General features: G+C 43.8%; 3 protein-coding genes across 3 annotated transcripts; all 3 read right to left on the reverse strand.

Moving 5' to 3' along the window:
• Positions 1-7,805: 7,805 nt before the first annotated feature.
• On the reverse strand, positions 7,806-22,273 carry LOC137096858 (calcium-activated chloride channel regulator 1-like). The gene is made up of 5 exons (XM_067467095.1): positions 22,120-22,273; positions 18,355-18,533; positions 10,120-10,297; positions 9,196-9,302; positions 7,806-8,114 (listed from the first exon to the last, which is right to left on the reverse strand). The coding sequence occupies exons 1-5, from the start codon at positions 22,271-22,273 to the stop codon at positions 7,806-7,808; spliced, it is 927 nt and encodes a 308-aa protein (XP_067323196.1).
• A 2,648-nt stretch (positions 22,274-24,921) lies between these two features.
• Positions 24,922-62,578, reverse strand: LOC137096965 (calcium-activated chloride channel regulator 1-like). Its single transcript, XM_067467781.1, has 14 exons — positions 62,423-62,578; positions 60,703-60,843; positions 59,076-59,226; positions 56,416-56,524; positions 52,429-52,597; positions 51,690-51,911; positions 49,649-49,873; positions 47,359-47,536; positions 45,042-45,148; positions 41,089-41,319; positions 40,554-40,824; positions 36,985-37,152; positions 28,075-28,164; positions 24,922-25,316 (listed from the first exon to the last, which is right to left on the reverse strand). Exons 1-14 carry the CDS (start codon positions 62,576-62,578, stop codon positions 24,922-24,924), a joined length of 2,613 nt encoding a protein of 870 aa, XP_067323882.1.
• Positions 62,579-65,614: 3,036 nt separating this feature from the next.
• Positions 65,615-116,037, reverse strand: LOC132773407 (calcium-activated chloride channel regulator 1-like). Its single transcript, XM_067467782.1, has 14 exons — positions 115,809-116,037; positions 109,940-110,080; positions 109,061-109,211; positions 96,537-96,645; positions 89,357-89,525; positions 86,627-86,848; positions 82,742-82,966; positions 80,983-81,160; positions 79,455-79,561; positions 77,915-78,145; positions 77,206-77,476; positions 76,577-76,744; positions 67,845-68,084; positions 65,615-66,123 (listed from the first exon to the last, which is right to left on the reverse strand). The coding sequence occupies exons 1-14, from the start codon at positions 115,965-115,967 to the stop codon at positions 65,678-65,680; spliced, it is 2,817 nt and encodes a 938-aa protein (XP_067323883.1). The 5' UTR covers positions 115,968-116,037; the 3' UTR covers positions 65,615-65,677.
• Positions 116,038-141,294: the final 25,257 nt, after the last annotated feature.

A 141,294-nucleotide genomic window follows, 5' to 3' on the forward strand; every position in this document is an offset into this window, starting at 1 on the left:
CATGTAAAGGCACGTAGCTCATGAATAAAACATATTATTACGGCCTCCACCAAAAGGGGCTCCAGCTAGTGTGGATGCACCAGGTTGTACAGTGTGGCTAATGGTTACAATCCCGTGAAGCTCCCATCTAACCTACCATTTTTCTTCGTGGCCTCTGTGAATGCACACATATGGAGAGCTAGCAAGCTAAAGTCCTGGATGGTGGGAACAAACCGACACCAAATTGAGGGCCAAACATATGTTTATTGCAGAATAAAACACATACATGTCATGAAGTACTGTCAAGTGTATGTCATCAAAGTACTTTGCATGCTGAAAAGGCATAACCCATACATAGGAATGGCCCCATAAAGAAAAACACAGTAAACTTGAAGGACTCTTGGGGCAAAGAGGAACTAAGCCCCTACCCGGTAAGACCTAACCAACATAAGCTGGTTGAAAAACCTGAGTTCAAAGATCTAGCAAACCAATAGATGGCTACAGGCCAGGAGGGCCGAAAAACAAGTGCAAATACATTGCATAAGCATGTACAATATAAAGAGCAGTACTTTAGCATGTGAGATAAGCATGGTACCCACAGGACATATATTAGCTTGTTGCATAGAACACAGTAAGAACAAGAGAAAACCAACAATTGAGTAGCAAGGTATACACAGAACAAGTGGATCCTTGGTAAGGTCAAGGTGGGCAAGTAGTCAAAATTGACCTGCCGAAAAAAGTGTCTCTTCGAGATCGGGTGTCCAAATGGTAATGTGACACAAAAGTCATGGGAGTGGACCAAATGGCCGCTTTGCAAATCAAGTCAATGGGGACACCCTTGAGGAAGGCAGTTGTCGCAGCCATGCCCCTGTCGATCTCGGGCGGACCGAGGCTGGAGGGGCCTTTCGGGCAAGTTCGTAACATAGTTCAATGGTTGCCCCGATCCATCGAGAGAGTCGCTGTGATGATATCGGTAGTCCAGCTTTGTCCGGCGCATAGGCCACAAATAAACTAGGCGACTTACGGAAAGGGGCAGTTCTTTGTCTATAGAATAGCAAAGCCCTTCGAACATCGAGGGCGTGGAGTCTCTTCTCCGTCGGGGAAGACGGGTGTTGAAAAAAGGATGGTAACACAATGTCTTTGTTGACATGAAATGGGGATATTACCTTCAGCAGAAAGGTGATATCCGTTCTGAGGACTACACAATCAGCATGGAACAATAGATAAGGTTCATCTATTCGTAGAGCTGCCAACTCTGACAGCCTTCGGGCCGATGTGACAGCCAATAAGAAAGCAACTTTCCAGGAAAGGAGATGGGTGTTCTCCGGAGAGATCGACGACTGGCCCCATGTGTCGAAGATGGTTTGTACTTCTGTGGGATCGAGTCTCCACTCGTGAGACGTCGATGTCGAGCAGCTCAGTGAGTCGGCCTGATCGTTCAGTCGACCGGGGAGATGAAGCGCTGTTGGAACTATTGAGTGCAGACCACACCATTCCCAAATTTCGATGGAAAGCTTGAGGAGTTTTCTGGAACCTGTCCCTCCTTGCTTGTTCAGGTAGTACATTGCTACCATATTGTCTGTTTGTATTAGGACCATCTGGCCCTGTAGGAAGGGAAGAAATGCTCTGAGCTCCTTGAAGATGGCCAGGAGCTCCAGGTAGTTTATGTGATGACCCATCTCCTGCATCGACCAGACATCCAGAATCTACCCGTGCGAGCCCCCCAGGTGAAGGTCGATGAGTCTGTTGTGAGGACGGCTGACGGTTGCCGAGGGTGGAAAGGAAGACCGAGACAAACGTTCTTGTGGTTCATCCACCATCCCAGGGACTGTCTCACTTTTGTTGGCATTGTCAGTAAATTGACGTTGGAGTCTCGTTGGGGGTTGAAGCTGTCGAGAAACCTGACCCTCGGCAAGGAAACTGTCTCTGACAGGGAGTCGAACTCGGCTCCGATGAATTTTGTCGATGTTGTTGGAATGAGACAGGACTTTTCGGCATTGAGTTGGAGACCGAGGTCTTCAAGAAGTCTGAGGGTAAAGGTGATCTGCGACTCGAGGAGATCTGGCGATGTCGAGGCCAGGAGCCAATCGTCCAGGTATGGAAAAACCCAGATTTTCTGCCTTCTGAGGTATGCCGCTACTACCGACATACATTTTGTGAATGTCCTTGGGGCCGTACCGAGGCCGAACGGAAGCACGGTGAAGGAATAAGGCTGTTGCCCAATTTTGAAGGACAGAAATCGCCTGTGGGCCCACCTGATGGACAAATGGAAATAGGCGTCCCTTAAGTCTATTGAGGCGAAGAAGTCACCTCGATGTAGCATGGGAGTTATCGATGATACCGTAACCATTCTGAACCCATGCATGCCCCATAGTTCGCCATTCGGGTAAGGAGTAAGGCTCCTGAGAAGAGCTTTCTTCCCACGATGTCGAAACGCTTCCCTTCCCGATCTGAAGGGGTGTTCAACTGTCTCTCGGACTGGGCTGCCTTGACCACGACCGAGTTCGGGTCAGGATGATGTTTAAGCCACTCCAGTCCTTCGTCATTGGTGTGATACCATGCCTTGATTCTCTTTGAGGTAGGGGGTATCGCTGAGGGGGTCTTCCAGGATGCCTGGATGACCTGTAGCAGGTAAGGCAGAAAAGGGAGCAGTGGAGCTGGAGGAGTTTCGAACTGAACCCTTTTGAAGACTGGATCAGTGACCGCCTTTGAGGTCTGTTTGATCTCCAGGCCCAGCGTCTCTGCCATTCTGGCCACCTGTTGGCAAAGGCTCGAACATTGTCGGTTGGCAAAGGCGGATCGGCTTCGTAGGCTTCGTGGGTTGGAGACCTGCCAAGGGCAAGGGAGATCACCGACTCTGAGTGTACAGAGCCCTGAATGTCTTTATCTTGATCGTCCTCCTCCGAAGGTTGAGGGGAGGACGATGTATGCCTTGATGCGACTTGGAGAGGCCTGGCCACTCCGACTGGGGAGGATGGTAGAGGCGGTCGCTTCAACGCCGAGGCCTGTGCTTCTCTTGCCAACCATATGGTTTGTCGCCCCCTTTCCAGAGTCGCTGGAGGGAAAAGTTCTTGTCTCGCTGCCGGGGGGGGGGTGTTTCCACGACTGTCTGCACCGATTGAACTGGCGAAAGAGGCGGTTCTTCCTCCATCTGGACGTCTGGAGTCGGGTCCACCACTGGTCTCGGCTATTGCGCCGATTGGGTTGGGGATGACCGGGATGATGACGTCGCCGACGACGTCTGAGTCGGGTGTTTTGAAGAGGAAGAAGACAACGATCGAAGCTGTGTCCTCTTTTTCGCCGGGAGTTGTTGGAAGGATTTTCCCAGTGTTGAGGGATCGTGGGCGGAGCAGTTTTAGCCCTGCGAGATTCCTCGTGGGACCTCTTAAAGGCGATCTTCATTGCCAAGGTTGATGGCGGCATGGCCGTAATTGACCTTGTCGAGCGGACGGAAGCCACCGAGCTCGAGGTGGAAGGCCATCTTGCTGGTACCGTCTGGGTAGTGAAGGTGCAAAGCTGTTTCTGAGGCCGTTTGGATGCCCTGGATGATGTAGACAGTGGCTTTGAGGCCTGCATAATTGACGCCGACGTCGAAGGACCCGATATTGACAGAGATCGAGATGCAGTCGTCGCCGATGTCGAGGGCGTCGGTACCGAAGAAGGTCGAGAAGTCAAGGCTGTCGACGTCGAAGGTTGAGGAGCTAGAGATTCTTCGTAGAGAAGAACCTTGAGGCGCGCCACCCTGTTCTTTCTCGACTGGGCCGTCAGCGCCTGGCAATGTTTGCAAGTCGAAGTGTTATGGCCTTCTCCAAGGCAGCGGAGATACTTCGAGTGTTTGTCCGAGTCAGGAATCTTTCTCGGGCACTGAGTGCAATGCTTGAAGCGCGTTGTGGACATAATCAAGGAAAGCTTTTCCGAGCGAGCTGTGCGGAGGAAAAACAGGAACTACCAGGAGTGTGCGCCTTTTATGCTGGGTGGCTGGGCGGGGTTAACGCCAAAACTTAAAAGTTTCAATTTGGGAAGTTTTCCGTTGGAGCCTGCGCAGGCGCAGAAACTCCATATGTGTGCATTCACAGAGGCCACGAAGAAAAAATATACATTATATATGATATAATATATACACATATATTGAGGCTTCACAAGAAACTTTTGCTTCAAAAAGGACTCCGCGGCTGAAAAGGTTTGAGAACCCCTACTATAGAGATACAACATTATACAATCTTAAAAGAAGCATCCAATATGTTTTTGTTCTGAAGTCAAAACTCTTGTAATGAGATTAGAGCTACAAATGGCTTGGCCATGAAGGTGCTATCACGATGCAGTTGGTTCGTGCCGCCTGGATCCTCTTGATTACCCTGGAGATGAGTGGGAAAGGCGGGAAGATGTAGAGGAGACCTCTCAACCAGTCGAGAAGGAATGCGTCTCCGAGGCACCCTGGTACCGTGCCTGGTGGGAGACAGGCCCCAAACTGAGGGAGCTGGGCATTTGTGGGAGACGCGAAGAGATCGACGTCCGGCCATCCCCAGTCTTCGAAGACCAGGGTCAGCTCCTGCGGATTCAGTCTCCATTCGTGGGACGGTGATCACGTGTGACTCAACGAGTCCACCTTGACATTCTGGGCACCTGGTATTGCCACGAGCGAGATTGACTGGGCTACACACCATTCCCAAAGTGACAGCGAGAGGGTCAGCAGTTTTCTTGACCCCATTCCACCCTGTTTGTTTACATAGTATATGGCCACCATGTTGCCTGTGAGGATCTGGACATTCTTCCCTGTGACCAAAAGGGCAAAGGCTCTTAGAGATTTGTAGTTCGCCAGGAGCTCCAGGTAGTTTATGTGGCATAGCCTTTCCTTGGCAGACCAAAGGTCTTGGATGGAGAGTTCTCCTGTGTGGCATCCCCCAGGCGAACTTCGATGCATCCATCGTGAGGGTGATCGATGGAGGGTCGGGATGGAAGGGAATGCCCTGCAGACATCATGTCGAACTGTCCACCATTTTAAGGACTTTCTTACGGCTAGTGGGATGGTGAGACGCTTTGCTGTGTGATCTGTGATTGGGTTGAAGTGCCAGCGGAGTTACCATCACTGTCGATGCCATGTGGCCTAGGAGGATCTGAACTCGCTTGGCCGTTACTGTGCGGGATTAAATGCCTCGGAGTGCCTCGAGGCGGAGCGCCCGGAATCTTGCTTTGGGAAGGTACACTGACTGAGTCAGTGAATCGAACATGGCGCCGATGAATTTTATGCATGTCGTTGGAGTCAAGTTTGACCTTTCTTTATTCAGCTGGAGACCGAGGCTCCCAAGAAGGGAGAGAGTCTTTTGGATCTGGGACCTTAGAAGCACCGGTGAGCTCGCCGCCAGAAGCCAATGGTCTAAATATGGGAAAATCTGGATTTTTTGCTTTCTGAGGCATGTGGCTACTACCGACATACATTTTGTGAAGGTTCTTGGGGCCGTTACTAGACCGAATGGAAGCACGTTGAACGTGTAAGCCTGACCCGCGACTCAGAACTCCAGGAAGCGTCTGTGGTTCTGCCGTATCGACAGGTGAAAATAAGCGTCCCAGAGGTTGATGGATGCAAAGAAGTCCCCGTGCCTGAGGAGGGGGAGTATGGATGACACCATCACCATTCTGAACTTCTGGGCTTTGATGAAAGAGTTGAGGTCTCTCAAATCCAAAATTGGACGGAGGGAACCATCTGGTTTGGGGACGGTGAAGTATCTTGAAAAGAAGGCCTGCCCGTTGAAGCAATCTGGGAGGGGAGAAATCTCCCCTATTTGAAGAGGAGTGTCGACTTCTGATAAAATTGGAGAGGAGAGCTCAGTCTCGATGATTTGCCCCGTTGGAGGGAGCTCTTTGAACTCCAATGCATAACCGTCCTCCGCAATCTTTAGCACCCACACATCTGAGGTGATACTTCACAATGCATCGATGAAGTTTACAAGGCAGTCGCCGAATGGCAGGTGTCGAGGTCGAGATCTGAGGGCAGGGTTTGCAGGGACGAGCATAGGAACGACATCAGTATCGGCTAAAGAGACGGTATCATCCAGGGAAGCGTCAAACCCGACGCCTGGGATGATTGCCACCCAAACCGTGGTGGGCTCTAGGGCGTTGCTGCTGCGGTTGAGAGTGACACTGTTGGGACTGTTGCTGCTGCTGGGTTTGTTGTTGTGCAGTTTGAAGCGGGTGAAAGGTTTGGCGGTATGGGTGCTGTTGGTATGGAGCTGCATTCTGACGCCTCAAATACTGGAACCACCGTGTTCTTTGGGCTTGGGATTGATTTTCAATTCCGCATTTGGCTGCCAGGATTTTAAAGTCTTGGTTAGCCTTTTACTTGTCATCGGTGCCTGCACTGAAGAGGCCAAGGGCGTCAAAAGGCAGGTCCTCAATTACTTGTCTTGAGGACGTCGATAGTCCCGACGACCTGAGCCAGACATGTCTCCTGATGGCGACCGCATGCGCGATCATCTTTCCGGCTGTATCGCCTGTATTTGGCCATCTGCATCTGGTGATACACCAAAGAGTTCACCTACTGGGCCAGGGTGGTCAGGACCGTATGGTCTTCTTCCGACATACGCTGGAAGGACAGGGCTTTCTCCCAGAGAATTTGCTGGTAGGCCCCCATACAGGCCTCGTAGTTTGCCATTCTGGCCAAAAGGAGGGCCCCGGAATACAGCTTTCGACCAACGGCATCAAATCTTTTGCCCTCTCGGTCCGAGGGAGTCGAGGATTGCCTCCCGAATGCTTGTGCCGCCTTCACGACCACTTACTTTGGATCGTGGTGGTGTTTTAACCATTCCAAGCCATCATCGTCCGTACGGTACCAGGCCTCAATCTTTTTGGAGGTGGGAGGGATAGTTGATGGAGTCTTCCATGAAGCCTGAATTACATCCAGGAGATATGGAAGAAATGGCAAAAGAGGGGCTGGAGGCATCTCAGATTGGACCTGTTTGAAAACTGGGTCAGTCACTGCCTTGGAAGTATGCTTTAATTCCAAGTCTAAAGTATCAGCCATGCGGGCCATCTGGTCTGCGAAGGCCCTGACATCTGTTGGAAATGGAGGATCGGCCTCGTATGCATCATGGGCAGGGGATCTCTCGATACCGAGCGACAGTACCGAGCCCGAATGCACCGATGCGGTGAGTTCTCCATCTTCCTCTTCTTCAGCCTCGAATGGAGCGGGCGAGGATGAGGAAGGATTGTACGGAGGTGGAGGAGGTGGTGGACGCCGGGGTGCCAGCCTGGTGGTTTGTCTCCCCCTCTCTGGTGTCGTCGTGGGTGGAAAGAGCTCTTGTCTCTCAGTAAGTCCAGTTGGCTGGTTTGGCACCTCTATCACGGTATCTACCGAGATGACCGGGGATTCCGGACGCTCTTCCAGCACTTCAGACGGCATCTGTTCCTCCTGTGTCGGCTGGGGGAGGGGCTCCGGCTGAGCCGACTGAATCGGCGAAGACCTCACTGACGAGGTGGCCAATGAGGCAGTCGTTGCTCTCCTCGAAGAAGAAGAGGAGGAGGAAGGTTGAGGCACCGTCTTTTTCTTTTTGGCCAGCGGCTGAGTCGTAGCAGCCTTCGACATCGACTTCCCTGGAGTGGGAGGGACCGAAGAGGAGGAGGTCACAGCCCGATGGGACTCTTCCTGTGCCCTCCTAAAGGCAATGCGCACCGTGGTCGAAGATGGCGGTGTTGCAGTTGTCGACCTCGTGGAACGGGCCAACCGTACCGATGCCACAGAGCTTGTTGAAGAATAATGCACCCGTACGGTTTCTTTAGTTACCGTACACGGCCTCTTAACTTGCTTGGCTGGTCTGGAGGTTTTCGATGTCCTAGACATTGTCAACCGAGGCCTTTTCTGTGCACTCTTGGCTGCCTTTGTCTGACGAGTTGAGGGCTGAACCGGTGGAAGTGGATTTCCCGACGCCAGGGTTGGTACCGCTGTCAAAGTCTATTGTCCTGCAGTCGACGTGGAAGGTGTCGGTGCCAAGGACTGCTTGTACAGCAAGTAACGCAAACGATGGACTCAATTCTGTCGAGACTGTGCCGTCAAAGCTTGGCAGTGACGGCAAGAATCGGCAATATGCGCCTCGCCGAGGCAGAGGAGGCACAAAGAGTGCTTGTCCGAATCCGATATCTTTCTGGAACACTGCGTACAGTGTTTAAAATTTGTTGTGGACATCGCTAGTAGTTCCAAAGTGAGCCTTGCGACGGAAAAACAGGAACTGCGAAGCGTGCGCACGGGGCGCCTTTTATGCCCTGCCGGGGACTGGGCGGGGTTACCGCCAAAACTTGAAAAGTTTAAACTAGAGAAGTTTCCGTTGGTGCCTGCGCAGGCGCAGACACTCCACATGTGTGCATTCACAGTGACCATGAAGAAAAAAAAATTATGTGAAATATATCACAAACATAGGAATATGGAACAATTGGATGATGAGATTGGATCTTGATTTTAACTAAGAGACGCTAATGAGATGTTTTATTGTTTTATTGATTTTGTAATGATTATTATTATGCTATTGTTTTAATTGTTTTAACTGTTTTATGATGTTTTGAGCATTGAATTTTGCTACTGTAAACCGCTTTGAGTCACCCGAGGACTGAGAAAAGTGGTATATAAATATAATAAGTAAGTAAATAAAAAAAAATCTATTGTTATTATTCAATATTTATACATTTTATTGCCTTTATGTTACCCAGGAAATTTTAATTTGAAATTTAGAGGTTTACGTGTGGACATATAAAACTCTGACTCAGAGAAAAATATTGCTTAGCAACATGTTTCAGTGGGATATTTGAATTGTACAGAAGCTACGTCATTAGCATGCTTCCAGAAAAAAATATATAATTGTCCCGCCACATTTTTTTCACTTTCACACAGATCCTGTGCCCCCAATCACAGTGAATGGGATGACTATAAAGTTTAAAGCAAAGAAATAATGAAAGAAAAGCAGAGAAGTGACTGGAAGTAAGAGCATTACCGGTAACATGTTGTTTTGGATCTAATAAGGAGATAAGAAGGCTTGTCTAGCAGTAGCAAAACATAAATGTCCATCTATTTATTTTATTGAATGATTGGCTAACTTATCTCCTGCCTTTCTCTTTCAAACCCAAAGCATGGACTTCGGATTAGCAAATTCAGGGATGCTATTATTTCCAACTTATTGTTACCATTTCTACCCCGAAAAACTCTGATGATTTCCAAATCTTTGATATCCAAACCTGAATAGATTGTTGGCTGATATCTCCACTTCCAGATGAAATTCTACTGAAAGCATCAGTGAGGCCGTTGTCATCCAGACTATCAGTGGCAGAAAATTTCAGGCCTCCTAAATATAATATGAAGAGTAATCACAATAATTTGTCAGCTGAAATAAAATGTAAATTTTCTATATTCGATTTAATAGCGATGCATCAAAATAAGCTTAACAGTTGCATATAGACCCACTCACTGTTATAAACAGACACATAGTTCTGTGGGATCTGTAACTTCTTTACATAGAAACGTGTTCTTTTATACAGAAATAAATCGCAAAACAACTCTTTTTTTTCCATTTGCTAAAAAATCAAATTTGAAGCTAGCTATATATTCAGATTAAAACAAGAAACTTATATAAGGATTATAAAGAGCTCCCCACATAAAACAACCCCTCATACTAATTTAAAATGTCTTGGTATATTTTCAAACTAGATAGTTATAGCACTATGGTTGCACTTTAATGGGCTTTGCCACGTCCCATGGAATTCCAATATTTGTAATTTGGTGGATTACGTGGATCCTAAAACATAAATCCCAGGATTTGGTAGGCAACATAGTAATTTGAAAGTTCCTACCAGCTGGGCCCTACTATGCAACCGTGGCCTTGATATACAGGTATTCTTTAGACATATCAAGTTGCCCAGGTTTGATTCTGCTCATAGAAGAAGAAAATGGCAAATGCAGTTTCCATCTTTCTCATCTTCTGTATCATATTCCGAATCTTTCCAATGTGTTTCCAGAACAATTTACAGTGGTACAATTATCCCTGTTCCACTTTAGCAAAGATGTATTTAGTATCAAATCATAATGGACTGACTGTGAATCCATTAATGCTGATAGACTTAGAGCAGCTGTATGGTGTAAAAATATTCTGACTAATCACGTACCAGTCATGTCTGTCAACATTTCCAGTTCTTTTGCAGCACTTGGCCCCAAAGCAATGGTATGAATTATAGACCCACTACTTCGAACTTCAGCAAAACAAGAGCTTACACCTGAATCTTCCCCATTGGTCAAGAGTACAATTTCACAACCTTCTGTACTTGTGTATTTCTCTAAAAACACCTATATAAAAGAGAGTATTTGTAAAAAAAAAAATTAGACACACTCATATATGTCAATAACCAGCATTAGAAGAAATAGAGCATATGTCAGAGCAAACTGCCTGGATAAACGTATGCTAAATTTGACAAACAGAGTCAGTTTTGGGTATGAAAAATGAATCAGTTAATGTCTTTCTTGTAAGAGCCAGAGGCAGAGTTTTGAACCTGTCCATATGAACCAGCAGAAAACAAACTCACTTGATTTCTAAATGACAGCACTCCAAATATTTCAAGATTAGTCTTCAGGCTAAACATACGCAGCCATGATTTATAGAATTTAAGTTCCAAATCCTTGGCTGTCTTGATAATATCTTCAAAACACATTCCTGGTTGTTAATATTTTTCCTAAATGGTAATGAACAGAACGGGACACAGTATTCCAGGTGAGGTCTGGCCAAAGCAGAAGGGATTGGTAGTATTGTCTCCCATTTTAGTCTGCTTTGGTCCAAATTTGCATCATTTTTAATAATTAAAAATGATTATTTATTTATTTATTTATTTATCGTGTCAGGGGCAACCAGAACATTATATTACATTTCTAACAGAACAAAACAAACAGATAAAAAAACACAAAGTTTGCAAACTTGGTAGTTGATTAAATGTCCTTTGACCAGTATCTGGCTACTTGGAGTGCCTCTGGTGTTGCCACAAGAAGGTCCTCCATTGTGCATGTAGCAGGGCTCAGGTTGCATTGCAGCAGGTGGTCTGTGGTTTGCTCTTCTCCGCACTCGCATGTCATGGATTCAACTTTGTAGTCCCATTTCTTAAGATTGGCTCTGCATCTTGTGGTGCCAGAGCGCAGTCTGTTCAGCGCCTTCCAACTGGCCCAGTCTTCTGTGTGCCCAGGAGGGAGTCTCTCATCTGGTATCACCCACGGATTGAGGTGCTGGGTTTTAGCCTGCCACTTTTGGACTCTCATTTGCTGAGGTGTTCCAGCGAGTGTCTCTGTAGATCTAAGAAAACTATTTCTTGATTTAAGTCGTTGACATGCTGGCTGATACCCAAACAAGGGATGAGCTGGAGATGTCACTGCCTTGGTCCTTTCACTATTGGCTGCTGTAAAACAAAATTAGAGGACCACCACACCTTGGACAGGGTGGTCAAACAATCCCACCGCTGCCACCAGTATAACAAAATTAACGACTGACCATAGGTTAAATATATCAATGACTGATGTTATTGGTAGATATGGCTGCCACCACCTCAGCTTTATTGGTCTGAGGAACCAAAGGTGTGAATGTGTGGTAGGTAAAGTGTGTTTGCCCTTGGTTCTTCTGTAACTGCTTTACTGGTTGACTGGACTCTAAAAACGTTAGACAGACTGAGACTGAAGCCAGTTAAAGGTGAACTAGAAAAGGTTTATTGAACTTTAAACAAATGTCGACTCATAGAATGAGCAGTACAGAAGCGTAATTTAGTTAATAAGACTTAGTTATTCAGACAAGTAGTTCCACTGACATTAAAGCTTTTAAAACTGTGAGTTTCCTTAATCATACTGTTCTATTCTTAGAAACAGTATCACTTAGAGAACAGACCCCTATCTGTCTCACACACAGGGCAAAAAGCTCTCTTATACTTTCCCTAAGTATAAGAAGACAAGTCTCTCTGTTACTGATTCTCTCAATACAGTAACCCTAGCCCTTGTCTGTAACTCATTCCCTATCTTTAAGGTTCACTTTAAAGCTTTCTTTCCCTGTCAGACTCCTATTCTAGCTTCCTCTCTTAAAATCCCATCCTTCTGTGTCTGATGTCAAGACACTTCTCCTCTTGTCAAAAGCTGACAGCCTCTTTCCCTCTCTCAACCGACTCCTCCCCTAATTGCTCTGACCAATCAGGAGTTGGCTTGACTCCTCCTCCTGCTTCTGCCTGTCTTTCAAGATGACAGCCACTGACTTTCAGGCTTCGGCCTGGACGCCTTAAAGGTAGATTTCACTACAGCTGCTATTTCCCAGCGGATGTCAGGTGGTGCAATACCAACTAAACAGTGTAATTTCTCCAGTGGTGTAGGGCGCAGACACCCTGTGATAATGCGGCATGTCTCATTAAGAGCCACATCCACTGTTTTAGTGTGGTGAGATGTGTTCCACACTGGGCATGCATACTCAGCAGCAGAGTAGCATAGCGCAAGGGCAGATGTCTTCACTGTGTCTGGTTGTGATCCCCAGGTTGTGCCAGTTGTGAAGATCCCTTACCTTGCCAGCCAGGGTGGCAGGGCCTAGAAGAGACAGGCTAGGTAGTTTCAGCTTAGAAGGCCTGGCAGAGGGCAGCAGGAGCCATCTTAGTTTAGGGAGACTCCAGTTCAGAGAGGGGGAGTGGCCTAGGCCTGAGCCAGCCCAGCAACAGCCAGGATTGGTTTGTTAAAGGGGGGTGGAGTTAGACTGTTGGAGGGAAAGTAAGAAGCTGTTTTTAGTTCAGTTCAGTTCTGGGTGATGTTAGAGTAGGATTAGAGTTTTAGGAGTCTCTGTTAGGAATAGGCAGTTTGCCTGAAGTTTGCACAGCAGATTAGGCTGTGGCAGACTGGATTACAGCTATTTTAGAGAAGAAATAGCTGGGTTTTGTATAGGAACTGTAACAAAGAATAGAACCATTCTCTCATGCAACCGTTACGCTTTTAAGAACAAGAACACTTTAATTGTAACAGCCAAGCTTATGAACCTGCATTCCCTTTCATTCTGTAACTTTTATTCAATAAACCTTTCTTGTTATTTTTGAAACATAAGACTGAGTCAAGTGCCATTTGTGGATTTAGTCCCTTTTCTTTTTTTAATTCAACCTCATCTGTTTTCCTACAAAGAAGCCTTTTTTAAAAGACAGTACTTGGGGGTGTTTTAAACAATCCTTTTAACATCGTAAATAGCTAGAGGGTTCCTGGTCATTTGATTTATGGTGGCAGCGAAGGTTTAAATAGAGAGACATCTCCTTAAGTGCTATATTAGTGGTGTATTCTTTATTAAAGGAAGGACAGTTTGTGGGATCTGTTTGCCCCCTGTCCAGTCATATTGTTTGGCCAAAAAGCCTGCCTTTATAATTGGGGGTTAGATTGTGGGATTGATCTTATTGCCATCTGCCTAGTTATTATAATTGGTGGGGCAGTGGTGGATCTGTTTGCCCCCCTGCCCTGGACGGCCAAAGAAGATAGTCCTTTATACCAGTCAACTTTCGTATGACCCACTTTTTGCTTGATGTTCAGGCAGTGCTTCTTGCACGGTCCAGAGTGACTCCCAGATATTTGGATGTGCTGCAATCCTCCAGTGGGATGATTCCCATGATACCAAGCCCAGTCGTTTCTGACTCTGAGCTGTGGTGCTCATCTTCATTTCTGGGCTGAGGAGTTGGTATCATGGGAAACCCTGTATCTTTATCTATGACGGGTGTAAACGGGTGTAATGATGCAATCCCAATCAGGGAAAGACCGATGGTATTACATCACTCCAGAAGGGGTGGAACCACCAGGGTCACTGAATAGGTGGTGGGTCATCTTATAGCCACAACTAAAATTGTAGGAATTTGTTAGGTTGTACAGTATTGTATCTGAAGAGCCAGACGAGGCTGTGATGAGTCATTGCATTGATCCCGTGGGGCGGGCTCGAAGGCCGCTAGAAGCTCAAGGTGGGCCATATGATGGCTAGTTGGCCTAGTTGACCATCAGTTTGGAATGATCAAGTCCCTGATATGTTATGCGTATCACATTAAAGGTGGGAAGGTCGATCGTTACTGCAATCGATGGTCGATGGGAATGGAACAGGAGGTTTGTGAAAGTATCCACCTGTGTCGTCCACCAGTATAGAGGTTTGAGTAGCCGATCTGGGATCAAGAGGAAAGTCAACTGTGGCTTTGAGGTGTGTAGTGACCTGTGACCCACATTTGGAGTGGTCCAAGGTGGGGCCCGGTAGAGGGCACAACTGTTTGACATTGAGGGTAGAAAAAAACCCTGATGTCATCAGAACTGTCGAGGGTCAAACCCGAAGACAGGCCTAACAGAATGATATCTCATCCTGTAGGAATATAAGAAACGTTTCCTGAGGGAAGCGATGTGGGCGAGAGTGATGACCAATATTCCGATGAGTTTTATGTCGTCGGCACCAGATGTGGCCTTTGTAAGGCAGGGATATGGTATAGAGGTATCATACTGAAGAAAGCCTTATTGACCTAGAGAGAAAAAATATGTTGGCTCTTGTGGAAGACCACCACAGTGGTCATAGAGTGTGCCGTTGAGATAGTGGCCTGATGGAAAGTCATTGGAGTGGAAACCATAGCCATTGGAGAATAAGGTCTGATTCGAGAGCGAGAGGCACTGAATCATCATTGAAGAATAGGTCAGAAAAAAACGAAGTATTTGCCTTGGGAAAAGGTGATAAAGCGTCGTGTGATGTAGAGGGAAATAAGGATGGACCCCTCCGAACTGTCTTCATGGTGGGAGGGAGAGACACTCTGGTGTATAGTCGTAATGTAGGAGTAGGAGCAGGACTGACTCCTCACAGTATTGAAAGACGGGACCGAGGAACGTCCTGAGCAGTAAGAGAAAAAACCACCTCTTTTCAGTGGACTGGTTAGTCAACTCTTTCAGTTGGAAGAAGACAGAGTCTAAATCTGAAGACAAGGACTCTTGGAAGTTATATATATATATATATATATATATCCGCAATCAGAGTAGTCAACCATCAGGACCAGATAGCACCTCTGATCTTTTTTTTTTTTTTGGCAGGAAGCAGGCAGGCTTTGAAGCTGCAGGGCTGTCCAATGCTAGTAAAGGTGGCCAACTGCACCTTTATCGAGCCCTCAGAGATGTAGGGTGGGGGCGACCGTAGCCGATCCCTAGTATTTATTTATTTATCGTGTCATCTGCAATGAGAACATTGTATTACATTTCTAACAGAACAAAACAAACAAACAGATTAAAAAAAACACGAATTTTGCAAACTTGGTAGCTGATTAAATGTCCTTTTACCAGTATCTGGCCACTTGGAGTGCCTCTGGTGTTGTCGCAAGAAGGTCCTCCATCGTGCATGTGGCAGGGCTCAGGCCGCACTGCAGCAGGTGGTCAGTGGTTTGCTCTTCTCCACACTCGCATGTCGTGGATTCAACTTTGTAGCCCCATTTCTGAAGGTTGGCTCTGCATCTCGTGGTGCCAGAGCGCAGTCTGTTCAGCGTCTTCCAAGTCACCCAGTCTTCTGTGTGCCCAGGGGGGAGTCTCTCATCTGGTATCACCCACGGATTGAGGTGCTGGGTTTGAGCCTGCCACTTTTGAACTCTCGCTTGCTCAGGTGTTCCAGCGAGTATCTCTGTAGATCTAAGAAAACTATTTCTTGATTTAAGTCGTTGACGTGCTGGCTGATACCCAAACAAGGGATGAGCTGGAGATGTCTCTGCCTTGGTCCTTTCACTATTGGCTGCAACTTCCTGGCGGATGTCAGGTGGTGCAATACCGGCTAAGCAGTGTAATTTCTCCAGTGGTGTAGGGCGCAGACACCTGTGATAATGCGGCATGTCTCATTAAGAGCCACATCCACTGTTTTAGTGTGGTGAGATGTGTTCCATACTGGGCATGCGTACTCAGCAGCAGAGTAGCATAGTGCAAGGGCAGATGTCTTCACTGTATCTGGTGTGATCCCCAGGTTGTGCCAGTCAGCTTTCGTATGATATTGTTTCTGGCACTCACTTTTTGTTTGATGTTCAGGCAGTGCTTCTTGTAGGTCATAGAGCGGTCCAGAGTGACTCCCAGGTATTTGGGTGCGCTGCAATGCTCCGGTGGGATTCCTTCCCAGGTGATTGTCAGAGCTCGGGATGCTTGTCTGTTCTTAAGGTGAAAGGCACATGTCTGTGTTTTAGATGGATTAGGGATCAGTTGGTTTCCCCTGTAATAGGCGGTTAGAGCACCTAGAGCAGTGGTTCTCAACCTAGGGTCCCCAGATGTTTTTGGCCTACAACTCCCAGAAATCCTAACAGCTGGTAAAATGGCTGGGATTTCTGGGAGTTGTAGGCCAAAAACAACTGGGGACCCCAGGTTGAGAACCACTGACCTAGAGCTTCAGAGAACTCCCTAGTGATCGGGTATGACGATGCCTAGTTGGGTGGTCGATACCGATAGGTTCACACAGCATCGAGGAAGTGGATGAGACTTGGCCGGTATCAGGTTAGGAGTCTGACCCTTGGTTTTGGTGAGGGTTTGTCTTTCAGCCTATTGGAGAATCTGATGATTTGACCTGGATCTTTCTTGGTGGCCCTTGATAAAAAAATCTACATGTCTTGGAGTCAGCATGTAGAGGAGTGAACATGCCAGGCTCTAACCAGGGTAATGTAACTGGCAAGGGAGCCATGATTACGACGAAGTTCGATCGAATCCAAATTCTTTTGGTAAGATTGGATTATCAAAGCTGGTGACGGAGCCGAGCTCCATAGTCGTCGTGTTTCATTTTTATTTATTTATTTTTAGGAGAAACAATGTGTACTGGCAGGAACAAGGGCCCTGTGGAGGCATCCAATCCTAAGGCCTTTTGAAATCGTGGCCGAAGGAGAAGCAAAGTTAAGACCATTAGCCTCTCTGGAAGTGTGGCAGAAATGAGAAGAGCTGCCATTAGGGCCCGCTGTAATGCCAGTATCTATATTTGAAGCAGAGATGGCTGCTGTCAAGCCGGATAACCCATCCGGAGAGGTATTGTGGCGACAAGCAACCACCAGGAGGTGGCGCAGTGCCAAGAGGTGGCTCAGCCTGTCTGTTTAACTTTGCAGGCCATTTTTGTCATCCTTTGAGGCAGCTTGTCTTTGGGACGCCATTTTGTGGAAACCACATCGCATAGGGTTTCAAACTGACAAAAAAAAAGCCACTCGTAGCCCCGGAGAGAAGGGACACTCTCTCAGAAGAAGGTAAGCTGATTTTTGATGTCAGCACCCCTCTCATGGGGGGGGGGGGTATTGTCCCCAAGGGGAAAAAACCAGTTCCCAAGGGGCGAAGTAGCCCGTCAGGAAGGAAGTCGCTAGAGACAAGCGGAGGCCAGCAAGCGCATAAGGGACAACAAGGGCCATTGGGTGAATGGCCATGGCCGTGACCCAAGTGATTTAGGTCGATGGAGTAGGTATCGACATCGAACAGGTCCCTTACTGTTTTTGAGGGGCGGGTGGACTGAGAGTGAATCACTGCCTCACTCCTGTCGTGTCCATGCCATGTTATCCAATCCCGAAGGGTGAAACTCCATTTTTTATTTGCCATATGTCCTGATGGCAAAGAATGGAGCCCTTCCATGTTGAGGAGGGCGACTGAAGGATCTCACCGTTTGGGAGATGGAGCCGGTTCTCATCCGTCTGATTAGCCAATGTGCCTGGGCAGTTAGAGCTTTTTGAACTCTAATTAGAAGGTACCGCTTTTAGGTTCAAAAAACCTGTTAAAATCAGCCGGGTGCCGATTGAATATCGGGACGGCAACGGTCTTCAGCAACAGCCCCTCCCAAGGTAGAGGGGAGGCTGGAATATGGCACACTTGTTCGGCAAGTCTCTAGCCGGGCCAAGTTGAATGGCACCAATGCCGGGAAGGCGACAAAAGCCCCTGTGTTGATATGCGACATCTCGTTATCTTGAAAAAACATGGGTCGCAATCGAACGGATGCCATGGGAAGACTATAAGAAGCTCCGAAGTCACTGCTGCGGCGGAAAAAATTGAACTAGGGAGCATACGGCCAGGGGGCCCTTTATACCCTTGGGAGGAGTGGGCGGGCATACTGCCAAAATTCAAAAATATAACTTGAGAAGTTTCTGATCAGTCCTGTGCAGGCGCAGTAACTCCATATGTGTGTATTCAGACACCACGAAGAAAAAAGTAAATATAGTAAATAAATAAGTTGTCAATCTTCTTTCACACACCCCTAATATTGCAAACCCCCCCCCCCCCCAAGTGCATACGTAAATATACATAGATATTTATGTAGGATTTCCAACAATTGGTTCCAAGGTTACTAGATAAATAAAATATAGTCCAAAATATCTAAAATAATAAGAAATGAAATATCTGATATTTTTCTCCTTCACCTGAAATCCTTCACGCACTCCAGAACATATGTTAGTTCCTCCATCTACTGTATCAGGAAGATAGTTTTTAAGAGATTCCCGCACAGTGTCACTGGTAATCTGCCGTAAACCGGTCTGCCTTACAGCGAAACTGTGAAAAGTTACAATTCCAACCCAGGATCTCATTTCAATAATCTGGAGAAGAAGGCATCACTATATAGCTCTAGGCATGGGCAGCCCCATCCCCCTTTCATTTCTTTTGCATTTATCAATTTTTCCTTACTCTTGGTCTTTTCCCCCCTTCAACCCAATAATTTAGTTTCCTATCCCATTCCTTTAATTTTGCCAAGGGAGGAATTCCTGGGAGAGCCTGAAATAGATACATCGTTTTTGGAAATATCAATATTTTCAATGCCCTTTTCCTAGACATCTGTCTCAAATTTTTATTTTTCCACCTACTCAATTGTTTTAACATTCTCTTCCATGCCATTCTGTAATTTCCATCTATTATTTTATCAAGTGTCTTATATATCCAAATTCCCAAATACTTCATCTTTTTAATACCCAATTTGAACCCTGATTCCTTCCTTATCTCTAATTGTTCCCTTGGGGGCGTGTTGATAAAGAATATCTGATTTCTCCATATTAACTGATAGCCCTGATTCTTTTTTAAACTCCCTCAAAATTATTTGAATTGATTTAATCATTTCCCTTGGTCTCTGTGTCAAAATTATTGCATTGTCTGCATGCAAGTTCAATCTCCATTCCTCCTTCCTCCCAATCTTATACCCTTCCCATGTTTCATCCATCCTTATTTTATGTGCTAGGGGTTCTATTGCCAGAGCAAATAACATTGGAGATAACGGACACCCTTGTTTGGTCCCGTTTTCAATTTGAATGTTTTCCGTTCTTTGTCCATTCACTCTAATACTAGCTGTATTTTCCCTATATACATTTTTGATCATTTCACAAAAATTATTCCCCAAATTTAGTTCTTTACATAATCTGTACAAATATACATGGTTTACTTTGTCGAAAGCTTTGTACACATCTAACTTTAGAATTGACAGTTTTCTTTTCATTTTTGTTGCATGACAAATTGCGTTGACAACATTCCTTATTGGCTCATTGATTCTCCGTCCTTTAACAAACCCATATTGGTCTTCTCCTATAATCTTTGGTAGAATAACTTCCAATCTATTAGCTATAATTTTCATAAATATCTTATAATCTTGGTTTGCTAAACTGATCGGACGATATGATTCTGGGAGCTCTGGTTGTCTCTCTGGCTTCAAAACTGGAATAATTTCTGAAAGTTTCCATGTTTCCGGGACAATACCTCTGAAATATACCTCATTAAACATTGCTGTCATATATGGTACCAACTCATGCATAAAGGTCTTATAGAATTCTGCTGTGTATCCGTCTATACCCGGTGCCTTAAATTGTTTCAGTCCTTTAATTACCTGAATTACTTCTTCCTGTGTTATTTCACGTTTAGTATGCTTTTATCCTCCTCATTTACTTTATTCCCATTTTTTAATTCTTTATTTTTCACCTGTTCTTTTTGGTACAACTCCCTGTAAAATTCTCTTATTATGTCTTCTAGTTGCTTTCTCCCTTCTTTCACCAATCCATTTTTATCTTTAAGTTTTGTTATGCATGACTTTTTCTTTCTCCTCTTTAAATATCTCACCATTTGTTTCATTGATTTTGTACCCCATCCATTAATTCGTTGCCTCACACCTTGTCTCATTTTATTCCATTGCACCTCATCCATTAATTCCAATCCTTTCTTTTTCTCCTTTAAAATACTATTTATATTTCTTCTCCTCGTTATTCTCAGTTGTTCCTGCATTAATTCAATTTCTTTTATACATTTTTCTCTTTTCTCTCTCCAGCTTTTCCTTATGTGGGACTCAATACTAATACATTGACCTCGTAATACACTTTTAAATGAGTCCCATACCACATTTTTAGATAACTCTCCAGTATCATTTATTCTAAAATATTCTTTTATCTACTCCTGAAGCTTCCTTTTATATTCATCTTTTCCTGTTACTGTTGTGGTTCAACAACAACAGCATGATGGGGATGAGAGTGAGAGTGCAGCTGATGATGTTGGCTTTCAGTTTTCTCAGTCACAGCCTGTATCTGTAGAGAGGCCGCAGTTCTAACAGGAAAGGAATGCAGATGATAAGACAGATGCTGAGAACCAGGGTCAAGATGCCCAGGTGTTGAGACGGAGCCCACGGATTGCGGCCAAGTGTTGAAATCATCCGTTTGGTGGGAAAGCTGCTTGTTTTGATGTTTAGTGAATATATGCTCTGCTCTGGGGATTTCTCGCTGTCAGTTCCAACTTGGCTTTATGGCTAGCTCCGGCTCCTGGCCTTGGGGAAGGCTGCTTCATGCTATTTCATGGACTTTACACTGAACCTGTGCTTCAAGTCTCCTGCTTTGGCAATATGGATTATATTGGATTATAACCTGTACTATTGATCTTTTCACTGCTTATGAACTGCCTTTTGTTTGGAACCCTCACAATAAACTATATACCTCACAACTGTGGATGGTTTGTTGTGGAGAGCAAGGTGAATCTTATTCTGAGACACAACAGTTACCACCGAATTATATCTCCAAATTCTTTGTCTTATCTCATTAATCAATCCCACAGTTGCAATCAGGGGACTATGGTCCGACAAAAATATTGGTTTCCTTTCAACTTTCTTTATTTGGGCTTTGCTTGCTTTGTTTATTAGAATATAATCTATACAGCTAAAATTTTTGTGTCTTGCTGAGTAGTAAGTATCTCTAATACTCTGATTTGCATGTGCAGCCACCATATTAAGCTTATTTACATTTACTGCTTTCTTAATTTTAGTAGTTAAGTCCAAATTGAAATCACCTGCCCAAATCAATGTCCCTTCCGCATAATTATCCAGCTTCTTTTTTGTATTTAGTATATACTGTTTTGTGTTTCTATTAGGTGCATACATCACAGCTAATGTTATTTTAACCTGATTTATCTTCCCTTTCACGAAAACAGTTCTGCCTTCCCTATCTTTCTGAACATCAAGCACCTCAAATGGAACATTTTCATTTATTAGAATCGCTACCCCTTGTGAGTTTCCTCGTGAGTTCCAAAATTCTGTTCCATGTTTTATCCTAATCAATTTATCCCTCCCCCTCTTTTTATGGGTTTCTGATAACATTATCACATTTATTTTACAGTCCCTTGCCAATTTCAACAACCTATAAATCTTGAATTCTGAATTTCCGTTTAAATTTAGTGACAGAATAAAAATATCACACATTTGTTTTATTTCATTTCATTTTTATATCTCCCCCCCCCCTTGTTTCTTCAGCTTCCTTTCTTCTCCTCTCACCCTTTTTGCCCCCCTCCCTGGATCCCCAACATGCCCCTTCCCGTCTGAGTCCAGTCCTTCCCCTTCTCTCATCAGAGAAGGATCTGAAAGAGTTCTATTCTCCTCCCTTCTCAGACTCCTCTTGGTGGCTGCGTTGCCCTTCTCCAGTTCCCCCTCCTGCAAAAAATAATATTATTTTAACCCAGTTTATCAACTTTTTTTAATGCTTGCATCTTGGATCTTGTTTCCATTCTTCTTGATTCCTCTTTCAGCTTTTGCTTTTTCAGTTCTCTCAACTGTTTTTCCAAAGTTCGTATTTGATCCAAGTCCATTTGCTTCAAATTTCTTAAGTCTATAGTCTTTTGTAAATCTTGTCCCTGCTCTCCTTCCCTGTTCATCGAGTCTCCAATAACAAATATACTCTGAGTCTGTTCGCCTTTGTCTGCAGCTTCCAGCTCTATAGATGTTATCTGTCCAGCTGCCTGAAGAATGTCCTTGGCCTTTTTACTCCCCTTCTTTCTTTTGAGGCTTCTATGGGCCTCTTCGTTGTCTGATTCCTCTGTCCCATCCGACATTCCCCCTTCTGTACAAAATCTCAGAAGTCTAAGCATGGTCTTTCCACTAGTCAAATCTGGAGCTTTAAATAATCTACCATCTTTGTAGACAATCAGGGAAACCCCTTGACACCACTCATCTGAAGATATAAAGTGTCTGTTGTTCCTGGTGGTGACCTTATATTCTGGACAAAAAGACACTTTTTGAAGGAACCATAGCATGTAGTTTCATGGTGTTGCCAATTCAGAGCAACAGAAAAGCCCAAAGACATTCTGTGCCTTCACAAGGTGTGTCAGGTTTAACAACAAAGAAATCAGAGAAGTTCGTGAAGTCACTATTTATGGAAGGTGGCTTTTTGGGTCATGTAGATTGTGTATTTCTTGAACAGCTTCAGATATAGTAAACATCAGAGAAGGATCCAAGCATTCATGAACTACTGGTTAGATTCAGAGATAAACACCCATTCTGGGAATATATTGCATGTTAACCCAAAAAAAAATTGTATTAAAAGAGGCAGATATTCTATTTTAAGCTATCTTAATTCTTTGAATCTGTCTTCTAATTTGTCATTTGTTTTATATAACATTCAAAGATCATATTACTTATATTGTTTTAAATTTGTTAGATTGTTTAGATTGCTATAGAATCATGTAAGTTTTACAAGGTCTTTAGCTTTCTTTCCTACTCACCGCTGGTGCCTCACCAGACTACACAACTCAGCATTGTGTAGGATTGATCCGTGATAGTTAAAGTGGAATCAAACTGCATTAACTCTACAGTTTAGATCAGTCGTTCCCAAATATGGTCCGTGGACCACCAGGGTCCCCAAAAACTAAAATATGGTCCGTGACCTCACCATTATTACACAGTTGCAACGAGAGCGACTGGTCTCGCAGAACCCTCTTTTAGTGCAGAGTCAACGAGGATATTGGCAGGGGAGAGGCTGACTACCCATGAAAGGCATGACAACAAGCCTCCTGACTGCTGCTTCTCCTCCTCCCTCCCCCTCCCCCCGAGCAGAGCCGTTCCATGTGGCACCTGGAAGTGGGGTGCTTGGTATTTTTGTTTTTAGGCCTGTTCCTGGTGTTATTTGGGGTGCTGATTCAGAACATTGTATTGGATAGATCACATCAGCTCTAGATTATTAAATAAATATGTGGGTGAGCAGATAGCGACTACAGGACAGCATATGCTCTATCAGAAACTAGAGCTGATGTGGTCTATCCAATGGTCTTTTCTGAATCAGCACCCCAAATAGCCAAACCAAATCTAAAGTTGACCAAAAACTGATTCATAACCTTTTTGGTACTAATGTTGGAGAGTGGTCCCTGGTCAAAGGGATCCCTGGTCAAGTGTCCCGGTCAAAAAAAAGTTGGGAACCACTGGTGTAGATGCATCCTAGGGTTTGGAAGGGCAACTGAGAAGAAACTAGACAAGATCCCAAAGTGCAAAGTATATCATTTAATAGTAAAGTTAGAACTGTCCATGCCATTATATCCCTAATTTTTATGTATGGTTGTGCTAATGCTGTGATTCAAATTTCTGTTTGATAAAAAGAGGGTGAGACAAAATGACCCATGGGGCCCTATTTGGAGAAGAAAGCACCAAGAGACAATTTAGAAAGTTCAAAGAGGACTGTCAAGGCAATTATGAAAGCACAGAAATGTATGAGTAAAGAAACTGAAAGAACTTCTGAAAAGACATCCCTTCCTGGGTCTGATACAAAAGCGGTTAGGAAAAAAACAAAAAACATTTCATTACATACCAGTATTTATGCTTAATTTTATAGCAATTTCTTGTTATATGGATTTTTTCCTGATGAATATATATAGTCGGGTTGTTCTATAATGATATAGTGCAATTTTTCATAGCCAACCAACAGATCTTTTATGTAAATACACAAGGCTATACATTCCTGTTCAAGTTGCTATACTTTGGAAAGAACTGAACTTTATAAAATTATTTGGAGGCTGTCATTCATAGGGTTGCCATGAATCCAAGTTGACAATAACAATGTAAAATTCTGGTTCCGTGTCACTGAATGGGATGCACATAAGCTGTATGAGGGGAAATAAAAACTTCCAATAGAAAGAAGATCACAATGAAATGGGACACTAAATATATTATTAAATCAATCACAATGTTCATCACAATCTAGCAGCTAGTACTTGAATGATATCTTGTCACCAAAACCAGAGTTTGCATAAATAAATTTGCATCACAGATATTAATAGAGTGGAGAAATTGTAACTATCTCACATTGATATGCTAAATAACTTTAATGGCAAATCCAAAAGTCAGGGAACAAATAAATATAACATGTCTTGACCCCCTTGGCATTATTTCATTGAATGATGAAACGTAATTCACAAAATTAATTAGTAGTTTATTCTTGTAACTTTGAAGAATTTTTTTCCCAACAATTCTTAAAACAGATTCATTTCTTCCCTTTATTTTTTCTTTTTAGTCTAAAAATAGGAAAAACTTTATGTCTAGGTGGTGCCTTCATAGTGTGCATTTAGTCATAAATGCAGCCATTCATGAGATTATACATAATACAGATGAACTTCATGCTGTTGATCTGCTGCTGTTTTTTGCACAATGTATGAAGAACCACCAATGGAAGGGAAACACGTAGTGTTCAATTAACATTTGGACTGGACGCAGTTTAATCCATGCTGTCAACACTCTCACGACGACTTTTTTTCCACTTATGTAAAACATATAATGTTATGCCAGCAATAACACACAATACAGCAACACATACTATGATCACAGAGGCACGTGAGGAAGTAGGAGTAGGAGGCGCTGCACGAAGGAGCAGAGTGGCCCTTGCAATATTGGATACTTCCCCAATATTGTTGTTTTCATCAATGGCACGAATGGCAAAGTAGAGTAAGGTGCCATTTTCTTTTGTGAGATCATCTGGCTTGTACCGAAAGGTCTGTTTGACTCCAGAAAATTCAGGTATCAGAGCAGAAGTGTCCAAAGAAGTGGCACTAGGAAAGTTAATCTCTACTAAGTCCAATGGGTTTGAACTGACTTTTATTTCATATCTGTCAGCTGAAAAACATGGGAGAGATGACACATTCACATTAGGCTACATGAAGTAAATCGTGACTCTAAATCTGAGGTGTCAAACTTGTGGCCCTCCAGATATTTGGGCCTTCAACTCCCAGAAATCCTGGCCACTTTATCCAATTGCCAACACATCTGGAGGGCCACAAGTCTGACACCACTGCTCTAAGCAAACTGTGAAATAATAGTAGTACTGTATTTCCCAAAAAATAAGACCGGGTCTTATATTAATTTTTGCTCATAAGATTAGGGCTTATTTTCAGGGAATAGCTTGCTTTTTCGTGTACACCAATCTACCTTTATTCATGTCCAACAATCTATATTCATGTCACTTTCTTCTGGAACACAGTTGTAATATTCTAGCAATAATATCTATATTGAATTTTATATAATAATATTATTTTATAATTCAATATGTCCCTTGTGTGTTGCAATGGATGTACTACCAGTAATTGGCAATTTTAACTGGATCTTATTTTTTGGGGTAGGGCATATTTTCAGGGAAACAGGGTAGTAGTTTCCCTGAAAGCCCTTAAAATAAAACTTACTGGGCTGTCATAACTCCTCCCTAGAAGGCCTCCTGGAGTGTAGAAATGATGTGCCAGGAGATTTTTTTTTTTTTTGGTCATGTCAAGAACCACTTGAGAAACTGCAAGTCGCTTCTGGTGTGAAACAATTGGTCGTCTGCAATGACGTGCCCAGGGGACGCCCGGATGTTTTGATGTTTTATCAACCTGTGGGAGGCTTCTCTCATGTCCCTGCATGCCAGGAGATGGGGAACCAGGAGCGATTTGGGGGCCCTGGCCTCCTGGCGTGTCATTTCTATACCTAAAGAAATGAGATGGGAAATGGGGACTGATCCCTGGGTAGTCATGAGACTACCCATGGGTGAATCTTAACAGGCCCCATTCCCCATTAGACCCAGGGCTTTCAGGAAGGCCTGGGTCTAATGAGGCATCAAATTCATTCGGGATAAAGCAGGGTTTACCTGTTTTGTCCCGAATTAACTCTCTTTTACTAGAGGGGTCGTTTGGATGCCCCCAGTAAAAGTCTGACAGGGCCTGCATTTTGGGCTCTGTCTGGAAGGGCTCCAGGTCTCCATTCAGATGGAAATGATTTTGTTGTTGTGGAATCGACCTATATCTGCCTCTGGCTAACATGTTCTCTACCTGTCAATTCAGGAGACACCACCATGCAGCATAAAGAAAATGCACCCAGACAGCCAAACAATAGCAACAAATGCCTCAAAAAGAAAGAATGAAAGACGAGAACCCTGAATTTAACTGTGGGATGAAACCACTTTGCCATCTACTAAAACAAGTGAGAGAATTGTTAGCAGGTCTGAAGGACTATACTTTTTGTCCAAAGGAACCCACCATAAGGTGCAAATCTCCTCATCCCTACCTAATTGTCAAAGAACACTGAAAACCAAAGCCAAAAATTCTGTTTCAGAAATAGTTCTTTTCAGCTTTAACATAATTGCCTCTTCTATAACCAGAAAACTGCTACTAGAGTACAACTTTCTTTATTTTACTTAAAATTTTAGTTTTGTGTATGTGTGTGGTACTAGTGTTGATGGGTTGTTCATCCCCATCCCACAGTAAATCCAACTTTCCTTGCAAGTAACACTGGACCAACTTGAAGACTGATATCTATTACATTATTATTGTTATTGTTGTTATAATAAGATATATCATTATTACCATCATCACCATCATCATCTGACTTTCTCTCTCTCTCAAAAAAAAAGAAATCCAAAGTGGCTCACAATAATACCAAGTACAGGCAGCCCCCAAGCGTGAGACAACAGAAAGTGAGAGAAATGTACACCTCAGAAGGGAAATTCACTCCTGAAAGAGCTATCATGGGGAAAAGGTGGCTCCACTGAAGCTTTATCACCAAACTTTGTTTCCACAACAAGCCATTTTTTTCAAAATCCAATTCCCACAGGGACAGAAAGTGGGGTGAAATCTTCTCAACAGGGGCACAGACAGCAAAACAAACACAACAGGGGTGTTAACCCTTCCCTATGCTATCCAAAAACCTTTGTGTGTGTGTATGTATTTGTCTGGAGTTACACTTAAAAATGTAACTGTTCCGACTCATATACAAATTCAACTTAAGAACAAACCCACAGAACCTATCTTGTTGATAATTTGGGGACTGCCTGTACATTACAGTTAAAACTTAAAAATTTCAGTTAAAACTACAGCAACATTATAATTCTACTCTTAATCTTAAGGAAATTGGATAATTAATGTTAATAGAACTAAAAACAGTATTTCCTCTTTATACTGCAGAAAAGTCAAACTGATGGGCTCATAAGTTCAACCGTTCAAATCAGAATTGTACATACCTTGTCCAAAATCATAATCATCCCCAGGGGCTGTCCAAGTCAAGACGAATTCCTCATCCTCATTGTATATTACTTCAAGGTCGGTGATTTTATTTGGTGGAAAGACATCTATGTATGTTCCTCCGCCACCTCCTCCTCCGCCACCTCCTCCTCCTCCTCCGCCACCTCCTCCTCCTCCGCCACCTCCTCCTCCGCCGCCACCTCCTCCTCCACCTCCTCCTCCACCTCCTCCTCCACCACCTCCTCCTCTTCCAGGAGTAACACCTCCTCCTCCAGGAGGAACAACTCCTCCTCCAGGAGGAAAACCTCCTCCTCCAGGAGGAACAACTCCTCCTCCAGGAGGAACACCTCCTCCTCCAGGAGGAGCACCTGTTAGAATAAAACTACCTCCTGATACTACTCTGGCAAAATTTCCTAGGCCAGCAGTGGGTTTCGTATCATTAATTACAGGTCTTGGTGGATTCAGACTCACTGCACCTGTGTGAAAAAATGGAAAAACCTTCATTTTTGTGCTTGCTTATTTCCTTTCGTGAATTTTTTTTTGATAATGCCAGTTTTGTAAATGCCAACTTTTATTATATTTTGCCTCCCTGCCAAAATGTTGATTCTTCAAAAGCATTACTAATGATAATGATGAACTAGTCTTATATCTTATTATTGAATATGTTATTATACATTTATTTCCCACGATATAGTTCAGATATGTGGATGACACCTTCACCATTTGGAGCCACGGAGAAGAAGAACTCAACAGGTTCCTGGACCATCTTAACAGCATCCACCCAAACATCCAGTTCACCATGGAAAAAGAAAATGAAGGAAGACTGCCTTTTCTAGATATCCTATTCATCCGCAAACCAGATCAACAATTGGGTCACACCGTCTACAGAAAACCCACACACACAGATAGATATCTACATAAAAACTCCAACCATCACCCAAGTCAAAAAAGAAGCACCATTAAAGCCTTGGCAGACCGTGCAAAAAGAATCTGCGAACCCCACCTCCTCCAGGATGAACTGAACCACCTCATCTGGGCTCTCCAGGCCAATGGATACTCCACCTCAGACATCAGAAGAGCTGCAAGACCAAGAACAAACCACCAGAGTAAAGATGAAGATCCACCCAGAGGAAAAGTGTTCCTGCCATACATCAAGGGAACCACTGATCGCATAGGGAAGCTGATGAAGAAACACAACATACAAACAATCTACAAACCCACCAAGAAAATCCAACAAATGCTACGTTCAGCAAAGGACAAGAGGGATCCTCTCACCTCTGCAGGAGTCTACCGTGTACCATGCAGCTGTGGACAAGTCTACATAGGGACCACCAAACGCAGCGCCCAGACACGCATCAAGGAGCATGAAAGGCACTGCAGACTACTTCAACCAGAGAAGTCAGCCATAGCAGAGCACCTGATGAACCAGCCTGGACACAGCATATTATTTGAGAACACAGAAATGCTGGACCACACCAGCAACCACCATGTCAGACTACACAGAGAAGCCATTGAAATCCACAAGCATGTGGACAATTTCAACAGAAAGGAAGAGACCATGAAAATGAACAAAATCTGGCTACCAGTATTAAAAAACTCTAAAATTATAACAGCTAAACAACAGAGAGGAAAAAACCAGGCACAGATTAACACTTCCCAGCAACAGATTTTCCCAGACTCAGGCAGGCCTTCAAATGCTAATGAAGGTGATCAGCTAAACATTCACACCTAACTGCAGCAGGGAAGAGCTCCTTGCCCCACCCCAGCCATTCCACAGATATATAAACCCATTTTTCCTACTTCCAACAGACCTCACACCTCTGAGGATGCTTGCCATAGATGCAGGCGAAACGTCAGGAGAAATGCCTCTAGAACATGGCTCTATAGCCCGAAAAAACCCACAAGAACCTAATTTCCCACATACTTAAAATGTCAGAACAAATGCTACTGCTCCTTTCATTTTTGTAAAATATATGAAGCTGTGAATCTCCACATGATGAGAAGTTTCTATGGAAGTAGAAGATGACTGGAAATCAATTTAAAAACACATGCAGAACCACTGAACCTCTTAAATAAGTCCATGACTGTAACATGTCAAGCTTATTTCCAAAAGTATGTGTAATCCTGCATATCTTTTGCACTCTTCTAGTGGCTGTAGCGGAAACATTCATTTAGCTATATTGCTCATGTTAAAAATGTTCTCAGGTAACTGTGCACCAAGAACTCCCCAAAAATTTAGGAACCCTTGCTCAAACCTTGCAACCCCCCCCCCCCATTTTGATGAAATAACTAAAAATTTGCTAACAGAGACACTCAAAAACAGTGATAAACGTGTCATGAAATATAGTATGATGATTAGTCAGAAGTATTAAGTTTTCATGCAGCAATACTAAAAATGTTTTATTTATTTTCATTTTAGTTTGTGAAAAAATATTTTAAAATGAACTTCTCATTTACCCCATTCTCCTTTATTATCCATTTTAAACCTAAGTCACTGCAAACCATTTTTAATAGAGATAACATTTGGCTTAAACGGGTTTTGTGCAGAGGCAATTACAAGCAGTTCCCCAGGTGATGAACATCTGACTTAGGTATACCTGACCTTGTATACCAATGGGCCTGTCTCTTCCTCACTGCCACAAAATCTCCGTGCTGAGTGAAAGCTTGTCTGTAACTTTCCCTCCTTTTCCTTTCCTTTGTGTCTGTATCTCTCCCCTTCTTTCCTTTTCTTCATGTCTGTTTCTCTCCCTACCTTTTTCCTTTGTGTCTGTATCTCTCGCCACTTTTCCCTTCCCTTCGTGTCTGTATCTCTCGCCTCTTTTCCCTTTCCTTCATGTCTGCATCTTTCCCCCATTTCCTTTCCTTCATGTCTAACACCGATTTAATTGTCTGGGCTCAATGCTATGCAATCCTGGGATTCTGTAACATTGAACCAAGGCAGTGAAATTCATCATACAATATGATGAACCTCAAGGAAGCTGAGGCCGAAGGCACTTCCAGACAGCATCAAAATGCAGGACAAATAAGTGGAACAAAAAATCACAGAACCTGACAGCAAGTCCAAACACAGACCTGTCGGTCCCAGTAAATGGTCCTCCACTGTCTTGACACCTTTGTTTGTAGCAGATTTTAGAAATCTGAAATATGGATGGAGATATCCAGTAGAAGTTTATTTTTTTAAAAAAAATTGATTCTCCAAGATGCTCTGGACCTCATATGTGCTCATGCAGATATCTCAAGGTACACACAAGCAAATTTCTTATTATTTCTCTTCATCCAATGTAATTTCAAACTCTGATTAATTTCATAAAGATCAGAACAAAGGAATCCTTGCAGGGAGTTCTCGTTGTAATTGTTTTTCATTTGTACTTCCATTTATTATTATTATTATTATTATTATTATTATTAACTTTATTTGTACCCCGCTAGCATCTCCCGCAGGACTCGATGCGGCTTACACGGGCCGAAGCCACAAAACACAATACAATAGAAAACATAACACAACAATAAACAAGCAAATCAAACAATTAAGCAAAATAACCACAATGACAATACATCAAGACACTATTAAAACTGGTTCGGCCAGCGCAATGGGGTACAGGGTTAAAAGTGCTGAGATGGCAGGAGGAACGTGGGATTAAAAGTGCGGTGTGCAGCAACATTAGTTGTGCTAAAGTGCATCTAGGACTTGGGATGGGGATTCCTAATCTGCGAAGGCACATCGGAACAGCCAAGTTTTTAGGTTCCTTCTGAAAACTGCCAGAGTAGGGGCCTGACGAAGCTCTTTTGGAAGGGCATTCCAAAGTCGGGGGGCCGCCACAGAGAAGGCCCTGTCTCGCGTCCCCACCAAGCGCGCTTGCGACGTAGGTGGGATCACGAGCAGGGCCTCCCCAGATGACCGGAGTGAGCGTGTGGGTTCGTAGATGGAAATGCGGTCACGCAGGTAGGGTGGTCCCAAACCGTTCAGGGCTTTGTAGGTGAGCACCTGCACCTTGAATTGGGCTCGGAAAATAAATGGCAGCCAGTGGAGCTCCTTGAACAAGAGGGTTGACCTCTCTTGATAATGAGCTCCAGTTAGCATCCTGGCTGCTGCCCGCTGGACCAATTGTAGTTTCCGAGCCGTCTTCAAGGGCAGCCCCACGTAGAGCGCATTGCAGTAGTCCATTCTAGAGGTGACCAAGGCGTGGACCACCCCGGCCAGATCTGCCTTCACGAGGTACGGTCGCAGCTGGCGCACAAGTCTCAGTTGTGCAAAGGCCCTCCCGGATACCGCCGACACCTGAGCCTCAAGTGTAAGCGAAGAATCCAGGAGGACACCCAAACTGCGGACCTGTGGCTTCAGGGGGAGTGTAACCCCGTCCAACACAGGTTGCCACCCTATACCCCGATCCGGTTTACGATCGACCAGGAGGACCTCTGTCTTGTCGGGATTGATCTTCAGCTTGTTCTTCCTCATCCAGATCGACACAGCGGCCAGGCACTCGTCCAGCACCCGAGAAGCCTCCTTGGAATTAGGTGGAAAGGAGTAGTAGAGTTGTGTGTCATCCGCATAGAGATGGCACCCAACTCCAAAACTCCGGATGACCTCTCCCAGCGGTTTCATGTAGATGTTGAAGAGCATGGGCGACAAGATAGATCCTTGCGGGACCCCACAGGTCAAAGGCCAGGAGTCCGAGCAGGCGTCTCCCAGCTTCACCATCTGGGTGCGTCCCCCCAGGAAGGACCGGAGCCACGACAGAACCGTGCCCCCAAGGCCCATCCCGGAGAGACGACCCAGAAGGATACCATGATCGATGGTATCGAAAGCCGCTGAGATGTCCAGGAGAACCAACAGGGTCACACTCCCCCTGTCCAGCTCTCTGCGGAGGTCATCCACCAAGGCGACCAAGGCTGTCTCGGTGCCATGGCCACCTGTGTGTCCATGGCTCCAATTATTTACAGCCCAGATCACCTGTTTCAGGATGTTAAAATATGCACATGCGCTGGAGTACTCCACACCTGGGTATACGAACGAACTTGTGAGCTTTCTTTGACTGCAGGGATATGCAGTCATGCGAATATGCACATTTGTCGTCCGAATCAGGTTTTAAACACACATTTTTAACACATGTTTTTACAGATGTTAATCCGAATCAGCATACGTTTTACTGAAACATCCTTTAGCCATCCCACTTTCTTCCACATTTTAAGGGCATGTGTAAAGGGCCCTAAATAAATAGGTGAGGCTCCCTGAGAGAAGGGCTATCTATTTCTCTACTTTTCTTCTCAATTGCTGGAAGCTTTGGTGTTCTAACACTTTTATTTTTAAAGAAAGAATTCTACACATGCAGCAACTGTAATGCACCTCTTTTGGCACTTTTAGCCACTGAGCATTATACTTTGGGGGATGATGAAGTTTCTTGGGCTCCATCATCCCCCTGTGCATCAGGCTTCTTCCAACTTACATAAAAATTCAATTTAAGAATGAACCTATAGAACCTAACTTGTCTGTAATCCAAGGATTGCCTGTACACATCCTGCCCAGGACCTAGAGCCAGATCTCCAAACTCCTGGATATATAGTCATTGTGCCATAGGTTGTTTGTTAGGTTGTTTTGCACAGAGCTATACAGTATTTGATATTTATAATAATTGTTATATGTCTCATGTTTTATGTTTATTTACAATACAAGGAGTCCAGTCAAAAGCTATTCCTCAGATCTAAAAAATGCCGAACTTACTCTCTTCAAGTGCTGGAGTTCAGAGATGATCAAAGACTCACTGTTAGACTTAAGCTACTTGTTCTTTTATACAGATTTGTATCAAGCTTGCTTCTCTTTTTACAACAATATCCCATCATCTTCGCATGAATATGAATAATTCCTATGTGTTTTTAATCATTATTAAAAACACATTATTTTTTCATTGGATTTTAAAAAATCTATTTGTGCTATTACTTTTTCTTTATTAACATTTCATGTATTGGCTTTCCTAACCTCTTACTGCTTATCACTTGCAAGTTACATTTCAGATTGTAAGTCTAAAGTCCACATACTCAGCTGAAGAAAAAAGTTCAAGTAACAAACACTGGTGATTCATAAATTCCAAATATTTCTTTTTCATAATCAGTAACTACATTAAAGTCACTACTCCGTACTGCAGCACCTTCTTGACAAGGTCAACCAGATTCCCCTTTTCATTTATTAATGGAACCACACTGAGGGCCTGCCCAGACTGTACCTTCATCCCAGGAGTTCCTGCTTCAAACTGGAGGGTGGCCAAACAATGTCCCCTGAAAATGTGGGAACAATTGCTACAAAGCCCAAAAATTGCAAGATTTTCGGGTGTGGGAATATCCCAGTTTTGGCCAGAAAATGTATGTCCCTACACTAAGAAAATACGGGATTTTTTATATTGGGTTTGTTCCTGGGTTATACATGTCGCTTCTTGATTGGTTGTATTCTAAAAACGTGGCAAACGTTGACTGGATGATGAAAACTTTCTCCTTGCAAGAGAAACTCCACATATTTAATGACGTTTGTGGCTCACAAACAAAGGTTTTGCCTTGTAATCAACTTCCCCCATGTTTTTATGATAAAATCAATGAGGAACAGACATGTATAACCCAAGAACATCACCGTGTTGCTCCATGCCACAAGTACACCATAAAACCTGTCTGCACAGATGGCCAGGCAGTCTCTAAAAATGGTGATAATGACTAAGTTCTATTCCTGGCTTGAAAGTGTGTGTTTCAGTTCGATTGTGTAGTACTGCCTTCAATAGTAGTGGTCCTACTCCAGAAACTTTGTTTGTGTGCCAGAAACTCAATTAAACATGAGGATAGCAACTTTGTCTTGTCAGGACAAGGTTGTCACCCTGTAGTCAACGTTGTAACATCTATCATGAACAGACATGTATAACCAGGAACAGCACCCCATAGTTCCCAGGCACAAGTGCATGGCCCCACTTGTCTACACAGATGGCCACCCGGGCTATATAACCCAGGAACTGAACGTATACAATGAGTCGCATATTCAAATCTTAATTTTTTTAAATAAACTGCTGAAATTTCCGACGGATGTCCTGCAACGAAAATCTTAGAGGTTGCAAAATCCCAGGACAAAGCAGCAAGTGTGGACGATGGAGGCAGAAATCCTAGGACTAGCAGGTCTGTATGTGGACCTCTTCTCAGGTTTGGTGGGATTTTTTAATCCCTTACTAAAACCTGCAATTTGGTGCTGTCTGGAACCGCCCTGAGTTGCATCCTCACATTGGCATTTTCCATACTGGAATTTTAAATTGTAATAAATTTGATTGTGGTAATTTACCATTTTTCTCCCTGCTTCAAAAATAACCTTGAAAATGTGCTTTTCATCATTTGGGATTTATTATGAAAGAAACCAATAATTAAGCTGTTGCAGAAATAAAGGCATGTTCTGTGCTTAAGTAGAAAAAACATTTTTTTTCTGTGTAGGACACTTGCTTTCTATGCAGAAAATGCAATATTCTTTTTAAAGGAATCACATACATCTTAAACAGATTAAATCATAAATGGCCAAGGTTTTCATCTATCCAGGAAACTCCTCAATAGCATTACCCCACATATGGGAAACCCAGTTTTGTCTATTACTTGACGATTTTAAAATATTCTTTCCATCTTTATCCCATGCCGCTTGTACATGGGTATGGATACTGCAGCTACATTAGCAAAAAGGGAAAGTAACTATTTCCCACTCAATCAACATAACGTGTAACATAAAACGTTTATAAACAGTTTGTAAATCCAATTATCAATTCAGTTACAGTGCACCCATGGAACCAATGTTACTTATGTGTCCACTTACCAAATTCCCATACATTCGATGGATCTAACCAAGCTGGAACTAACAACTGAATTTATTTCAGATGTAGCTAGAGACTTCAGGGCCCATCTAGACAGCCCCTTTAATGCGGGAGTTACCACAATAAAAAGGGAGCTGTCCAGATGACATCCTGGATAAACCCGAATTAATTTGCCACAAACCAGGATAGTGGTTTGATAGTGGGTTTATTCCGTGCCTTCTTGGAAGGCACGGGATAAACCCACTACTTCCAGTGTCTGGACTGCAGTCCAGACAGTAGTCCCACAGTTTTCTGTGAGAATACCAACCCCCTCCCCAAAAAGTCCCCAAAAGCAGTGTAAAAAACAAAAGAACTTACCCAGCCTCTATTAGAGGGCTATTGGAGTGCTCCTGGCACGTACAAATGATGCACCAGGAGAAAGGGGGAGGGGAGGGAAATCGCTCCCCTCCGCTTCTCCTGGTGTGTCATTTGTATGCACCAGGAGAGCTCCAACAGCCCTCTAATAGAGGCTGGGTAAGTTCTTTTGTTTTTTACACTGCTTTTGGGGAGGGTGTTAGTGTCCAAGTGTTCTCTCAGAAAGTTCAGGGAAAATATCTGTACACCTACCGCAGAAAGCATGTGTGTGGATAGAGGCTCAGGAACATCCGTGTTTTTTAAAACATGGATGCTCCTGGGATAAAGGGCTGTGTGGAAGGGCCCTCACTCAGAGATCTGCATCTACTTAGTGACTGCATTTATGATTATGATTATCAATACCCTGCTTTTTCTCTCTAAAAAGAGAGTTAGGGCCCTTCCATATAGCCATAAAACCCAGAATATCAAGGCAGAACATCCTACAATATCTGCTTTGAAGTGGGTTATCTGAGTACACACTTCCATATACTCCAGTTCAAAGCAGATAATGTGGGATTTTGTTTAGCTGTGTGGAAGGGGGATTACTGTAGCTTACAGAAAAATCAATACAATATAAATATAGTACAATACAAAACCTGAAATACACAAACATTAAAATAGAATTAAATGTTAATGGTATTAAAAATGAAACAGAAGCTGGGTGACTATCCATCGAGAGTGCTTTCACTGTGTGTTCCTACATGGCTGGGATTGGATGGCCATTGTGGCCCAGCTATGATTCTATGATTCTACAGCTCTTTAGGAAGGCAAAGAAGGCTGCCAAAATATTGTTTTAAACACATGTAAGAATTAGGAAAATGTTTAACTGAAACCCCTCCAATGCATTCATTTTGGCACGCTATATTAGGAAGCACAACTAATAGGATTACAACAGACTGAGTGAATGACTGTGTAACTGTATGCTCACCCTTATTGCAAAATCAAATCTATACAATATTAACCAAGGAAATTGGGAAAAGAATGGTAAAAAGCCCCTGTATTTCCACAAGGATTTCATATCCTCAGAATTTCTATCGCCACCAACATCATGCTCTACAGTTTTCCTAGAATTTGGTTACTTACCAGTAGCATCTACATAACCCGATACATACATAGCGTGACTTTGCCTACGGTTCCTTCTAGAAGTCTTGCCTTGCCCTTGAACACTCACTTTGATGCTGTATCTGCCATTGTCACTGTAAGCTATGAAATACCTTGAATAGATCCCATCATTCTTTATAATATCAGCACCTTAATACATAAAATACTGAGAATTAATAATTATCGATGTATATTTTTATAGTCAAAATATCTATGTATGTATTTTTCAGGGTGGCTGAAACTTCCAGAGAACCCCATGACTCCTGCCAACAGTGGATCTTGGCACACAGACCTCCCATGACCAACAAAAAATACTACAGGAGTTTGGGAGTTCACCCCACATGCAGAAAGCCTTGTGGCTCCCACCAACAATGGATCTGGACCAAACTTGGCACACGTGCCCAGCATATGAACCCCATGAGGCTGGATCTGGGCCAAACCTGGCACCCATACTCATCATAACCATTTTAAAATATTGGTGGGGGTTTTTGGGGGGGTGGGGTGGGGGGATTGACCCTGGATAATGGAAGCAGTAGTCCACACGTAAATCACTGGCGTGTATCCTACATCCAGAGAGCCACATGTATTTCTAATGGGACCACTCATAAAATCCAAAAACCAGACGACAATTTCTAATATTTATCATTTCAAAGAACCTAACCCAGACATCGCTGGGTACCTAAACTAGTCTACAATAAATATCTTACTGATGGCCAGTTTTTAAACATCGTAACAGATGTATGATATGTTCACATAATGGTATCCTCCTGTTTTCAGGGAAATAAAGAGTAAATAATTGTTAGGAGTAATTTCAGTAAAGAATGGAAGGTTGCTTACATGTAACCGTGGTTTCCTGAGTAGTTTATTATTTATTTATTTATTTATTTATTTGGGGTTCTTTTACCCTGCCCTTCTCACCCCGAAGGGGACTCAGGGCGGCTTACAAAAGCAAGGCACAATTTGATGCCTGCATCATAAAAACAATCAACACAAAATTACATCAATACACAGTTAACACCAAATATACATTATAACCATAAAATCAATAAAATCAATAAAACCAAATACAAACCCAGATTCTCCTCTTACATGGTCAGCGTTCACTACTCATAGATCTCGTTTTACATTCCACTTCATCAATCCTGCTGGTCTTACTCGCCTGGTTGTCTGATTTAATTGCCGGAGTGCCCAAAGGCCTGGTCCCATAGCCAAGTCTTCACCCTTCTCCTAAAGGCGAGGAGGGATGATGATGTCCTGATTTCCCCCGGGAGTGAGTTCCACAGGTGAGGGGCCACCACTGAGAAAGCCCTGCTCCTCGTCCCCACCAGCCTCACTTGTGACAGTGGTGGGGTCGATAGCAGGGCTTCCCCAGATGATCTCAGACTCCGAGGTGGGACGTAGAGGGAGAGACGTTCGGACAGATACACTGGACCAGAACCGTACAGGGTTTTGTAGGTCAAAACCAGCACCTTGAATTGTGTTCGGAACTGAATCGGCAGCCAGTGGAGCTGGCATAGCAGGGGGGTGGTATGCTCCCTGTATGTCACTCCGGTGAGCAATCTGGCTGCCGCTCGCTGGACTGGTTGAAGTTTCCGAACAGTCTTCAAGGGCAACCGCACGTAGAGCGCATTGCAGTAGTCTATTCAGGATGTAACAAGAGCGTGGACCACCGTGGCCAGATCAGACTTCCCGAGGTACGGGCGCAACTGGTGCACAAGTTTTAATTGCGCAAAAGCTCTCCCGGCCACCGCTGAGACCTGGGGTTCCAGGCTCAGCGATGAGTCCAGGATCACTCCCAAGTTGCGAGTTACCTGTGAATTTGCACATTGTGGTATTCCTGCACCCACGCAGGCCAGCTTCGGAACCTTCTAGAAAGTTTAAAAGAATTGTATCCCCCTCTGGGCTCTACCTCCCCCTCCTCGGGTATATAAGGCCCCTGGGTGGAGCCAGCCTCCATCCTCTTCCGCCGCATAGCAGCCAGAAGAAGTGGCATGATACCTGAGGGGAGGAAGGGAGGGTATGTGCGAATTCACAGGTAACTACTCAGGAAACCACGGTTACAGGTAAGCAACCTTCCATTTCCTGTCGTAGTTAACTGTGAATCGCACATTGTGGTAGACTAGCGAGCTATACTACAGCTGGCGGGATCATGCCACTGCCGAGAACAGCACCGCTCTACCAAATCTTGCCTCTCCTCTTGACACACAGTCCAACTTATAGTGGGAAACAAAGGTGGAAGGAGAGGCCCAAATGGCAGCCCTACAGATCGTCTCCAAAGGAATACCCTTCATGAACGCTGTGGAGGCTGCTACAGCTCTCGTTGAGTGACCCTTGATCTGATGGGGCAAATCCTTGCCTGCCAACCTGTAAGAGGTACGAATAGCAGAGACAATCCATGCGGATAATCTTTGAGATGAGACTGGAAGACCCTTCGCATCTTTCCGATATTTTACAAACAATCTAGGGGATTGTCTGAACCCAGCAGTTCTTTGCAAATAAAAAGCCAGAGCTCTTCTAACATCCAGAGAATGTAAACCCCTTTCCATGGGAGTCTCCGGATTCTGAAAGAACGCTGGTAAGACCACCTCCTGGGACATGTGAAACCTTGTAGCTACTTTAGGTAAGAAGGCTACATCAGTATGAAGTACCACCTTATCTTTATGGAACCTAAGGTAAGGAGGGTCTACTCTGAGTGCACACAGTTCACTGGCTCTTCTGGCAGACGTGATAGCAACTAGGAGACCACCTTCCAGGTCAGGGAACCCAGATCTGCTGTAGCCATAGGTTCGAAGGGAGGTTTTGTCAGGGCCGACAGAACCAGTTCCAAGCTCCAAGCAGGGGCAACCGGAGCCACTGGGGGTGTGATATTTCCCAAGCCCCTCAAAAAACACTTAACCAGTGGGTCAGTAAAACATGACGGTAACCCCACCTTTCTCCGAAACCATGAAATGGCCGCGAGGTAACACTTAATGGAAGAGTTAGAGCTTCAGGAATACCACAATGTGCGATTCACAGTTAACTACGACAGGAAAAAAAAACATTCAAAAATAGTAAAGCAGAAACAAGAGCAGTAGCAGCAATTCAGCAGATCAGAAATGTCTATTGCCAGCAGTTGAGAGATTGAGTTTAAGCAATTCAGGAGCAGAGTCAAGCTTAAAAGTTATAAAAGACGTTATTCAAAGAATCACATATCCAGTTAGGAAAATTAACAGGACCTTGCTGTCTAACTATCTAACTCGCAGCAGACATTTTGTCTCTCCATGTTCACAGGAGAAGAACAAAATAAGAACAAATGGATGACTCAGGCTTGCCATGTGCTCAGAAAAAGAGGTGTGTCCCTGAAAAGTATCAGTCTAATAAGAAAGATGGGGAGGAGAGAAAGGAGGAAAGGCAGATGGAGAGGCCAATGGGAGAAGGAGTTTTCCTTTTCAACAAATTCATCTGCCTATCTAAGTGAGGACGACAAGCTTGTGCCAGGACGTTTCGATAATAATAATAATAATAATAATAATAATAATAATAATAATACAAGCACTTGAAAATAAACTTACCTGCACCATCATCCAATAGCTCTAACTCTACAAGGTAACCAGTTGTGGATTCAACCGTGGCCATAACAATGGCTCCTATAATTGGCAAAAATCCTTGGGTGACTTCTGCATAAATGATCGTTGGATTAGGAAAAGTGTTGTTAGTGTTACTCATGTAGGACTTCACAGTCACTGGAGGAACAGTGGCAGATGCAGCTCGGGTGGTGACCGTTATTGAAATGGCTTGAGGTGCTGTGTCATTATTTTTAATTGAATATGCCCATTCTCCTGTCTGCAAATCAAAGTGTTGAAATATGAAATCTTGCATGTAGAACTTCTGGAAATAGTTATTTTCCATTTATACAATCTGTCATGGCGTTTTATCTGCAGCTAGCAAAGCTGTAATTCCAGCAGCTTTACAAGACATAATGTATATTTAATTTAATAACCCTTATATATAGTCATTTTAATGACTGAATATTAAGCTAAACATACATATGTATGAATGTTCATTCAATGTATCTAAAATAAAATGGAAATAAAACCCATTTTTTACCTTTGCAGTTCCAGGAATCTTCAGCCTAGCTGTTCGGATGTTGGAATTTTCAATTATAAAGTCATTATTTTCATACTTTCTTCCTCCGGGATCTTTCAGGGAAATTTCGGGTGGACTTGTGCTTGAACTCCATGTAATCAGAAAGAAAGTGTCATTTCCCACAGTTTTATCAATAGTAATAATACCATCTAGCAATCTCATGGAAGTGATGTCTTCTGCCTTACTTTCAAGCTGTTGGGGGGGGGGGGGGAAGGGGGAAAGAGAGAAGGAGTGTTTTAATATAGTGGAAAAGTGAGCACACAGACATCCCCCTCATATGTGTGTATCTTTGTGTGATCAGGACATTGGCTCAGTGGACTCTATTTGCACAAATAGGTTGAAATCCAGCCCGCGGCATGCAACAGTTGGCTTTCCCTCCCCTCTTTTTTACATCTTTGCCCAGTGACAAAGGCATTTTTTGAGTGGTTTTCCCAGTACTGTGGAGCAAGTTTTTGTGGTTTGTGGACCTGAAGCAAAGAGAAGGGATTGTCCAGTTGTGCTGGATTCTGATCTACAGGCAGAAGGCTAGTTGAAACAGATATCCCACAACATTCCACCAGATATAAATGTTGATATGGCAGCCATGCTCCAGCGCCCCGACAAGGCGGTGATCCTTTGCTGGAGCATGGCTGCCATACCAACATTTATATCAAGAGAAGGTGGCGAGACTATACAGAAGATCTGTATAGGAAGGATAATAATATCGAGGATAGTTTTGACGGTGTGGTGAATGAATTAGAACCAGACATCCTGAGGAGTGAGGTTGAATGGGCCTTAAGAAGCATTGCTAACAACAAGGCAGCAGGAGACTGCGGGATCCCAGCTGAACTGTTTAAAATCTTAAAAGATGATGCTGTCAAGGTGATGCATGCCATTTGCCAGCAAATATGGAAAACACAAGAATGGCCATCAGACTGGAAAAAATCAACTTATATCCCCATACCAAAAAAGGGAAATGCGAAAGACTGCTCCAACTTCCGTACAGTGGCCCTTATTTCTCATGCCAGTAAGGTAATGCTCAAGATTCTGCAAGGAAGACTCCAACAATACATGGAGCGAGAGTTGCCAGATGTTCAAGCTGGGTTTAGAAAAGGCAGAGGAACCAGAGACCAGATTGCCAATATCCGCTGGATAATGGAGAAAGGCAGGGAGTTTCAGAAAAACATCTACTTCTGCTTCATTGACTATTCTAAAGCCTTTGACTGTGTGGATCATAATAAATTGTGGCAAGTTCTTGGTGGGATGGGCATCCCAAGCCACCTTGTCTCTCTCCTGAGGAATCTGTACAAGGACCAAGTAGCAACAGTAAGAACTGACCACGGAACAACAGACTGGTTCAAGATTGGGAAAGGCGTACGGCAAGGCTGCATCTTCTCACCCAACCTTTTTAACTTGTATGCAGAACACATCATGCGATGTGCGGGGCTTGATGAATGCAAAGCTGGGGTGAAAATTGCTGGAAGAAACATTAACAACCTCAGATATGCAGATGACACCACTCTGATGGCCGAAAGTGAGGAGGAGCCGAGGAGCCTTCTAATCAAGGTGAAAGAAGAAAGCACAAAAGCTGGGTTGCAGCTAAACGTCAAAAAAACCAAGATTATGGCAACAAGAATGATTGACAACTGGGAAATAGAGGGAGAAACCGTGGAGGCCGTGACAGACTTTGTATTTCTAGGTGCAAAGATTACTGCAGATGCAGACTGTAGCCAGGAAATCAGAAGACGCTTACTTCTTGGGAGGAGAGCAATGTCCAATCTTGATAAAATAGTAAAGAGTAGAGACATCAGACTGGCAACAAAGATCCGCCTAGTCAAAGCCATGGTATTCGCTGTAGTCACCTACGGATGTGAGAGCTGGACCTTAGGGAAGGCTGAGCGAAGGAAGATCGATGCTTTTGAACTGTGGTGCTGGAGGAAAGTGCTGAGAGTGCCTTGGACTGCGAGAAGATCCAACCAGTCCATCCTCCAGGAAATAAAGCCCGACTGCTCACTGGAGGGAAAGATACTAGAGCCAAAGTTGAAGTACTTTGGCCACATCATGAGGAGACAGGAAAGCCTAGAGAAGACAATTATGCTGGGGAAAGTGGAAGGCAAAAGGAAGAGGGGCCGACCAAGGGCAAGATGGATGGATGGCATCCTTGAAGTGACCGGACTGACCTTGAGGGAGCTGGGGGTGGTAACGGCCGACAGGGAGCTCTGGCGTGGGCTGGTCCATGAGGTCACGAAGAGTCGGAGACGACTGAACGAATAAACAACAACAATGGCAGCCATGAGGAGATTTGTCACAGATTCCATTTTGTCAGCACTGAAATAATATAGAATCACAGAGTTGGAAGAGACCCCAAGGGCCATCCAGTCCAACTCCCTGCCATGCAGGAAAAGCATAATTAAAGCACCTTCAACAGAGAGTCATCCAGCCTCTATTTAAAAGCCACCAAACAAGGAGCCTCCTCCACACTCTGAAGTTCTTGCTAATGTCCAGGTGGAATCATTTTCCCCTGTATTTTGAACCATTGCTCCAGGTTCTACACTCCAGGGCAATAGAAAACAAGTCTGCTCCCGCCTCCTTATTGCATGTTTTCAATATAAAAGTTGTGATTCATTTCAGGCTTTATTCCAGACTTTATTGGCATTCCCCAAGATGCTAAGCCTTAGGGCAGTGGTTCTCAACCTGTGGGTCCCGAGGTGTTTTGACATACAATTCCCAGAAATCCCAGCCAGTTTACCAGCTGTTAGGATTTCTGGGAGTTGAAAGCCAAAACATCTGGGGACCCACAGGTTGAGAACCACTGTCTTAGGGCCTATCCAGATAGTCCTTAGGGCCTATCCAGATAGTCCTTAGGGCCTATCCAGATAGTCCTTAGGGCCTATCCAGATAGTCCTTAGGGCCTATCCAGATAGTCCTTAGGGCCTATCCAGATAGTCCTTAGGGCCTATCCAGATAGTCCTGTCTCAGTTTTATTGCAGGGGTCCTAATGATGCCTCCAGGAAAACTGAATTCATTTGGAACAAAGACTTATGGCACCCGGCAAGTTTTTTAAAGCTTTAAGGGGTTATTTTGAAAGGCTTTGGGTGGCTGCATGCCATCCCCATATTTACCAGGATGACATGTAGACACCTCCCCCCTCCCCCCAGGGTCTAGTGTGGAAGTGACCTTCCACACTAGATTCGGCACCCTGGATAACTCCTTAAAAGCTGGAATGGGTTCATTGCTCCAAATGACATAGGAGTCATCAGCTGCCACTGTCTTACAGCTAAACATAGCTAAACTGTTGAGCAAGCACACCTAACACCTAAGAGCTGTTGCAAATGAATTCCAATACCATTACTTCTAAGCTGACTTAAGCAATATTTTTTTCTGTATTGCTATACTTTCTGTGCTTATACATAATTCCCATCTATAAGGTCTTTGAATTTTCAAAGTGAAAGATAGAAATATATAAGCAAATATACAAAATGCTAAACACCTGAAATGGGATTGGAAGAATAAACAAGGTTGCAAATTAGAATAAAAGATAATATTTTTTCAGAATGTTTCAAAGGCATATGCTAATTACACATTAATCTACTGCAAGAATTACACATGATAACAGTAATATGCAAAAATTAAAACAGGTGAGATCTCCAAAATGATGCATTACTGGGGTCATTTAATGATCTAAAGCACATTTCAGTATGCACTAAAAATGTATAGCATGTCTGTTAATAGAACTGAAAAAAGCAATGGTAGCAAAAACTGGACTATGAAATTGTTGTTGTTGTTGTTGTTACGTTAGCCACATACCCTTATGGCTTGTAGTGGGGAGCTCTGGTTTAATATTTGCTCACTATCTAGCAATTGCAAACTTGCTGCTATTTGTCATTACAGCTACCAACAAACCCTACTTCCTTACAAATCTTTGAAATACAGACCTGAATAGATTGTTGAGTGATATCTCCACTTCCAGATGAAATCTTACTGAAAGCATCTATGAGGCCGTTGGAGCTCAAACTATCTGTGGCATAAAATGTCATGCCTCCTGAAACGGGATTGGAAGAATAAACAAGGTTGCAAATTAGAATAAAAGATAATATTTTTTCAGGCTATATAGCCCGAAAAAACCTACAACAACCCAGTGATTCTGGCCATGAAAGCCTTCGACAATAAAAAGATAATATGTTTGTAGTAGTGAAATCAAAATAACTTATACAAGAATAACTGCCCTATTCTCCAGCAGCCCAGTGTTCACATCAATGGTTCTCACGTCCTGTATCTATTCCAAATCCTCATTTTCCTCCATTTTTAGTTTAGATTGTGAATAAAAACCAGACCTATCTGTTCTTAGAAAAGCATCGCGTACATCCTGAGCTCCCTCCCCTCTTCAATCTCTCTCTCTATCCCAACACACAGACACAAAATATCACTTCATTTCCCAACTGTATCTCGTGTTGTGGGAAACTGAAAAGACCAGGCGATATTATGAAGAATCACACAGAACAAACTCTTCCCATATTTTGGTCCATCCATGTCACCATGACTCCCATGTCAGTGGAAAGCATGGAAATATCAGCAGCAAGGATGTAAAATATGAAGAAAAGGATGTGGGTTTTAAAATGGTGCATTTCTGAATTAAAGGTCTAGACTCAAAACAAATATAAGAAATATAAGGTGGTAAGGTTCCTCTTCCCAGTACACTTAAAAATATTGTTTCTCAGGAGTCCAGATTTAAACTCCCGGATCAGCATCAGTCCATTTCTACAGCAGAGATCTCCAAGGATGGAGAACCCCCAATAAGATGGCCAAGAAAGGTTCTTAAGGTAATAAACAACACTGCTTTAACAATGAAGAAGACAGATTGGTGTAAAATTATTTTAAAGCAACAACAAGGGTCACCACAGAGCTCCCGGTGGCGCAGTGGGTTAAAGCCCTGTGCCGGCAGGACTGGAGACCGACAGGTCGCAGGTTCGAATCCAGGGAGAGGCGGATGAGCTCCCTCTATCAGCTCCAGCTCCTCATGCGGGAACATGAGAGAAGCCTCCCACAAGGATGATAAAAACATCAAATCATCCAGGCGTCCCCTGGGAAACGTCCTTGCAGACGGCCAATTCTCTCACAACAGGAGTCACTCCTGACACGACAAAAAAAAAAAAACAACACAGTCCCAATACGGGAGGAGGGGGGGCACTGACGTGAAGAAATCTAATGTCATTTATTCAATCATTTTATTTAATTTGCACCCTGTCTTTCTCTCTGTCTGAGATTCAAAGTGGCTTTCAAGATGAGCTAAAACAGTAGATTCTACCAAAGATGAGTGGGAGGGGAATAATTGCATGGAAAAACATTAATTTTAGACAGTTTAAAAAGGCTATTGAAATGATAAAAGATACAGCACCTACATAAATAAAAATGTAATGTTAGTTTGTGGGATTAACATAACTCAAAAACCACTGGACAAATTGACACGAAATTTGGACACTACACCCCTAATAGACCAACAAGTGACTATCATTGATAAAACCCCACAAAAAAATAGAAAGGACTTTAAAAACCCCAAAAGCTAAATGACAATACAGTGCATGTGCAAAAATGACTCTTCTGGCCTCACCCCCCTCCTGCGTGAGGGAAAAGAAAGGAAACAGCAGCCGAGAAAGGGGGCGCTTGAGAGAAGGTGGGAAATGTGGTCCGTTGATCCCTCTTGCTTCCCTGAGATCTCAACAGATATGCCTACATTGCTGATGAGATCAAAACAAAGCCTTCACTTAAAATATCTTAAAAGGCAGACGGGCTCATTTTGAAAGAAATGGGTTTCAGGCAGTCTGGTCCTTAACATTGTGATATTGAGGGCCGTTCCACACAGCCCTATATCCCAAAATATCAAGGAAGGAAATCCCACATTATCTGAGTGTGGACTTAGATAACCCAGTTCAAAGCAGATATTGTGGGATTTTCCGCCTTGATATTCTGGGTTATATGGTTGCGTGGAAGGGCCCGGAATGAATCACTTGTATCAATCTGTATCGAAAGAGTTCCACTACGTTTTTCTTCTCAGCATCTTATGCTCATCTGTACTCTCCTTCAGCAACTGGGCATCCCATTTGGTTATTATGACTGCTAAGAATTGTTCCATGTGAGGATCAAGTGAGAAAGACATTGTGAAGTACATTGACACAATGGTTGGGTAGCAACCTACCCAGCTGGCATTAAAGAGCACAGAAGAAAAAACCTTTGATACTTGGCTTGCTCATTCACCTGTCATGTCTGCCAGCTTTTCTAGATCATTTGAAGCCGCTGAACCAAAAGCAATAGTATGAATTATAGCTCCACTGTTTTGAATCTGAGAAAGACAAGGGCTTATGTCTGTACCTTCACCATTTGTCAAAAGCACAATTTCACAGCCTTCTGAATTTGGATATTTTCCCGTAAATATCTAGATGAAAAAGAAGACTTAGACTTTTAGCAGTGCTGGAAAAAAATGTAGGAAGCTAGTTGTTAGAAAAACATTTCAACAATTTATTGCATGATGAGTTTTACGCATGAAACAAGGACGAACGAATGTGCTACTTGTAACAGATGCAATGTTTGATGAGATAGTTGAATATGATAGAATGCCAGTTTTGTTAAATTAACAACATGGAGCATTTCTCCACAGTATGGATCAGGACAGCCTTCTAAATAGCTCTTCACAAAACTGATTCCCCAGCTCTTTCTCCCTAGCTGTTCTTCTGCTACAACTCCCATAGCAGATTCCTGAAGTCTCCTGAAAGACAAGAGTCTATATGAGTGGACATCAAAATTCCCTTGACCAAGCCTGCACAAAGTGGCAGTAATAAGGGGCTGAAATTAAATAGGCTAATCCCTCAGCGTAGTGGTGAGTTGCAATCCTTTTCTGAGAAAAAGAAGAAGTGGCTCAGCTCTTGCCTCCACTGCTCTTCCTTTCTCTTTACCTCTGGGTTGCCTCATTTGTGAGGGCAGAAACTTAGCTAATCTATGAAAACATCACAACAACTTCATAATGAAGCTATGTCTCTCCCTCATAAGTGAGGGAAATGAACAACACAGAGTTGATGGTTTTTCCTACTGGGGGAGAAAGAGATGACAAAGGAGTCAAGTTTCTCACAAGCCCTCACAAGCGCATGGTGCTGAGTTGGCAATTTTGTCACCAGATGAAAAGGAGATAACAGAGCAACTTGCAGTTTCTCAAGTCGCTCCTGACACGATTTAAAAAAACAAAAACAAAACAGAGGTGAAGTGAAAAGAAGACCAATAGAAGGAAGAACTGAGTCCCTTCTTCTTTACTACCTCCTTCTCCCTCTAAACTAGTGTTCTCAACCTTTCTAATGCTGCAACCCCATAATACAGTTCCTCATGTTGTGGTCGCCCCCAACTATAACAGTATTTTTGTTGCTACTTCATAACTGAAATTTTGCTACTGTTATGAATCATAATGCAAGGTGTATTTTCATTCATTGGACCAAATTTGGCCCAAATACCCAATAAACCCAAATTTGAATACTGGTGGGTTGGGGGTTTTGTCTTTTGGGAGTTGTAGTTGCTAGGATTTATAGTTCATCTACAATCAAAGAGAATTCTGAGCTCCACCAACAATGGAGTTGAACCAAACTTGGCACACAGAACTCCCATGACCAACAAAAAATACTGGAAGGATTTGGTGGGCACTGACCTTAAGTTCACCTACATCGAGAGAGCACTGTAGACTTAAACAATGATAGATCTGGACCAAACTTGGCACAAATACTCAATATGTCCAAATGTGAACACTGGTGGAGTTTGGGTAAAATAGACCTTAACATTTGGGAGTTGTAGATGCTAGGAATTATAGTTCACCTACAATCAAAGAGAATTCTGAACTCCACCAATGATAGAATTGGGCCAAACTTCCCACACAGAACTCCCCTGCCTTGAAGGGACTCGCTGGCGCAAGCCTCCCTCTCACCTCACATGCTCTCCTTTGCCTGCATATGCACACCATGCTGCCATGCACCAAGCACGACTTCTCTCTCCTCCCCACTTGGAGTCTCAAAAACAGCCTCCCCCTTGGCAAAGAGTGGGGGAGGGCTTTTGGTGGGAGTATTCACTGTCTGTTCCCAAAAAGGAAGAGAAGGACAGGTGAAGAGATCTTCAGCCTTCTCTGCCAAAGAGGTTCCTAAAGCCATCAGAAATATGTGTTTTGCAAATTGCTACTCTGCTGTTGTGCTGCATGTGACCTCCCTCCTAAGGCTGAGGCTCAGAGCCTCTGCAGGCTGCATCCAATCCAGCCCCCAAGCAACATGTTGTGCACAAGCGCCTTTCAACAACATACTAAAAGAGAGAGAATCACTATTGCTGGAAACACACAGGGATATTCTATGTCTCTTTCAGTCAGCCTTCATAGATTAGGATTCAGTTGCCAGGCTTTAAAATTCCCTTGAGTGCTCTCCCTTGGGTTCACTTATTTGGTAGAAGTATGTGGACATTGCAAAAATTCAATTGCAGTAGGGTGGGATGTACCCAATGCTTTTGAAAAAAAGTCCACCTTCACCTGAAATCCTGAAGTCACTCCCTCACATATGTTACTATCTCCAGTGGCTGTGTTAGGAAGAGAGCTTGTAAGACTTTCGCGCACATTGTCATTGACAACCTGTTGCAACCTGGCATTGATATTTGCTTTGGTATTGAATGTTACAATTCCAACCCAGGATCCTTTTTCAATAATCTGGAGAAGAAATAGTTTTGCAGCTTGGTTCATCCGACCAAGGCGACTGTCCTGCATTGGGGGGTGGGGATGTGTGCATAAGACAAAATTAATTAAATTTAGAAAATTCCATGAACAGTATGTATATTCTACATAATTTTACCCATATTGCAATTTGGGGCAAAAACCAATGTGGAACGCTTTTCCAATATAGTATCTTCATTGCTTTGTTCATTACATTCTCTCTAGTCTATTGTCCTTATCAGTCACATTTAAGAATGTAGCTAGTGGCTCCTGTATCAGTGGAATGGAGTCATTAGCCTTTATTGGTTGCTACACTTCACCTTACACACACAGAAAGATACGTGGCCACTTTCCAACACTTTCCCTTAGTTTGGACTTTTACAAGACATCCATTAAAGTATCTATTAATGTTGCAAAGCCCTCTTCTCTCTATTCTTCAAAGATCAGTGCTTTGAATCGTTAATATTAGATCTACAGGCAGTCACCAAGTTACGGACAAGATAGGTTCTGTTAAGTCTGATCAGAAGTTGAATTTGTATGTAAGTTGGAACAGGTCAATTTTTAAGTCTATTTCCATATACACACACACACACACACACACACACAAACATACACCTTTATCTGATTTGTCGTTGATCCACTCCTTTGGGCTTCACGCAAATCTATGATTTGTCAAAATATATGATCCTGTCTAGATGAATAGCTTAAATTCAGATAATATTTTGACTTTGGTATTTTAGTAATTAAATTTTGTGGCAGTGTTGTTCGGGCTGCTAGCCCTTATGTCCTTATAGCTGCTTGTCCTTCCGTCAGTTCCGAGGTTCAATCTCAACTACTGGTGGACAAGACATGAATAAGCTGTGTCTTGCCTGTGTCTTAGCACTTCCCTATGCACTTTGGATAGCACAGGGAAGTGTTAGCACTCATGTTGTGTTTGTTTTGCTACCTGTGCCCTGTTCAAAAGAATTTACCTCACTTTCTGTCCCTGTGATAACTTGTGAAAACAAGGACTGTTAATAAAACTTCAATAGAGAAACCTTTTTCCCATGATAACTCTTTCAGGAGTAAATTTCCTTTCTGAGGGGTAGATTTCTCTCAGTTCCTGTTGTCTCATCCCGTCCTTAACTATGAGTTAGGTGTAAGTCGGATGTTTGTAACTCAGGGAAGCACCTTTGATCTGGTTCTTAAACATCAAAAGGTACTTTCAATGAAATATTTTTCTCCTGTGTTGCCCCTGAATTCTAGTGGGAGAGATCTGAGGCACCTAATACTCATGGGCAGATGTTCCCACCGCATCCTAGGGACTCTTCTTTCCTCCTGCCCCACAAATCTTCTGACAATAAAGCAGTTCGCCTTTTATTCATAAATGAGGTTTGCAAATATTCTAGCTGTTTATTACCAAAGAGCTGGATCATTTATTTTACCCATTTGGTATCAGAGGCACCTTTAGAGGAAAGAAATAAGAAAGTCACCTCTGAGTATTCCTTAGAGAAGAAACCCTATGAACTTCATGGGGTCACCATAATGCAACATGTGACTTGAAGGCACATGCACACATGCAACATCACTGGGTTGATATCCTTAGAACCAGTGGTTGATGTTAGCTGACATATCTAAACGTTACTTTAAAGGAGGTAGCTATAGTGACAATATTATTTGGGAAATGACATTTAGCACATGTTTGGGAAACTTAGCACCTTGAATAGCTTTAAATTTTTGGCTAAATCTGGTGGACTCACTACTCGACTAAGATGGAAACCACCGCCTAGGACAACTCTTTTATACATATCCATCACTGTATCCAGAATTGCAAATCTAATCAGATACAGAAACAGTAGCCTCAAATAACGGGAGACAAACTTACCCGTCCCATAGCCGCAGAAGCATCAAGTACTAGACAAAGTGCTCTCTCCTGCATTTTCATCAAATGAATTACAGGGTTAGGAGGAGGAGCACCTAATGGACGTGAACTGGCGAAATCAGCGGAGCTCGTAATCACTTCCCATGTGCTTTTGTAGCTGCACATTTTGTTCTGCATGTTTGGCGCCATAAGGTTATGATTGCTTTTGTCACAAAACTGAGATATCTAAAAAGGAAAAAAGAGTAGGGCATGATTGCAGGATCATTAGTTAAAAACAACTGTTCCCAGTTTATAAAATAATAGTACAAATATGGAAAATCTGTGCCACACAAACAAGCTATAGAGACTCTGTGGATTTTTAGTTTGAAATATGCTATGTCCTCAGTCATATAAAATATAAAATGTTCCAGTTTACCTAAAGTTCTGAAATCCCACAAAAAAAAACTACCTCAAAAAAAAAAGAAAGAATGAAAATGGCACAGGAAGGATGGGGGAAATATAAGAGAAGGAACAAGAGAAAAAGGAGATGGTAAACATGACTGAATATCTGTGATTATTAACCAAAACATCTAGAGAGCTCTACTTCCAAATTTGCATTAGTTGCAGAATTTCATGCTGTTGTCGCCTGAAACAATGAAACAAGATTCCATTTGGCAACGTTGGACAATATTTTGTATTTTTGAGGACAGACATTAAACTAACGAATTCCTATAGTATCCCCACAGACTGTAGTCATACTTACTGAAGACAGACTTTGCATGAACATTATTGATGCCGGCGAAATTTGCTTTTTATGAGGAAAAAAGAGGCATCCAGGCTCATAAAGCTCAGTCTGGCGTTCAATTCTGCATCTTCTGGTCCTGTCTCCCCTAGTTACGACTCTATATAGGCCAGTGATACTAGCTGAGCATCTGAAGAATATCAGAAAAATTCAGTTATTATATACAGTCATATATAAGTTGACTCGTATATGTTGAGTGCATGTTTGGAGATCAAAATTAAGGGTTTTGAAATGATACGTGGATAGGTCAAGAGTGGAGAGGGGAAAACACCAATATTGCCTCAGGGGTCCAGCTGTCCCTGGCAGCTCCTTCCATTTCCCTGCACATGTGATGCATAAATATATGATGTATGGTTTGAATGGAATTGTATGAAAGGTGTACGAATGAGGCCTAATTGGGCTGAAAACATCTAAAATATTGAGGCCTGGAAAACAAATACACTCAGAAACTGTAATTAAAAGTTGCTGAACTGCTGACATTGATGAACTGTGACAAATGATTAACTGTTGAACTTTTGTGGGAAACGTGTTTACATTATCAGATACAATGGCTCTTTAAATTAAGGAAATGTTTACAAGGTTCCTTACATTAAGAAGGAAGTTAACACAAGGCTCCTTATGTTTACCAACACCAATTAAGAAAAGTCAGCATCTGCCAGGAAACTGGGTTGCCAGGATGTTTCAGGCTGGAAAAACACCTATCAATCATTTACAACTTTGGAACAATATTAGCAAAAAATACTGCTCTATAAGAGACTTTATTACAATCCAAAAATTGTGACAGACAACAGTGCTGTTCACCCGCCATGCTCTATTGAAAGAAATGGTGTATCTTGGGAGTGTCAGATCTACTATGGGAAAGCAGGCTTCTGGACACTTGCTCCTTTTCTCAAGGGAAGAGAAAGGAGTGCAACTATGGAGTCATGATACATTTGTTGCAGGGAGTCAGTTTCTGCTATAGAGGAAGACAGGGATCTGATCCTTGGCATTGTTCTTAGGGAAACAGGATGCATTTTAGAAGTTTTGGAACTGTGCATTGGCAGGCTGCAGGGAAAGCAGGGTCTGGCCAAAGAGACGTTCTTCCCCAGGAGACAGCGAGAGAAATGGTGATGTATGCATGAGGATGAATGAATATGTGTGTATAATATCAATACTGAGTAAAAATGCAATTCCCCTTTGTTTGTTAGCCAACGTAACTGTAGGTTGTTTGTGGATTCAGTGTAGTTCCATAGAATCTGTATGTCTGTTTGTCCAATTTCGTTCTTTGTGTAAAAGTGTGAAAGTTTGGATACCTTTCTCTTTCTGGAAAATTGCAATAAAAAGAACCTATGCTTTAAATTTATTGTAAAGTTCTTCATAACACAGTCATTCAAAAAGGCCAGGAGTGGCATCATGATAGAGAGAGTAGAGGGGGGTATATTTCTTTTAGATCCTCCCAAGTGAACTAATTTCTTGCCCTTTGTCATTCCATTCGGAGAAGAGGATGGTTCCTTTTTTCTGTAAGAGTTGAGGTATAGTATTCATAGTGACCCATAGATAAGTCAGCCCAGTTTTTTGACTAAAATTTCTAGACTTATACATGAGTGTGTAGAATAGCTTGTTAAAAAGTCAAGGGAGGATAACTTGCTGGCATAAATACTATTGTGTTACTTTTGACAAATTAACAGATAATATAAATGGAGCACTTCTTAGAAGCAAAACAAGTTGGAATTGCTATAATTATTGTATTTTGCATGTTGTGTGAATTATTATACATACAGTATTCCAATTTTAGTTTGCATTCTAATTATGAAAATCCAACACAATAATAGTTGCATCTTTTCTACCACTATATTTTAGCCTTGGTACCATTTTTAGAAAAGTCAGTGTGGTGTTGTGGTTTAAGCATTAAACTGTGACTGGAGGTCAAGGGTTGTGACCCTGCTTGGCCATGAAGATCCACTGGGTGGCCTTGAGCAAGTCATGCTCCCTCAACCTCAGAGCGAGGCAAAAGCATAACACCCTCTGAACAAATCTCATCAAGAAAACTCTGTGATGAGTTCACCTTGAAGGTACACAACAACAATTTTTAAAATTTTTGGCCAAAGCAGTTTGATGACTTTTTTTAAAAAAAACAATAATAACTGTTCTGAGAGAATTAACATAAATTGTTCGGCTTCCTTCCCTTCTTCCTCACCTTGTCCCGCCATTTCCCCCCTCTTTTTCAGTTCTCTTTTTAGTCCTCTTTTCTTTCTCTCCCACTTTGTTACATTCATGCTGTTATCTGCCTATCTCTCCTTAAACACAAGGAGCAGGAAGAAAGATGAGATAAAGCAAGGAGGGAGTTGGGGCAGCAGGGCAAGCTAGAGAAGAGAAAAAGTAGCAATAGGAGACCCTAATGGAAAACAAATATAACATATCAAAATTAAGCATCATTGGAAAAGGAAATGGGAACCATGGGAGGAATAAGGTTTGGGTAAAGTAAACCTCATGGATATCTATTAATTGTCCTTGAATGTCCTTAGATCCAAAATAGAATCAAAAATAAGGTGGGGTGGGATACTAAGGGAGGGAAGATATAAGAGAAGGAGGGAGGAGACTCAAAAGATTAAAATTAAAACGATGTGTGTGCATCTATATATATAAAAATGCTCTGTGCATAATGAGTACCTTAAAAACAAAAGAACCAATGAACGAAATGACACCAAAATTGGCAACAAAATGTCTCACAACACAAGGAGTGACCATCACTAAAAAAAAATATGATTTTGTCATTTGGGAGTTGTAGTTTCTGAGATTTATAGTTCACCTACAATCAGAGCATTCTGAACTCCATCAACGATGGAATTGAACCAAACTTGGCACACAGAACTCCCATGACCAACAGAAAATACTGGAAGGGTTTGGTGGGCATTGACCTTGAATTTGGGAGTTGTAGTTCACCTACATCCAGAGCACTGTGGAATCAAACAATGATGGATCTGGACCAAACTTGGCACAAGCACTCAAATATGAACACAGATGGAGTTTGGGGAAAATAGACCTTGACATTTGGGAGTTGCAGTTACCGGGGTTTATAGTTCACCTATAATCAAAGAGTGTTCTGAACCCCACCAACGACAGAATTGGGCCAAACTGCCAACACAGAACCCCCATGACCAACAGAAAATACTCAAGTCCATCCAGTCCAACTCGTTTCACCAGGGCAAGAAAACATAATCAAAGCCCTCCTGACAAAGAGCCATCCAGCCATAGATATAAATAGATATGATTCACACACAAACTGATATAGTATCATAGATTTGAAAGGGACCCCAGAAGAAGGACAATTATATGTTGCATGTTCCAGAGTAGGCAAACCAGACACTCTCCACTTCAACACTGACAAAGAAACAGCAAAAAATACTGTTTACTCACAAACATAAAGAAATTACATATATTAGAAACCAACACTTTCTCATTACTTTATTTTCCAGATCACCAGAGTGGGCCACAGGAATGCGTGGCAGGGGACAGCTAATATATCTATATAAATAAAAATGTAATGTTCATTTGTGGGATTACCATAACTCAAAAACGACCAGACGAATTGACACCAAATTTGGACACAAGACACATATCAGGCCAACAAGTGAACATCACTCATAAAAACACTGAAAAAACACAGCAGAAGAGACTTTAAAAGCCAAAAACCGAAAATACATTACAGCGCATGTGCAAAACCACACACATATATATGCAAACACACATATACACAAATATATACACACATATATACGCGTAGCAGGGGATGGCTAGTGTGTGTATGTATGTGTGTATACATATACATATACACATATACATACATGGAAAAGGGGGAAAAATGAAAGAAAAAAGAAAAAAAATATGTTGACTTCCAATTGTTTTCATCCTGTTGTTGAATTTTCTCTTTTCTATACAGGACTAGCATGGCTAATTCTTGTATGGTACCTTGTTGCTTCAATCTTTCTTGGTCCAATAGAATAGAAGGGTGCATCATAATTGTATTCATCAAAAACACCCCATCTGAGATGAGCCCATTCATGAACTAAGATTTTGCCTGTGAAAAACCAATAAAAACAAGCCAAAGCAGCATTATTTTTCTTGCATATTCTCTTGCAACCCCCCTTCAAAGATCTAAATAAGATGCTAACCTATACTTCAATTACTCAAGAGACAGATATTTTCAAGATAATAGCCAAAATCCTTTAAACTACTAGAATAATGAAAATTTACACAAGTGAGGTTACTCTGGATTCCAGTGTTGTGAAATACACATCATGTGCCTGTACTCACTCACTGGACAATATAATCATGTTGGCCATGAAGTAAAATGAAACAAAAAGAATAAATATAAAAATCCACAAAAGAGCAATACCTTTATTGCCCAACTATAATGGACTTGGAAGCTTTCCAAGCTGGGCTGGCTTCTTTCTCAGGTCCAAGATAATAAAAAAATAATGTAGGGTGCATGTGTCAAACTCAAGTTCCACAGTCCAAATTTGGCTCACCTTGTCATTTTATGTGGCCCTCCAGATGCTGGATTACAACTCCTGTATCATTACACATGAAGACTAGAACCGATGGAGATTGTGATACAGTAATATCTGTAAGGCTGCAGTTTGCTCTGTTCAGTCAGGATAGTGGGGTTTCAATTTAAATACAATGATGTCTTGACTTATGATCAACCCAACTTGCGGGTTTTTTGGAGATATGAGCTGTCGCTAGTCTCGTTTTTTGCTTTGGGATACAAGCGGAGATCCAAGTCCAGCCACCGGAAGTAGTGGATTTATCCCGCACCTTCTAAGAAGGCACAGAATAAACCCACTATCTAATTAATTTGCCACAAACCAGGGTATTCCTGATTTATGGCAAATTAATTTGGAATTTTTGGGACATCAACTGGACAGCCCCTTTTTAATTGCAGGAACTCCCACGTTAAAGAGCTGCCTGGATGTGCCCTCAGTATACTTTAGATCAGGGGTCCTCAAACGTTTTAAACAGAGGGCCAGGTCACCGTCCCTCAAACTGTTGGAAGGCCGGATTATAATTTGAAAAAAAAGTGAATGAATTCCTATGCACACTGCACATATCTTATTTGTAGTGTAAAAAACACTTAAAACAATGCAATAATTAAAACGAAGAACAATTTCAACAAATATAAAATTATTAGTATTTCAATGGGAAGTGTGAATCTGATTTTGGCTGATGAGATAGGATTGTTGTTATTGTTGTGTGCTTTCAAGTTCTTTCAAAATTAGGTTGACCCTGAGCGAGGGCCGGGTAAATGACCTTGGAGGGCCGCATCCGGCCCCCGGGCCTTAGTTTGAGGACCTCTGCTTTAGATCATGGGTCCTCAAACTAAGGCCCGAGGGCAGGATACGACCCTCCAAGTTCATTTACCTGGCTCTCGCTCAGAGTCAACCTAAGTCTAAAACGACTTGAAAGCACACAACAACAACAATCCTATCTCATCAGCCAAAATCAGATCTGCACTTCCCATTGAAATATTAATAAGTTTATATTTGTTAAAATTGTTCTTTATTTCAATTGTTGTATTGTTTTTAAGCGGGTTTTTTTTTTTGCACTACAAATAAGATATGTGCAGTGTGCATCAGCTGGATGGCGTCTAATTGTGCCGGTCTGTAAGCCACCCTACGTCGCCTTCGGGCTGAAATGGACAGTTAAAAATGACGTAAATAAAAAATGATGTAAATAAATGTTTTTCTCAAATTATAATCCGGCCCTCCAACAGTTTGAGGAACTGTGACCTGGCCCTCTGTTTAAAAATTTTGAGGACCCCTGCTTTAGATAAAGGACTGAATGTTGGAAACGGCAACCTTCCAAGCCTGCACTAATTGTTTGAAAAATGTGTATGATTGTTAACCTATATTGTATGTACATTTTGGTTTGCCTATTTGACTGTACCTCTTTGGTGTGGGAGGGGCTTCAGACTCCATTTTGTATTTAGTATGCTTTTAGTATGCTTTTAGTATGCAGTTTGTCTCTTTTCAGACTTCAGTGAGTATATAGTTATGCAGTTTGGACTATATCTACAGGCTTAAAGACATTGGACTGTGGACAAGTATGCTGAATATATACAAGAAGTTTGTTAGTACACCTGAGATATTATTTTTCACAAAAGACTACTTTGTTTTTGTCTCTTGAGTGCATATTTTGAAGAAGAGGTTTTAAGGGAGCATATATCTTTTGGAGCAAATTCTACTTCAAAGAAACACCCATACACTACTTGGCAGTTTAAAGACATGGTTCTTCAGTTTCACAGCTGAGTTACCTGTGTGCCATAACATGAATGCTTATATCACATCACTTGTTCAAAGGGTTGACTTCTAACAAGGTCATGCTTTTCTTGACTAGTGGTTTTCAAAGGATGGTCTCCATGTTCATGGAGATTCACATTTGCCAGAAGGATGTAACATCATTTTTTACTCTTTTAATAAGGTTATGGTTCACTTACTCCCAATAAGTTCTAGAATTTCCAATAACTGTAAAATGAAATTGTGTTTTCATGGTTTTCCTAATTCTGTGATTTTTTAAAAAAGAAACCTTGATTATAAGCCAGCATTTGAGCTTGAATTAAGAGATACTACCTCGTGACCCAAAGACGCTGAGAAAATAGTTATCTGTCAGGAAGTCAGAGGTGAAATGAATGTAGCGTCCCTTTTTGCCACATCCTCCATACTGTGAAGTGTAAGGCTCATCTCCGTATTTCTGGAAAGGTTCTGCCACTATGATATCAGCCTAAAATGAATAGAAACTGTTTTAGAGAGCACCATCAAAAGTAGATGTACAAGTAGCAGATGTCAAAGAGGAGGAGGAAGAAGACTATGATAACTATGAACATTTGTTTAGAATTAAGTCTTGATGTGATCAGCTTATATCCAAATAAGAATCATAATGTTTGAACTTAAGATGAGTCTTTCAAAATCAGACTAAGGGTGTAAATAAGCCAGCAACTTGTTTCATTTTTAAAAAAATAACTTTATTAAAAAGGTTTTAAAATTTACAGTAAATGATATGGAAGCAAACAGATTTTTCGAACATATGGGGTAAATTTGAGTTGATGAGTTAGTCCAGATGGAGGTGACACAAGAAAAGGGTAAGGGATAAAGGGGTGGGGGTGGGGATAAAACAAAATATACTTAAGTAGATAGAAGATTGTAACTAAAGTATAAAAATAATATGTCTTAAGCAGGGAAAGTTGTAAACTAGGTTTTGCTTCTTTTTTTTTTTAATGTCAGGAGCAATTTGGGAAATTGCAAATTGCTTCTGGTATGAGAGAATTGGCTGTCTGCAACAATGTTGCCCAGGAAACACCCGGATGTTTTATCATCCTGTGGGAGGCTTCTCTCATGTCCCCGCATGAGGAGCTGGAGCTGAGAGATGGGAGCTCAACCCACTACAAACCTTCGGTCAGCAGTCCTGCCCGTACAAGGGTTTAACCCATTGCACTACCAGGGGCTCCTAAACTAGATGGGAAGCAACTTAGTATTATGCTTATTTTTTTTAGTTTAGCTGCTACATAAATGTTAACATTTTTAATGATTTTATGCATAAACAGTATTAAGACAATTTTTATTTTCTTTTTTTTAAAAAAAATACAGTGTACTTTCCCAGCTTAGATACTGTTCTCAAAATGGTTAATTGCATATGGAAAAAAAATAAAATTAAAGAAGTTACATTAAAGTTTTAAAAGTGAATTAAAAAAAAGAAATATAGAGTTGAAACGCAAAAAAGGGGGAGAGGGACAAAAAGAAAGAAGAAAAGGAAAAAGTAGATGATCTCAGAACTATCCTCACCTAACCAAAAGAAAACTACATAAACTTCTTGTGTCCAAGATTCTTTTTGGACAACTGTAAATACGATTTGAAAGCCACTGGTACTTCTCCACTGTTCCCCATTTAACCTTAGCAACTGATCTTTAGAGGCACACGGAAGTTATCTTTGGTTGTTATGGCATCAAATATGCATGTTATCAATACTCTATTAATTGATCTGATGGATCCTTCTTTAAAGCTGTTATCACATCCATAATGACATTACAATATATTGTGCATAACGCAATTCTCTCCATACTTACTGTAAAGAAAGTCCTCCTGCAATCAAAAGATTATAATTCTATCTATAAGTCTTTGTTTTTTATCCTTCCTTTCCCTAATATAGAGACAACAAAAGTGAGGAAAATGCATTTAGATTGAAAGCATGCTTCCCACTTACATGCTCATAGGATTCTCTGGTTGTCCTTTTATATTCAGGTTTGGATGCCCATGTTGAAGGTATTACAATTTTTATAGTCCTGAAATAAAACCTCCGTTGTGAAGCACCATAGAGATAAGAAGAAGCCTCTTCAAACATTTCCTAACAACAGATAGGGAGGGAAGGTTGTAGAGTGAATCACATCTTTGCATCTCATCCTTCTAATAGATCCCCTTTAACTTTGACAATACAAAAAAATACACATTGCTGTCCCTGGTATCATGAAAATTGATGCGAAGGAACCATTTCTGATACACCAGCTGCCGTTAGAAGCACAGGAAAGGGGAATAAAACCAGTCATTTCAGGACTCATAGCTATTTCTACCTTCCCAACTTAAAGTATGGTGCATATGTACATACACATTCTTAAAAATGTCTACAGTGGGAATGTGTTGTCGAAGGAATCACTGGGTTGCTGTGAGTTTTCTAGGCTGTATGGTCATGTTCCAGAATTATTCTCTCCTGATGTTTTGTCCACATCTATGGCAGGCATCCTCAAACATTGAGGGGTCTGTTGGAAACTAGGCAAATGGGGTTTATTGTATATATCTGTTGAATGTCCAGGGTGGAAGAAAGAGCTCTTGTCTGCTTGAGGCAAGAGTGAATGTTGCAAATGGTCACCTTGATTAGCATTTAACTGCCTTGCAGCTTCAAAGCCTGGCTGGTTGGTGCCTGGGGGTGCTGGGGGGTGTTAGCTGACCCTGATTGATTCTTGTCTGGAATACCACTGCTTTTTGAATGTTGCTCTTTATTTACTGTCCTGGTTTTAGAGGGGTTTTTTTTTTTACAGTGGGACATTTATATGGCTGATTTTCAACCAAGGTGGAAGGAGGTCAAAGAATACATTAAAGCTGAGCTGCCACCCGTCTTTGCTAACCATTTAATGTAGTTTTAAACCAATATTGAAGAAAGCAATGTCACTGTGCCAATGATTACATAGGAAATCCTGAAACTAGTTTCAGTCCTGGATGGCAATGCCTTAAATCACAGAGCACTGGTGTGCATTAAGGGCTTTCTTTTGTGGGTGTTTGTTCAAATGGTCAGTATAGATGGTGCCTCTGTTACCACATCTACACCCGTCCTCAAAATCTATGCTCAATGGACAAGTCAACAATTTATGGAAAATGGGGGAAGGAAAGAGAGGGAAGGAGGAATGTGTGGAAATAAAAATGGAATAAATTGCCCTGGGACATGACTGGCTGACAAAAGAGCACACAGAACTTTGTGTTGCAGGCCCTTTAGGTGACATGATGCCAGATCTTCCAGGTCACAAGTTTGCAAAAGTGCAAAAAGTCTCATATAATCCACTTGAAATCAGATAATCTTGAATCAGATAGTGGATTATATGGCAGTGTAGTTCCAGTCTGACAATAGAGTGCACAGAATATCATTTTACTACAACTTGGGCCCCTTTTATACTGCCACATACAATTCAAATTATCTGCTTTGATAATGTGGATTATATGGCAGCATGGAAGGGGCCTATGAGAGGATTTACAACCTAAAACACCCATCTATGGCCACTGAATCTTGTGAATCTCCAAAATAATATATAATAATAATAATAATAATAATAATAATAATAATAATTGCCCTTTTCTCCTTGTGGTTCCAGTTAGCTAAAGTCACCAATGGCTACGCTACTACAAATCACTACATCAACAAAATATCGTGGTCTCACCTTTATGCTACTAATGATTCTGCCGCTTTCCGGGATGCTAGGGTGAATGCCAATCACGACATCTTCATATCCACCATTGCGGAGCTTTATAAGGCTCCCTTTCACTCCATGGAGCAGAAGCAATGCCGTGAAAAGGTGCCACCCTTTCTGCGCCATCTTTGCTTTGTGCCAGGCTGTATCTCGGGCAGAAATGGTGGCACAGAGGGGTAACCGATATCACTGTGTGTGTGTGTGTGTGTGTGTAAACAAAGACAAAAAGAAACCCTCTGTTACGTTTAACCGGTGTTTTATGACAGGCTTTGTTCTGCCGACAACGTCCAGGCGCTTGCTCCTGTCAGAAATAAACCTGTCACCAGTCCTTAAGAATACTTCTTAGGGAGAGGAAGAGAAGGCCTCCGCCTCCCTTGGGTGCTTTGGAGCGGCCCTGAGGCAGGCTTGTCAAGGCCGGCCTTGTCTCCTTGCTCCATGAGGCAGATCCTCCATCTCTCCTCTGGTTTGCCGCCAATCGCTATGTTGCTGAGGGGATTGGGGCATGGGTAGGCCTTGCAGCCTCAGCAGCCCCTGCTTGCCCTATTGGGAGGACTGTGGGGAGCCTTGGGCCTTGCAGGCCTCTCTAGGCCCCTCCTAAACCTGCTGCCTTCACAATGGGCCACATGGGAAGGGCGAGAGGTCCCTGTCCTGCCCGCCCTCTTGTTTCTACAAAAAGTCCCAAAAGACTTCTAGGTATATATATATACCCCGGGTATATAATTAGCACAGTTTGATACCATCTGAACTGACATAGATCGATGGTATGCAATTACGGTGGTTTGGTGAGGCATCAGCATCCTTTAGCAGAGGTTAAAGAAAAGGTAAAACTACAACTTCCACAATTCATGGCATTGATCCAGGGCAGTGCAAGTGGTATCAAACTGAATTAATTCTTCACTTCAAGCATTTGTCCAGACCAAAGCTTTTCCAACTGTGTGCCATGACACCTTAGTGCCCTTTCACACAGGCATATGACTCCGAATATTAAGACAGAAAATCTCACAATATCTGCTTTGAACTGGGATATCTGAGTCCACGCTGCCATATATTCCAGTTCAGATAATGTGGGATTTCATTCAGCTGTGTGGAAATGGCTTAAGCGCCTTTCCACACAGCCATTTAATCCAGACTATCAAGGCAGAAAGTCCCACAATACCTTTGAACTGGGATTTGTATGCAGCATTTCAGAAAGACAATGACTGGAATGACGATTTGACGGACGAGACTGTTTTATTGTTTTAATGATTGTTTTATTGCTCATGGATGCATTTTTTAATTTGATTTATGTCTAATTGTAGTTGTAATTGTTTGTACTGGCATTGAATTTTTGCCATTACTTATGCGTAAACCGCTTTGAGTCCCCCCCCCTCCCCCGGGGTGAGAAAAGCAGTATACAAATACTGTAAATAAATAAATAAATAAATAAATATCTGAGTCCACCTTGCCATATAATCCAGTTCAAAGCACATAATGTGGAATTTTATTCAGCTGTGCGGAAGGGGCCTAAGTGTATTGGCTGCAATGTGTCACAAACATATTGGTTATTATATTAGAGAGAGAGATATATATATATATATATATATATAGAATATTTTCATGAGATTTTTTGTGTCATTACAATTTACGTGTGTGTCCATATCTCTTACAAGGGGTTTGCTTAACCTCTAGCTGAATTCCTGTGATGTGAAATGATGTACGTCTAAAAATGTATCGCTAACATTAAATGTTTGGAAAGCCCTTGTCTAGATATCGGGGTAAGATTACCTCACAGATGTATTATATGTAGCTCGGTCATATCGATGAAATCTGTAGGCCACGTGTATTGTAGGGGTGGGGGAATGCATGACACTTTTAATACTGTATTTCTTCCATTCTGCAGAAATTATACAGTTTTGCTGGTATTGCACCACCTCACATCTGCTGGGAAGCAGCAGCCAATAATGAAAGGACGAAGGCAGTGACATCTCCAGCCCATCCCATGTTCAGATACCAGCCAGCACACCAATGCCTTAAATCAATAAATAGTTTCCCAAGATCTACAGAGCTGTTCACAAGAACACCTCAGCAAGTGAGAGTCTAAAAGTGGCAGGCTAAAACCCGGAACCTCAAGCCATGGCTGATACCGGATGAGAGACCCCCCTGGGCACACAAAAGAGTGGATGACCTAGAAGGTGCTAAGCAGATTGTGCTCTGGCATCACGTGATGCAGAGCCAACCTTAAAAAATGGGGCCACAAAGTGGAGTGCAAAACATGTGAGTTTAGAAAAGAGCAAACATACCACTTACTACAATGCAGTCTGAGCCCTACCACATGCACAGTGTAGGACCTTCTTAAAGCAACACCAGAGGCACTCCAAGTGGGCAGCTACTGGTCAAAGGACATATTAACATAATGCCAAGTTTTTTAAACTTTGTGTTTTTTAAATACAGTACAATTGTACCCTCAGTTTGCTTGTGATACAATAAATAAATAATTCCACACTTTTCCCCACACAGACATTTCTAAAAACTGGTGCAACGTAGGCCCCTTCTACACTGCCATAAAATCCAGATGATCGAATCAGATAATTCACATGATCTGCTTTGAACTGGATTATACGAATCTACATTGCCATATTATCTAATTTAAAGCAGATAATATGGATTGTATATGGCAGTATAGATGGGGCTTTAGAATCACAAGTGCTATATAAATATACCTTTTCCTATTGGTGGTACTGCAATTAGTATGTGCCTTACAATTGATGGTATGGTGTCTTAGAGTGTAAGAAATACGGAATTACTAGAGTGGAGAAATTGTAACTATCTCACATTGATATACTACCACAAATAGCTTTTATAGTAAAATCAGGGAACAGATAATTTAAGATTAGCCCCAACTCTGATTGCTTTGAATATGAAATGACTTGCTCCCCTTGGCATTATTTCATTCAATGATGAAACATAATTCACAAAATTCACAAAATTAATTAGCAGTTTATTATTGTAACTTTAATGAAATTTTGTTCCTGCAACAATTCTTAAAACATATGCCATCTTAAAACATATGCCATCACTCTCATCTGAGATTTGACTTCTAGGCAGTGCCTTCGCATTGTGCATTTAATCATAAATACAGCCATTCATGAGATTATACATTTTAAAAAAAGCAGATCTGCTTCATGCTGTTGGTGCTTTGTACACAATTTATGGAGAATCACCATTGGAATGGAAACATGTAGATATTCATGGGACATTAACTTGATCCATGCTAGCTATAGTGTGAGTGCTTGCAGGACGCTTGGTTTTCCGCTTATGTAAAATATAGACTGTTGTGCCAACAATGGCAAAAAGCATGGCAAGACTGCATACTATGCCCACAATGGTAGCAATGAATTTGGATGGACCACGGGGAGTAACAATAGTAGGAGTGGGAGGATCTTCAATAAACAGAGTGGCCCTTGCAATATTGGATACTTCTCCAACATTGTTGCTGCCATCGATGGCACGAATGGCAAAGTAGACGAAGGTGCCAGTTTCTTTTGAGAGCTTTTCTGGTTTATACCGAAAGGACTGTTTGGTTCCAGCTAATTCAGGTATCAGATCAGAAGTGTCCAAAGAGGTGGCATTAGGAAAGTTAGCCTCTCTTAAGTCCAATGGATTTTCACTCATTTTTATTTCATATCTGTCAGCTGAAAACATGGTAGAGATGACACATTCCCATTAGGTTACAGGCACTCAATCATGACTCTAAATTAACTGTGAAGTAATAGTAGTAACATATTACTCTGAAAATATAATTTTTTAATTGTAGTTCCAGAAGATAATAATAATCAATTGATTTTTATCTGCCCCTCCTCATGGATCGAAGCAGGTTACGACACAGTTAAAATGCCCAGAAAAAATAAAAAATGTCATAAAATACAGAAAGATGCCAGCTACTTTTTGCGTAATCAGGGGTTTTGTTTAGGTTATTTTTTGTTTGTTTTTTCGTGTCAGGAGAGACTTGAGAAGCTGCAAGTCACTTCTGGTATGAGAGAATTGGCAGTCTGCAAGGACATTGACCGAGGAGACGCCCAGATGTTTTACCATCCTATGGGAAGCTTCTTTCATGTCCCTGCATGAGAATCTGGAGCTGACAGATAGGAGCTTATCCCGCTCCCCAGATTTGAACCACCAACCTTTGGGTCAGCAGTCCTGCTGGCACAAGAGTTTAACCTATTGCACCATCTGTGGCTCCTATAATCACGGTAATACAGTGATAAGCATCCCTTTTGGTAGATTTCAAAATTTCTCAGAAACTACTGCTGGTTTAAATAAACATTTTATACTATATTTAAAGGAGGAGTCGCATATTGACATTGATAAAGTGAAAGAAAAAGAGAGGGAGAATTATTTTAGTCTACATAGGGCCCTATTTAAAGTCATTCACATTAGCTGTCATATCATACAACCTTAAAGTGTGACCTGAGAGGCAAGGCATAATGCACATACCTAGTTTATGCCAAAGAGTTCTTGGTTCCTTTTTTTGTCTCTCAGTGACCATACATGCTCCTAACTATTACAACAGGAGCTGCAGTGGTACAATGGATTAAACCAGCTGAACTGCTGACCTGAAGGTCAGCGGTTCGAATCAGTGAGCTCCCGTGAGCTCCTGTCGGTCCCATGAGCTACTACTTTCACCTCACTTTCTGCCCCTGTAATAATTGAATTTTGAAAAATGCGGCTTTTTGTGGAAACAAGGATTGGCAATAAAGCTTCAGTAGAGACACCTTTTCCCCATGATAACTCTTTCAGTACTGAATTTTCCCTTCTGATGGGTAGTTTTTGCTCACTTCCTTTTGTCTCACTCCCCTTTGTAACTATGAGTCGAATGTTTGTAACTCGGGGACTGCCTGTAGTCCATTTTAGTTTTAACAGAATCCCTTTTACGACTAAAACATTTTATAAGAGAAACACACCTACCATGCTGATCTTTGTACCCTGTGTTTTGATGTATGTGTTTTATAATTGAATGTATTTTAGGTTTTGACTTTGTTGTACTCTTGAGCCGTTAGAAGAGGCGGGTAAGAAATGAAATGTGTTGGTGTTGTTGTTACCAGAAAATAATTTTCTTTATTTTAGTTCAAATAATGTTAAGTGTGTGCATACATGCACAAAGCAGCAATGCTGATGGGCTGTCCACCCCATCCCACAATAAACCCAAGTTTATTTGCAAATAATACTGGACCAACTTGAGGGTTGAAACCCTTTTTTCCACAGCAAAAGTGCAATACTCCTTTAGGATACTAAGGAAAGGGAATAACTGGTGTAAATAGAAAATATTCAAAACAGTATTTAAACTGTAGAAAAGGCCACCTATTTAACTGATGGGCCCATAAGAGCATTCAATTTGAATCAGAATTGTACTTACCTTGTCCCGAATCAAAATTATCCCCAGGGGCTGTCCAAGACAAAACAAATTCATTATCTTTATTGAATATTACTTCAAGGTCGGTTATTTTATTTGGTGGGAAAACATCTGAAGTCCCTCCAGCAGGAATATCTGTTATAACAAAACTACCTCCTGATACTACTCTGTTAAAACCTCCTGTGCCAAGACTGGTATCCGTAACATTACTTACAGGTCTTGGTGGGTTCAGATGTATTGTACCTGTGTGAAAAAAATTGAAAACCCTTCAACAGAGGTAACACTTGGCTTGTAAGATGTGGGGGGAGGCAATGACACATCTTGTCCTGGGCTATAGCCAGCTCTCCACACTCCTGGGTATACAGTTGTTGTACTATAGGTTGTGCATTGGAATTTTTTGTTGTTCTGCACTGAGTTGTATAGTATTTGTTGTTCGAAATCACTGCTATACATCACATGTTTTGTGCTTATTTGCCAAAAGCTATTGCACAGTGCTGTTCAACTTGTTCAACTCAAGTGCTGGAGTTCAGAGATGACCATTCAAAGAGCCACCGTCACACTTAAGCTACTTGTTCTTTTGTATAGATTTGTGTCATGTCTGCTCCTCTTTTTACAACAATATACCATAACATTTACTAATATGAATTGTTCCTTCTGTATTTTAAGCAGTTATTGAAACACATTTTTCTTTTTTGAATTTTGTTATCTATTAGTGCCATTTCTTCATCTTTATCAATGACAACATTTCATATCTCCACTGCAGAAAAAAGTTAAAGTAACTGACACCAATGATGCATAAATTCAAAATGCTTCTTTTTATATAATCAGTAAATACATTAAAATCACAACTCTGTAATACAGTACGTTCTTGATTAAGGTCCTCCAGATCATCTTTCCAATCTTTAATGGAACAATATTGAGCTGCTTCCTCACAATGCTGTCCTCACGCTGGGGTTTGTAAATCTTAATACATTGTATTCTCTTAATTTCACAATTTTCCCCCATTGCAAAAATAGCCTTGAAAATGTGCTTCTTATAATTTATGATTTATTCTGAAGGAAGCCAATAACTATTTTTTTTAACAGATAATGGCCTCTTGTGTTCATTTATTATTTTCTGAATAGAAAAATCATGTTTTCTATGCAGGAAATGCAATATTCTTCGTAAATAAATCACATGCATTTTATACAGAATAAATCACAAATGGCCACGGTTCTCATCTGTCCAGGAATGTATTCAATAACATTATCCCACCCATGGGAAAGCCATTTTTGTCTATTACTTGAAAAATTTTGAATACTCTTTCCATCTCTTTCCTATGCAGCTGTTGCACAGGTATAAACACTGCAGCTACATGAGCAAAATGAATAGATAACTCTTCCCCATACAATCAACACAACTTGTGACATAAAGTCTTGTAAACAGTTCACATTACTGAGGCCTAAATCCAGTTACTAATAAAGTGCACCCACTGAAGTTATGGTACTTAAGTGTTGAATTACCATATTCCTATTGATTCAATTAATCTAACCAAGATGGGACTGACAATTGGATTTCGGCCAGATGGGGACAGGGACCTCATTCAGGCATACTTGGTGACTGAATGTTTTTGTTTTTTATTTTTAAGTCCTTTTAAATAATAAACCCAGTCATTTCTAGATCACATACTGTATATACCGTATTTCATTTCATAATAGTTGCCACCGCATAATAATTGCACTCCCATGGTATTTTTATTATCATGGTATTTTTGTGGGGGACATGAGAGAAGCTTCCTCACAGGATTGCAAGACATTCGGGCGTCCCCTGGGCAACGTCTTCGTAGACGGCTGATTCTCACTCCAGAAGTGACCAGAAGCACAGACACGACTTGCAGCATGCAAGCAAGCAAGCAAAACAACCAACGGATCTTTTCAGGACCAACCATGACAATAATCTCAACATTGAAGGCATGTCAGCTGCCAAAGAACAACTGCTCTATGAACTGTGCCAAGATAAGAAATGCGATGTGCTGTGTGTCCAAGAAACACACAGGGATGAACAATAGAAACGACCAAAAGTTCCAGGAATTGTCTTAGTAGCAGAAAGACCACATGCGCAGTATGGAAGCGCTGTCTTTGTTAAACTAGGCCTCCAAGTCAGCAGTGCCCACAACACTGAAGAAAACAACATAGAGGTTATAACAGTAGAGCTTAATAACATCACCATCACCTCTGTGTCCAAGCCCCCAAATGAAGAATTCTGCTTCTCTTCCCGCGAGAACTTTGATAGGCACCGAAGGGCGGTAGTAATTGGTGACTTTAACAACCATAGTCATGTATGGGGATATGCTCAAGAGGATAAAAATGGAGAGGCTGTCCTCTCCTGATCTGAACTACACAAACTATCACTCATCCATGATAGCAAGCTCCCACCATCCTACAACAGCGGGAGATGGCACCGAGGTTATAACCCAGACCTCTTATTTGTGAGTGACAGCATCGTACAGCAATGCACTAAATCAGTGGGACCACCAATTCCAAACACACAGCACCGACCTATAGTATGCCAACTGTTTCCAACTATAAGGCCCCAGGAAGTTCGATTTAAACGAAGATTCAACTTCAGAAAGGCAGATTGGACTCAGACATGTTAGATGACATGATCATATCAGTCGCGCCAATCCCTGAGGAATATGAGCACTTTATTGAAAAAGTGAAAACCTGCTCACGGGCCTCTATACTGAGAGGCTGCAGAACCAACTACCTTCAGGTTATTACTCCTGAAACAGCTGCCTTGTTGGAAAACTATTACAGGCTCCACAACAAAGACCCATTTAGTGAGCAAACTCTTCAGGCAGCGCAGAGTATTGTGCCCTCTGAAGCCAAGAAAGAACAGTGGATAAAGCTTATAATAGAAGCCGGCATGGGCAGGAGCAGCCAGAAGGCGTGGAGGCTGCTACGACGGTTGAGCAATGACCCCTCACAAACTAATACCCATGCCAACATAAAGGCAGATCAGATAGCACACCAGCTCTTGAAGAATGGGAAACCCAACCTTGCCAAAGTAGGAAAGAAACCAATAGCCAGACAACCAGAGATTGAGAACAACAACCTTCATGAACCCTTTACATCTACTGAATTGGACATGGCTCTCAATAAATGTAAAAATGGCAAAGCAGCTGGTCTGGATGATCTACGCATGGAACAAATCAAGAACTTTGGACCAAAAGCAAGGCGCTGGCTGCTGGAGCTGATGAAAACTGCACTGCATCCTGTCAGATCCCCAAAATCTCGAGGAAAGCAAGAGCCATCAACATCTTGAAGACAGGCAAAGACCGTAATGATCCAAAAAGCTATTTTTCCATAGAATTATGGAACAAATAGACCCATGTCTGATTCCACAGCAAGCTGGCTTCAGGAAAGGCAAAAGCTGCACATCGCAAGTGCTGAACCTGACTCAGCACATAGATGTCTTTGAAAGGCAGCAGATCACAGGAGCTGTCTTCATAGACCTGTCAGCAGCTTATGATACTGTAAACCACCGCCTCCTCCTGAGAAAAATGTATAATATCACAAAGGACTACCACCTCACCCGCCTCATAGGAAACCTGCTACAAAACAGGAGCTTCTTTGTTGAGTTCCAGGGCCAGAGAAGCAGATGGCAGAAACAGAAGAACGGCCTGCCTCAAGGGAGCGTGCTTGCTCCATCCATGTTCAACTTTTACACAAATGACCAGCCACTGCCAGAAGGGACAGAGAGTTTCATCTATGGTGATGATTCTGCCATTACTGCTCAAGCAGGGAGCTTTGAGATGGTTGAACAAAAGCTCTCTGAAGCTCTAGGTGCTCTTACTGCCTATTACAGGGAAAACCAGCTGATCCCTACTCCATCTAAAACACAGACATGTGCTTTTCACCTTAAGAACAGACAAGCATCCCGAGCTCTGAGGATTACCTGGGAAGGAATCCCACTGGAACATTGCAGCGCATCCAAATACCAGGGAGTCACTCTGGACCGTTCTCTGACCTACAAGAAGCACTGCCTGAATATCAAGAAAAAAGTGGGTGCTAGAAACAATATCATACGAAAGTTGACTGGCACAACCTGGGGATCACAACCAGACACAGTGAAGACATCTGCTCATGCATTATTCTACTCTGCTGCTGAGTATGCATACCCAGTGTGGAACGTATCTCACCATGCTAAAACAGTAGATGTGGCTCTTAATGAGACATGCCGCATTATCACGGGGTGTCTGCGCCCCATACCACTGGAGAAATTACACTGTTTAGCCGGTATTGCACCACCTGACATCCCCCGGGAAGTAGCAGCCAACAGTGAAAGGACCAAGGCAGTGACATCTCCAGTCACACAGTCAGTAGGTTAGGTTTTGCCCCCCCCCCCCACGAGTTAATAAATTTTGGGGCAAACGTATGCTCAATTGTATATCAAAGAGCTCTTGACATTGCTGCACAAAATGATCTAATGATCATAGAGCAAGATAGAGCCACTCCATACCTGGCCAAATTTAAATGTAACGTGGGCATGGGACCTTACCTCTTTTTTATACTTCCACCATATATTAGAAAACATTTTACCCGGGCTAGATTTGAGCAGCTTGACATTAAGTCCAAGTTGGGATGACATCAGCATATTCCCTACACGAGGAGAACTTGTGGGTGCCATGAGGTAGATGCAGAAGTGGAGGACTCAGAACATTTTTTCTTAAAATGCCCCTACTACACAGGCCTGTAGTGAGGGGAAGTGGGTTTAGGGGTTCCCCCCCCCCCGAAACGTTTCAGATTTTTTTTAAAAAAACTGGTTTACTCATGATTTTTAACTGGTTAACAAATCCCCATGCTAAGTCTATGAGATGCAAAAAAATTAAGAGTCCCTCCAGAACTGCAAGCACTATCTCAAGCAAATATTGACAATTTATTCACACTTTCATTACTTGCAGCAATAGCCGATGTAATTGGGGGCCGGGGGAGTGTTGGCCTCTTATTAAGGAGGCCAGAATTGGTGGAGGTGGTTGACAGGGGCGGAGCTGCAGGCTATTTTAAAATTGACTCTTTTTACACAAAAAGCTCTGGCCATCCGCGAGATGGAAGCAGAGAGAGGTGACCTTGCTGCCACCAACAAAATTCGAACTTAAAAACTTAATATGGACATGCCACTAGTTTTACCTGCCCAAACCCTACTTTAAGAAATTAATCAATTTTTAATCTTTTAGTCCTGTGCAATTATTTAGGAGTGGATCGACAGGCCAGTAGACCGGGATGCCTTGTATTCATATATGGTTTTACTGAATGTGTGCGCAAGTGTGTTTTGTATGTTTTGCATGTTTTGATATGGTCAAAATTGACAAATCAATAAAGAATTGTTGTTGTTGTTGACATCTCCAGCTCATCCCCTGTTTGGATATCAGCCAGCACGTCAACAACTTAAATCAAGAAATAGTTTTCTAAGATCTACAGAGAGACTCGCTGGAACACCCCAGCAAGCGAGAGTCCAAAAATGGCAGGCTCAAACGCAGAACCTCAATCTATGGCTGATACCAAATGAGAGACTCCCCCCTGGGCACACAGAAAACTGGGCGACTTGGAAGGCGCTGAACATGTCAGGATAATTGCTAGTATTATATGTATGTTTTTCATTGTGTTAATAATGTGTATTCATATGTTTCCAAGATGGATTTAGTTATGTTCAGTTTTGTTCATTTGTGCAGTAGATTGTTATTATTATAGAGTTGGAATAGGCCAGAGAGTAGAGTCCTTGAGACTGAGATAACAGGAATTCCTTTGCCCTGAGAAGAATAAGGAGTGTACCAGTTAGAAGATACATAAGGCAGGAGGGCGGATTTTCTTTGACTGTGTGTTTTATGCTGTACTCTGTCAGTCGCCATTTTCAGCCGTCAAGATGTAGTCGCTTATAGAAATGCTTTCAGTAAACTTTGTTGTTTTTGAAACTTAAGAAGTCTGCAGTGTGATAATTGATCTGGAAACCTCAAGTACGCTGTGCAAGACAGGAGGGTCTCACTCTGACAGAACAGACTGCGGTCTGGTACCACGAGATGCAGAGCCAGCCTTAAGAAATGGGGCTACAAAGTGGAATCCACGACATGTGAGTGTGGAGACCACCTGCTGCAATGCAACCTGAGCCCTGTTTTGCAACCTGAGCACTGCATGTTTTGATATGGTCAAAATTGACAAATCAATAAAGAATTGTTGTTGTTGTTGACATCTCCAGCTCATCCCCTGTTTGGATATCAGCCAGCACGTCAACGACTTAAATCAAGAAATAGTTTTCTAAGATCTACAGAGAGACTCACTGGAACACCCCAGCAAGCGAGAGTCCAAAAGTGGCAGGCTCAAACCCAGAACCTCAATCCATGGCTGATACCAAATGAGAGACTCCCCCTGGGCACACAGAAAACTGGGCGACTTGGAAGGCACTGAACAGACTGCGGTCTGGTACCACGAGATGCAGAGCCAACCTCAAGAAATGGGGCTACAAAATGGAATCCACGACATGCGAGTGTGGAGAAGAGCAAACCACAGACCACTTCCTGCAATGCAAGCAGCAATTTTAAATTTTATTCATTACATTTGGCCCGGCCTCAGTTTTAAATGCGTCGTGGTGTTATTGTCTATGTTTATTGCTATTGTTTAAATGTTTATTGTTTAGCTTTATGAGTATTTATTGTTGTATTGCTATGCTATTGTTTTATTGATGTGTTGGGCCTTGGCCTCTTGTAAGCCGCATCGAGTCCTTCGGGAGATGTTAGCGGGGTATAAATAAAGGTTAATAATAATAAAATAATAATAACCTGAGCCCTGCTACATGCACAATGGAGGACCTCCTTGCGGAAACACCAGAGGCACTCCAAGCTACTGGTCAAAGGACATTTAATGAATTACCAAGCTTGCAAATTTGTGTTTTGTCTGTTTGTTTGTTTTGTTAAAAATGTAATACAAATCTCTCAGTTCTTGTGGGTTTTTTCGGGCTATATGGCCATGTTCTAGAGGCATTTCTCCTGACGTTTCGCCTGCATCTATGGCAGGCATCCTCAGAGGTGAGGTCTGCTGGAGCTGGGAAAAAAGGGGTTTATATATCTGTGGAATGACCAAGGTGAGACAAAGGGCTTTTGTAAGTTGGGCTAGGTGTGGATCTTTCAACTGCCCACCTTGATTAGCATACAATGGGCTGACTGTGCCTGGGGCAAACTCTTCTTGAAGGGTGATTAGATGTCCCTGCCTGTTTTTCTCTCTGCTGTTTTTGCTGTTGCAATTTTAGAATTTTTTAATATTGGTAGCCAGATTTTGTTCATTTTCATGGTTTCTTCCTTTCTGTTGAAATTGTCCACATGTTTGTGGATTTCAATGGCTTCTCTGTGTAGCCTGACATGGTGGTTGTGGGAGTGGTCCAGCATTTTTGTGTTCTCAAATAAAATGCTGTGTCTAGGTTGGTTCATCAGGTGCTCTGCTATGGCTGATTTCTCTGGTTGGAGTAGTCTGCAGTGCCTTTCATATTCCTGGATTCTTGTTTGGGCGCTGCGTTTGGTGGTCCCTATGTAGACTTGTCCACAGCTGCATGGTATACGGTAGACTCCTGCAGAGGTGAGAGGATCCCTCTTGTCCTTTGCTGAACGTAGCATTTGCTGGATTTTCTTGGTGGGTTTGTAGATTGTTTGTATGTTGTGTTTCCTCATCAGCTTCCCTATGCGGTCAGTGGTTCCCTTGATGTATGGCAGGAACACTTTTCCTCTGGGTGGATCTTCATCTTTACTCTCGTGGCTTGTTCTTGGTCTTGCAGCTCTTCCGATGTCTGAGGTGGAGTATCCATTGGCTTGGAGAGCCCAGTTGAGGTGGTTCAGTTCATCTTGGAGGAGGTGGGGTTCGCAGATTCTTTTTGCACGGTCTGCCAAGGCTTTAATGGAGCTTCTTTTTTGACTTGGGTGATGGTTGGAGTTTTTATGTAGATATCTATCTGTGTGTGTGGGTTTTCTGTAGACGGTTTGACCCAATTGTTGATCTGGTTTGCGGATGACTAGGACATCTAGAAAAGGCAGTCTTCCTTCATTTTCTTTTTCCATGGTGAACTGGATGTTTTACGGATGACTAGGACATCTAGAAAAGACAGTCTTCCTGCAGTCTTCTGCATCTATGGCAAGCACCTCACCTCACTACCTCTGAGGATGCTTGCCATAGATGCAGGCGAAACGTCAGGAGAAATGCCTCTAGAACATGGCCATATAGCCCGAAAAAACCCACAAGAACTGAGTGATTCCGGCCATGAAAGCCTTCGACAATACATTGTAATACAAATGTCTGGTTGCTCCTGACACAATAAATTAAAAAAAATGTATTTTTGTGTGTTCCTGCATGCCAGGGACTAGATGGCTCTTGTAGTCTCTTCCAACTATGATTCTATATTGCTAAAGTGCTTCAGAAAGGCAAAGGAAGGCTGCCAGAATACTATTTTAAGATCCATGTACGAATTAAGAAACTGTTTAATTGAGACTCTTCCATCACATTGAGTTTGGGACACTATGGTAGGAAGCACACAACTGATAGGATTACAACAGGCTGTGGGTATGATCAGATTTATACAAAGTCAGCCAAGGAAATTGGTAAAGGAATGGTAAAAAAAAAAGCCCTGTATTTCCATAAGGATTTCACACTCTTGGAATTTTTATCACCACTAACATCATAATCTGCAGTTTTCAAAGAGAATACTATTTGAGTACTTACCATCATCTGCTATAAAACCCGGTGAATACATAGCTTGCGTTTGCCTATGAGTCCTTCTAAAAAGCCTGCCTCTCCCTTGGACGCTCACTTTGATGCTGTATCTGCCATTGTTTTTGAAAGCTGTGAAATACCGTGAATAGATCCCATCAAACTTTATTATATCAGCACCTTAAGACATAAAATATTGAGTATTAATTTCTATCTACCTAATAAAATATCTATTTATTTATTCTTGCATGTATGCATTTTTTAGGTGGCTTCCACATCTAGATAGTTGTGTGACCCCCATTGACAATGCCTCTGGACCAGACTTGGTACAAATACCCCCCCCCCCCCCCCCCCGGTAATCAACAGAAAATATTGGAAGACTTTGGAGATATTGTATGTATATATTTCATAAAATTTCATTCATAAAATCCAAATCAAACAATGATGATTTTAATATTTATCACTTCAAAATAACTAACCCAGGCATCACTGGGTACGAAAACTAGCCTAAAATAAACATCTTACTGTTCGTCATTTTTTAAAAATCCTATCAAATGTATATGTTCACATCATGGTATCTTCTCCTGTTTACAAGAAAATAAAGAACACATATTAACACAAGCACTTGAAAATAAACTTACCTGCACCATCATCAAATAGCTCTAACTTTTCAGGTTCACCAGATGTAGATTCAACTGTGGCCATGACAATGGCTCCAAAAACTGGAAAAAGTCCTTGAGTGACTTCTGCATAAATGATCATTGGATTAGGAAAAGCGTTGCTACTTGTGCTCATGTAGGACTTCACAGTCACTGGAGGCACAGTGGCAGATGCAGCTCGGGTGGTGACCGTTATGGAAATTACTTGAGCTGCTGAGTGAATATTCTGAATTGAATAAACCCAGCGTCCTGTCTGTAAATCAAAGTGTAACAGTATGAAATGCGGCATGTAAAACTTCTTGAAATAGTTATCCCCCGTTTATACAATGCCATGCTGTTTTATCTGTAGATAGCAAAGCTGTAATTTCAGCAGCTTTGTAAGATATATATCAGTGTGTGTGTGTGTGTGTGTGTATTAATACTTAGTCACTAAAAATCATGCTTGATCCTTGTATGAAGCATAACTTCTGGAAATAGTTATCTTCCATTTATACAATCTGTCATGGTGTTTTATCAGCAGCTTGCAAAGCTGTAATTCCAGCAGCTTTACAAGACATAACGTATATTTAATTTGATATCCCTTATATATAGTCATTTTTAATTACTGAAAATTAATTAAATATACATATGTATGAATGTTCATTTAATACAGTATAATTGAAATAAAACAGAAATAAAACCCTATTTTTACCTTTGCAGTTCCAGGAATCTTCAGCCTAGCTGTTCGGATGTTGGAATTTTCAATTACAAAGTCTGTTTTTGTGTACTTTTTTCCTTTGGGATCTGTCAGGGAAATTTCTGGTGGACTTGTGCTTGCACTCCATGTAATCAGAAAGAAAGTGTCATTTCCCACAGTTTTATCAATAGTAACAATACCATTCATCAATTTCCTGCTATTAATGTTTTGTGCCTTACTTTCAAGCTGTTGAGAGGGAGGGGGGAGTGTTAGAATATAGCGAAAAAGTGAGTGTACAGATCCCCCCCCACACACACACACACACACCCCTGCCACACACATATATGATTAGGAGGTTGCCTCAGTGGACACTCTATCTACATTCTGATAGAAATGTGGAAATCCAACATGAGGCATGCAACAGCCAATTTTTTGGTCCTTCTCTCTGTTTTCTGAAGTTTTGCCTAGTGGTTTTCCCAGCATTGTGCGGCAAATTTTTGTGGTTTGTGGACCTGAAGAAAGGAGGGGGGATTGTGCCTAGTCCAGTTGTGTTGGATTCTGCTCTCCAATCAGAAAGGCTTTACTCCAAACTTTACTGGTGTTTCCCAGGATGCTATGCCTTGGTCATAAACAGATTTGGCACTTTGGACAACTCCTTAAAAGCTATAATGGATTCATTGCTCTAACTGAGGCTGGATCTACACTGCCCTATAACCCAGAATCTGATCCCAGATTATCTGCTTTGAACTGGATTATATTAATCTATACCACCAGATACTCTGGAATAAACAGATATCTGGGATCCAATCCTGGAACATAGGGCAGTGTAGATCTAGCCTGACATGGGAGTCATCAGCTGTGACTGCCTTACATCTAAAGTGTTCTGGTCTACAACTCCCAGAAATCCCAGCCAGTTTGCCAACTGTTAGGATTTCTGGGAGTTGAAGGCCAAAACATCTGGGGACCCACAGGTTGAGAACTTCTAACCTAAGAGCTGTTGCAAATGTGTTCTAATATCATTGTTTCTAAACTGACTTGAGTAATATTTTTCTGGATAGCTATAGTTTCTGTGTTTATACATTATTCTCATCTATAAGGTCTTGGAATTTCAAAGCAAAAGGTAGAGAGATGTTTAAGCAAATATACAAAATGCCAACCAATGACCTTAGCAGAATGTTTCAAAGGCACATGCTAATTACTACACAAGATAACAATAATGTGCAAAACTTAAAACAGGCAAGACATCAGAAGTGATGCATTATTTAGGTCATTTGATGACCTAAAGCACATTACTTTCGGGGATAGCATAGGGTCACGAATGTATGCACTAAAATGTGTAGCATGACTGGTAACAGAACTGAAACAAGCAATGGTAGCAAAAACTGGACTAAGGAAATGTTGTTCTCGTTGTTGTTACCCACCTATCTTAATGGCTCAAGGTGGGGACAGCTATCCTTTAATATTTACCAACTACCTAACAATTGTATCCATGATGCTATTTATCACTACAGCTACCAACACGTCCCACTTCCTTCCAAATCCTTGAAATCCAGACCTGAATAGATTGTTGACTGACATCTCCACTTCCAGATGAAATCCCACTGAAAGCATCTATGAGGCCATTGGAATTCAAACTATCTGTGGCATAAAATGTCAAACCTCCTGAAATGTGATTGGTAGAATAAATGAGAATAGGTTGCAAACTACATAATATAAAAGATAACATGCTTTGTAATAGTGAAACCAAATGAAATTTTACAAGCATAACTGTCCCTTTTGTCCAGCAGCTTAATGTCCACAGCAATGATTCCCACCTCCTGTATCTATCCCCATTCCTCACTGACCTCAGTATCTAGCTTAGATGGTGAATAAGGGACAGACCTAACTGTTCTTAGTATAGCATCATGTACATCCTGTGCTCCGTCCTCCCTCCTTTCATTTTCTCTCTATCCTGACACATAGACACAAAATATCACTTCACTTCCCAACCGTATTTCAAGCTGTGATAAATGGGGGAAAAGGTGTTATAATGAGAAATCTCACAGACAACATTCTTCTAATATTTTGGTTCATTCATGTCACAATGACATTGTATATGAGCTGGAGGATCTCTGCATCTCATCATGCAACGCTGCAGATTCCCATGTCAGTGGAAAAGATGGAAATATAAGGAACAAGGATGTAAAATATGAAGAAAAGGCACATGGGTTTTTAAAACAGTGCACTTCTGCATTAAAAATCTGGACTCAAAACAAATATAGGAAATATAAGGTGGTAAGGCTGCTCTTTCCAGTGCACTTAAATATATTGTTTCTCAGGAGTCCAGATTCAAACAATAAGGAACACTACAGTCCCAATTTGGAGGGGGGCACTGATGTCCTTTATTCATCCATTTTACTTAATTTGCACCCTGCCTTTCTCTAAATTTGAGATCCAAAGTGGCTTTCATGATGAGTTAAAACAGTAGATTATACCAAAGATGATTGGGAGGAAAAACATTAATTTTAGACAGTTTTAAAGGACTGTTGAAATGATAAAAGATACAGCATACCCCAGTAAAAGGACCTTCTACACGAAAGTGAAGCCCGAGTAATCAGAAAGGTCTTCCCTTGCCATTAGACAGAGAGCAGAGAATGGGGCAACCCAACTTCTTGCAGCAAGTAATTCCACAGTTATGGAATAGCCACTGAAATTCTTTCCTCCTGAGATCTCACCAAACATTCCTATAATGTTGATAGGATCAAGAAAAAGCCTTCACTTCAAATATCTTAAAATGCAGACAGGCTAATTTGGGAAGAAATGGGTTTTCAGGCAGTCTGGTCCTTAATTTGTGATACTGAATGAATCACTTGTCTCAATCTGTACCAAAAGGATTCCCCTACATTTTTGTTCTCAGCATCCGATGCTCATCTGTACTCTCCTTCAGCATTTGGTTATCATGACTGCTAGGAATTGTTCCATGTAAGGACAAAGTGGCAAAGACATTGTGAAGTACATTGACACAATGGCTGGGTAGCAACCTACCCAGCTGGCATTATAGAGCACAGAAGAAAAAGCCTTTGATACTTATCTTGCTCATTCACCTGTCATGTTTGCCAGCTTTTCTAGATCATTTGAAGCCTCTGAACCCAAAGCAATGGTATGAATGATAGACCCGCTGTTTTGAATTTGGGAAAAACAAGAACGTATGGCCGGATCTTCACCATGTGTCAAAAGCACAATTTCACAGCCTTCTGAACTCGGATATTTTTTTAGAAATATCTATTTGGGAAAAAAGAGTTTTAGCAGCAATGGAAAAAAATACTGTAGGAAGCTAGCTGAAGTTCAAGTATTAGAAAAACATTTCAACAATTTAGTGCATGGTGTGGTTTGCTCATTATGGGTCAGGGCAACTTTCTAAATCATTATTCACAAAATTTATTCCCCAGCTTTTTTTCCCTATCTGTTCTTCTGCTACAACTGCCATAGCAGATTCCTGCAGTCTCTTGAAAGACAGGAGTCTAAATTGGCTCATTCCCTTGACCAGGCCTGCACCATGTGGAAGTAAGTGGGCAAACTTATATAGGCTAAACCTCTTCGGGCTGCAGATAGGTTTTTTGCACCTTCCTCTGGGTTTGCAGGAGGGCATCTTTCCCTCGGGGCATACATCAAAATGGATTAACCTCAATTTCTCCCCTCCTCTCATCATAGGGGTGCATTGCAATCCTTTTCTGAGAAAAAGAAGAAGTTGCTCAGCTACTGCCTCAACGGCTCCTCCTTTCTTTTTGCCTTAGGGTTGCCTCTGTCCATTGAGAGCCCCACAACAACTTCATGTTGAAGCTATGATCTCCCTCATCCAGAAGGGAAAGAAATGGCAGGGAGTTGATGGTTTTTCCTACTGGAGGAGGAAGAGAAAACAGAGGCAATCCAATGGAAGAACAGCAAAGCCAAGTTTATCACAGGCTCCCACAAGCGATTAGACGGAAATAATAGAGACAAAGAGAAAGGAAGAGCAACAGAGTCAAGAACTGAGGTCTTTCTTATTTACCGCCTCCTCCTACTAAGGCCCAGGGGCCAGATGCAGCCCCCTGGGCACTTACCTCAGGCCCTCCCCATTTTCCCTGTCCTCTCAGCATAAGGACATGGTGGCCCGCCACATCCTTAAGAAGAAAGGACAGGAGATGAAAGCACGCAGCAGCTGAGAGCCCTATGGAGTGCCCTCAGCATAAAGAAGAGTCCCATCCTTATGCTGAGAGGACAGCCCGAGAAAGACATGCAACAGCTAAAAGTCCTCCGGAGCACTCTCTGTGACACACCCTCCCAGCGTAATACCGAGAAGGCAGCCCAAACATCAGGGGAGGAGGATCAAGGAGGAGGATCGGGGCTGTTGCCATATGTCTTGTTTTCCTCCTGGCATAAGGATGGGGTGAGCAGCCCCATCCTTGTGCCAGGAGGACATCCTGAAGATGACCTGGAAATACTTGGAGCAAGGAATGATTGGTTCCGATTTCTACTTTGCTGTTGTGCTGCATGTGACCTCCCACTCTAAGGCTGAGGCTCAGAGCCTCTGCGGGCTGCATCCAACCCAGCCCCTGGACCACATATTGGGCACAACTGCCTTCACCAACATACTAAAAGAGAGAGAATTATTACTGTTGGAAACACACAGGGATATACCATTGCTCTTTCAGTCAACCTTCATAGATTAGGATGCAGTTGCCAGGTTTTAAAATCCCTTTGCGTGCTCTCTCTTGTGTTCATCTATTTGACAGGGGGGAAACACATGTGGAGGTTGCAAAAATTCCTCCTTTTGCAGTAGATTGGGATGTATACAATGCTTTTGTAAAAAAAATCCCCCTTCACCTGAAATCCTGCAAGCACGCCTTCACATATTTTACTTTCTCCAACGGCTGTGGTAGGAAGATAGCTTGCAAGAGTTTGGCGCACTCTGTCATTGCCAATCTTTTGCAACACACTCTTGGTGGTTGCTTCACTACCGAATGTTACAATTCCAACCCAGGATCCGCTTTCAATAATCTGAAGAATAAACACTTTTGCAGCTTGGTTCAGCCGACCAAGGCGATTTTCCTGCATTTGGGAGGGGGGGGGGGGGAGAGGTGTAAGAAGGAATTAATCAAATTTGGACAACTCCATAAATATTCATTTTAGTGAGGCTTGGAATGTGTTTTTGTAGAACACTTTTCCAATATCGTATTTGTGTGTTCACTGCTTTTTTTGGCACATTCCCTCTTGTCGGTTGTTCTTATCAGCCAAATTTCAAAATGTAGCATATGTTTGGTTCTTTTTATTCGTCTCAAATGGCACCTCGGGTAAAAGTCAATTAATTTGGAATAAACCAAGGTTTCCCTGGTTTATTCCATATTGATTAAATACCTCATTAGATCTGAGACTTCCGGAAAGGCCCAGGTCTAATGAGGTATTGGGCCTATGAGGACTGACTTTCAGGATTGTGTTCTGCCACACCCAGGGGTTCAGTCCACACAGCCATCCTGCACCTTTGGGCTTCTGGGGCCCAGAAGTGTAGGATAGCACCCATCCCCTCTCCTCCAGCCCCCCATTTAGGCCCCAAAATTTACCGGAGAAGCCTACTGGCAGCAGAGACCTCTCCCTACACTCCTTCTGGTGTGAGAAAATGGTGCGTCAGGAGATTAGGGCAGCGGGGGAGTGGCTAGTTATGGCTTTTATGACAGTGGAGTGGGAAATTCACTCTGTGTTTAGCTCTTTTCTACACTGACATATAAAATTCAGATTATCTGCTTTGAACTGGATCATATGGTAGTGGATTCATATAATCCAGTTCAAAGCAGATACTCTGGATGATCTGCCTTGACATTCATGGCTGTGGAGAAGGGCCCTTAGTTTGTACTTTTAAAAGACATCCATTAAAGGAGCTGTCAAGGTTGCAAAGCTAACTTTTCTTCATTCTTTAAAGAACACTGCTTTGAATGGTTGATCTCAGATCTACTTCAAATGGAAGCACTTTGGATCTGGTTCTTAAACATCAAAAAGCACTTCCAAGGAAATATTTTTATCCTGTGTTGCCCCTGCACTATGGAATTCTAGTGGCAAATCCAACAATGGTGGGAGAGATCTAGGGCAGCTAAAATGGATGGAAGGAGGCCCGTGGGCAGATGTTCCCACCTCATCCTAGGGGCTCTTCTTTCCTCATGCTCCACAAATCTTCTGATAATAAAGCCCCTTGGGCCTCTTTTATACTGCCATATATTCCAGATAATCAAAGAAGATAATCCACATTATCTGCTTTGAACTGGATTATAATAATCTACACTGACATGTAATCAGTTTCAAAACAGATAATCTGGATTTTGAGTTGGATCTGAATGCTGGTTGTTGAGTTGGTTTGATGTGGTTTATAACATTGTTTTTTACACTTCGTTGTTTTTATTTGTGTTATAATTTGACCGTTATATGTCTCTAACTGTGTTTTATTTGGTGAATTTTGTTGTATGTCCTGGGCTTGGTCCTGCTTTTAAGCCACTGCGAGTCCCTTCGAGGAGATGGTGGCAGGGTATAAAAATAAAGTTATTATTATCATTATTATTATTACTATTTGAAACACAACAAGATGAGTCCACAGCAGACAAGATCACTCTGCTGGCCGTTGTATTGGATCACACGTTGGACACTTCCCAAGTGTCTAGGACTGTGTGATGTATCGGTGAATAATGCATGCAGATCCCACTAAGGTGACCTTCTGCAGCTGGCAGATGGCAATTTTGTCAGCACCGATTGTGTTTAAGTGCAGGTCAAGGTCTTTAGACACTGCACCCAGTGTGCCAATCACCACTGGAACCACCTGTTTGAGAACCGGGACATCCGTAGGGATACCAACGTGCTTGTTTATAAAGCTTTTGTCCTCCCAACCCTGCTATAAGCCTGCAAAACGTGGACTGTCTACAGACGTCACATGCAACTCCTAGCATGATTCCATCAGCGCTGCCTCCAGAAAATCCTGCAAATCTCTTGGGTAGACAAGTGGACAAATGTCAGCGTGCTGGAAAAAACAAAGACCACCAGCACTGAAGCAATGGTCTTCCACTATCAACTCTGCTGGACCGGCCACGTTGTCTGGATGCCCGACCACCGTCTCCCAAAGCAGTTGCTCTACTCCGAACTCAAGAATGGAAAACGGAATGTTGGAGGACAGGAAAAGAGATTTAAAGATGTGCTCAAAGCCAACCTTAAAATCTCTGGCATAGACACTGAGAACTGGGAAGCCCTGACCCTTGAGCGCTCAAGCTGGAGGTCAGCTGTGAGCAGCAGTGCTGCAGAATTTGAAGAGGCGCAAATGGAGGGCAAAAAAGAGAGAAACATGCCAAGAGGAAGGCACGTCAAGCCAACCCCGACCGGGACCACCTTCTACCTGGAAACCAATGCCCTCACTGTGGGAGAAAATGCAGAATAAGAATAGCTCCACAGACACCTACGAACCCACCAACAGCACACTGATCCTGGAAGACTATCTTACTCGGACAACGAGGGATGCTTATGAAGAAGAAGAAGACTGGGACCACCTTGATTGGCTTGTGCCAGTCTTTGCAGTTCAATCTTTAAATCCCCATATCGTGTCAGCTTTTCCAGTTGTTTCTCTTCAATCCTGCTGTCACCTGGGATTGCAACATAGACAATCCATACTTCGTTTTTTAACACGAACGTGAGGTCAGGAGTATTGTGCTCCAAAACTCTGTCTGTCTGAATTCGGAAATCCCAGAGGAGTTTGACGTGTTCATTTTCTGTAACTTTTTCTGGCTTGTGATCCCACCAGTTCTTTGTTACAGGCAGATGGCAGTTGTGGCACAAATTCCAATGAATCATCTCAGCAACAGTGTTATGCCTCTGCTTGTAGTCTGTCTGTGCAATCTTCTTGCAGCAGCTGAGGAAGTTATTACTATTATTATTGCTATTATTATTATTTGATATGGCAATGTCGAAGGGTCCTAAGGTCCATATCAGACAGGCAGTTTGCCTATTACTTATAAATGAGGATGGAAAAAAATGGAAAATAGCATTTAGCATAAGTTTGGTAAATTTTGCACCTTGAATAGCTTTAAAATTCAGACGATATCTCAGAATGGACTCACTACTCAACTAAGATGGAAATCACCGCCTGCTATTGCCTAGAGCAGGAGTCCCCTAACTAAGGCCTGTAGGCCAGATGCATCCCTCCAACGTATTTTACCTGGATCCTGCCTTAAACTTCAGACTTGGGGTCGTCCAGGCCTGAAACGACTTGAAGGTATACAACAACTAATTAACTTGACTATCTCACCAGTCAAAAGCAGGCCCAGGGTCCTTCCGTACAGCCCTATATCCCAGAATATCAAGGCAGAAAATCTCACATTATCTGGGATTCAGATAACCCAGTTCAATGCAGATATTGTGGGCTGTGTGGAAAGGCCCCCACACTTACCATTGAAATACTGGTAAGTTTATGTTGGTTAACACTTTAACTTCATTTTAAGTATTGTATTGTTCTTTCATGGTTTTTCCACTACAAATAAGATATATGTAGTGTGCAAAGGAATTTGTTTCTTGCTTTTTTCAAACTATAGAACACCTCTCCAGCAGTATGAGGGACCATGAACCAGCCCTCTGCTTAAAAGGTTTGAGGACCACTGGCTTAGAACAACTCTTTCGTACATATCCATTGCTGTATCCAGAGTAACATATCTAATCAGAAAAAGATTTAATGGGAGACAAACTTACCTTTTCCATCCTTCCAGAAGTATCAAGTACTAGACACACAGTTCTCTCCTGTATTTTCATCAAATGAATGGTGGGGTCAGGAGGAGGAGCATCTAATGGATGTGAACTGGCAAAATCAGCAGAGCCCATAATCACTTCCCATGTGCTTTTGTAGCTGCACATTTTGTTCTGCATGTTTGGTGCCATAAGGTTATGATTACTTTTGTCACAAAACTGTGAAATCTAAATAGGCAAAAAGAGTAGCACATCATTGCGAGATCATTAGTAATTTCTAGTTAAAAACAACTGTTCCCATTTTATAAAGTAACAGTACAAAAATGGAAAATCTGTGCCACACAAACAAGTTATAGAGACTCTGTGGATTTTTAGTTTGAAACATGCTACGTCCTCTGTCATATTAAATATAAAATGTTCCAGTTTACCTAAAGTTCTGAAATCCCACAAAAAAACTACTTCAAAAAGAAAGAGAATGGCACAAGAAGGATGGGGAAAATCTAGGAGAAGGAACAAGAGAAAAAGGAGAATCATAGAATCATAGAGTTGGAAGAGACCTCATGGGCCATCCAGTCTAACCCCATTCTGCCAAGAAGCAGGAATATTGCATTCAAAGCACCCCTGAGAGATGGCCATCCAGCCTCTGTTTAAAAACCTCCAAAGAAGAAGCCTCCACCACACTCTGGGGCAGAGAGTTCCACTGCTGAACAGTTCTCACAGTCAGGAAGTTCTTCCTCATGTTCAGATGGAATCTCCTTTCCTGTAGTTTGAAGCCATTGTTTCGCTTCCTAGTCTCCAGGGAAGCAGAAAACAAGCTTACTCCCTCCTCCCTATGACTTCCTCTCACATATTTATACATGGCTATCATAGCTCCTCTCAGCCTTCTCTTCTTCAGGATAAACATGCCCAGCTCCTTAAGCCACTCCTCATATGGCTTGTTCTCCAGACCATCTAACCATTTTAGTCACCCTCCTCTGGACACATTCCAGCTTGTCAATATCTCTCTTCAATTGTGGTTCCCAGAATTGGACACAATATTCCAGGTGTGGTCTAACCAAGGTGGAATAGAGGGGTAGCATCACTTCCCTGGTTCTAGGGAAGTAATGCTCCTATTGATGCAGGCCAAAATCCCATTGGCTTTTTTGCCACTACATCACATTGTTGGCTCATGTTTAACTTGTCCACAAGGACCCCAAGATCTTTTTCACACATACTGCTCTCGAGACAGGCCTCGTCCCCCATTCTGTATCTTTGCATTTCGTTTTTCTGCCTAAGTGGAGTATCTTGCATTTGTCCCCATTGAACTTCATTTTGTTAGTTTTGGCCCATCTCTTAATCTGTTCAGATCATTTTGAATCCTGCTCCTGTCCTCTGGAGTATTGGCTATCCCTCCCAATTTGGTGTCATCTGCAAACTTGATGATCATGCCTTCTAGCCCTTCATCTAAGTCAGTGGTTCTCAATCTGGGGTTCCCAGATGTTTTTGGCCTACAACTCTCAGAAATCCCAGCCAGTTTACCAGCTGTTAGGATTCCTGGGAGTTGAAGGCCAAAACACCTGGGGACCCACAGGTTGAGAACCACTGATCTAAGTCATTAATAAAGATGTTGAACAGGACCGGGCCCAGGACAGAACCCTGCAGCACTCCGCTCATCACTTCTTTCCAAGATGAAGAGGAAGCATTGGGGGGCACCCTCTGGGTTCGTCCATTTAGCCAATTACAGATCCACCTCACCGTAGTTTTGCCTAGCCCACATTGGACTAGTTTCCTTGCCAGAAGGTCATGCGGGACCTTGTCGAAGGCCTTACTGAAATCCAGGTACACCACATCCACGGCATTCCCCGCATCTACCCAGCTTGTAACTCTATCGAAAAAAGATATCAGTTTAGTCTGGCATTTTGATAAATCTATGTTGACTATTAGCGATGACCACATTTGTGTTTGCAGACCACTTCCTTAACAATCTTTTCCAGAATCTTGCCTGGTATCGACGTGAGGCTGACTGGACAGTAATTGTTTGAGTCACCCTTTTTTCCCTTCTTGAAGATTGGGACCACATTGGCCCTCCTCCAGTCTGCTGGAACCTCTCCCGTTCTCCAAGAACTCTGAAAGATTATTGCGAATGGTTCCGAGATTACTTCCGCTAGTTCCTTCAATACTCTTGGGTGTAGTTGATCTGGCCCTGGGAACTTGAACTCATTTAGAGCACCCAGATATTCCTGGACGACTTGTTTCCCAATTTGGGGTTGGATGTGCTCTAATCCCTCATCCATTACATCTTCTGAGGTTGAAGATTACTTTCTTTTTGTGAGAAGTCTGAGGCAAAGAAGGCATGAAGTAGTTCTGCCTTTTCCCTACCCCCTGTCAGCATTGCCCCATCTTCTCCTCGAAGAGGCCCTATCGCCTCCTTGTTCTTCCTTTTTCTACTGACATAAGAAAAGAAGCCCTTTTTATTGTTTTTAATGTCCCTGGCAAGCCTGAGCTCATTTTGTGCTTTAGCATTACGGACCTTTTCCCTACAGGAGAAGGTAAACAGGACTGAATATCTGTGACTAGTAATAAAAACATCTAGCGAGCTCTACTTCCAAATTTGCATTAGCTGCAGAATTACATGCTGTAGTCACCTGAAACCATGAAACAAGATTCCATTTGGCAACAAGTTGAAGAATATTTTGTATTTTTGAAGAGACACATTAAACTAACAAATTCTTATAGTATCCCCATAGACATACTTACTGAAGACAGACTTTGCATAAACATTATCGATGCCGACGCAGTTTGCTTTATATGAGGGATAAACAGACATCCAGGCTCATAAAGCTCAGTTTGGCGTTCAGTTCTGCAATTTCTGATTTCGCCTTCAAGAGTTTGGAATATGTATTGGCCAGTGATACCAGCTGAGCATCTAAAGAATATTCAAATAATACAGTTAGCATATATGGTCATTTATAAATTGCCCTTATGCCTAAATTGAGGGAAGGTTTGGGAATCAAAATTATGGATTTTGATATGACATGTGGATAGGCCAAGAGTTATTTCTGGAGAGGGGAAAGTATCAATGCCACCTTGGGGGTCCTGCTGTTAACATTTCCCCATCTAGGAGTGGCATCATGATGGAGAAAGTAGAGGAGTAGGTTCTTGTGGGTTTTTTCGGGCTATAGAGCCATGTTCTAGAGGCATTTCTCCTGACGTTTCGCCTACATCTATGGCAAGCATCCTCAGAGGTTGTGAGGTCTGTTGGAAGTAGGAAAAATCTATATATATAAATCTGTTAGGTTGGTTCAACCGGACAGCAAAACTCCACAACCCCCCAACGAAACTTAACCAAAATTCCCATGCCCATAACACAACCCACAAGGTCCAAACATATCTACTCAAAATGAAAAACAACACAACAACACACTCACAAAACGGCAAAACAACAAAACTCAAAAAACCAACGAAACTTAACCAAAATTCCCATGCCCATAACACAACTCACAAGATACAAACATATCTACTCAAAATGAAAAACAACACAACAACACACTCACAAAACGGCAAAACAACAAAACTCAAAAAACCCCAACGAAACTTAACCAAAATTCCCATGCCCATAACACAACCCACAAGGTACAAACATATCTACTCAAAATGAAAAACAACACAACAACACACTCACAAAACAGCAAAACAACAAAACTCAAAAAAACCCAATGAAACTTAACCAAAATTCCCATGCCCATAACACAACCCACAAGGTACAAACATATCTACTCAAAATGAAAAACAACACAACAACACACTCACAAAACGGCAAAACAACAAAACTCAAAAAACCCCACGAAACTTAACCAAAATTCCCATGCCCATAACACAACCCACAAGGTACAAACATATCTACTCAAAATGAAAAACAACACAACAACACACAACAACACACTCACAAAACGGCAAAACAACAAAACTCAAAAAAACCCCAACGAAACTTAACCAAAATTCCCATGCCCATAACACAACCCACAAGGTACAAACATATCTACTCAAAATGAAAAACAACACAACAACACACTCACAAAACGGCAAAACAACAAAACTCAAAAAAACCAACGAAACTTAACCAAAATTCCCATGCCCATAACACAACTCACAAGATACAAACATATCTACTCAAAATGAAAAACAACACAACAACACACTCACAAAACGGCAAAACAACAAAACTCAAAAAAAACCCAACGAAACTTAACCAAAATTCCCATGCCCATAACACAACTCACAAGATACAAACATATCTACTCAAAATGAAAAACAACACAACAACACACTCACAAAACGGCAAAACAACAAAACTCAAAAAACCCCGACGAAACTTAACCAAAATTCCCATGCCCATAACACAACCAACAAGGTACAAACATATCTACTCAAAAAGAAAAACAACACAACAACACACTCACAATATGACAAAACAACTGAGCATGCGCATTGGCGCCCAGCCGCAAGTTCCCTGGGAGCGCACACAGCCTTCCGGCCAACGTTCCCTCTGCGGAAGCCATGCTCACTCCAAGCCCCGCCGCGCCGCTTCTCGCACACACACACCCCCTGCCGCACGCACACACACAACCCCACGCTCCATCACTCCCCCCACCGCCGCACACACACACGCAACCCCACGCTCCATCACTCCTCCGCCGCCGCACACACACACGCAACCCCATGCTCCATCACTCCCCCCCGCTGCTGCACACACACACGCAAGCCCACACTTTATCACTCCCCCCGCCGCCGCACACACACACGCAACCCCACGCTCCATCACTCCCCCGCCGCCGCACACACACACGCAACCCCACGCTCCATCATTCCCCCTGCCGCCGCACACACACACGCAACCCCACGCTCCATCACTCCTCCGCCGCCGCACACACACACGCAACCCCACGCTCCATCACTCCCCCCCGCTGCTGCACACACACACGCAAGCCCACACTCTATCACTCCCCCCGCCGCCGCACACACACACGCAACCCCACGCTCCATCACTCCCCTGCCCCAATCTTACCTCCTTTTACTTCACGCCACCTCCAAACCCCACCCCGCCTCTTCCCACCCTGTCAAAATCCAGGAAAGACAGGAGGGAAGAAAAGAAGGAAGAAAGAGAAAGGGAGGTAAAGAAAAAGGGGGAAGGAAGGAAAGTTAGAGAAAGAAGGAAGAAGAAAAGGAAAGAAAAGGAAAGATGGATGGAAAGAAAAGAGAGATAGCAGAAGAGAAATAAAAAGGGGGAAGGAAGGAAAGAGGTAGAGAAGGAAGAAATGAGAGACAGAGGGAGGGAAAGAAAAAGAGGGAAGGAAGGAAGGAAGGAGAGAAGGAAAGAAAAAAGGGAATGAAGGAAAGAGGGAGTGAAGGAAGGGCGAAGATGTAGAGAAAGAGGGAGGGAAGGAAAGAAAGAAGGAATGAGAGAAGGAAGAGAAGAGACCAGAAGGGAAAGAAAAAGGTGGAAGGAAGGAAGGAGAGAAGGAAAGAAAAAAGGGAATGAAGGAAGGAAAGAGGGAGTGAAGGAAGGGGGAAGATGTAGAGAAAGAGGGAGGGAAGGAAAGAAGGAAAGAGAGAAGGAAGAAAAGAGACCAGAAGAGAAAGAAAAAGGGGGAAGGAAGGAAAGAGATAGAGAAGGAAGAGGAGAAGGAAAGATGGGAGGGAGGGAAGGAAGGAAGGAAGGAGGGAAAGAAGGAGAGAAAGAGGGAAGGTTGGCCACAGCAACACGTGGCGGGCAAAGGACGTTATTTCTATTATTATTATTATGCTATTCTTCCTATGAGACCCTTTTAGGGGGAATGGGAGAGGTGTCAGGTCCCAGAGGCAATGCATTGCATTATTGTTATTGTTATGATGGTGGTGAAATAAAAGGAAATAAAAAGAGAAAGAAGGAAGCAAACAGGGAGGGAAGAAAGGCAAAGGAAGAAAGGGGGAGGGAATGAAGGAAAGAGAGAAGGATGAGACCAAGTAGTGAAAGAAGGAAAGAAAGAAAGAGGTAGAGAAGGAAGAAAGGAGAGAAAGGGGGAGGAAAAGGGGGAAGGAATAGGTAGGTACCTCTCTTTCATAATAGTCCAGATATCTACCTCAACTTTGATAAGTTTAACTATAGGCCACAGCAACGTGTGGCAGGGCACAGCTAGTGGGTTTATATATCTGTGGAATGGCTGGGGTGGGGCAAGGAGCTCTTCCCTGCTGCAGTTAGGTGTGAATGTTTAGCTGATCACCTTCATTAGCATTTGAAGGCCTGCCTGAGCCTGGGAAAATCTGTTGCTGGGAGGTGTTAATCTGTGCCTGGTTTTTTCCTCTCTGTTGTTTAGCTGTTATAATTTTAGAGTTTTTTAATACTGGTAGCCAGATTTTGTTCATTTTCATGGTCTCTTCCTTTCTGTTGAAATTGTCCACATGCTTGTGGATTTCAATAGCTTCTCTGTGTAGTCTGACATGGTGGTTGTTGGTGTGGTCCAGCATTTGTGTGTTCTCAAATAATATGCTGTGTCCAGGCTGGTTCATCAGGTGCTCTGCTATGGCTGACTTCTCTGGTTGAAGTAGTCTGCAGTGCCTTTCATGTTCCTTGATTCGTGTTTGGGCAATGCTGCGTTTGGTGGTCCCTATGTAGACTTGTCCACAGCTGCATGGTATACGGTAGACTCCTGCAGAGGTGAGAGGATCCCTCTTGTTCTTTGCTGAACGTAGCATTTGTTGGATTTTCTTGGTGGGTTTGTAGATTGTTTGTATGTTGTGTTTCCTCATCAGCTTCCCTATGCGATCAGTGGTTCCCTTGATGTATGGCAGGAACACTTTTCCTCTGGGTGGATCTTCATCTTGACTCTCGTGGCTTGTTCTTGGTCTTGCAGCTCTTCTGATGTCTGAGGTGGAGTATCCATTGGCCTGGAGAGCCCAGTTGAGGTGGTTCAGTTCATCTTGGAGGAGGTGGGGTTCGCAGATTCTTTTTGCACGGTCTGCCAAGGCTTTAATGGAGCTTCTTTTTTGACTTGGGTGATGGTTGGAGTTTTTATGTAGATATCTATCTGTGTGTGTGGGTTTTCTGTAGACGGTGTGACCCAATTGTTGATCTGGTTTGCGGATGACTAGGACATCTAGAAAAGGCAGTCTTCCTTCATTTTCTTTTTCCATGGTGAACTGGATGTTTGGGTGGATGCTGTTAAGATGGTCCAGGAACCTGTTGAGTTCTTCTTCTCCATGGCTCCAAATGGTGAAGGTGTCATCCACATATCTGAACCATATCGTGGGCTTTTTGGTTGCTGTTTCCAGGGCTTGTTCTTCAAAGTGTTCCATGTAGAAGTTAGCTATGACCGGGCTGAGAGGGCTCCCCATAGCTACTCCATCTTTCTGTTCGTAGAATTCATTGTCCCACTGAAAGTAACTGGTGGTAAGGCAATGGTGAAACAGAGCCGTGATGTCTTCTGGGAACCTCTGGTTGATGAAGTCTGTACTTCTTTTAGTTCCTCCCAGAATGGACTGAGGCACCTTCTACACTGCCATATAATTCAGATTTTCAAATCTAATAATCCACATTATCTGCTTTGAACTGGATTATATGTGCCTACAATGCCATATAATCCAGTTCAAAACAGATAATCTGCGTTTTATTTGGGAGTGTAGAAGGGGCCTCAGTTCCTGCCTTTTGCCATCCTATTCAACAACAATCATTTTAAAATTTCTGGCCACAGCAGTTTGGTGACGTTCTTAAAAAAACAATAATGGCTCTTCTGAAAAAATAAATATAAATTGTTCAGCTTCCTTCCCTTCTTCCTCACGTTTCCCCTCTTTTTCACCTTCGCCCACCTACATCTCCCACTGTCCCTTCCTTCTCCCAATTTGTTGCTGTGCCATGCCATCCTCAGGTGAATTTTCAGTCCTCTTTTCCTTTCTCTCCCACCTTTTTTTTTATTTCACACTGTCACCTTCCTACCTCTCCTTCAAGGAACAGGAAGAGAAGCGGGATAAAACAAGGAGGGAGTTGGGGCCGAAGGGCAAGATGGGGGAGAGAAAGAGTGGCAATAGGAGACCCTTAGCTTCCCATTATAAAATGGAATATTCCTGTAAATAAAATTAGTATATCAAAAGGGGAGTGGAAAGCAGTAGATTCCCTGGGACATAAATACTAGGACCTGTGTTGCTTTTTTTAAAAAAAAAACTGCTTTGTTGCAGCCCACCTTTTTAATTCTGTTCACACGGCAGCCCCAACCTCCAGAAGTTAGGCACAGCAGTACAAGCTTGTGAACAACCAACCAACCAACCACAAGTATGACAATCACGAATGTGGAAGGCTGTTTGTATAAATGTATATGGTGTATTGTGAAGCCATTGTCTTTGTTCATACCTCTACTAAAGGATTAGATCAGCGTTTCCCAACCTGGGGGTCAGGACCCCTGGGGGAGTCGCGAGGGGAGTTTCGGGGGGGGGGGGGTCACCAGAGACCATCAGAAAACACATATTTCTGATGGTCTTAGGAACCCCTTTGGCAGAAAAGGCTGAAGATCTCTCCACCTGTCCTTCTCATCCTTTTTTGGAAATAGATGGCGAATCTTCCCACCAAAAGCCCCCCTCCTGCTGTGATTGGCTGACCTCTCAACCAAGGGGAGGGCTGTTTCTGAGACTTCAAGTGGGGAGGGGAGATGCAGGGAGAACTACAATTACCTGGATGCAGAGAGAACTACAATTACCATCATGTTGAGTCAGTCCCCACTCCCAAACCACACCAGTATTTGAAGTTAGTCATATTGGATATTTATGCCAAGTTTGGTAAAGATCCGTTAACTATAACTCCCAACGTCCCAACCTCAGTCCCCTCAAAACCTCACCAGTATTCAAAGTTTGGCATGTTAGGTGTGTGTGGCAAGTTTACTTGTTCCATCACCAATTTTGTACAGAGTGTTCTCTGTGTGTTGGTGAATCACAATCCCAGAATTCCAAAACAGCCCCCCCAACCCCATGTATTCAATGTTGGCCAGTTAGGTAGTGTGCCAAATTTGGTGCAGATCCATCAATCCAGTGATCTTTGATAAATCCCAGCAACTACAACTCCCAAATGTCAAGGTCTATTTCCCCCAAAGTCCCCCAGTGTTCACATTTAGGCATATTGAATATTTGTCCCAAGTTTGGTCCAGACCCATCATTGTTTGAGCCCACTGTGCTCTCTATATGTAGGTAAATTACAAATTCAAAAGTCAAAGTCAATGCTCACCAAACCCAGTATTTTCTGTTGACCATGGGAGTTCTGTGTGCCAAGTTTGGTTCAATTCCATTGCTGGTGGAGTTCAGAATTGAACCAAACTTGACACACAGAACTCCCAAGGCCAACAGTTGTAGGTGTAGTTGCTGGGAGTTGTAGTTGCTGGGATTTATAGTTTACCTTTGATTGTAGGTGAACTATAAATCCCAGCAACTACAACTCCCAAATAACAAAATCAACCCCACCCCACCCCCAAATTCGGGTGTATCGGGTATTTGTCCTGCAAATCAGATATTTACATTACAATTCATAACAGTAGCAAAATTACAGTTATGAAGTAGAAACGGAAATAGTTTTATGGTTGGGGGTCGCCACAGTATGAGGAACTATATTAAGGAGTGACAGTATTAGGAAGGTTGAGGACCACTGAGTTAGACTTTGTTAATGTAATTCAGTTCAGCCATTTCTCTTCCTTTGTAATTTCATGTTCAAGGATCACACCCTGGTCCTCAGTTGTGGCCTTTGAACAAGGTTGGGGCCCTTGAACAAGGAAAGTGGCTTCATATTTACAAATCCTCCTTCAGAAATAAAGATTATTGTTAAAAGTGTTCACACATTTCTTTTCTCCCCCTTCCTTCCTCGTATTTAATACTAGAAGGGAATAACATGGCTACTTCTTTGAAAACTATACTTTTAGTATGGTACCTTGTTGCTTCAGACTTGTTTGCTCCAGTAGAATAGAAAGGTGCATCATTACTGTATTCATTAAAGACACCCCATCTGAGATGAGCCCATTCATGGACTAAGACTCTGCCTGTGAGAAGCCAATAAAAACAAACCTAATTGGAGCAGCATTATTTTTTGCTGCATGTTCTCCTGCAACCCCCCTTCAAAGATCTAAATAAGATTGGAAATTATTTAGAACAGAAACTGAATAGCTATGAAACAGACAGACAGTTAGATGACTCTTTTGTCTTTAACAGAATGCAAATGTACACAAGTGAAGTTACTCTGGATTCTAGTATTGTGAAACAGACATCATGTGCCTGTACTCACTCATTGGGCAATTACTTACTTACTTAGGCGATCCCTCGTTGGACGAGTAAGATGGTCTTCCATCATGGGTTTCCTTGTGGGTCCGCATGTGGCTGTGGAGCCCTATTCTTGCTCTGCATCTTCTTCCGCAGTGAGGGCATTGGTTTCCAGGTGGAAGGCGGTCCCGGTCGGGGTTGGCTTGACGCGCCTTCCTCCTACTCACTCATTGGGCAATATATGTCATAGTAATATATAGCATTTCATAGCATCACATTTCTAAACACACAAACACTAACTTTGAAAACTACAACACACTATTTTTAAAACACACATCAACAATCCCCCTGAGCTTTCAAAGTTACTTAGCAAAAACAATCACAAAACATCTTACCACTAAGAAAAAACATTTCACACTGTTCTCTCTATCTCAAGTCTCTTAGAGTTCCTTTGGCTAACACACAGTTACAATACATTGTTCAAACTTCTTAAACCTTATACATTTCTACTCGAATACATTGATTACATAACACATCAAAAACTGCATCTATATTGTTACAATCAATTGTTTTCGCATCACTTAGCAAAACAACAAAAAAACAACAACTCAGAACATTTCAGTTTCAAAACCTTTGAACTTTGTTATACACATCTCTTTGGCACCAACCCCCTTTTTGTCATATTCAACCTGTTTGAAATCCTCGATTTCTGTGAATCCTGGACTATGTGCCTTCCTTTGCATCTCTATTTCTCCTTTGTGTCTTCTCCCTGCATTTCTATCTACCTCATAGACAATGCAAACACTCATAAGTCTGAAAGTCTTCATCTCTTCTTTTCTTCTCTTCTTTCTTCTTCTGCAGAATTAATTACGTTCTCACTCATCTGCACACAAAACGTTTTCGAAACTCACTCTCACCTCTACAATGCAAACTAAACATTGGAACTTTTCACACTCTCTCTCTCTGAGCGTTCAGTCAATCTTGCAACTCCATTTTTCACAACACAACTCCTCTCTCTCACTCAACACCACTCTCTTCCACACACAAAACCCATTTATCTTGATTTAGCTAAATGAGGTGGTTCTTTATAGATCTTTGACTGTGGTGGAACTTTAATAAATGCTGGTTTCCGAGTTGTTTGGCTCTTGACTTGTGTGGTGGTCTTTCGCACTTGATGCTTTCTTTGCAATTGGATGCAAATTGTGGAGTTGCTCCACAGCACCTAAAACAGATGCCCTGCTTTTGAACTATCTGTTGTCTTCCTTTGTGTGGCTTTTTGCCAAATTCCCAGCAATTGGCCAAACTGTGAGGCTTTTGATGAATGGGGCAAAGCACCTCTTTCACCTCCGACTTGGGTTCATCCGTCTTGTGTTGAGTTTCAACAGCCTTTACACTGACCGGTCTTTTGGCTTCTCTAGATGTTTCTTGTCCACTTTAGGCACTTTAGAAGTCTCTGTAGACCTAAAAGTACCTTCCAGAACCTCTTTGTTCAAGAGATGTCTATCCCAGCCTGCATCACCATCAAAATACGCTACCTTTGCAAGTTTCACAGTCTTTGGAGTGTCTTGAAATGTTAGAAAATCTTTATGATAACCCAAGAACAAAAGGCCTCTGCACCAAATAGGCTCATTTCTTACTCTCTGGTTGTAAGGAATCAACACATTTGCTTTCTGCCCAAAAAATCTTCAAATTCTTGTAATTTGGCATCATATTGTACATTTTTCTAAATAGAATTTCATTGCTGCTCTCATCCCACATCCTGTTGGTCACATAGTTACTCGTGTGTAATGCATCAGCCCACAAATTCTTAGGACATTGGCTGTCTAGAAGCATGCAATCTTTCATCTGGTTCAAAATTTCCATTCTCTTTAGAGCAATGCTTTCTTCTACAGGTTTGTACGTGTCAGTGTGGGTGTATTTGATATCTCTCACATCTAGAATGCCCTTCACCTCACTGGTCAAAATATCTACTCCTTTGTCAAAAATCATGGTTTCCACTTGTGTATCATACACAGTCTGCACTATGTTCAACCAACTAGCAATTTTTGTTGGTACTTCACTTTCATCTTGGCAATTGTTTTTCTCAAACATTTCATAAATTTTGTTTCTTTTCACCCCCTTGGCCACAATTTTGCCATCTTTTATTATAAAACAATATATCCCTCTAAATATCACTTTGTAGCCAAATTATGTCAAAGATGCTGCACTCAATAATTGGTTTTGATTTCTGGAACATACAGCACATTTTCCCCAATTCACACCTAAACATGGAATATATGCAGTCCCAAAACGATTGAAAGTTCTCAAAGTCCCATCAGCCAGTGTCAATGGTGAACCCTGAGTGTCCTTCACATCCTTCAACTTACTCAGATCATAGACAACATGGTGGGTAGTTCCAGAATCTAGGACCCACTTGTCCTTATCAGGAACTTTCCCATTAGCAGCCATGAAAACCTTCGGCTGGATGGATGTTTTTTTATATAAATCATCTTTATTATGCAGATTTTCAATAATTATGACATACAGTACAAAGGGGGGGGGCTGGATGGATATTGCTGTTCCTCTTCCTCTTGCTTTCCCACGAAAACCTCTGGCTCCCCCTCTGGGCCGTTGTTTGGTAGTTGGACAAGTTCTAATCAAATGTCCTGGTTTTCCGCAGCCATAACAAAACCGTGTTTTGGCTTGGAATGCACCTGCAACCTCCTGGTTCCCAGGCTCGCCTCCAGGATCGCCATCCAGCTGTAACGCCCCCTGTGGCTGGCACTCACTCCTCTGCTGCTCTTCAAAATTTCTCCTGTCGATTTCCTCAAGGATTTTACTGCACATCATTTTAAGAATGGTAGTCTGCAGCCCTTCTCTGGTTAGGAGATTCTCCATAAAAGCACTCCACTGTGAGAAGCTTATATCACTCATCTCTTCCAGCTTCTACAGCATGCTCAGGGGATTTACACCAGCCATCTCTCTCTGCTCTCCTCAGCCCACACAGAGCACACACACAGAAGGATACTCAGATCTGCAACCGACCCTCAGGAACTTCTGCTCGTGGTGACCCTCGAAACCTGAGTTTGCAGCCTGTTGTGGTTCAACAGCAACAGCATGATGGGACTAAGAGTGCAGATGAGCATGATGGAAATGAGAATACAGATGCAGGTGTGGGTTTTCAGTTTTCTCAGTTTTCTCAGTCACAATCTGTAGCTAGAGACAAGCCGCTTTTCTCACAGGAACGGAATGTGGCTGATAAGACAGCTGGTGAAGGTCAGGCTGCCCCACAGGTGTTGAGACGGAGTTTACGAATTGCGGCCAAGAATTGAGCTCATCCGTTGGTGGGAAAACTGCTTGTTAGTTGCCTGTTTGATGTTCAATGTTTTGATGTTTTACCTATAAGTAAAGTGCCTTGGAGCTGGTTCTGCGTCAGTTCCAACGTTGCTAAAATGGCCTGCTTGTCTTCGGCTCTGGGGCTTGGGGAAAGCTTGCTTCATGCTATTTCCTGGACTTTTACTCTGCTTCTATGCTTCAAGTCTCCTGCTTTGACTCAAAGGGATTATACAGGGTTAGTCAAAATGAATAGGCCAATAAGAAAATTAATTTTAGACGAATGTATGTTTATTGTAACCAAACTACAGCTACGTATCGACAGATAAATTATCAAAGTTTTGTCTCACCTTCAGAGATGTTCGATATGGGCACCCCGTGTGACACGGCAGACGTCCAAGCGATAGTCCAGTTCATTCCACATCCGTTGCAGCACATCCGACGTAATGGCATCGAATGCAGCACATATGCGCTGTTTTAAGTCGTCCAAGGCCAGCGGTAATGGAGGTCGGAACACAGTGTCTTTCACATACCCCCAGAGAGAAAAGTCGCATGGTGTGAGGTCGGGGGACCTGGGGGGCCACAGGAGGAATGGAAGATCAGTCACTCCAGCACAGCCAATCCAACGTCTGGGAAGGTGTTCGTTGAGGTACTCGCGTACACTGTTGTGCCAATGCGGAGGGGCACCGTCCTGTTGGAATACGAAATCAGGCACTTTCTCTTCTAACTGTGGCATCAACCATTCAGACAACATGTCAGCGTACACTATGCCTGTTATGGTTTTCTCCGCGAAAAAGAATGGGCCAAACACGTGACGGTTGGTTATTGCACAGAAAACCTTTACCTTCGGCGAATCCCTTACATGTTCCAATACGGCATGAGGATTTTCAGATCCCCAAAAGCGGAGATTATGCCTATTGACCTTCCCGCACAGGTGAAACGTTGCCTCGTCACTGAAGACCAGTCTGTTGGCAAAGCCTTCCTCCTCTAGTCTTCGCTGCATTGATTTGCAAAAATCGTGTCGTTTCGAATAGTCACCTTTTTTCAAAGCCTGCACCATTTGCAATTTATACGGCTTGAACTGCAAACATTTGCGTAACACGCGCCACACAGTTTTTTGCGGAACGTTCAATTCCATGGAAACACGATTTGTCGACTTCTGGGGACTTCGTTGAAAGGATGCACGAATGGATTCCACTGTGTCTTCGGAGACACGCGGTCGTCCTGTGGTTTTACCCTTGCATAAGCAGCCCGTCTCCTCAAATTGCTTTACCCACCTCGCAATGGAATGTCGATGAGGTGGTTCCTTGCCATACTTGGCTCGAAATTCTCGCTGGACCGTAATTACTGACATTGTTTTAGCAAATGTCATCACACAAAACGCCTTCTCTTTGCCTGATTCCGCCATTTTGAAAACAGCGACTCCTAGCGACGCCTAGCGGCATTAACGTACATGTGTGTTGCTCAAAAAAAACTTTGATAGTTTATCTGTCGCTACGTAGCTGTGGTTTGGTTACAGTAAACATACATTCGGGTACAATTAATTTTCTTATTGGCCTATTCATTTTGACTAACCCTGTATTGGATTTGTACCCTGTATTACTGATCTTCTCATTGCTGATGAACTGCTTTGTTTGAAAACCTCACAATAAACTTTCTACCTCACAATTTTGGCTGGTTTATTATTATTATTATTATTATTATTATTATTATTAACTTTATTTGTACCCCGCTAGCATCTCCCGCAGGACTCGATGCGGCTTACACAGGCCAGAGCCTCAAAACACAATACAATAAAACATAACACAATAATAAGCAAAGCAAATCAAAACAATCAAGCAAAATAACAACAATAACTACCTCAGGACACAATTAAAACTGGTTCGGCCGGCGCAATGGGGTACAGAGGTTAAAAAGCTGAGATGGCAGGAGGAACATGGAATAAAAAGTGCGGTGTGCAGTAACATTGGTTGTGCTAAGGTGCTTCTAGGACTTGGGAAGGGGGAAATTCCTAATCTGGGAAGGCACATCGGAACAGCCAGGTTTTTAGGTTCCTTCTGAAAACTGCTAAAGTAGGGGCCTGTCGGAGATCTTTTGGGAGGGCATTCCAAAGTCGGGGGGCCGCCACAGAGAAGGCCCTGTCCCGTGTCCCCACCAAACGCGCTTGCGACGTGGGTGGGATCACGAGCAGGGCCTCCCCAGATGATCGGAGTGAGCGTGTGGGTTCGTAGATGGAGATGCGGTCACGCAGGTAGGGTGGTCCCAAACCGTTCAGGGCTTTGTAGGTGAGCACCTGCACCTTGAATTGGGCTCGGAAAATAAATGGCAGCCAGTGGAGCTCCTTAAACAGAGGGGTAGACCTCTCTTGATAGTGGGCCCCGGTTAACATCCTGGCTGCTGCCCGCTGGACCAATTGAAGTTTCCGAGCCGTCTTCAAGGGCAGCCCCACGTAGAGCGCATTGCAGTAATCCATTCTAGAGGTGACCAAGGCGTGGACCACCCCGGCCAGATCTGCCTTCACGAGGTACGGTCGCAGCTGGCGCACAAGTCTCAGTTGTGCAAAGGCCCTCCCGGATACCGCTGACACCTGAGCCTCAAGTGTAAGCGAAGAATCCAAGAGGACACCCAAACTGCGGACCTGTGGCTTCAGGGGGAGTGTAACCCCGTCCAACACAGGTTGCCACCCTATACCCCGATCCGGTTTACAATCGACCAGGAGGACCTCTGTCTTGTCGGGATTGATCTTCAGCCTGTTCTTCCTCATCCAGATCGACACAGCGGCCAGGCACTCGTCCAGCACCCGAGAAGCCTCCTTGGAATTAAGTGGAAAGGAGTAGTAGAGTTGGGTGGCATCCGCATAAAGATGGCACCCAACTCCAAAACTCCGGATGACCTCTCCCAGCGGTTTCATGTAGATGTTGAAGAGCATGGGCGACAAGATAGAGCCTTGCGGGACCCCACAGGTCAAAGGCCAGGGGTCCGAGCAGGCGTCTCCCAGCTTCACCATCTGGGTGCGTCCCTCCAGGAAGGACCGGAGCCACGACAAAACCGTGCCCCCAAGGCCCATCCCAGAGAGACGACCCAGAAGGATACCATGATCGATGGTATCGAAAGCCGCTGAGATGTCCAAGAGAACCAGCAGAGTCACACTCCCCCTGTCCAGCTCTCTGCGGAGGTCATCCACCAAGGCGACCAAGGCTGTCTCGGTGCCATGACCAGGCCTGAAACCAGACTGTGACTGATCTAGGTAGTTGGTATCGTCTAAAAAGCTCTGGAGCTGGGAGGCGACCACCCGCTCCAGCACCTTACCCAGAAAAGGGAGGTTGGAGATTGGTCTGTAATTACTCAGCACCTTGGAGTCAAGGGAAGCTTTTTTGAGAAGTGGACGAACCACAGCCTGTTTCAGGTTAGATGGAAAAATCCCTTGCTCCAACGATGCGTTGATAATCAACACAAACCAATCAACCAACCCCTCCCTGGCTGATTTAATGAGCCAAGATGGGCATGGGTCTAGAGGTGAGGTGGTCGCCCTCATAGCCCCAAGAACCTCCTCTACAGTTTCAGGAAGAACAAGCCTAAAGGAATCCCACAAGGATGGACAAGCAGGTGCCTCCGTCACCTCCTCTGGCACTGCGATGGAAGTGGAGTCGAGCTCGAGACGTATCTGAGCGACTTTATCTGCAAAATGGTGTGCGAAATCGCGACACCGAGCTGCTGGGTCATCAGTGAGCTCCTCCACCACAGGTGGGTGGAGGAGTTCCCCCACGACCCGAAACAGCTCCGATGATCTGTTTGCTGCAGACGCTATACGGGTGGTCGTGAATGATTTCCTGGCCGCCCGTATAGCCACGGAGTATGTCTTAAGAGAGACTTTAGCCCGTGCTCGATCAGAGACGTTCCGAGATTTCCTCCATTTGCGCTCTAGCCCCCTTCTCGTATGCTTCATCACAGTCAGCTCCCCGATGAACCAGGGAGATGGCCTGTCACGACGCAACGAGATGGGGCGTTCGGGTGCGATCATATCTAGCGCCCTGGACATCTCCCCGTTATAGAGAGTTACCAAGGCGTCGATAGGATCGCCAGGCTCCAAGGCAGGAAGAACCCCAAGATTCCTCAGGAATCCGTCCGGATCCATCAGTCTCCTGGGGCGGACCATTTTAATCTGTCCTCCACCCCTGCGGAGGTTAAGAGTCGCAGCAAGTCTAAAAGTGATCAGATAATGATCAGACCATGACACCGGAAGGATGTTTTGATCTTCCACTCTAATCATTTCGTTGTCCACCACGTAAACCAGGTCAAGAGTATGTCCAGCTTGATGAGTGGGACCGGATATTATTTGTGACAGTCCTATGGCCGTCATGGTGGCCATAAAGTCCTGAGCTGCGCCAGATAGGGTGGTCTCAGCGTGGATGTTAAAATCTCCCAACACCACAAGGCGCTGGGAAACCAAGGCCGAATTGGAGACCACCTCCACTAGCTCAGACAGGGAGGCTGCTGGGTCGCGGGGTGGGCGGTACACCAGCAGGAACCCAACACTGTCACGGCTCCCCACTTTCAAGTGGACACACTCGAACCCAGAAGCCTGCGGAACAGCGCATCTGATCACGGCGATGGATTGCCGAAAGACTACTGCAACCCCTCCTCCCCGCCCCCCTTGTCTGGCCTGCTGATGCACTCCGAAACCTGGTGGGCACAGCTGAGAGAGATTTACTCCCCCCAGATCGTCCAGCCAGGTCTCGATGATGCATGCCAGATCCGCCCTCTCATCCAGGATCAAGTCCTGGATGGCCGCAGTCTTACCATTAACGGATCTGGCATTAATCAGCAGGACCTTAAGATCAGGGGAACTGCCAAGGAGCCTACCACTACCTACCTTCTCCAGGGTCGCAAGGACTCTGTTACGCTTCTCCCTGGGATATCGGTGACCCGCTATTCTCCTCCCCCACACGACTTGAATGGCACCCCCTTCATCCGGAACCCTCCCCCCCCCCCCACATGGCCGGGATCTGTAACTAGTCAGCTCTCAGAGGAAGAGGTCGGGCTGGGGAATAATCTCCCTTGGACGTTAGGTAGAGATGTTTCTGATGATGAGGTAGATAATGAAACATCAAGGGAGCTGAGTGGACTGAATAAGGGGAGTGTTCTCGAGCGAAGGAGTGTAGCTGGTTGAGTGGGGGCGACCGGGGCAGATGGAGTCTCAAAATTATACGAACCAGGAAGGGGGGCCCTAATCGGTGAGCTAGTTGTGGATGTACGGGGACCTGATGGAGTATGGCGAGAAGGAACTCCGGAGGCAAATAAGGGGCGTATCTGAGGGTCCACAACTACCCTCCTAATGGTAATGCCCCATTTCTTTAAGACAGAGCGCTTTGCCATGAGCTCTCCGAGCCATGAATTGTCTTCTGGTGTTATTTGAAGATGGGAGGAACGGTCAGATGATTGGTAGTCCCTCCATAACCACACTATGGCTTCTAGTCTTATATCCTGTGGTCTTTTACCCAGGATTTGGGCCAAGGAGTTACAAACTGCCCTCTTAGAGGTCCATCTGCCTCTGTTTACCATTTGGTCAGCAATGTCCACCGCGAACATGTCAGTTTGTAGATGATGATCCTGAGTGCAGGCTGCGGTTGGCTGAACCAAAAGATCTGTTGTTGTATTGTTGATCGTCCTCTGAGTGGCCATCACAGACCGCTGCCACTCCACGATGTTCTCAATCCTATGACTGCCCAAAGATTCTCCCCTTCCCTCAGTCAACTCATCATTCATTCCTCGTTCAGCCCCCAGATCCCCAAGATCCGACATGCCTTTCTCCTCATTTTGGCACAAGTCCTTAGCCAGATCTGCACACAAAGAGTTATCAGTCTTTGGGGTATATGATTGCACTGGGATTCCTGAGAAAGAGGCAAAACCTCTAAGGAGGTGGTCCATTTTCTCGTTTAAAAACCTGAGTTGTAACAACACATGATTAAACGATTCCCTCAGGAGGTCATAAAAGTGCAAAAGATCATTCTTCGCATGAGGTTCTGCTTCACCCATTCCTATGTCTAAAAGGTAGCTCACACAACACTCGTATCTGAACACTCCCACCAGCTTACATTCACATTCAACTTCCGGGACAGTCAGCCACTCCCAGGCACTCCAAGAGCCCACACACTTCTCTCTTTCCCATAATTCACTCAACCAACCAACACTACACCTGCACTCTCACTCACTAGACTAAACACACCCAACAATCATCCACACTTCCTATGCGACTCTTTTTATCACAACCACTAGTCTAAACACACTCAGCTACCAACCACACCTTCCTATATGGATGCTTCTTGTCACAAGCAGTCTCATGCGCTCTCCTGGGTCTCTTCGCCAAACCCACCCCCGCAATCCTATCCTCATCAATCAATCCTATATACCTCCTAACACACTCTCAGCAGTCAGAACATACAACATGTAACATAAAACATACAGCCAAGCTATGCTATAACAAAATACTAAAATTAACTAGCAAAAGAGAAAGTAGGAAGAAAAAATAAAATAAAGATAAAATAAACCAAACAGGAAAAGGGTCAGATGGCGACAACAGCAGTTCCCTCCGGTGGAAAATGCTCAAAACAGCATTGCTTCTCTCCCCTTCCCAAGGCAGCAGGAGGAGGCGCTCGGCAGCGGTGGGGCCCAGGAGGCCCGATGGAGGGGGCCTTGCTTCTCACCACTCCCCAAGGCAGCGGGAGGGGGGCGCTCGGCGGTGATGGGGCCCAGCAGGCCCGATGGAAGGGGCCTTGCTTCTCACCCCTCCCCAAAGGCAGCGGGGAGGGCGCTCGGCGGCGGTGGGGCCCAGCAGGCCCGATGAAAGGGGCCTTGCTTCTCTCCCCTTCCCAAGGCAGCGGGAGGGGGGCGCTCGGCGGCGGCGGGGCCCAGGAGGCCCGATGGAGGGGGCCTTCCTTCTCTCCCCTCCCCAAAGGCAACGGGAGGGGGCGCTCGGCGGCGGTGGGGCCCAGGGGCCCGATGGAGGGGGCCTTCCTTCTCTCCCCTCCCCAAAGGCAGCGGGAGGGGGGCGCTCGGCGGCGGCGGGGCCCAGGAGGCCCGATGGAGGGGGCCTTCCTTCTCTCCCCTCCCCAAAGGCAGCGGGAAGGGGGCGCTCGGCGGCGGCGGGGCCCAGGAGGCCCGATGGAGGGGGCCTTCCTTCTCTCCCCTCCCCAAAGGCAGCGGGAAGGGGGCGCTCGCCGGCGGCGGGGCCCAGGAGGCCCGATGGAGGGGGCCTTCCTTCTCTCCCCTCCCCAAAGGCAGCGTGAGGGGGGCGCTCGGCGGCGGCGGGGCCCAGGAGGCCCGATGGAGGGGGCCTTACCTGTCTCCCCTCCCCCAAGGCAGCGGGAGAGGGGCGCTCGAAGGCGGCGGGTCCCAGCAGGCCCGATGGAGGGGCCTCGCTTCTCTCCCCTCCTCCAAGATGCCGGCTGGACGTAAGGACTCGCGCCCGCGCCGCAATGGAGGCAGCGAGATTCAAGCCGTCGCTGCTGGTCCCCTTATTGAAAGCCTCCCTGGGTCTCCCCAAGTCCCTGAAGAGGGCTCGGTGTGGCGGGGAGGGATCCAACGGGGGGGTCGAGGGGAAGATTTTAAATCCCCTTTGGGAGCAGACAAAGGAGGTGCTGCTCCCGCGCCATCTTGGAAAAAAAAAAAGAGATAGCAAGGTGAATCTTAGCCTGAGATACAACACAGCCAGGCCAATTACTTACTCAAAAGCAAGGCACACAGCAGTCACACACTTCTTGCAGCATCCCAGAACTGGTCTAGTTACTTCTGGCACCTTATCTCCCCACTCGCCATCAATCACAGCAGCTTCAACACAAGTTAAGCACACAGCTTTGGCATAGATTCAACACAGTTTCCGCGCAGTGGAAGCATGCTGGGCCCATAACCAATTGTCATAGTAATGATCTCAGTACAGCAAGGCACTGGAACACTTCTTCTTGTCTAAAAGCTAATTTATTAAACACAAAAAATATTTACACTAAAAGCTAAGCAGAACAAAGGCTTGCTTCCATCTCTCGCGGCAGCTACATGGTTCTTCTTCAATACGTTGTTATCTACAATTTAGGCACCTCCTTACATTCCACAGTGACGTAATGACGTATGATGTACTAGACAATCTCGACGCTAGACACTCGACGCTAGACGCTGCACAGCGTACATAGCTCTTCACACTAAGAATTACAACTCTCTAGGAATGCCGTTCCTCCTTCATGATACAGTTAACCCTTTCCACACAGGAATTACAAACTCGGCACATTACATTTCATAGCATCACATTTCTAAGCACACAAACACTAACTTTGAAAACTACAACACACTATTTTTAAAACACACATCAACAACATATTCAGGGGTAGCCATGTAGGCCATGAAGTAAAATAAAACTAAAAAATAAATCCGCAAAAGTGTAGTACTTTATTGCTCTAAATCCCAGAATATCAAGGCAGAAAATCCTACATTATCTGAGTGTTGACTCAGATAACCCAGCTCAAAGGAGATATTGTGGGATTTTCTGCATTGATATTCTGGGATATAGAGCTGTGTAGAAGGATTCCTAGTCAAAAGTGTGAGATAGCACCTCATGTGTGTAACAATAGGTTCAACTCAATCGTTGTCTTTTACCTGGTTTGAAGACATATGACAAGGTATGCTGGCAAACAAGACTAATTCACTATGTTTGAGGAAGATTTTTTTGCAGCTTGAACATGTACTGACGACTCAAATATGGAAAATTGCTAATCCTTACTACATTTAGTATCCTTTAGAGAAATGAATGAATGCAAAATGAAATTATGTTTTCATGGCTTTCCAAATTCTGTGATTTTTTTAAAACCTTGACTATGAGTTTGAAGTAAGAGATATTACCTCGTGACCCATAGACGCCGAGAAAATAGCCCTGTATCAAGAAGTCAGAGGTGAAATGAATGTAGCGTCCCTTTATGCCACACCCTCCATACTGCAAAGTGTAAGGATCATCTACAAATTTCCGGAAAGGTTCTGCCACGATAATATCTGCCTAAAATGAAATAGGACCTGTTTTAGAGAGCACCATCAAAGTAGATGTACAAGTAGCAGAAGCCAAAGAAGAGAAGGAAGAAGACAATTATAATTATGCCCCCTTCTACACTGTCATATAATCCAGATTATCGATCTAGATAATCCAGTTTATCTGCTTCAAAGTGAGTTATAAGAATCTAAACTTCCATATAATTCAGATCAAAGCAGATAATCTGGATTTTATATGGCAGTGTATCAGCGGCTATGAAGATTTGTTTAGAATTCTCAATGTAATCATCTTATATCCAAATAAGGACATAGTGCTTGAACATAAGACAAGCCTTTAAAAAACCAGGGTAAAAGTGTAAATAAGACAGTCTCTTATTTATTTATTTATTTACTTCCTATATTTATATACCGCCCCTCTCAGCCCAGAGGCGACGCATATGGCCCCTATGTAAAACTAGAACTTATCTTTGGTTGTTATGGCTTCAAAGATACCTATTATTGATACTTTATTAATTGATCTGACGAATCCTTCTTTAAAACTGTTATCACAACCATAAGAACATTATACTGTGCACAACCCCAATTCTCTCAATAACTACTGTAAAGAAAGTTACAGCATACAAAACATTATAATTATATCCATAATACTTTATTTTTACACCGCCTTTCGTTCAATATAGGAACTAAGAAAAGGGGGCAAACATTGCATTTAGATTTGAAAGGATGCTTCCCACTTACATTCTCATAGGATTCTCTGGATACCCTTTTGTATTCAGGTTTTGATGCCCATGTTGAAGGTATTACAATTTTTACAGTCCTGAAATAAAACCTCTGTTGTGAAGCACGATAGAGATAAGAAGAAGCCTCTTTAAACATATCCTAACAAGAACAAATGGGAGAAAACATTATTATTATTATTATTATTATTATTATTATTATTATTATATTGATTTATAACCTGCTTTATTTATCCAAAGAGGACTCAAAGCGGCTTGATACAAAAGCATTAGTATACAATTTAAAATATACAAATATGCAACCATGAAAACAGAATTAAACACAAACAAATCCATCAAAACATATTGAAAGTTAAATATCACAGTATCCCCTGACTAAACACCTCCATCTCTAAAAGCCTATCTGAATAGAAAGGTTTTAGCCTGCTGCCGGAAGGACAACAGGGATGGTGCCATTCTGGCTTCCCAGCACAAGGAGCTGCAGAGTCGTGGGGCAGGGACCCAAAAGGTCCTCTCTCTTGTTCCCACCAACCGAGCTTGAGCTGGAGGTGGGACTGAGATAAGGGTCTTTGCTGAACATTTCAGTGCCCGGGCAAGTTCCTACAAGGGGATGCGGTCAGCGAAATAGCATGGACCTGAACTATCTAGGGTTTTAAAGGTCATAACCAGCGCTTTGAATGTACCCAGAAACAGACTGGCAGCCAGTGGCATTGCTGTAACAGGGGAGTTCCCAGCACTTCTAAAAGGCAGCCCCAAGTAGAGAGTGTTATAGTAATCCAGATGGAATGTATTCCCTCTCTCCGCTAACCTTTCAATCAGCAAGTTCACCACCAGGAGCATATATTCCACTTGAAATCAGATACTGGATTATATAGCAGTGTAGTTTCATATAATCCAATTCAAATGTGATAATGTGGATTATCTGCTTTGATAATCTGGATTATATTGATGTCGAATCCACCTGAGGCCCCTGCTTTCCGGCTGATCTGACCAGCTGCAGGGAGTTCCACAGTTCCTTGATGCCCTGATGGGCCAACTCTGATGAAATGTGCCCCAGCAGCAGCCTCAACCAAAGACTCTCTGCAACCTTGAGCTTCTCCTATTGCTTTTCTCCTCAGCCCAAACATTGTAACAAAACCCGTAATAAAGACTAATTGGATTGTAATCTTCACCTCTCCATAGTGATATGTTGTGTCTATTTCTTGACTCAAAAGTATCTAATGCATGAATTTATTTATTTATTTATTTATTTATTTGCTTTATTTCTATACCGCATTTTTCAGCCCTTAACAGGCGACTCAATGCGGTTTACATGGTACAATTATCAAACAGTGTCAGTGCAATTAAAACATAATAATGCAACAAACAGGATCAACAGCATCAATCCACAACAGTTAACAATCAACAAGACAGATCAACAAAACAGACATAACATAACGCCTCAGTTGAAATCAGATCCGTTCTCATAATCCTTGTGCCATTCCTATGTTCCATTTACCGTCTTCCTATGATTGGTTGCACTGCTTAACCAAACGCTTGTTCATAAAGCCAGGTCTTAACCATTCTCTGAAACATCAGCAGCGAAGGTGCCTGTCTGATGTCTGCCAGTAGGGCATTCCATAGCTGAGGGGCCACCACTGAGAAGGCCCTGTCTCTAGTCCCCGCCAAGCGCGCCTGTGACGCAGGCGGGATCGAGAGCAGGGCCTCCCCAGACGATCTTAATGTTCTGGTCGGTTCATAGGTGGAGATGCGTTCGGAGAGGTAAGCAGGGCCAGAACCATTTAGGGCTTTATAGGCTAAAGCCAGCACCTTGAATTGTGCCCGGTAGCGGATTGGCAGCCAGTGGAGCTGGTTCAGCAGAGGAGTGGTATGCTCCCTGAGTGCCGCTCCCGTTAGCAACCTGGCCGCCGAGCGCTGGACCATCTGAAGCTTCCGGGCAGTCTTCAAGGGCAACCCCACGTAGAGCGCGTTGCAGTAATCAATCCGGGATGTAACCAGAGCGTGGACTACCGTGGCCAAGTCAGACTTCCCAAGGTACGGGCGCAACTGGCGCACAAGTTTGAGTTGTGCAAATGCTCCCCTGGACACGGCCGAAATTTGGGGTTCCAAGCTTAGCGAAGAGTCCAGGATCACACCCAAGCTGCGAACCTGCGTCTTCAGGGGGAGTGTAACCCCGTCTAACACAGGCTGTAACCCTATACCCTGTTCGGCCTTTCGACTGACCAGGAGTGCCTCTGTCTTATCTGGATTCAGTTTCAATTTGTTAGCCCTCATCCAGTCCGACACAGCAGCCAAGCAGCGGTTCAGGACCTGAACAGCCTCCTTAGTAGTAGGTGGGAAGGAGTGACAGAGTTGGACGTCATCTGCGTACAGATAACACCGCACCCCGAAACTCCGGATGATCTCTCCCAACGGCTTCATGTAGATGTTAAATAACATGGGGGACAATATTGAGCCCTGCAGGACCCCACAAGACAATGGTTGTGAGGTAGAGCAGTTGTCCCCCAGCAACACCTTCTGAGTACGATCCTCTAGGAAGGACCTGAGCCACTGCAGAACAGTGCCACCAAGGCCCATTCCCGCGAGGCGTCTCAGAAGGATACCATGGTTGACGGTATCGAAGGCCGCTGAGAGGTCCAGCAGAACTAACAGGGACACACTCCCCCTGTCTAGCTCCCTGCGCAGATCATCCACTAAGGCGACCAAGGCTGTCTCGGTACCATGTCCCGGCCTGAAACCAGACTGTGCCGGATCTAGATAATCAGTGTCTACCAAGAATACCTGGAGTTGTGAGGCCACCACACGCTCCAGGACTTTGCCCAAAAAGGGAAGATTGGAAACAGGCCGATAGTTAACGAATTGAGTGGGATCCAGTGATGGTTTTTTCAACAGCGGTTTTATCACAGCTTGTTTTAAGCTGGCTGGAATTTTGCCTTCCCGAAGGGAGGCATTAACCACCACCTTCACCCACTCGGCCAATCCCCCTCTGGCCTCCTTTAGAAGCCAGGATGGGCAAGGGTCTAGGATGCATGTGGTTGCCCTCATTCCTCCAAGTATCTTGTCCACATCCTCAGGTTTCACCAATTGAAATGAATCCAACAAAATCCCCAGGATCCAGGGAACTTGATGTGGTCACCCCATGAGACCTTCGGGAAGTGGATCTGCTACTCTCGCTCCAGTCCTTCAAAGGGATTATAGTTCTCCAAGGACCAAAGGACAAGCTTCAGCCCCAGTGATGCCGAGCTCCATATGAACTTATCCTTTTTCGGGCCGCGGGCAGCCGCCAACTCACCTGGGATGCTTCTAGGCATCCCAGGGAGGCCGAAACTGCATATCTTTAAACCGCGGATACGGAAACCCCTCGGGCCCCCGTATCCATGAGTTAACAAAAGACTCCATTTTAGTGCCATATTTTTCTTAGCCTAATTCTAACACTAACTGCTATCTCACTTTTTGCATTTTTGGCTCCTGCGCTCTGGGAATAACCCTTTTATTTTAAAGAATATATTTAAAGAGAAACAGCTGATTGTTAAACTGGCCTTCCTGCTGCTGCGCTGCTCCCGCCATCACTTCCTCATCCTTTTGGAGCCCCAGGATCCAGGGAACTTGATGTGGTCACCCCATGAGACCTTCGGGAAGTGGATCTGCTACTCTCGCTCCAGTCCTTCAAAGGGATTATAGTTCTCCAAGGACCAAAGGACAAGCTTCAGCCCCAGTGATGCCGAGCTCCATATCCTGGCTCAGTGGAATTGCCAAGCCACTTCTTATGATCTTTTGAACTCTTTTGCCCCACATCAAGGACTCTCTTTCCCCTTATGGACATATTTTCATCTATGGACTTTCACATAAATATTATGAACTATGGACTTATATAGAGCCATGATCAAGGCTCTTATCAATTTCACTATGGAACTCAGGTGGGAGGGATAAGTGGGTATATTTTTCTGCACCATGACTTCTATATTTCTCCCTGTGTATCTGACCTTTGTCTGACCCTTCTGACCTATTCCCTTTATTAAAAAATGTATAAAATATAAGAAGCCACTCTCTGTGACCCTGCAAAGAATGAAATCCTCTGTCGAAAAGAACCTTATCAAACAACTTATTTGCATGAACAATACAATGCGAAGCCACCCTGGGGCTCGGAGTCAGCCCCCCCAGCGGATGGTGCCCACTTGGCACTGATGATATCTCAACAGGACAAAAGGGCTTTCGGAAAGCCACACTTTGTCCTGATCTGTTTGCCCATTCAAACCCTCCTCCACTGAAACTTCAGCCAAGACTGCCTCATTGTTCCCATATCTCGGCACCAGGAAAATCCGGATTCTGGCAGGCTTGCCAGACTTCAACGTTGATTGCCATGAATCAGAGACAATAGGCAGGCTGGCTGGCTAGAAGGCCCCCTGAGGACTCGTCGGCCATTTGGAGACTACATATCTCCAGAATCCACTCAAGAATTCATTGTTTCCCTCCCGTCCCGCCTCCCTCTCTTCTGATTGGGCGGGAAGCCAAGGCGGCAGAAGCTCAGCGATTGGCCAAGGCACTCAAGAGGCGGCCTAGCCTCTTCCCAGCTGTAGAGCGCCAGCCAATCATCGCCGAGCCAGCAGAGGGGAGGGGAGCGGGAAATTCAAACCTGACAGCTCTGTTTCTGTATTAAAAAGGCTTTATTTTGTGTACATGTTTATGCTTTGCTTGACGAATTATTGCAGCTTTGTATCCTTTCCAGCTGGATCGCAATAAAATCAACTCGGTAGCTCTTCCTTCAGCTTTGGTGAGATTCTTTTGGGAACTTAGGGAAATCTTTTAATTGCGGCTTCTCCTTTCTTTTGCTCACCAAAGTAGCGAGCCCTCTTTGGTGGGTCCACAGGGTCTCTCCTTCAGGGTGAAACCCTTTTAAATTTCTCCTCGACTTCAATATTGCAATGTAGAAGGCGGCCTAGTGTTGCAAATCCTACTTATACTTTTAGGTGATGGTGAGGCCCCATCTATACTGCTATATAATCCAGTTGCCAGAACCAGATTGCCTGATTTGAACTGGATTATATGACTAATATAATCCAGTTCAAAGCAGGCCCCTTCTACGCTGTCATATAATCCAGATTATTAAAGCAGATAATCCAAATTATCACATTTGGATTATATGAGTCTACACTGTCATGTAATCAAAACAGATAATCTGGTTATCTGAGATGATAAATTATCTGGGGACATGGCTGGCTGACAAGTGTGCACAGAATATTATTTTACTGCAACTTTGTGTTGCAGCCCCTTTAGGGGCCCTTCCACACAGCCCTATAACCCAGAATATCAAGGCAAAAAATCCCACAATATCTGCTTTGAACTGGGTTATCGGAGTCCACACTGTCATATAACCCAGTTTAAAGCAGACAATGTGGGATTTTATTCAGATGTGTGGAGGAGGCCTGAGTGACATGATGGCAGATATTCCAGGTCAAAAATTTGCAAAAATGCAAAAAATCTCATATAATCCAGTTGAAATCAGATAATCCGGAATCAGATACTGGATTATATGGCAGTGTAGTTCTAACCTGACAAAAGAGTGCAAGGAATACCATCTTATTGCAACTTGGGCCCCTTCTACACTGCCACATACAATCCAGATTATCTGCTTTGTTAATTGTATTATATGGCAGCATGGAAGGGGCCTATGAGAGGATTTACAATAACAACCTAAAACACCCATCTATGGCCACTGAATCTTGTGAATCTCCAAAATAATAATAATAATAATAATAATAATAATAATAATATATTTATTACCTTTTTCTCCTTGTGGTTTCAGTTAGCTAAACTCAACAATGGTTACACCGCTACAAATTCAATACATCAACAAAATGTAGTGGTCTTACCTTTATGCTGTTAATGATTTTGGTGTTTTCCGCAATGCTGGGGTGAATGCCAATCACGACATCTTCATATCCACCATTGTTGAGCTTTACAAGGCTCCCCTTCGCCCCACGGAGCAGCAGCAGCAACACCAGGAAAAGGTGCCACTCTTTCTGCGCCATCTTCGCTTGTGCCAGGCTCTATCTCGTCTTGGGCAGAAATGGTGGCACAGAGGGGTAAACAATGCAGCTGTGTAAACACATACACACACATACAAAAAGAAACCCTCTGTTACGTTTAACCGGTGTTTTATGACAGGCTTTGTTCTGCCGACAACGTCCAGGCGCTTGCTCCTGTCAGAAATAAACCTGTCACCAGTCCTTAAGAATACTTCTTAGGGAGAGGAAGAGAAGGCCTCCGCCTCCCTTGGGTGCTTTGGAGCGGCCCTGAGGCAGGCTTGTCAAGGCCGGCCTTGTCTCCTTGCTCCATGAGGCAGATCCTCCATCTCTCCTCTGGTTTGCCGCCAATCGCTATGTTGCTGAGGGGATTGGGGCATGGGTAGGCCTTGCAGCCTCAGCAGCCCCTGCTTGCCCTATTGGGAGGACTGTGGGGAGCCTTGGGCCTTGCAGGCCTCTCTAGGCCCCTCCTAAGCCTGCTGCCTTCACGATGGGCCACAATGGGAAGGGCGAGAGGTCCCTGTCCTGCCTGCCCTCGTTTCCCCCAGCTTGAGAGTTTCTACAAAAAGTCCCAAAAGACTTCTAGGAATATATACCCTGGGTATATTATTAACACAGTTTGATACCATCTGAACTGACATAACTTGATGGTATGCAATTATGGGAGTTTGGTGAGGCATCAGCATCCTTTAGCAAAGGTTAAAGAAAAGGTAAAACTACAACTCCCACGATTCCATGGCATTGATCCAGGGCAGTGCAAGTGGTATCAAACTGCATTAATTCTGCACTTCAAGCATTTGTCCATACCAAAGCTTTTCCAACTGTGTGCCATGACACCATAGTGCCCTTTCACACAGCCATAAGACAGAAAATCCCACAATATCTGCTTTGAACTGGGATATCTGAGTCCACACTGCCATATATTCCAGTTCGGATAATGTGGGATTTAATTCAGCTGTGTGGAAGCCACTTCAGGGCCCTTCCACACAGCCATATCTCCCAGACTATCAAGGCAGAAAGTCCCACAGTACCTTTGAACTGGGATATCTGAGTCCACTTTGCCATATAATCCAATGCAAAGCACATAAAGTGGAATTTTATTCAACTGTGTGGATGGGGACTAAGTGTATTGGCCGCAGTATGTCACAAACATATTGATTATTGTATTGTCGAAGGCTTTCATGGCTGGAATCACTGGGTTGTTGTAGGTTTTTTCCGGGCTATATGGCCATGTTCTAAAGGCATTTTCTCCTGACGTTTCGCCTGCATCTATGGCAAGCATCCTCAGAGGTAGTGAGGTGAGGTGCTTGCCATAGATGCAGACGAAACGTCAGGAGAAAATGCCTTTAAACATGGCCATATAGCCCGGAAAAAACCTACAACAACCCACTCGAGTGGAGTACAGAAGAAGAAAGAATTAAAGATGGGATGGTAAGATGGGCAAGGAACATCGGGAAATCGATACCTCTAAAAGAATAGGAGAACATTTGGATCAAGAAGTTGAAATACACAAAGGCATATAATTTGAAAGAAAATTGGCTGAAAATGCTCTATAGATGGCATATGACACCGAAGAAATTGGGAACATATTATAAAAACCTTAATACAAAATGCTGGAAGTGCGGAGAAGTAGAAGGATCATATTACCACATGTGGTGGCACTGCAGCAAAGCCAGACTATATTGGGGAAAAAATACAGGAAAGGTTACAGAAAATTCTTAAGATAAACATACCATTGAACCCAGAGATCTTCCTGCTAGGACTCATAGAGAAGAAAATTGATCAAAACAAAGAGAAACTTCTCTTTTTAGCTACGACAGTGGCAAGAATATGCTTTGCCAAAAAATGGAGAAAGAAGGAAACGCCAGACATAGAAGAGTGGGAAATGAAACTTATAGACATAAGAAATATGGACAGACTAAGTTATTTAATACAGAAAGGCAAAAGACTCTCAGAAACAGAAACGGGCTGGACATTAATAAATGAACATTTTGGATGGAATGGATAGGATGAAATAGAGGACAACTGCCAAGAATAATATAGTGACAACAGGAAAAGGAATCTATATCTATATCTGTATCTATCTATATCTATATCTATATTCTATATCTATCTATATCTATATCTATATCTATATCTATATCTATATCTATCTATCTATATCTATATCTATATCTATCTATATCTATATCTATATCTATATCTATATATATAATAAAGAAGAGTGTTTGTATGCGACGTAGGGCAGACGTAGGATGTAGGGCGGACGTGTTTGACAGCTTTCTGATTGGCCAGCCTGAAAGTTCCAACATTCTGATTGGCTGCCGCTGTGGTGCTATTTGCATATGGTCTCTGATTGGCCAGCTTCAATAGGAGCCCCTGGTGGAGAAGAGGGTTCATGGCAGAAACGGGGCATAACAGAAGGAAATTTGCATATGGGCTCTGATTGGCCAGCCTCAAATCCAACATTCCGAGATAACAATGAGAGGAAAGGAAAGGCCGGGGGCTGGGTCAGAACACTCCCAATACAGAACAGACTTGGCACACAGAGCCCCCATCACCCACTCTACATCCTACTGCAGTTTGGAGGAGTATGAACCATGGATGATGGGACTTGCAGTACCATCACTCACATTCTGAGACCGCTGTTAACCTCATCCCATGACTGATCAGGACCAAACTTGGCCTCTCATGACCCACTTTACGTCCTGGTGTGGTTTGGTCGGGGATGGACCATGGATTATGGTACTTGCAGTACCATTGCTCAATTCTTGAGACCACTGCAACCCTCATCCAATTACCGATAAAGACCAAACTTGGCACACACAGCCCCCATGACCCACTCTGCATCCTGCTGCAGTTTGAAGGAGGATCGACTTTGGATGATGGGACTTACAGTACCATCACTCACATTCTGAGACCACTGTTAACCTCATCCAATGTCTGATCAGGACCAAACTTGCCACATAGACCTCTCATGACCCACTTTACGTCCTGGTTTGTGTTTGGCTGGGGATAGACCAAGGATTATGGGACTTACAGTACTTTTGCGCAATTCCTGAGACCACTGCAACGCTCATCCAATTACCAATAAAGACCAAACTTGGCACACTGAGTCTCCATGACGCACTCTACATCCAGGTTGGCACACAGAGCCCCCATGACCCACTCTATATCCTGCTGCTGTTTGTAGGAGGATGGCCCATGGATGTTGGGACTTGAAGTACCTTCACTCACTTCCTGAAAATAATGCAGCTGTTATCCAAAGACCAATAAAGACCAAACCTGACATACAGAACCACCATTACCCACTTTCTCTAATAACCCGGGCAGCGCCGGGTCCCCAAGCTAGTATATAATAAAGAAGAGTGTTTGTATCGGACAGAGGAAGGGCGGAGGGAGGGCGGAAGTGTATGTGCCAGCGTTCTGATTGGCTGCCGCTGTGGTGCTATTTGCATATGGTCTCTGATTGGCCAGCTTCAATAGGAGCCCCTGGTGGAGAAGAGGGTTCATGGCAGAAACGGGGCATGACAGAAGGAAATTTGCATATGGTCTCTGATTGGCCAGCCTCATTTCCAACAATCCGAGATGACCAAGAGAGGAAAGGAAAGGCCGGGGGCTGGGTCAGAACACTCCCAATACAGACCGAAATAGGCACACAAAGCCCCCATGACCCACTCTACATCCTACTGCAGTTTGGAGGACTATGAACCATGGATGATGGGACTTGCAGTACCACCACTCACATTCTGAGACCGCTGTTAACCTTATCCAATGACTGATCATGACCAAAATTCACACAGAGACCTCTCATGACCCACTTTACGTCCTGGTGTGGTTTGGCCGGGGATGGACCGTGGATTATGGGACTTGCAGTACCATTGCTCATTCTTCAGACTACTGCAACCCTCATCCAATTACCAATAAATACCAAACTTGGCACACTGATTCTCCATGACGCACTCTACATCCAGGTGCAGTTTGAAGGAGGATGCACCATGGACGATGGGACTTGCAATACCTGCACTCCCTTCCTAAGACCATTATAACTGCCAGCAATGATGAATCGGGACCACAATTTACACAGAGAGCCCGCATAACTCACTCTACATCCTGGTGCGGCTTGGAAGAATTTAACAATGGATGATGGGACTTGCAGTCACTTCACTCACTTCCTGAGACCACTGAGACCCTCGCCAATGACTCATCAAGACTAAACTTGGCGCATGGAGCTTCAATGACCCACTCTACATCCCGGAGCAGTTTGGAGGACGACAGACCATGGATGATGGGACTTCAAGTACCTCCACTACCCAAGACTGCTGCAAAACTCATCTAATGACCAATCAAGACCAAAGTTGCCACACAGAGCCCCCATGACCCACTCTACATCCTGCTGCAGTTTTGGAGAAGGGTGGACCATGGATGATGGAACTTCCAGTACCTTCACTCACATTCTGAGACCTCTGCAAACCTCATCCAATGACGGATCAAGACCAAACTTGGCACATAGACCTCTCATGACCCACTTTACGTCCTGGTGTTGTTTGGAAAACTTTGGAGATGGATGATGGGACTTGCAGTACGTTTGCTCACTTCCTGAGACCACTGAGACCCTCGCCAATGACCAATCAAGACTAAACTTGGCACATGGAGCTCCAATGACCCACTCTACATCCTGGTGCAGTTTGGAGGAGGACAGACCATGGATGATGGGACTTCAAGTACCTCCACTCCCTTCCCAAGACTGCTGCAACCCTCTTCTAATGACCAATCAAGACCACACTTGGCACACAGAGCCCCCATGACCCACTCTACATCCTGCTGCAGTTTGAAAGGGGATGGACTTTGGATGATGGGACTTGCAATACCTTCACTCACTTACTGACACCACTGCCACCCTCATCTAATGACTGATAAAGACCAAACTTGGCACACAGAGCCCCCATGACCCACTCTATATCCTGCTGCTGTTTGTAGGAGGATGGGCCATGGATGATGGGACTTCAAGTACCTTCACTCACTTCCTGAAAATAATGCAGCCGTTATCCAAAGACCAATAAAGACCAAACTTGGCATACAGAACCACCATTACCCACTTTCTCTAATAACCCGGGCAACGCCGGTTCCCCAAGCTAGTATATAATAAAAGTCAAAGTTTGTATGCGACGGAGGGCAGACGTAGGGAGGATGGAGGGAGGAATATGTGGCAGCTTTTTGATTGGCCAGCCTGAAAGTTCCAACATTCGGATTGGCTGCCGCTGTGGTGCTATTTGCATATGGTCTCTGATTGGCCAGCTTCAATAGGAGCCCCTGGTGGAGAAGAGGGCTCATGGCAGAAACGGGGCATGACAGAAGGAAATTTGCATATGGTCTCTGATTGGCCAGCCTCAAATGCAAGATTCCGAGATAACAAAGAGAGGAAAGGAAAGGCCGGGGGCTGGGTCAGAACACTCCCAATACAGACTGAAATAGGCACACAGAGCCCCCATCACCCACTCTACAGCCTACTGCAGTTTGGAGGACGATGAACCATGGATGATGGGACTTGCAGTACCACCACTCACTTTCTGAGACCGCTGTTAACCTTATCCAATGACTGATCAGGACCAAACTTCGCGCATAGACCTCTCATGACCCACTTTACGTCCTGGTGTGGTTTGGCCGGGGATGGACCGTGGATTATGGGACTTGCAGTACCATTGCTGAATTCTTCAGACCACTGCAACCCTCATCCAATTACCGATAAATACCAAACTTGGCACACTGAGTCTCCATGACGCACTCTACATCCAGGTGCAGTTTGAAGGAGGATGCACCATGGACGATGGGACTTGCAATACCTGCACTCCCTTCCTAAGACCATTACAACTGTCAACGATGATGGATCAGGACCACAATTTACACAGAGACCCAGCATGACCCACTCTACATCCTGGTGCGGTTTGGAAGAATTTAACAATGGATGATGGGACTTGCAGTCACTTCACTCACTTCCTGAGACCACTGAGCCCTTTGCCAATGACTCATCAAGACTAAACTTGCCACATGGAGCTTCAATGACCCACTCTACATCCCGGAGCACTTTGGAGGACGACAGACCATGGATGATGGGACTTCAAGTACCTACACTACCCAAGACTGCTGCAAAACTCATCTAATGACCAATCAAGACCAAAGTTGGCACACAGAGCCCCCATGACCCACTCTACATCCTGCTGCAGTTTTGGAGGAAGGTGGACCATGGATGATGGAACTTCCAGTACCTTCACTCACATTCCGAGACCTCTGCAAACCTCATCCAATGACGGATCAAGACCAAACTTGGCACAGAGACCTCTCATGACCCACATTACGTCCTGGTGTTGTTTGGAAAACTTTGGAGATGGATGATGGGACTTGCAGTACCTTTGCTCACTTCCTGAGACCACTGAGACCCTCGCCAATGACTAATCAAGACTACACTTGGCACATGGAGCTCCAATGACCCACTCTACATCCTGGTGCAGTTTGGAGGAGGACAGACCATGGATGATGGGACTTCAAGTACCTCCACTCCCTTCCGAAGATTGCTGCAACCCTCTTCTAATGACCAATCAAGACCACACTTGGTACACAGAGCCCCCATGATCCACTCTACATCCTGCTGCAGTTTGAAAGGGGATGGACTTTGGATGATGGGACTTGCAGTACCTTCACTCACTTACTGACACCACTGCCACCCTCATCTAATGACTGATAAAGACCAAACTTGGCACACAGAGCCCCCATGACCCACTCTATATCCTGCTGCTTTTTGTAGGAGAATGGCCCATGGATGATGGGACTTCAAGTACCTTCACTCACTTCCTGAAAATAATGCAGCCGTTATCCAAAGACCAATAAAGACCAAACTTGGCATACAGAACCGCCATTACCCACTTTCTCTAATAACCCGGGCAACGCCGGGTCCCCAAGCTAGTATATAATAAAGAAGAGTGTTTGTTTGTATAGGACAGAGGAATTGTGGAGGGAGGGCGGAAATGTATGTGCCAGCGTTCTGATTGGCTGCCGCTGTGGTGCTATTTGCATATGGTCTCTGATTGGCCAGCTTCAATAGGAGCCCCTGGTGGAGAAGAGGGTTCATGGCAGAAACGGGGCATGACAGAAGGAAATTTGCATATGGTCTCTGATTGGCCAGCCTCATTTCCAACATTCCGAGATGACCAAGAGAGGAAAGGAAAGGCCGGGGGCTGGGTCAGAACACTCCCAATACAGACCGAAATAGGCACACAGAGCCCCCATCACCCACTCGACATCCTACTGCAGTTTGGAGGACGATGAACCATGGATGATGGGACTTGCAGTACCACCACTCACATTCTGAGACCGCTGCTAACCTCATCCAATGACTGATCAGGACCAAACTTCGCGCATAGACCTCTCATGACCCACTTTACGTCCTGGTGTGGTTTGGCCGGGGATGGACCGTGGATTATGGGACTTGCAGTACCATTGCTGAATTCTTCAGACCACTGCAACCCTCATCCAATTACCGATAAATACCAAACTTGGCACACTGAGTCTCCATGACGCACTCTACATCCAGGTGCAGTTTGAAGGAGGATGCACCATGGACGATGGGACTTGCAATACCTGCACTCCCTTCCTAAGACCATTACAACTGTCAACGATGATGGATCAGGACCACAATTTACACAGAGACCCAGCATGACCCACTCTACATCCTGGTGCGGTTTGGAAGAATTTAACAATGGATGATGGGACTTGCAGTCACTTCACTCACTTCCTGAGACCACTGAGCCCTTTGCCAATGACTCATCAAGACTAAACTTGCCACATGGAGCTTCAATGACCCACTCTACATCCCGGAGCACTTTGGAGGACGACAGACCATGGATGATGGGACTCATCAAGACTGAACTTGGCATTTGTGATATGTTTCTTTCCTGGTATTTTCTTTCAGAACTCCGTCTCTAAAGTTCTTTTTCCCAAAGCATACTATTATGTCTCTTGGGACCTTGTGCTTTTTGGCATAGTTAGACTGGATCCTGTAGACTCGGTCAATATTGTCGCTGCTGTCCTCGCGGCTGATTTGGAGCAACTGGGCCACCAGGTTCACAACTGTTTCTCTTATGTTTTCTTTTTCTTCCTCTTGGACGTTCCGGAATCTTAGCTGGAATTCCTTTTCTTTGGCCTCTAAGTTCTCTTGCTGTTCTTGCAATATTTCCAGTTTTTTTTTCAAATTTCTTTTCCATTGAGTGTATCGTTTTTTCTAGTTCTTTTTGCTGCAGTTTTGTTGCCTTGTTTTCCTTCGCCTCTTCTGATCTTTCCTGTTTCATAACTTCAATTTCCTTGTGTATATTTTGTACTTCCTCCTTTAAGGCTAGTTGTACTTCCTCCTTGATTTCCTTTTTCATTTCTTCCATTTCTTTCTTTATGTTGTTGTATTGCTTTTCTTGTTTTCCTTCGAGTCTCTGAACGTCTGATTGTAGTTTTAGGATTTCTCTCATCAGGTCTTTCATTGTGAATTCCTCTTTTTTGACCGCTGCTTCTTCGCTCGACATTTCTTTGGTCTCTTTCATTTCTTTTACTGGTAAGTCTTTCGTTAGGGAGTCTTTCCTGTTTTGCATTTTCTTATCTTTTTCCTTTTCTTTGTCTATTTTCGCCTTCGGTGTTGTCATTTTCTATTGTTTTAGGCTTGGCCTCTTTGTCTAATATTGTCCACTTATTTCCTTCTCTCCTGTACCCTGGATGTATCTTATTGTACAATGCTATAATATACAGTGCTATAATATACTCGCTTAAACCCCAATAATTCGGGATGTGACACCTTTGCTTATTCCAGTTCACATTCGCTTATCATCAGTATTACAAACACAAACACATATTGCACATCAACGACCATATAACATTCTATAAGTGATAGGGTGGGCACAATGTAAAGTAACCGCCTTGGCGGGATGTCTCTGTTACTGGGTCTGCTAATGCTTTTATCTATTTCTCAATGGGGGTTCGTTCGTTATTTTATACTTAAAGAGGAATAGGTTTGGGGGGGTATAGGGGGGGAAGGGCACGCGGGCGGGGGACAGTTGGGGATGGGGGAGGGGAAAGAGCGGGAGGGGGGTAAGGAAGAGAGGGAAGATACAGAGAGAGAGAAGAGCAAAAGAGAGAAGAAGGAAGAGAAAAAGAGAGAAAGAAAGAAAGAAAAAAAAGATACTAGTGCTTTATTTGTATTTGGGGAGCAGCTTGCGCCAGTGCTTTCAGTTCTTAGGTTGTTTCCTTCATCTCGGCTGGATGCCAATTTGATCAGTCACTTATATTAGAGAGTGAGTCCACTTTCTCCGGTACAGGTCAGTCAATGTGTGGGGTAGGGGGAGTGTTGAGGGGTGCGGGGACCGACTCTAAGCTTGCGTCCCGCAGTTTATGGTCTTAGTCTTTGAGTCACAGTTTGGTACTTATCTTCCCCCTTCCCCTTTGGGTCTTTTTGTTTACTTTCCTTGCCTGTGTCCCCTTATCCGAGCTTTCTCTCACCTCCTCCATTCCTCCTCCCTATCGGCTCACCGCTCTCTATCGGTTTTTCAGTCTCTGCACCCGCTTTCTCCCTTCCTTGATTGTTTACCTCGTTCTCCGGTGGGTCGTTCTCTTTCTCTTCGCGGCGCCTCCCTCTCTCCGTCCTCCCGCCTCTGTCACTCCGCCCCCCCCCCGATTCCCCCGGTTGTTCTTCCACTGTTCTCGGTTCCTTACTGTGAAGGTTCCCCACCCGCTGGGCCTGTGCCGCAGGTCTCACTGTCTTCCGCCTCTCCGCTCCTCCCTGCGTCTGACGTCAGGTGTTCCGGGCCGGCGTCTGTGCGTCGGCGCGTCACGCCCGGGTCCCAAAGCCGTCCTCCTTTCAGTTCGCCGCTCAATCCAGTCTAAAGTGGTTCCGCGTCGGCTCCGCGTCGGCGTCGTCTCCACATCCCTGGGCCGTCACGGCTGACCTGGCTTGTCTGCAATTATCCAGATGTCCAGTAGGCAGTTATACAGTTTGTAATATTCACACTTTATATCCTGGTTCCACGGTATTGTATATATTCCCCGCGGTGCTGTGCAAAAGAAGCAAAAACAACGCAGAGACCCAAAAAACGCGGGGTTTCCTTCCTACAAACCCAGTTGGGGACGCTGGGTGCATTAAAGTGCCTTAAAGAGGCAAACAGTACTGTAATAAATTTTGTAGGAGGATGGCCCATGGATGATGGGACTTCAAGTACCTTCACTCACTTCCTGAAAATAATGCAGCCGTTATCCAAAGACCAATAAAGACTAAACTTGGTATACAGAACCGCCATTACCCACTTTCTCTAATAACCCGGGCAACGCCGGGTCCCCAAGCTAGTCTATATCTATATATATAATAAAGAAGAGTGTTTGTTTGTATGGGAAGGACAGAGGAAGTGTGGAGGGCGGAAATGTATGTGGCAGCGTTCTGATTGGCTGCCGCTGTGGTGCTATTTGCATATGGTCTCTGATTGGGCAGCTTCAATAGGAGCCCCTGGTGGAGAAGAGGGTTCATGGCAGAAACAGTGCATGACAGAAGGAAATTTGCATATGGTCTCTGATTGGCCAGCCTCAAATCCAACATTCCGAGATGAAAAAGAGAGGAAAGGAAAGGCCAAAGGGGGCTGGGTCAGAACACTCCCAATAAAGACCGAAATAGGCACACAGAGCCCCCATCACCCTCACGACATCCTACTGCAGTTTGGAGGAGGATGAACCATGGATGATGGGACTTGCAGTACCACCACTCACATTCTGAGACCGCTGTTAACCTTATCCAATGACTGATCAGGACCAAACTTCGCACAGAGACCTCTCATGACCCCCTTTACGTCCTGGTGTGGTTTGGCCGGGGATGGACCATGGATTATGGGACTTGCAGTGTTGTTGTTGTTGTTGTTGTTGTTCATTCGTTTAGTCGTCTCCGACTCTTCGTGACCTCATGGACCAGCCTACGCCAGAGCTCCCTGTCGGCCGTTACCACCCCCAGCTCCTTCAAGGACAGTCCAGTCACTTCAAGGATGCCATCCATCCATCTTGCCCTTGGTCGGCCCCTCTTCCTTTTGCCTTCCACTTTCCCCAGCATGATTGTCTTCTCTAGGCTTTCCTGTCTCCTCATGATGTGGCCAAAGTACTTCAACTTTGTCTCTAGTATCTTTCCCTCCAGTGAGCAGTCGGGCTTTATTTCCTGGAGGATGGACTGGTTGGATCTTCTCGCAGTCCAAGGCACTCTCAGCACTTTCCTCCAACACCACAGCTCAAAAGCATCTATCTTCCTTCGCTCAGCCTTCCCTAAGGTCCAGCTCTCACATCCGTAGGTGACTACAGGGAATACCATGGCTTTGACTAGGGGATCTTTGTTGCCAGTCTGATGTCTCTACTCTTCACTATTTTATCGAGACTGGACATTGCTCTCCTCCCAAGAAGTAAGCGTCTTCTGATTTCCTGGCCACAGTCTGCATCTGCAGTAATCTTTGCGCCTGGAAATACAAAGTCTGTCACGGCCTCCACGGTTTCTCCCTCTATTTTCCAGTTGTCAATCATTCTTGTTGCCATAATCTTGGTTTTTTTGACGTTTAGCTGCAACCCGGCTTTTGCGCTTTCTTCTTTCACCTTGATTAGAAGGCTCCTCAGCTCCTCCTCGCTTTCGGCCATCAGAGTGGTGTCATCTGCATATCTGAGGTTGTTGATGTTTCTTCCAGCAATTTTCACCCCAGCTTTGCATTCATCAAGCCCCGCACATCGCATGATGTGTTCTGCATACAAGTTAAAAAGGTTGGGTGAGAGGATGCAGCCTTGCCGGACGCCTTTCCCAATCTTGAACCAGTCTGTTGTTCCGTGTTCAGTTCTTACTGTTGCTACTTGGTCCTTGTACAGATTCCTCAGGAGAGAGACAAGGTGGCTTGGGATGCCCATCCCACTAAGAACTTGCCACAATTTATTATGATCCACACAGTCAAAGGCTTTAGAATAGTCAATGAAGCAGAAGTAGATGTTTTTCTGAAACTCCCTGCCTTTCTCCATTATCCAGCGGATATTGGCAATCTGGTCTCTCGTTCCTCTACCTTTTCTAAACCCAGCTTGAACATCTGGCAACTCTCGCTCCATGTATTGCTGGAGTCTTCCTTGCAGGATCTTGAGCATTACCTTACTGGCATGAGAAATAAGGGCCACTGTACGGAAGTTGGAGCAGTCTTTCGCATTTCCCTTTTTTGGTATGGGGATATAAGTTGATTTTTTCCAGTCTGATGGCCATTCTGTGTTTTCCATATTTGCTGGCAAATGGCATGCATCACCTTGACAGCATCATCTTTTAAGATTTTAAACAGTTCAGCTGGGATCCCGTCGTCTCCTGCTGCCTTGTTGTTAGCAATGCTTCTTAAGGCCCATTCAACCTCACTCCTCAGGATGTCTGGTTCTAATTCATTCACCACACCATCAAAGCTATCCTCGATATTGTTATCCTTCCTATACAGATCTTCTGTATAGTCTCGCCACCTTCTCTTGATCTCTTCAGCTTCTGTTAGGTCCCTGCCATCTTTGTTTCTTATCATACCAATTTTTGCCTGAAATTTACCTCCAATGTTTCTAATTTTCTGGAAGAGGTCTCTTGTCCTTCCTATTCTGTTGTCTTCTTCCACTTCCGTGCATTGCTTATTTAAAAATAGTTCCTTATCTCTTCTGGCTAACCTCTGGAATTGCGCATTTAACTGGGCATATCTCCCCTTATCCCTGTTTCCTTTTGCTTTCCTCCTTTCTTGGGCTACTTCCAGTGTCTCAGCAGACAACCATTTTGCCTTCTTGGTTTTCTTTTTCTTTGGAACGTACTTTGTTGCCGCCTCCTGAACAATGTCGCAGACTTCTGTCCATATTTCTTCTGGGACTCTGTTTACTAAATCTAGTCCTTCAAATCTGTTCTTCACTTCCACTGTATATTCGCTAGGAATGTTAGTGAGATCATATCTAACTGGTCTGTGTATTTTCCCTGATCTCTTTAGTTTTATTCTAAATTGGGCAATAAGAAGTTCGTGATCTGAGCTACAGTCAGCCCCAGGTCTTGTTCTCACCGACTGGATGGATGTCCGCCACCTTTGGCTGCAAAGGATGTAGTCAATCTGATTTCGGTGCTGACCGTCTGGTGAGGTCCATGTATAAAGCCGTCTTTTAGGTTGTTGGAAGAGAGTATTCGTTATACACAGCGAGTTTTCCTGGCAGAATTCTATCAGCCTGCGTCCCGCTTCATTTTGTTCTCCCAGACCATGCTTGCCTGTGATCCCAGTTGTCACTTGACTTCCCACCTTGGCATTCCAGTCTCCTGTAATGAAAATAATGTCTCTTTTTGGTGTATTATCCAGTAGGTCCTGCAGATCCTCATAGAACTGATCTACTTCTGCTTCTTCAGCAGCTGTGGTTGGGGCGTATATTTGGATCACTGTGATGTTGAAAGGCTTTCCTTGCACTCGAATTGAGATCATTCTGTCATTTTTTGGGTTGTATCCAAGCACCGCTTTAGCGAATTTCTTATTAATTATGAAGGCTACTCCATTTCTTCGATGTTCCTCTTGTCCGCAGTAGTAGATCTGGTGGTCATCTGATGTGAAGTGGCCCATTCCAGTCCATTTCAGTTCGCTGACCCCCAGAATGTCTATCTTTAGTCTTGACATCTCACCAATAACAACATCCAATTTGCCCTGGCTCATAGATCTTACATTCCAGGTTCCTATGGTGTGTTGATCTTTAGAGCATCGGATTCGTCGTTCGCCTCCAGTACCGTCGGCCGCTAGCCTTCCTTTCGGCTTTGAGCTAGCTGCGTCATCACATCTGGGGCTAGTTGAACTTATCCTCTGCTCCTCCCCAGTAGCATTTTGGCCATCTTCCGACCTGGGAGTCCCATCTTCCAATGGCATACCGACATATCTCTGGTTGTACTGGTCCATTTAGTTTTCTTGGCAAGGATACTGGAGTGGTTTGCCATTGCCTTCCCCAGGGATCACGCTTGGTCTGACCTCTCTGCCACAACCGTCCCGTCTTGGGTGTCCCTTCACGGTTTCGCTCATGACATCATTGAGGTGCTCAAGCTCCAGCGCCCCGACAAGGCGGTGATCCTTTGCTGGAGGGACTTGCAGTACCATTGCTCAATTCTTCAGACCACTGCAACCCTCATCCAATTACCAGTAAATACCAAACTTGGCACACTGAGTCTCCATGACGCATTCTACATCCAAGTGCAGTTTGAAGGAGGATGCACCATGGACGATGGGACTTCCAATACCTGCACTCCCTTCCTAAGACCATTACAACTGCCAACAATGATGGATCAGGACCACAATTTATATAGAGAGCCTGCATGACCCACTCTACATCCTGGTGCGGTTTGGAAGAATTTGACAGTGGATGATGGGACTTGCAGTCACTTCACTCACTTCCTGAGACCACTGAGACCCTCGCCAATGATTCATCAAGACTAAATTGGCACATGGAGCTTCAATGACCCACTCTACATCCTGGAGCAGTTTGGGGGACGACAGACCATGGATGATGGGACTTCAAGCACCTCCACTACCCAAGACTGCTGCAAAACTCATCTAATGGCCAATCAAGACCAACGTTGGCACACAGAGCCCCCATGACCCACTCTACATCCTGCTGCAGTTTTGGAGAAGGGTGGAACATGGATGATGGAACTTCCAGTACCTTCACTCACATTCTGAGACCTCTGCAAACCTCATCCAATGACGGATCAAGACCAAACTTGGCACATAGACCTCTCATAACCCACTTTACGTCCTGGTGTTGTTTGGAAAAATTTGGAGATGGATGATGGGACTTGCAGTACCTTTGCTCACTTCCTGAGACCACTGAGACCCTCGCCAATGACTACTCAAGACTAAACTTGCCACATCGAGCTCCAATGACCCACTCTACATCTTGCTGCAGTTTGGAGGACAGACCATGGATGATGGGACTTCAAGTACCTCCACTCCCTTCCAAAAATTGCTGCAACCCTCTTCTAATGACCAATCAAGACCACACATGGCACACAGAGCCCCCATGATCCACTCTACATTCTGCTGCAGTTTGAAAGGGGATGGACTTTGGATGATGGGACTTGCAGTACCTTCACTCATTTACTGACACCACTGCCACCCTCATCTAATAACTGATAAAGACCAAACTTGGCACACAGAGCCCCCATGACCCACTCTATATCCTGCTGCAGTTTGTAGGAGGATGGGCCATGGATGATGGGACTTCAAGTACCTTCACTCACTTCCTGAAAATAATGCAGCCGTAATCCAAAGACCAATAAAGACCAAACTTGGCATACAGAACCGCCATTACCCACTTTCTCTAATAACCCGGGCAACGCCGGGTCCCCAAGCTAGTATATAATAAAAGTCAATGTTTGTGTGCGAGGGAGGACAGAGGAAGGAGGACGTAGGTAGGAGTTTGTGGCAGCTTTCTGATTGGCTGCCACTGTGGTGCTATTTGCATATGGTCTCTGATTCGCCATCCTGAAAACTCCAACGTCCTCAAGTGGCTGAGAGTGGAAAGGAAATTTGCATATGGTCTCTGATTGGCCAGCCTCAATAGGACCCCTGGTGGTGAAGAAGGTTAATGAAAGAAGCGGGGACATAAGAGAAGCCTCCCACAAGGATGGTAAAACATCAAAACATGTGTGCCAAGTTTGGCTGCCACTTTCACAGGCTACTGTGACCAACACGGGTGACGCATCTGCACCAAACTTGGCACACATAACCCCCATGACCCCCTTTACATCCTGGTGAGGATTGGGGGAGGAGGGCCACGGATTATGGGATTTGTAGTACTTTCAAACAGTTTGGTTCCACGCATCACTGTGGCCCCCAACAAACACCGATAAAGACCAAATTTGGCACACAGAGCCCCCATGACGCACTCTACATCCTACTGCGGTTTGGAGTAGGGCAGACCATGGATGATGGGACTTGAAGTACCTCTACTCGCTTTCCAAGACTGCTGCGACCCTCAACAATGACTGAATAACACCCAACTTGGCACATAGACCTCTCATGACCCACTTTACAGCCTGGTGTGGTTTGGCTGTGGATCGAGCATGGATTATGGGACTTGCAGTACCTTCGATCAATTCCTGAGACCATTGCAACCATCATCCAATTACCGATAAAGACCAAACTTGGCACACTGAGTCTCCATGACGCACTCTACATTCTGGTGTGGTTTGGAGGATGATGCACCATGGACGATGGGACTTGCAGTACCTTCACTCAGTGAAACCACTGAGACCCTCATGGCCAACTCAACATTCTGGTGAGGTTTGGGGGAGAACAGACTATGGATGATGGGACTTCAAGTACCTTCACTCACTTCCCAAAACTGCTGCAACCCTCATCTAATGACCAATCAAGACCAAACTTGGCACAGAGAGCCCCCACTCTACATCCTGGTGCTGTTTGGAGGAGGATGGAGAATGGATGATGGGACTTGCAGTATCTTCACTCACTTCCTGAAACCACAGTGACACTCATCCAAATACCAATAAAGGCCAAACTTGGCACAGAGAGGTCCATGGCCAACTCAACATTCTGGTGATGTTTGAGGGAGTCTATGGATGACGGGACTTGCAGTACCTTAACTCACTTTCTGAGACCACTGTGACCCTCATCCAATGACTGATCAAGACCAAACTTAGCACACAGAGCCCCCATGACCCACTCTCCATCCTGGTGGAGTTTGGAGGAGGATGGACCACAGATGATGGGACTCGCAGTACCTTCACTAACTTCCCGAGACCACTGCGAGCCACATAAATAACTGATAAAGACCAACCTTGATACACAATTCCTTTCTCAAATAACCCGGGCAGCGCCGGGTCCCCAAGCTAGTATATAATAAAGAAGAGCGTTTGTTTGTATGGGAAGGACAGAGGTGCGGAGGGCGGAAGGTGTTTGTGCCAGCGTTCTGATTGGCTGCCGCTGTGGTGCTATTTGCATATGGTCTCTGATTGGCCAGCTTCAATAGGAGCCCCTGGTGGAGAAGAGGGTTCATGGCAGAAACGGGGCATGACAGAAGGAAATTTGCATATGGTCTCTGATTGGCCAGCCTCAAATCCAACATTCCGAGATGAGAAAGAGAGGAAAGGAAAGACCAAAGGGGGCTGGGTCAGAACACTCCCAATACAGACCGAAATAGGCACACAGAGCCCCCATCACCCACTCAACATCCTACTGCAGTTTGGAGGACGATGAACCATGGATGATGGGACTTGCAGTACCACCACTCACATTCTGAGACCGCTGTTAACCTCATCCAATGACTGATCAGGACCAAACTTCGCACAGAGACCTCTCATGACCCACTTTACGTCCTGGTGTGGTTTGGCCGGGGATGGACCGTGGATTATGGGACTTGCAGTACCTTTGCTCAGTTCTTGAGACCACTGCAACCCTCATCCAATTACCGATAAAGACCAAACTTGGCACACTGAGTCTCCATGACGCACTCTACATCCTGGTGCGGCTTGGAGGAGGATGCACCATGGAGTATGGGACTTGCAATATCTGCACTCCCTTCCTAAAACCATTATAACTGCAAACAATGATGGATCAGGACCACAATTTACACAGAGAGCCCGCATGACCCACTCTACATCCTGGTGCGGTTTGGAAGAAGTTGACAATGGATGATGGGACTTGCAGTCACTTCACTCACTTCCTGAGGCCACTGAGACCCTTACCAATGATTGATCAAGACCAAACTTGGTACAGAGAGTCCCCATGACCCACTCTACATCCTGCTGTACTTTCGAGGAGGACAGACCATGGATGATAGGACTTCAAGTACCTCCACTCTCTTCCCAAGAGTGCTGCAACCCTCATCTAATGTCCGAACAAAACCAAACTTGGCACACAGAACCCCCATGACCCACTCTACATCCTACTGCTGTTTGGAGTAGGGCATACCATGGATGATGGGACTTGAAGTATCCCTACTTGCTTTCCGAGACTGCTGCTACCCTCAACAATGACTAAACAACACGAAACTTGGCACATAGACCTCTCATGACCCACTTCACGCCATGGTGTGGTTTGACTGTGGATCGAGCATGGATTATGGGACTTGCAGTATCTTCGCTCAATTCCTGAGACCACTGCAACCATCATCCAATTTCCGATAAGGACCAAACTTGGCACACCGGGTCTCCATGATGCACTCTACATCCTGGTGCGGTTTGGAGGATGATGCACCATGGACGATGGGACTTGCAGTTCCTTCACTCACTTAGTGAAACTACAGAGACCCTCATCCAATGACTGATGAAGACCAAACTTGGCACACAGAGCCCCCATGACCCACTCTATATCCTGCTGCTGTTTGTAGGAGGATGGCCCATGGATGATGGGACTTCAAGTACCTTCACTCACTTCCTGAAAATAATGCAGCCGTTATCCAAAGACCAATAAAGACCAAACTTGGCATACAGAACCGCCATTACCCACTTTCTCTAATAACCCGGGCAACGCCGGGTCCCCAAGCTAGTATATATAATAAAGAAGAGTGTTTGTTTGTATAGGACAGAGAGCAGACAGAGGGCGGACAGAGGGCGGAAGGTGTATGTGGCAGCGTTCTGATTGGCTGCCGCTGTGGTGCTATTTGCATATGGTCTCTGATTGGGCAGCTTCAATAGGAGCCCCTGGTGGAGAAGAGGGTTCATGGCAGAAACGGGGCATGACAGAAGGAAATTTGCATATGGTCTCTGATTGGCCAGCCTCAAATCCAACATTCCGAGATGACAAAGAGAGAAAAGGAAAGGCCGGGGGCCGGGTCAGAACACTCCCAATACAGACCGAAATAGGCACACAGTGCCTATCACCCATCACCCACTCTACATCCTACTGCAGTTTGGAGGACTATGAACCATGGATGATGGGACTTGCAGTACCACCACTCACATTCTGAGACCGCTGTTAACCTTATCCAATGACTGATCAGGACCAAACTTCGCACAGAGACCTCTCATGACCCACTTTACGTCCTGGTGTGGTTTGACCAGGGATGGACCATGGATTATGGGACTTGCAGTACCTTCACTCACTTCCTGAAAATAATGCAGCTGTTATCCAAAGACCAATAAAGACCAAACCTGACATACAGAACCACCATTACCCACTTTCTCTAATAACCCGGGCAACGCTGGGTCCCCAAGCTAGTATATAATACAAGAGAGTGTTTGTTTGTATCGGACAGAGGAAGGGCGGTGTATGTGGCAGCGTTCTGATTGGCTGCCACTGTGGTCTCTGATTGGCCAGCCTGAATGTTCCAAGATTCCGATTGGCTGGGCAGCGGTGCTATTTGCATATGGTCTCTGATTGGCCAGCTTCAAGAGGAGCCCCTGGTGGAAGAAAGAGTTCATGACAGAAATGGGGACATGAGAAGGAAATTTGCATATGGTCTCTGATTGGCCAGCCTCAATTCCAAGATTCCAAGATGACAAAGAGAGGAAAGGAAAAGGCCAGAGGGGGCTGAGTCAGAACATTACCAATACAGACCACACTTGGCACACAGAGCCTGCAAGACCCACTCTACATCCTACTGCAACCATGGATGATGGGACTTGCAGTACCATCACTCACATTCTGAGACCGCTGTTAACCTTATCCAATGACTGATCAGGACCACACTTCGCACATAGACCTCTCATGACCCACTTTACATCCTGGTGTGGTTTGGATGAGGATGGACCGTGGATTATGGGACTTGCAGTACCATTGCTCAATTCTTCAGACCACTGCAACCCTCATCCAATTACCAATAAATACCAAACTTGGCACACTGAGTCTGCATGACGCACTCTACATCCAGGTGCAGTTTGGAGGAGGATGCACCATGGACGATGGGACTTGCAATACCTGCACTCCCTTCCTAAGACCATTACAACTGCCAACAATGATGGATCAGGACCACAATTTACACAGAGACCCAGCATGACCCACTCTACATCCTGGTGCGGTTTGGAAGAATTTAACAATGGATGATGGGACTTGCAGTCACTTCACTCACTTCCTGAGACCACTGAGACCCTCGCCAATGACTCATCAAGACTAAACTTGGCACATGGAGCTTCAATGACCCACTCTACATCCTGGAGCAGTTTGGAGGACGACAAACCATGGATGATGGGACTTCAAGTACCTCCACTACCCAAGACTGCTGCAAAACTCATCTAATGACCAATCAAGACCAAACTTGGCACACAGAGCCCCCATGACCCACTCTATATCCTGCTACTGTTTGTAGGAGGATGGGCCATGGATGATGGGACTTCAAGTACCTTCACTCACTTCCTGAAAATAATGCAGACATTACCCAAAGACCAATAAAGACCAAACTTGGTATACAGAACCACCATTACCCACTTTCCCTAATAACCCGGGCAACGCCGGGTCCCCAAGCTAGTATATAATAAAGAAGAGTGTTTGTATGCGACGTAGGGCAGAGGTAGGTAGGATGTAGGGCGGACGTGTTTGACAGCTTTCTGATTGGCCAGCCTGAAAGTTCCAACATTCTGATTGGCTGCCGCTGTGGTGCTATTTGCATATGGTCTCTGATTGGCCAGCTTCAATAGGAGCCCCTGGTGGAGAAGAGGGTTCATGGCAGAAACGGGGCATAACAGAAGGAAATTTGCATATGGGCTCTGATTGGCCAGCCTCAAATCCAACATTCCGAGATAACAAAGAGAGGAAAGGAAAGGCCGGGGGCTGGGTCAGAACACTCCCAATACAGAACAGACTTGGCACACAGAGCCCCCATCACCCACTCTACATCCTACTGCAGTTTGGAGGAGTATGAACCATGGATGATGGGACTTGCAGTACCATCACTCACATTCTGAGACCGCTGTTAACCTCATCCCATGACTGATCAGGACCAAACTTGGCCTCTCATGACCCACTTTACGTCCTGGTGTGGTTTGGTCGGGGATGGACCATGGATTATGCTACTTGCAGTACCATTGCTCTATTCTTGACACCACTGCAACCCTCATCCAATTACCGATAAAGACCAAACTTGGCACACAGAGCCCCCATGACCCACTCTGCACCCTGCTGCAGTTTGAAGGAGGATCGACTTTGGATGATGGGACTTACAGTACCATCACTCACATTCTGAGACCACTGTTAACCTCATCCAATGTCTGATCAGGACCAAACTTGCCACATAGACCTCTCATGACCCACTTTACGTCCTGGTGTGTGTTTGGCTGGGGATAGACCAAGGATTATGGGACTTACAGTACTTTTGCGCAATTCCTGAGACCACTGCAACGCTCATCCAATTACCAATAAAGACCAAACTTGGCACACTGAGTCTCCATGACGCACTCTACATCCAGGTGCAGTTTGAAGGAGGGTGCACCATGGACGATGGGACTTGCAATACCTGCACTCCCTTCCTAAGACCATTACAACTGCCAACAATGATGGATTAGGACCACAATTTACACAGAGACCCAGCATGACCCACTCTACATCCTGGTGCGGTTTGGAAGAATTTGACAATGGATGATGGGACTTGTAGTCACTTCACTCATTTCCTGAGACCACTGAGACCCTCGCCAATGACTAATCAAGACTAAACTTGGCACATGGAGCTCCAATGACCCACTCTACATCCTGGTGCAGTTTGGAGGAGGATAGACCATGGATGATGGGACTTCAAGTACCTCCACTCCCCAAGACTGCTGCAAAACTCATCTAATGACCAATCAAGACCAAAGTTGGCACACAGAGCCCCCATGACCCACTCTACATCCTGCTGCAGTTTTGGAGAAGGGTGGCCCATGGATGATGGAACTTCCAGTACCTTCACTCACATTCTGAGACCTCTGCAAACCTCATCCAATGACGGATCAACACCAAACTTGGCACATAGACCTGTCATGACCCACTTTACGTCCTGGTGTTGCTTGGAAAAATTTGGAGATAGATGATGGGACTTGCAGTACCTTTGCTCACTTCCTGAGACCACTGAGACCCTCGCCAATGACTAATCAAGACTAAACTTGGCACATGGAGCTCCAATGACCCACTCTACATCCTGATGCAGTTTGGAGGAGGACAGACCATGGATGATGGGACTTCAAGTACCTCCACTCCCTTCCAAAGATTGCTACAACCCTCTTCTAATGACCAATGAAGACCAAACTTGGCACATAGAGCCCCCATGATCCACTCTACATCCTGCTGCTGTTTGAAAGAGGATGGACTTTGGATGATGGGACTTGCAGTACCTTCACTCACTTACTGACACCACTGCCACCCTCATCTAATGACTGATAAAGACCAAACTTGGCACACAGAGCCCCCATGACCCACTCTATATCCTGCTGCTGTTTGTAGGAGGATGGCTCATGGATGATGGGACTTCAAGTACCTTCACTCACTTCCTGAAAACAATGCAGCCGTTATCCAAAGACCAATAAAGACCAAACTTGGCATACAGAACCGCCATTACCCACTTTCTCTAATAACCCGGGCAACGCCGGGTCCCCAAGCTAGTTTTATATAAAAGAAAGAAAAGGAATTCTCTTCAACACCAGGAAGTCAGACCGAAAGAAGGGGAATTCCTCGATCTTCATTTCCGCTGTTTTTAAACTTTCACACTTTTTTCCCCCGTTTCCGACACTCCTCACTTCTCCCCCCCCCCTTTTTGCCCGCACCCAGCTCTTTTTGCCCAAACTGTTCTTGTTTTTATTTATACCTTTACCCCTTTCTGGGTTACTGTCTGATACTTTTTTTTCTTTTCTCTCTCTTTTTCTGTTTTGCTTTTAACCTGTAACAAGAACATTTTTAATAAAGATTTTTTAAAAAAGAACATGGCCATATAGCCCGAAAAAACCTACAACAACTCATATTGGTTATTATATTAGATATATATGAGATATATTGTGTCATTACAATTTACGTGTGTGTACATATCTCTTATAAGGGGCTGGTTTAAACTCCAGTTTGCTAATAAAACTGAATTACTGTGTTGTGAAATGATGCATGTCTAAAAAATGTGTCACTAACAAAGTGTTTTATCCAATAGTAAAGCAATAATTTGCTTTTTTTTTACACCAAAGGTGGCCAGTATATCCCAGCTGCAACAAAGGTCTTCCAAGCAAAGGTAACAGCCCAATTATTATAGGCAATTTCAGTGTGGATCACAGCCTTCACATCCAAAGTAGAACAAGTTCAATCAGGGTTTCTCAGAAAACTGTTTGCTGTCCCCAATTGTGTCCCATCTGCTGTTTTAAGACTGGAATCAGGAACAGCCTCACTCGAACCACCAACTTGGGGAAGGGCTCTAAGATATCGAATGGAGAGAATGTACAAAGGGCCTGAAGCGGGTTATACATATTTGATTCAAAAAGACCTCTTTAAATCCCACCAAATCAAAGCATTAAATCAGAAACTCAGGCAGACGGGTCTCCCAGAGAACATACTGAGTGGTTTTGAGCATAAAAAGATAATGCAGATCTTAGCAGAACGAATCAGTGACATAGATAAACAGGACTCAATAACTCTGGCCTGCTCCACATACTCTCCATTGAGTTTAGGCCTAACATTTAATTCTTTGGGAGGTGCCCAATACTTAGAAAATTTAAACATCCCAAAATTTTACCTTGTTTTCAGTTGGGCCAGATTAATGCCCTCAAATGAACCATACTAGAGTGTAGATACAAAGGGACTGATTATGAACACAGAGTTTGCCTTTTCAGGGAGAGTAAAATCGAAACTATAATACATATACTTTTTATTTGCACAATTTACAAGGATGATAGACTAAGGTTAATATCCCCTCTACTCACCTAGTGGCCAAGAAGAACCCTAAGTTGGTACTGCACTTATTTACTGTCTGATCTTGACAAAAGGGTAACGGAACAGGTGGCCAAATTTCTCTTTGCAGCGGCAAAAAGCCGCAAGTGCTTCATGAATAACCTGAAAATGCTAAGAGTGTAACAAAGAGTACTCGAGAGACTTATTATTAACTAGCCGTCCCCTGCCACGCATTGCTGTGGCCCAGTCTGTGTATATGTGTTTTGTGTGTGTATTTTTGTGTATATATGTGTGTTTGCATGTGTGTGTGTGTGTGTGTGTGTGGGTGTATATATGTGTGTATATATTTGTGTATTTGTGTGTTTATATGTGTACACGCATATTGTGTATATGTGTGTGCATGTGTATATATGTATGTGTGCATGTATATGTGCATATGTATATGTGTATGTATATGTATGTGTGTATATTTGTGTGTGTTTGTGCATATATATCCGTGTGTATGAATGTGTGCATGTGCATATGTATATGAGTGTATGTGTATATGTATATATGGTGTAATTTTGGGGGTTTTAAGTCTGTTCGCTGGGGTTTTGTGTGTGTGTGCGTGCACGTGTGCGTGTGTTTATGGGTAATTGACACTTGTTGGATTGTTAGGTGCATTGTGTCCAAACTTGGTGTCAATTCGTCCAGTGGTTTTTGAGTTGTTAATCCCACAAACGAACATTACATTTTTATTTATATAGATTGGCAGTCAGTTCCTGCTTTAGATTATAAAGACAGTCATTCAACCAATAGCAAATGGCGATACTTGTTTTCATTAATCATAAGCCAAATGTGATGTTATTAATTACTTGAATGTTGTATTTCATCATTCTACAGGGTGAGGCAGCATAACTTCCTTTTTTAAAATGCACACCACTCAGTCGGTTGAAGACGTAGCGGAGCACTAGTGGTCTCGTTCGAGAGGCAGGAGTATAAAGTTTTGTCCTGAGACAGTTCAGTCACCATCATGCGTGCTTTTGCCGCTGAGGCCTACTTTTCGAGCGGATTTGGAGTGGCCGGCCCACTCTCCAGATTTGGCCCCATGTGATTTTTTTCTATGTTTTTTTTAAATCCCATGTTTATGTGAACTGTCCAAGGACCCTAAAAGATTTGAAGACCAACATCCAGGAAGAAATTGCCAACATAACGCCTGCTATGCTGGCAAGAGTCATGACAAATGCCAGAAATCAATTTACTCAGTGTGTGGAGAATGGGAGACGTCACCTACCTAATTTGATCTTCAAAACTACGTAAAACAAAACTTTAGGTATGTGCCTACATTATTAAAAAAAACGAAAAATTTCTGATTAATTTTTTTTATTAAGTTTTGAAAAAAAAGGAAGTTATGCTGCCTCACCCTGTACTTTCACTTGACTTAGCCGATGGTTTGTTGACCGAAATAAAGGCTACTGAGTGACTAACAATGCAGT

The sequence above is a fragment of the Anolis sagrei genome, chromosome 4, assembly GCF_037176765.1.
Source record: "Anolis sagrei isolate rAnoSag1 chromosome 4, rAnoSag1.mat, whole genome shotgun sequence".
Lineage (NCBI taxonomy): Eukaryota > Metazoa > Chordata > Lepidosauria > Squamata > Dactyloidae > Anolis > Anolis sagrei.

Excerpts from the sequence above, each read along its gene's own strand:
- LOC137096858 (XM_067467095.1), bottom strand. The coding sequence starts at position 22,273 with ATGTCGGATGGGACAGAGGAATCAGACAACGAAGAGGCCCATAGAAGC. Across the intron at positions 18,534-22,119 it reads CAAAGGCGAACAGACTCAGA|TCCAGATTATTGAAATGAGA; the intron begins GTATATTTGTTA and ends GATGCCTTCTTC. Across the intron at positions 10,298-18,354 it reads GAGTGCGTGAAGGATTTCAG|GTGTTTTTAGAGAAATACAC; the intron begins GTGAAGGAGAAA and ends TCTTTTATATAG.
- LOC137096965 (XM_067467781.1), bottom strand. The coding sequence starts at position 62,578 with ATGGCGCAGAAAGGGTGGCACCTTTTCACGGCATTGCTTCTGCTCCAT. Across the intron at positions 51,912-52,428 it reads TCATGCAAAGTCTGTCTTCA|ATATCTCAGTTTTGTGACAA; the intron begins GTAAGTATGACT and ends TTTCCTTTTTAG. Across the intron at positions 41,320-45,041 it reads TCACTCAACAATCTATTCAG|CTTGAAAGTAAGGCAGAAGA; the intron begins GTCTGTATTTCA and ends CCCCCCCAACAG.
- LOC132773407 (XM_067467782.1), bottom strand. The coding sequence starts at position 115,967 with ATGGCGCAGAAAGAGTGGCACCTTTTCCTGGTGTTGCTGCTGCTGCTC. Across the intron at positions 82,967-86,626 it reads CTTCTGGAAGGATGGAAAAG|GAAAATCGCCTTGGTCGGCT; the intron begins GTAAGTTTGTCT and ends TCCCAAATGCAG. Across the intron at positions 76,745-77,205 it reads GCTATTTGATGATGGTGCAG|GTGCTGATATAATAAAGTTT; the intron begins GTAAGTTTATTT and ends TTATGTCTTAAG.